The sequence below is a fragment of the Schistocerca gregaria genome, chromosome 8 (genome assembly GCF_023897955.1).
Source record: "Schistocerca gregaria isolate iqSchGreg1 chromosome 8, iqSchGreg1.2, whole genome shotgun sequence".
NCBI classification, from domain to species: Eukaryota; Metazoa; Arthropoda; class Insecta; order Orthoptera; family Acrididae; genus Schistocerca; species Schistocerca gregaria.
This window is the reverse complement of record NC_064927.1, coordinates 335,495,882-335,640,060: the sequence shown is the minus strand read 5'-3', so window position 1 is coordinate 335,640,060 and position 144,179 is coordinate 335,495,882.

Here is a 144,179-nt window from a genome sequence, read left to right as displayed (position 1 = left end):
CCCGGACAGCATAGAGTGTGATATCAACACGACTACTGTCCGCCATACGGCCCGACAGCCAGGTCTGAAGGTTTTATGTGGCATTTCGTTTCACAGGAGGACGCTTTTGGTTTACATCGGCGGCGTCCTTACTGCTCAGCGGTTTTCTGACGGTATTATATGTCAAATTTAGTTGTCCCCCTAACAAGACCTCTTCGGTTAACGTCTGTGGTGTCCTTACAGCACAGCATTTAGGACTTACATTTCAGCAAGACAATGCCTGCATGCACACTACTATTCCACTGCTTGTTTTCGTGCTTGCGAAACAGTTTCGAGCACTGTTGGTCAGGGCTCTCCAGCTACAGCTTTTGATGATCTAGCTCAACAGCTAGACCAAATATGGCACTACATCTAACAAATCGATTAGTCAATGCCAAGCCGGAAACAGGTTGCATAATGGCCAGTGGTGGACGAAGGCGTCATTGACGTGCTCACTTTTGTGAAGCTCTTTCTCCCGAATAATCTATAAAATTTTTCTAAAACGGTAATCGTTTGCTAGTCTGTACGTGTACATCACATCTACCAATATTTGACCTATTCGGATAATTCCTTCGGCGTGCCTTTTTTATTTTTATTTACTTTTTCGTCTGAGAATGTTTTCATAGGCAGAATAGTGGTTCACCTAACCTGTTAATTCACCTGAACTAATGACATATTTGTAAATCTACAAGGTGCGCTGTTACGACATTAACTCCATGTCATCGTTGAAAGTGTGTACTGTGGTCTTGATTCCTGCTCAGTTCTTTCGGATGGTGGTTGGCTAGCATCAATGCTGATGTAATGCAGTGATTCGTACTGCTGTGCAACACCTAAGGACAAGCTAGGTAAAGCGACTTATTACCTACAAGGTGCAAATTAATAACAAAGCAGGAGGATGTTACCAGAGGTCTCATTCTCTCCTACTCGTGAATAGATATTCTGCAAGGGAGGTGGGAAATGGTAAAGGGAGAAAAGAATTTACATATAAATGTGCAAAAAACATCTTTTTTACTCAGTTAAAAGTTTCAGTTGATACGAATTCACCTGTCGGTCTCAACATTGCCTTATATTAATCAGTATTGAACTTGGCGCTTTCTTAATGAAATTGCGCAACGAAAACTGACTAAATACTGAAAAAAGGATATCGTCAAGTTGCAGCAAGAAAAGTAATCAACTACCAAATTAATCTGAGAGCTTCTGAATACAGCACAGTGGCATGGAACTCAACGCATTTATTGAATTAAGGCCCTACAATAGGCCAAGCTGCGGTGTTACTAGATCCAAAACGACAGTGCATGTGACTACTGCTCAATGACTGCGGCTCCTGCACCGTCGGTTGACGCTCGCTGCAACTCTGAAATCTGCCTACTGACTTGGAATAATGTTATCCGTAATATTTCTCTTTGCGAACTGCTCTGGTATCGTATCTTCCGCGAGTGGGGTCAGCTGCTTGCTCACAGGCCAGGTAAAGACACAGTACAAGCTCGCGGGCATAAACAGTACTTCAAATTTCCCCACTCTGCTTACTGACTGACGAATATACAGCTCACAGAGACTCGCTGGTACCTCTATTCGGGGTCTAGGTCCCTGTCTATTGTGCACAAGGTGGCGCGCACCGAGCCAAGTCGTCTCCGCTCACGGAGAAGGCGTAGACCTGACTGCCCTTCACACAAAACTCTCAACTCCACTACTGTAAGAGCCCCCCCCCCCCCCCTCCAACCTCCCCACGAACACAACACAGACGAGGCAAATACAGAAACGCCGTATCGTCCCTGCTAAACACAGCGAAGCAGCATGCTGGGTCACAAGATCTGTCTTCATTTCCTGTGGTTTCTCAGTAAAAACAGTGTGCCTTATTCTGATTGGAATTATCTCTTGAAAATGCAATACAGGCGGTTAGTAGCGTCATCCTCATTGCCCAGGTGTGTCTACGTTCTAAAAGACTTGTACTGGATCTCTTACAGCAACTAAAATCAAGTACTGTTATAATTTCTTGTCGTAAGACGTCAATAAAATCAGATGCCTTACAAGTTGGACGTCACATAGTCCGTTGTTAGCATGACTGGAGCGCCGTATGGGGTTGGCCCTGTAATGCGAGCCAATAGAAGGAACAGGATAAAGCGGTGTGTGTCAATAAGCAAGTAGTAACAATGCCATGTGGTGGTATTGCTCATTACCACACTGCCCACGTACAACATCTGGATGATTTCACACATGGAAGAATCGTAGGGTATCTGGGAGAGGTATAAATTGTGAGAAGCTGCCAGGGTATTGGAATTGCTCATAGCATTGTCTCACGTCCATGGGCAACATTCTGAACCTCAGGCACTGCTACCCGAGGAACAAGAAAGATTCAAGCTAAAACGGTCAACTACAACAGCACATGACCGCTACCCAGGGCGACACGCAAGAAGAGAACATCAAACAGCGAGTGCAATTGGAACCACATTCATCAAAACTGCAAGACACGACATCTCACTGCCAACAGTGACATGGGGGTTGCTTGGTAGTGGTATCTTTGCCAGACGAACGGTAGATTGCCTTTCGTTGACACTCGTAAATCGGTGGCAATGTTTGCAATGTTTCTGAGAGCGTAGGAACTGGACAAACGAGGAGTGATGGGTGCTCTTCTCGAGGGAGAGCTGGTTTATAATGGGTAGTGATTCTAGAGGTAGGCTCTGGTGGGGAGAGGTGGGAACACATAATGCACGCAGGAACATTCTCGAACATGATGTGCAGAGATCAAATTCTGGATAGGTATAGAGACCTACAAATCTTTGAACACGGTTCGCTCACCGGTCAGTGTAACTTTCAAGATTATACTCCTTCCCATATGTGTCTTTACAAGGGTACAGTCGACCATGACTTGACTTTTATGGGTGCAGTGCCCTATCACATACAAATATCAGGTTAAGGAGCTCTTGGAGCCGAATGAGCCGTCATGCCCTTTCTCCCGACTTCACCATGTAGCAGCTTTCAAACCTTTTGGAATAATGGAGCGCCCTACTACAAGAAAGTGTTACCTACCTTGTGGCGAGTCTGGGAGCACGTTTCTGAAGTTCATTGTCATTAAACAACTTATTATGAACTTTGCCTCGCCTTTTGAAATATCTATAGCATAAAGCAACGTGACACCTGTGTAATTACAGCCATAAACGTAGTAACTGTCTTTATATAAAATTGTCATTTGTATTCATCTTGCTGCATATTTCCTTCAGTTACCTCTTCTATGATCCTGTAGCAGTTCTTTATGTGAATGGTCCAGGTTTCATACAGTTATATGTTATTTGGCAGTAACTCATTATGTGAAACTATTTTCGTTCTGCGCATCACTGTAAAATGATACCAATGGTTCTGCAGCCATCATATCGAAGACACGTGCTTTGCAACAGTAAGCTACTGCCGATGTTTGGTCACAATTCTAAGGTGAACTGTGATGGTTTTGGTCGAAATAGCGGTCTACTATTGCCGACATATTCGTAATGAGTGGTTCAGCATCTCTGTTAACTGCCTGAGTAAACAGCAACGACCACATAATATTTTCTTATTTACTTATCTAGCTCGGTAGGACCACATTGAGGAGCCAATCTCTAAGGTTATGGAAAGCGTCAGTACATCAAATTTTAACATATACAAATAACAGTGAAACTTCTTTATATAATTTTACTTAAACTGAAATAAGTCAGATGGTGAAACTTCTAAATTTAATTCTCAAACTTCTGAGTGAAATTGAATGCAAGTGAACCTGCTTCAGCTGCTGAGTGAAACTGAACATACTGTCTCCTTGCTCCTTTAACACTGTCCTACAGAATTTTCTGTGACAAGAAAGATTCAAGCTAAGCCTATTCATTTATTCTCCATAATATACAAGAGCAACACAATCTGACTACAAATAGTTAGCACAAAAGAATGTCCCTGAATTAGAACAAATCCTAACAATAACCTCTACATTTCATAAGTCACTCACCCAACAGAAAATCTTCATTACACGAACTACAGCGATACAGGAAGCACCAATACAGCCACCTAAATAATAGGGTCTAATTACTAATAGGCATGTGGTTAGCAAAGAAAAGATTTTGTTGCAGAGCAAACAATGTATTTAACAGATTTTACCTTAATCAAATGATATCCAGTTGAAAAAGAAAAAGAACATATAATAGTCCCTGACTCTCACTTCCAAAAATTATATAATTATCAAGAAAAATTTAATATCTATGACGGACACACGTCCAGACAGTCCGCTTGCGCTAACACTTCAGACCTCTAACCTCCATCACTCTTAACAATAAACTTCCAACCTCCATCACTGCTGATTATTCAGCTCCAAGTGAGTCCCACCAGTCATACAGAGTCTCTTTTAGAGGGCGCACAGCGCTGTCAGAGTTATTAATGAAGTGAATCGCGTTGCCAACATACAAACATATAAACAGGCTACTTACAACAGTTAAAGTAAAATGTTTATGAATCCAAAAAAAGTCAAACCATAATTTGAAGTAAACACAATCAATAATATGACATAGGAATCAGCTTAATTTTGCGAAGGACTCCTCGACAGGAGTGACTCAAGAGCACGCTATTCAGTTTCAATTTGAAAACGCGTGGGTTACTGCCAAGATTTTTGAATTTTTGTGGCAGCTTATTAAAAATGGACGCAGCAGTATATTGCACAAGTTTTTGCATATATATACATATATATATTGAGAGGCCAATGTCAGAATACCAAGTGAACAAAGGTCGACAAGATGTTCGCTAACATACACCACTTTTTACCTGAACTACCCATTTCTCAAAAATATCCGTTGAGAATCGTTAGAGTTACCCCAAAATATAATATTATATGATACAAACGAATGAAAATATGTCGAACGATCACCGTTCGAACAGCAAACAAAGCAGCGTTAAGTCTTTGAACAAGATCCTGAACGTGGGCTTTCTATGACAGATTACTATCTACTTGAACACCTAGAAGTTTTAACTCTTCGGTTTCACTAATCGTATACCCATTCTGTGAAATTAAAACGTCAGGTTTTGCAGAATTGTCTGTTAGAAACTGTAAAAACCGAGTCAAAGTCTGATTTAGCGTAAGTTTATGTCCTCAAGTCATGAATTTGTGTTATGAATTGCACTGTTTCAAACAGAGCCAATGTTGCACACTAGATCCTTTACATCTATGTCATTGGTCAGAAAAGTGCCTAGCTGACATGATGGGCCAATTTTGAAAGCTGACACGTCAGTATTTACTGCAGTGTGGACGTTCCCACAGAGAACTGAAATGGGAGTGGTGGCGTTACCTCAAGAGAACATCATCTAGAGACAAAATGATAGTTTTCTCGAGTTAGATCCGAAACAGGGAAGATATATCATCCTAAATATCTCAATATTTGAGTAATAGAACCTAGCCACGATACTGTTATGTATAGCAAGGTATCATAGTCAGACGATGGTAAGAAGGTGTGGAAGGACTTGAAAAAGTTTCAGGTGTAACCTCCCCACAAAATAAAATAATATGATTAATATTCTCATTTAGCGTAACTGCCCAACAGTGAAAAATATAATACAATGTGACAAACCTATAACCTTTCAATAATTGACAGTCAATTTAACCAGGTAAATTTGGACGTCAGCAATGCTGCGTCATGGCCCTGATACATCATTCTGAATGAACTGAAAAATCTTACCTTAATTAGATCCTCGGATAACGCCTATATATCTGCTCCTATAAGAAATTTTTACTGGCGCAGCTAAGTGCAATGCTGGCCGATAGATTTGTCTTATATAAAAGGGAAGAACTGATTTTTCTTTTCAATAATCGGGATTGCCAAGGATTGGAGAAATTAGTGAATTCTTTAAATTGAGATAAATGTCAAAAGTTACTTTTTATGAGAAAGATTATTATTAACAGATTTTTTTTAAACATTTACATGGGACTTGATGTAACTATACTACATATGCGCGAGGCTGCTTTTACCTTATCCTATAACGCTCAGGCTCTGCCATCGCTGCACACGACCGGCTCAGTCAATACGATACACCAGACCAGACTGCTCGCAAGCAACAACTTACTCCTACTGCTACACAGTTCTTACTGCAGTCAATACTACTCTTTGGTCTCAGATTCTTTTCTAGCTTACATATCGCAGGCAGCGCGTGAGCAATACATCGAAATTACATCAGCTCGAGTGCGCTAGCAACAAACTCTTTAATCATGGACCTCTTACACAGGTTAGCTGAAGGAAGGGCAGCTTCCTCTAAATGTGGACAAGTGTACTATCTGTAACAAAGAGAAATTATACTACAGCGTCCGATTACAATACTAGTCGCTCCATAAAAGAGTTTTGGGGTAATTCTAAGAACTGACATGAAGATGGTAGATGAAGTAATATCAGTACTTGCAAAGGCAAGATGCTAGTGCATTCAAATTTTGTGACGCTCTGGTACAATCAAAACAATTTGTAATAGTCGATATGGAAGCGTAGCAGAAATGTAAGCGGACATAAAAGGAAACCTTTCAAGAATGACAACGTAGTTCTCACGAAACCGTGTTGGGCAAATATACATAATATATATTTGAAGGAGACCTCTCGACCTTTCTGCTGCGACATTATTATATATTGTGTAGGTGTCACAAGAATGTGATAGGAGAGTGCCGACATCGCATATACATAGGCGACTGTCCCTCAGACAGAATATGAACGGTCTAGGTTACTTGAAAATATTGGCACAAAGTGCTCTCTGCTGCTTGCTATTCAACGGAATACGGAGTACAAATTTGTATGTGCATATCAAATGGGAGCAAATAATTTCGTAGTAAAAATTTATATGTGCCAGGCGGCACACGCGAACCGTCCTCCATACGTTACTTAATCCACGATACCACAGACGCTGAAAGGTTAGCCTAAGCAGAGCGGTAGAGGGGAATCCACTCCAACAGAAAGGACACCATACTAAACGTAATACCAACGCTTGAAAACAAACACTTTACAGTTGTAACTGGTACTTACAAAACTTTCTTACTGTTGGAAGGGTGCTGGGTTCCATTCCTGGGCTCCCGGAAGGTGTCTATGTAGAATAACTATTGTCCATGGCCAAAACAATATGCGCAAGGGCCAGTGCATATCGTTTGTTTCAAGCCAGGTCATCATATGACAGCTAATTTATTAACAACACATAATGCAGAAAATTATGCTTCACAACTAGCTGTATGACACGAACGCTATGATACTTTTGATTGCAATAAAGAACAATGAATATAATGGCTAGCATAAATCATGCTCCTTTAAACCTATATTATAGAGTGACTGATCACTATAATTGCATTATTCATAATACAAAAGTTCAGATGCATGCCCGCCTTGTTCTATGCATTGATGTAAGCGCCTCTCGGTATTAGCATGGACATCTCTTAACATTTCAGCGTATGCTGAAGCACAAGTATGTCGTATTTGTTCTGTTAACACATTTTGATTTTCCGGTTCCGTTTCGTAAACACTATCTTTCATATAACCCCACAAAAAAAAGTTCAAGAGCGTTAAATGAGGCGGTCAGGCTGGCCATCAAATGCAATCACCATGACCCATCGTCCGTTCTATGTACACATTGTTGAGATACGCCCTAACCCGCCTAAACAATGGGGCGGTGCATCATCGTGCAGAAACCAGTGCCTCACAGCTAATTGCAACGAGATGTTTTCTAGAAGATGCTCAAGATCCAGTTCATTCTATAGGAATTGCAAATACAGCCGACCAGATAGTCTGGAAGCCAAATAAATTGGTGCAACAATGCGGTCTACAATTCGGCACTATACTTTAACATCCAAGTGCGCTTGCATTTGATATAGTCGTAACCAGTTACCATTTGCGTGAGCCCAGTAATTTAGAGCGTGTCTATTGACATTGGCGTCATTGGCGAGTTACTATTCATCTCCCCATAAAACCTGCCTCATCAAGTTCTGATTTACGGCTACTTTATTTACCAGACATCAGATATCCGATTTTGGAAATCGTTTCCATGTAGCTGTTGGTGTCGGTGCAGCTTAAAGGGATGCCATTTTCGTTCCTCCATAATGCTTTGTACCAAAAACCTCGATTCCTCCCGGTACGCTACAGCTCTTCTTTGTCCTAATTATGATGATAAATAGGGCGAGATCTAATGACTTTCATAATAATTATTATAATTACTATATCATTGGTAGAGGTGCAAATAGTACTTCAATCTAAATGAATTTGAATGATAACAGTTTCGTTATTTTCACATAAGTTATGCTTACCGTGGGTGGTATGTGCTCCAAAATCCTCAACAACGTTCTGGGCAACATTGGGTACGTCGCAGATTGGTCTTTTCACGACACATTGAACATGGGAAGATCGCTCGGTTCTAAAACGCATGATGTCTAAATACATGCGGAGAAGGTAGACATCGTATTGGAAATCATTGTCAATACAGCCTTCGGGCCTCAGCTGCATTTAGATGTGTCTCTACATAGATAGCATCATATCGGTGTAGTTTCATCTAATACATGGTGCCTAGGAAGCTGTTTTCTAGGATCGCTAGACAACAAGTCAAGCAAATCGTATAAATGGACTTCATTACAGAAAGTTAAACTAACAATACTTAACTCTGCGTATTCACAAAGGTGCGTTGCTAACAATGGTGACATGAAAATAATCAATGTCCTTCGGTGTATACAATTTCAACGCGAAACAATACAGTTCATAAGTCACTGCTGTAGCGTTTGTATGACGGCTTGTCTTTCACCCCGGCCGCGGCTAGGCCTCGCGGCACTCATATTCTCTTCGTGTAGAGGCCGCTCCTGTCTTGGTGTCGTCCTAGAGAGGGGTTCGTCACCATACAATTGGCTGACGTCGTTTCACAGCCCCCTCTTTTCTTCTTCATCGTCGTGCTGGCGCTTGCCTTTACGCCCGAACATTCCTCTCACGAAAGCGACGGACTGTCGTCATTTAGTGAGCGGGGGAGACAGGAATGTGGACACTTCGCTGGACCAGAAGCTGTGGTTGTAGAGGACGTCAAGCTTCCGGCCGTACCCCGCCATCCGGCCTGCGCTACGGCGAAAATGTCACCCGGAAAACCACCAGATGAGTTAGAGTCCACCTCCTGTGGCCGATAACGAGATGAAGAAGGCATCGGCTGCTGCTGTGTGGGCGGGTCCAGCTCCGTCGGTAGGACGAGACGCCGCGTGGGATCAGCCAAGCGGTCTAAGGCCGCGCAGTCATGGACTGGTCGGCTGGTTCCGGCGGAAGTTCGAGTCCTCCGTCGGGCATGGGTGTGTGTGTTTGTCCTTAGAGTAATATAGGTTAAGTCGTGTGTAGGATAAGGGACTGATGACCTTAGCAGTTAAGTTCCATAAGATTTCACACACATTTGGACATTTGAACACAGGACGAGACGAGGCGGAGGAGGTGAAGGCTCCGTCTCCGTGGAGTCGTCCAGCGTTGTCGTGATAACGTCCTCTGACGACTGCAGGGGCCGCGAACCGTCAATCTGGAGCAAAGAAACAAAGAAAGATCATCATGCACGTGACAGTGGCGAAGTTGGTCGTGAAGTCGGCGCTGCAATCCGGCTGGATCTGAAATCAGGTACACGCAAGCACCAAGCCGACGCACGATCTCGCCTCGCGTCAACCGTCAGCTTCCGCTAAAATCCCTGTAAAACAGAATGTCTTGCAGCGCGAAGCGATAATTGCGGCCTTTCTTCGACGCCGGAAGCTGAGGTGGGCGGCTCAGGTGGAGCAGTGTCCGATCGCGGCGGCCGTGAAGCACTTCCGCCGACGATGGTTCTTCTCGCGAGTCCGAACGATAGGAGGAGAGAAACAGTTGCAAAGTTTCATCCCTGGTGTGTGTGGAGCGAAGTTTCGCCGTCGACTGCTTAAAGGTTGTGACAAAACGTTCCGCATCGCCGTTTGACTGTGGAAGGATAGGTGTACTAGGCAGATGCTGTATGCCATGCGTTCACACAATGTTTCAAATTCATTTGACGTGAACTGAGTTCCTTTGTCTGACACTATGACTTGAGGTAAATCTTTTAGATAAAAAATCGATGACCCCACCTTAATTGTGCTACGTGACGTTGTCGATATAAAAAGGAAACAAGCAACTAACAACTGTTCCAAAATGTCTCTGCGAAGTCTGTGTTCACACGATGCCGTGGTGATTGCGGCTTAGTCGAAGCAGAGAATTTTTGTAGCGGAGCGGACTGATTTTTCGCACAGGCGTGACACTGTGACGTCATCTGTTCTACACTCCTGGAAATTGAAATAACAACACCGTGAATTCATTGTCCCAGGAAGGGGAAACTTTATTGACCCATTCCTGGGGTCAGATACATCACATGATCACACTGACAGAACCACAGGCACATAGACACAGGCAACAGGGCATGCACAATGTCGGCACTAGTACAGTGTATATCCACCTTTCGCAGCAATGCAGGCTGCTATTCTCCCATGGAGACGATTGTAGAGATGCTGGATGTAGTCCTTTGGAACGGCTTGCCATGCCATTTCCACCTGGCGCCTCAGTTGGACCAGCGTTCTTGCTGGACGTGCACACCGCGTGAGACGACGCTTCATCCAGTCCCAAACATGCTCAATGGGGGACAGATCCGGAGATCTTGCTGGCCAGGGTAGTTGACTTACACCTTCTAGAGCACGTTGGGTGGCACGGGATACATGCGGACGTGCATTGTCCAGTTGGAACAGCAAGTTCCCTTGCCGGTCTAGGAATGGTAGAACGATGGGTTCGATGACGGTTTGGATGTACCGTGCACTATTCAGTGTCCCCTCGACGATCACCAGAGGTGTACGGCCAGTGTAGGAGATCGCTCCCCACACCATGATGCCGGGTGTTGGCCCTATGTGCCTCGGTCGTATGCAGTCCTGATTGTGGCGCTCACCTGCACGGCCCCAAACACGCATACGACCGTCATTGGCACCAAGGCAGAAGCGACTCTCATCGCTGAAGACGACACGTCTCCATTCGTCCCTCCATTCACGCCTGTCGCGACACCACTGGAGGCGGGCTGCACGATGTTGGGGCGTGAGCGGAAGACTGCCTAACGGTGTGCGGGACCGTAGCCCAGCTTCATGGAGACGGTTGCGAATGGTCCTCGCCGATACCCCAGGAGCAACAGTGTCCCTAATTTGCTGGGAAGTGTAGGTGCGGTCCCCTACGGCACTGCGTAGGATCCTACGGTCTTGACGTGCATCCGTGCGTCGCTGCGGTCCGGTCCCAGGTCGACGGGCACGTGCACCTTCCGCCGACCACTGGCGACAACATCGATGTACTGTGGAGACCTCACGCCCCACGTGTTGAGCAATTCGGCGGTACGTCCACCCGGCCTCCCGCATGGCCACTATACGCCCTCGCTCAAAGTCCGGCAACTGCACATACGGTTCACGTCCACGCTGTCGCGGCATGCTACCAGTGTTAAAGACTGCGATGGAGCTCCGTATGCCACGGCTAACTGGTTGACAATGACGGCGGCGGTCCACAAATGCTGCGCAGCTAGCGCCATTCGACGGCCAACACCGCGGTTCCTGGTGTGTCCGCTGTGCCGAGCATGTGATCATTGCTTGTTCAGCCCTATCGCAGCGTCCGGAGCAAGTATGGTGGGTCTGACACACCGGTGTCAATGTGTTCTGTTTTCCATTTCCAGGAGTGTATATGAAGCCATGATGCTTTAGCCACTACATTTTTAAATTGGAATGAGTGGAAAGGAAGCCACTACGGGCTGCTCGCATATGTTCAGCTATAGGTAGCATCAGACTGAAGTGCCAGCGTTAACGACTGCAGGGCAGTGAACATTGCACCTAGAGTGCCATCTAATATCCGCAATACAAACTGGCTACCTAACATTCAAATAAAGATACACGAATATTATGATTAACATCATTTCGTATATGAAGTAAAAGGTAATATTGTGTTTAACTGCGGCAGACATTGTAACATTTTGTCTACAGAAGAGCTTAGATATGCATTTTAAAGGATGAAAATGTCGTTATAGAATTACAAATAGGGCTGAGTGACAAAGCCTATAGAAAAACAATGTAACATGAAATGCAGCCAATATAAACCATTTAAGAAAGAAAAAATCGTAAGTCGACTTAGATAGGAAAAAATTTCGATAACTTCACGAGGGAACCCAAAATCATTTATCAAGTAACTGCTTTATACCGCTGAGGAAGTTTTTATTACGTAATTGTAGCTGCTTATTCAGAATGAGGCTATCATTTCGATAAAAGGGTTTGAAGATTTCTAATTCTTCAGGAATATCTAATTTACGCTCTTTCTTCTCGGCGTGCAAAACGTTAATCTCGTGAACAGCTTTAGGTGCGTGACCTGTATTCGAAAGGTGGCTCGCAAAAAACGAATTTTGGGTGCTAGTGCCATTTTTTCTTAAAAGATGTTCTTTGTATCTGGTGGTAAAGGCACGACCTGTTTGTCCTATGTAATAAGAAGAGCAGCTATCGATAAAATCTTATAGTCAGGAGAATTGTCCAAAATGGATCGTATCGATTTTATATTATGAATAAAGTTTTTTCTAATTTTTATTGGTAGAAAAGTCAACAATAAAATTGTATTTATTAAGCAGAAGGAGTTGAATGAGTCAGGAGATGGGGTTACGTGAAATAAAAAATTTAAACTTCTACAGCAATACACTCAAAATATAGGATTCATCTCACTTATTTTTATGGCTTGTCAGTATCGATATCGATAACTTGCGAAAATCATTGAAGTTCTCTTATGTATGAGCAATTTATATACACAGTGAAGTTTTACGTAATCCTTAGTGCGCGAACACTACTCGCACTTATCCAGATTTTTTTGCCTGTTCTCCTGTTTTGGATGAATGTGTCGATCTTTGATGTCAGTCTACCTTCCTTCGTTATGAATAGAGTCCATATGGTGTAACAGGTCTTCTTCTGGTCTCATCTGATATTTTAGGGCAGAGTCACATTTTTCCTCATTTGGACTCAAAACCTAATTTCCACCTCTGTTTCGACTGGACCAAATATTTTTCGCTGACTTTTTCTTTCGATCTTTTCCAAATCTTCTAATGCAACTTTGCTTCCAAGCTTTACTGTTTCCGACCCAACAAGGATGTCTGGTAGTGGAATTGTATTAAAATACTTCCATTCAACACCTTTATAAGAACATGTTTACTGTAAAGGTGTCTCACTTTCTGGTATGCTCTTTTATTTTTTACAGTTGTGATTTTAATTGCTTCGTTATCACTTTGTCAAATTATATTTTCACCAAAATATTTAAAGTAGCAAATTTTCTTAATGTAGACACACTAGAATTTTATAACTCCTGGTGAGTTACTTTGACTGCACATGTACTCTGTCTTTTCAAATGGTGCTTGTAGACCTGATTCTTCAGTTGTTGCTTTCACAGTTTCTACTCTCTTCTTTGCATTCTGTGAGGTTTCATCTCTTTTCCATCTGTTCTAATGAGGTCTTCTGCAAAATCAAAAAAATGTATTACTGCTTCCGATCTATCCAATTTCGTGTAGCTATTAATTGTTTTATTTCCAAGTCTTCCAGTCTCTTACAACTTTTCCCGCCATACACGATGTTTCAAGCTGAGTTTGATAACAAAGTAATTTTATTGCAGGGAGGTGAATGTGTCCAATTACACCCCAACTTAGATGAGGATGTACACCAGTAACTGTCACAAAACTAGGAGTCACTCATCACCTTCAGTCAATACATAGATCTCAGCAGTGTCACAAATCCGTGTTCGTGAGTATTGAAATTTCAGGTCCTCTTATGCCCAAAAAATTGTTATTTCTCTCCTCAAAGGTACGCCACACATATATGCCATCAAAAATAACTAATTTTCTTCAGGTCCTTAATGCGTATTTGGTTTAAAGCATTTATGTTTATTGCATTATTCTTAAGCATCTTAAGTGTTGTAGGACTGACTTTTCATTATTACACAGCTTTATGTTTGCAACACAATGACTCTTTGGCTAGTTAACATAGAACACAGTTTCGTTCCTCGAAAATGGTGCACTATATTAAAAGCAACGGTGGTAACATTAAGAGTGCAACGGGAATTCCACTGTTAAATGCAGAGGAGAGAGCAGATAGGTGGAAAGAATATATTGAAAGACTCTATGAGGGAGAAGATTTGTCTGATGTGATAGAAGAAGAAACAGGAGTCGATTTAGAAGAGATAGGGGATCCAGTATTAGAATCGGAATTTAAAAGAGCTTTGGAGGACTTACGGTCAAATAAGGCAGAAGGGATAGATAACATTCCATCAGAATTTCTAAAATCATTAGGGGAAGTGGCAACAAAACGACTATTCACGTTGGTGTGTAGAATCTATGAGTCTGGCGACATACCATCTGACTTTCGGAACAGCACCATCCACACAATTCCGAAGACGGCAAGGGCTGACAAGTGCGAGAGTTATCGCACAATCAGCTTAACAGCTCATGCATCGAAGCTGCTTACAAGATTAATATACAGAAGAATGGAAAAGAAAAATGAGAATGCGTTAGGTGACGATCAGTTTGGCTTTAGGAAAAGTAAAGGCACGAGAGAGGCAATTCTGACGTTACGGCTAATAATGGAAACAAGGCTAAAGGAAAATCAAGACACGTTCATAGGATTTGTCGACCTGGAAAAAGCGTTCGACAATATAAAATGGTGCAAGCTGTTCGAGATTCTGAAAAAGGTAGGGGTAAATTATAGGGAGAGACGGGTCATATACAATATGTACAACAACCAAGAGGGAATAATAAGAGTGGACGATCAAGAACGAAGTGCTCGTATTAAGAAAGCTGTAAGACAAGGCTGTAGCCTTTCGCCCCTACTCTTCAATCTGTACATCGAGGAAGCAATGATGGAAATAAAAGGAAGGTTCAGGAGTGGAATTAAACTACAAGGTGAAAGGATATCAATGATACGATTCACTGATGAAATTGCTATCTTGAGTGAAAGTGAAGAAGAATTAAATGATCTTCTGAACGGAATGAACGGTCTAATGAGTACAGAGTATGGATTGAGAGTAAATCGGAGAAAGACGAAGGTAATGAGAAGTATTAGAAATGAGAGCAGCGAGAAACTTAACATCAGGATTGAGGGTCACGAAGTCAATGAAGTTAAGGAATTCTGCTACCTAGGCAGTAAAATAACCAATGACGGACGGAGAAAGGAGGACATCAAAAGCAGACTCGCTATGGCAAAAAAGGCATTTCTGGCCAAAAGAAGTCTACTAATATCAAATACCGGCCTTAATTTGAGGAAGAAATTTCTGAGGATGTAGGTCTGGAGTACAGCATTCTTTGGTAGTGAAACATGGACTGTGGGAAAACCAGAACAGAGGAGAATCGAAGCATTTGAGATGTGGTGCTATAGACGAATGTTGAAAATTAGGTGGACTGATAAGGTAAGGAATGAGGAGGTTCTACGCAGAATCGGAGAGGAAAGGAATATGTGGAAAACACTGATAAGGAGAAGGGACAGGATGATAGGACATCTGCTAAGACACGAGGGAACGTCTTCCATGGTACTAGAAGGAGCTGTAGAGTGCAAAAGCTATAGAGGAACACAGAGATAGGAATACGTGAAGCAAATAATTGAGGACGTAGGTTGCAGGTCCTACTCTGAGATGAAGAGGTTAGCACAGGAAAGGAATTCGTGGCGGGCCGCATCAAACCAGTCAGTAGACTGATGCAAAAAAAAAAAAAAAAAAAAAAAAAAAATCACGATATCTTATAGCTGTTTTTCTGATACTTATCCTATTCAGCATCCTCATCGTTTTGTGGGACTACACTCAGAGACTAATGTTTTCGAGTAAATAAATTGCAGTGTCTGCGTGTCTGCATGTACGAGTGGTGAAACTACATGCAGGTATTACAGCATCAAGTGGACTGGAAGTATTATTTCTTTGTTCAGAAACAATTACAACTACAGATAATACTATAGGTTCAGATGCAGTTCTAGTGTGAGTTACATGAGTTCTAAGGCACCGACTGCTCACAGACCAGCTTAGCACCGCGAATCCGCATCAAGAAGATGCTGACCCACGCGCCATTGGAAAGAACGGGCACCGCCACACCTTCAGGGTGTTCAGCGCTCCCTGTCAACACTGACTTAACAAGGCGCCCGTCACCGTTCTTCACAAGTTCAGCCGCAGTCTTCGAGAGCATCCGTACTAAGTAATAGGAATATGATGGTTTGCACTCTGCATGTAGTAATAGCGAGTACAGTAACTGCGTGTAGGAGGTACAGGAAGAAATTAAGTTATGTTTCTTTTCTTTTTAAAAATAAAGTGTCTCATTAATTAGAAAGTTTAATGTGGACTAGAGCCACCGTCCATATTAACTTCTGTCCTTCCTCGTTTATGTCATTGCTAACACCCACAGGAGCTGACACAACAATAGCACTATCAGGTAATTTGGCTGGAAGGTTGGTAATGAAGTCCTGTGAGGCAGAGGACGAAAAATGGGTCCGCAAATCGAGATGTGCTGAGATGTGATTCGTCAGCGTCATCGGAGATTGGCTATGGAGGGGTGTGTACACCAACTGTTGAACCACAGAGCCATCAGCGTAATTTCCAAATGTGTAGTTATGACAATGACTGACTTTCCAAAGACAGTGCGGCGCTCATGCAAGGAAGAAGTATATAGCCTGGACAATTTCCAGGTATGTGACTAGTGGAGAGAGCTAGTTCTGTGCTGGTTGCGCCTCCTGTCGCCGATTGGAGCGCCACCTGACGGCAAATGGAGCGTTTGCTGTGGTGAAGTTCTCAGTGATAGTAAACTGTGCTGTATCTGTAGCGGTTGTGCTGGCTGGTTGCTTGGAACAGCTGTAGCCGAGCTCGCTTGCAGTCATCTGTACAGGAAGCGGAAGACGCCTGAGGTGAGGCAACCCGCGAAACGCTCCTGTGCTGCGTTTACTGTCCACTCTTAGATATTTTAGTTTTATTTATTTATTTATTTATTTTGGACTTTGTGCAAAAAATACCATACCGCTAACAGTAGCTACAAAAGTGCCATATTGCAGTGTTCATACCAGAAGAGTAAAAAATGTTGGAATAACCTTGTCGGTTTTTCCGTCATTTCATAATGTGTAGCTCCCACAACATTTCGTCGATACAATTGTTCGACGTCTTCAGGTGCTAGGTACCTGCTGTTGCCACTGCTACAAGGCAGGGCTGTTGATAGTCTAGCAGAGGGATCAGCATTATCAGACCAGGAACTGACAATATGCGTGCGCAGGAAGACGCCTCCAGTTTACGGAAACCGGGGCTCCAGTCCCCCAACCGCGAGACTTAGAAAGGCCTTCTGCGCATGCGCTGTGGGCAATGACTGTGGTGCCTGACGCTCCTGCGGTTAAAAGCTGAATAACATCTCAGCAATGCGCAGCGTGGTGTCACAAATCGGAAGTTCTTGTTTCTCTTTTTTGATTTAATGGCAGCCAGTGTTGGACTCTAGGCGACACTTAATTGAATACTGCATTACGGTTGATAATATTGTCTGCCGTGCAAATATGTGTGTGGCCTTTGTGGTGTCACCGCCAGACACCACACTGGCTCGGTGGTAGCCTTTAAATCGGCCGCAGTCGGGTAGTATACGTCGAACCCGCGTGTCGCCACTATCAGTGATTGCAGACCGAGCGCCGCCACACGGCAGGTCTAGAGAGACTTCCTAGCACTCGCCCAAGTTGTACCTTCGACTTTGCTAGCGATGGTTCACTGACTTCTACGCTCTCATTTGCCGAGACGATAGTTACCATAGCCTTCAGCTACGTTATTTGCTACGACCTAGCAAGGCGCCCTTATCAGTTCTATTGATACTGCGAATCGTGTAATATCAAGAGCAACGTTCACCTTAATGGATTAAAGTTAAGTATTCCACCAGCTATGTCCGTTTTTCTAAAGTCTAATTTCCTTGTCGTGTTCCGGACCTCACGCCAGCCTGCGTGAGCTAAATCGCGTGCCTGTAGGCCTCCTCTAGTAACACGGTGTTGGCGAACCACAACCGTCTCCTGCTCTGGTGGCATGTCTTCAAGAACAGAAGAAATCATCAAGACACAAAATGTATGTTTGGGCGACCAGAAAAATTCAGGAATGCGCTGTATTTCGTCAAAGACGATCTTGACCTAAAGAAGCGTGGTATTTATGACCTGAAGCCAGTGTGAGAAATTTTATATTTAACAGGAATGCCGAACTGTGTATGAACGTTGTGTTGAACACCATCGTCATACACGCCTTGGCCAAACTGATACAACAGCAGTGGAGAATTGCCTGGGTCTGGTACGTCACGTGTTTCACCAAAAGACCGAAGTCTTATCCCCAGCATCAAGTTTCTGGTAGTACGTTTTTAATGCGGTCGTACATGTCTGTGAGGCGGACAATCTTGTCAAAAGGGACGCACGGTTTCAGAGAAGCGCCTCCAGGGATTCAGCAATCGTTGCCATTAAGTCAAAGAAAAAAAAAATGATCTTTCGATTCACGCCCCGACGCAGAGAACTGATGAGATTTTACTCACCTTTGAACCCCAGGAGCATTTGGCAGCACAGTCATTGCCCACATCACAAGCGGGGAAGCTCTTTCTGCGGCTCGTGGCATGAGCCACTATGAGTACCCTTTTTCTCCAACTACGAGCGTCTTCCCGCGCTCCAGTATTGTTTTCTCCTGGCCAGATAAAATTCGATACCTCCGCGTGATTATCACAAGTCTAGCCCTGTAGCAGTGACAATAGCAGCTACCCAGCACTTGCACACCGTTCTATCGACACAATATAATCCGATAGAAAACCTAAAGAGAGTATTTGCCACAGATCCGTCGGGAAAGCCTGAAAAGCAGCAAAAAATTTCAATGTACATGCACAAGTTCATCAGGTAACAGAAATATACTTAAAGACGAATACCAGGCAGCCAGGAGTAGTAGCAACAATGTCAGATTAAATTTAGTGCAGTTTTTGAAATAGAACAATGTTAACGTTGTGAAGCACAAAGACAGGGGGACTGATGACCTTAGCTGTTTAGTCCCCCTTAAACATCCCAACAACCACCACCACAAAGACAAGTTTGTTATTAATAAAATGAAATCATAACAAAGACACAAAATTACGACCAATGTTGCGAATCAGGCCTGTTTTGTAGGAGAGATATATCCACAGCAAACGCATAAATGGCTGTTGACCAACGGCGTGGTTTAAAACAAAAATTGTGGTAAGTTCTTATGGGACCAAACTGCTGAGGTCATCGGTCTCTAAGACGATTTAATCTAACTAACTGACACTGAGGACGACCCACACACCCATGCCCGAGGGAGGACTCGAACCTCCGACGGGGGTTGTCGCCGGACCGTGACAAGACGCAACCCCATGCGGCTACGTGGTTGCGAAGGTAAGTTCAGAGTGCAAAGTAATATATATATATATATATATATATATATATATATATATATATATATATATATATATATATATATATATATATATATATTTCGTCCAATTTTTTGCACACGATCGTCTATGCAGTCAAGTACTTCGTACACGTCAATATGACGTAGTTCAGATCCGCCACCGCCATTATGTCTAGAGGCAATGCGGTGATTAGCAAACCGGTTTAGCAGGGAGGTGTAACACCCATGTTCCAATCTCATGTGCTTGAGAGAGGTCACATAACGCCTAGTAAGTTTCACTGAGGTGAACAATGGCCGAGAACAGACGATCAGTTTTACGGCCTCCAGGTGACTGTGGAATAGAAATCTATGTAGGGGATTGGTGTTCGACGGAACTGTCTTCCCGTAATGCACCTCTTAGGAAGCCGACCAGCAAATTCATTAAGGAGATTCCTTCGTATGCTATTATCAGACGTTAATGGCCATTGTCAGCGCGTCTGTTATGGTCTCCAAGACATATCTGCTAGTCTGTTTATCAAACGGCTTAACTTATACTTTCTGCAACCCACTTTGAAAATCGGTGAGCATCATTCGAGACGGAAAGTCTGCGTAACGTAATAAACAGCCTCTCTGAAGGATAGTAACTCTGGTAGTGCGAACATTTGGTGCGCGTTGCTTGTGGGGCTGAAGAAGCATATTGTGGCCAGTGTCGATTAAGGAAGTGGTTCAATTCGTGATGGATTTTCGTCCTTGTTCCGAGATCGGATGGCAAGTATGACGCGTTGGATGGTGTGAAGAAAGTACCAAGAACAGAGCGAAAGCAAGAGGGTTTCGACTCATGTAGGACAAGCGGTAAAAAAAGTCGCCTTTCCTTATAGTTGCGGATTAATAAAGGGGTTAAATTCGTCCTCTGTCTGTGAACTGCTTGCTTGAGCCCCGTAACTGAACTACTGTCTTGAGGGAGCTACAATTAAATAAGAGAGACAAACTAAAGAGAAAATTATTGAATAATATCTACCGACATACGGTGAGTGGCACTGCGGACGCTTCCACTAACAGTGCATTAGTGAGCGTTGATTTCATGATTTCTGTAACACGACGAAGCACGCTATAGCACTCTTGGACTTCCAACTTCAAAATACGCAACGATACAATTCTTAGGTTGCCGCTGTGTGGTTGATGTTCACCTGTTTTAATGCTCATTCTGGTGCCTCGTTTGTAAACGTTTCTTCTTGTTTCCCTCTTTCCTCTTCAGATGAGATTAGACTCCACAGAAATTACTGCATGTAATCGCGAAGTGTAGTCGCGCAGCCCCGCAATAAACCGTTTTGTTGCAGATGGCAAACTATATAATAATACATAAATGGTCCCACAGAAACTAACATTCTAACGAATAAGGTAACCATCAAGATACAAGATAATATTCTGAGACATCATTTCCAGCAGTTGCTATTACAAATTTGTTTACACTGCATAGACCTGATTAAAACATACACTGATGACAGCAAAAATGTGCTTAAAGATATAAGGGCATAAAATCAGTATTTGTTTGTTTCGTAATCGGATGTGAATTCTCTCGATCCTAGAGAAAACCTTACCGTCTTCGTTGATATACTTACTGAAGCATAACTCACGGAAGAAAGCTTCATATCAGTATGCGTCCGAATATTCTTCCGTGATAATTGTTTACATTTTCCCTGAAACGCTTAGTTATTGAGAAGTAAGAGAAAAAAATCTACTAAAGAAAAAAAACATACCTTGATTATCCACTAAGAGGAAGACAAAGAAAAATAATTTTTTAAGAATTCAGTTCCAAACGAGGTGAGTAGAATTTACGAAAAGATGGTAGGTGTTCCAAAATAAAAATTATACTGTTCTTTCATTGAGAACTAGCGTTTGTCTGAAAGCGTTTGAAACAAAAGCCAGGATAGTGGGACAATATGCGTTATTCACAGCTAGGGCATTTACGGACACGGAGTGTACACCTCCTCGCTTGATTTATGGCGGCATTATTCAAACGAATGTTAATTTTAAACACTGTATTCTACTGTATACTGCTTTAATGCGCTTGCGTGTAGAGTAGTACCTAGTTCAGCAGCGGCTCCACTCACCCGAGAAGGGGATAAGAAAAGGAAACATTGCATCATGTTATATGTTAATCACTTATAAAATGAAAAAGATAAGTGGGAACACCGAAACATTTCGCTGACCACTGCATTCTAATTCCAGTTTTCTCGTTCAAGGTAAAACTAAATTGCTTTTGGGTTGCATCCACTTACACTGAAGTAATTGTATGTTCCATGCACAGCATTGGATGATATATCTATATGAAGTAGGACGAATCAGTGTACATACCACTAATTTTATTGGTATTTAGGTATGGCTACATACTGGCCTTTTACAGATTCCTTCATGTAACGTAAAACAGCATTTAGTTTATGCTTCAGAGTAAAGTAACATTTTTGCACTAAATAAGCTGTTACTTACCACACAATAATTCCTTGGAGCCGAAAGCGCAACCGAGAAGAAACTTTAAACTTTCAAATTTAGTTTCAGTATCTAATTCTCACGGAAAATCATTATTTGATAATGTACTTTGGTAGGAGTGTTATTCACGCTTTTAATAGCTATATTTAATTTTAATCAAGAGTAATATTGTAATAATGAGTGCCACATCTTCTAAACTCTTACTGATTATTTACAGTTAATTTCAGGAGAGATATTATGTACTTTGATGCTGCAGTTAAAATGCATAACTAGAATGAATGTGATAATGTGAAGACCATTTAACATAGTCAGCGTAAGGAGGCATAAAACTTTGGAATACAGCAGAAAAAAAATTTCCGTTGTTATCCATAGCACAAAGAGAGGGAATTCAACAGTTAAGGATTCTTAATTTGACATGCCTGTTTCTATAGTAAGCCGTTTTGTGATGTCGAATTTCCTATTAAAGCGTTTACTACAATGATAAAATATGTCCTTGAGACGACAGCTTGACAGAAACGGGTATTAAAATTAATCTTGCTCACGAGGCCATCTTTTAGACAAAAGTTTCAGTTAATGTGAGGACTAATGTGGACATTTGCCACTAAAGCCAGTAGCATACGAAATGTGTATTTCCATTATATACGAAACAACAAAAGGGTGAGAGCGTCGCAAATTTCTGATCAGACGGGAGTGTGTTAAGACCTAGGCTTTAAATCCAGGTATCCCCACACTATCTCTCGATAACGTGATAGCGATTATTCTGTGCAGGCAGCGGTGTTGCATTGGGTAGTGTCGCTGGTGCTATCGGAGAACAGATTTAGGTGCCACCATTGCGCCACTTTTCGTTTGTATCATCATTAATAGGAACTCAAACAGGCGGTCATTATTGTTATTGCAGCGATGCATTCAGATATATGTCACATCATTTACTGACAACGGGAAAGCAGCAACATACTATTTCCTGTAAGAGTATGTCAAGAGAAACACGTTTGGTGCTCCAAACTACGTGTTATTAAGCGGTGCGTACACGGATTTAGTAACCAACTGATCGGCAGAAGTCAGCGTTGAGTCACAGCGATATGCACTGAAGTCTGGATGTTAGAAATTCCTTTCAGGTGACTATAACAGAAGTGTCCAAAACTACATTTACTATAACCTCCAGTCTCGCTAATACGAGTTGTGGAGGATAGTAAGGAGTACTATGGTGACAATTGAATGTCATGCGAAAAAGTCTGTCTTTAGTAATTTAGTGTTAGGCTTTTTCACTACAGCTGTTGTACAAAAGATTACATCTCCCTTTTCCAAAGTCTCCGCCATCGACGGCTGTTATATGACTACTGTTCAGTGAACAATTGGTGTCATTTTAGGACATAATGTATTGAGCGAAGTGTTGACGTATCCCGACCTAGTCCGTTTGAAGATTGTTCGTTTAAACAACTAAAACAATGCTGTAGTGGAGACTCCAGAACAAAAAGACATTTCAGTGTAGCTAACGACAGCCAGTGCGGCAGGGAGTTCTCATCCAGGAAAAGATAAATGGGTTTGGGTATTCACTACACGTACTCTAAAATTCTAAATCCTTAACGTGTATTTATAAATAAGTAAAAATTCCTGCATCTTTTTCGATATTGTTCCGGTACTCAGAGCTATTATCTTCATCTCCGTATCAAACCTTTGTAAACATACATTCATCAACCATAAGTGGTAGATGACTACATGGATCTAGTAATATGAACTTTTTGCAGTAATTTGCAATAGCGATCCTGAATAAATAAATAAAATCTGTTAAGTTCTGGTTCCATATGTGGACTGAACTCGAAAATGTGGCCGTATTCAGTAGTCTCAGATTCCTAGTACCTCTCCTTGTATTCCTTAAGGACATTCAAAGGCTCAGTGAAAGCGGTTTACAATAAACCTTCGCTATAAGTTCGCTCCCCGTGATTCCGATTTAGTTCTTCTCCCAGTTGCTTAATACTTGTTACCTGTCGACACTGAAAAAAGTTCTGTGGTAATCAGATATTTAATACATTTTACATGCCCTGCGATATATTTATCCACCTGTAAGGAAATCTCTCAGGTATTACTCTAAGTGCATATTTTACCTAAACTGTGGTGAAAATTATTGGTGGCATCTGTTGTCTGGGACACGTGGGTCACTAGATATGGCATAGTAGTTGAGATACCCAACTAGTAATCTGGAAGAGTGTGTCCCGTATCTCACACTGGTCGTCCTGAATCAGGGTTTCCGAAGTTTTGTCAAGTAAATAAAAATGAATGCCGGGATGGTTCCTTAAAAGTGCTGCTTGAGGCTATTTTCATTTACAATTATAATCAGCTCCTAGCTGTCATGCGCTATGAGACCTCATTGTCAGTGGTACGTTAAACTCAGAACCTCTATTTATCCTTCAGTGAACAATGTCGTCAGTAAAAAAGTGTGTGAGTTACTCATAATGTCTTATAAATATTTGTAGTTCAAGAAATTGAGGACTAAAACTCTGCACCCATTTTGAAACCTTCACAAAAGCCGTTTGCATTCTTTACGTTGAACGTTAGCCGTGCAGTACTTACTCGGCTATTAACGATAAAATGAGCAAGACAGTCACATAACTGTCTCATTTACTTTCACTAGCAGCCGAAAATGTGCTGAAAGCCTGTCGGAAATTTTAGTGTATGGCAGCTTCCTATGAACCGTAGTCCGAATTTCCTAAAGAGTTATGTATCAAAGGAGTTAGGTGTATATCACATGAGTGGTGATGACTGAACTTTTGCTGTTTTTTTATTTTTTTACATTTTTCTCCGTGTAGTGGCACCAGTGTATTTCAATTCATAAAATTTCCAAGAAACTAACTTTAATAGTGACAATTTTTTATTTTACGCCAGTAACGAAAATTTGTTTAGGTGCACATTTCTCCATTCAGTTTGAGTATTCATGCAAAAGCGATGCCTCTGTTTATATATTACAAGCCGTCATGGAAGTTATTTTATCACCAAGTGGCTAGCTGTTCCTTTACACACAAGTCCCGTTTTCACCATTTCGCGTGCTTATGTATTCTTCCCATTTGAGAGTGCTTTTCTGTGCTGCACTGGACCCGTCCTTCAATTTTCTACCTCTTCCAGAGTGTCATTAAAGACTAGTAGAGAGAAGCCTTCTATGAACTAGGCTATTTTACACTAACCAGAAGTTACTAGGAGACTGAAAAAGTTCTGCTCTAAATGTTCAGTATCCTGTTCTACTTACACAGCCACAAGGTGCTACCAACCTCTACCTGTAGCAGCAGTATATTTTTTTCAACGTTTCCGAATGTGGATAGTAATTTAGCATGAATCATTTACACCTTCATCACTTAACATGAGACTTTTTGTCCAAAGAGAAATTGACGGTAGGTATATAAACTTTTATTGGCAACCTCCTGCCATTCTCGAATTCGAACAAAGAAAGGAAGACGTGGAACACATCGACGAGAGCATTGTTTAAAAGTGAGCATCTTGTTAGACAAGGCTGAGGAACTAAATCTGCAGTCTAGTGTAGAAGGAGAAACTCGGGAATACGCTTGAATAGGGGGGGGGGGGGGGACAGAAAACGTAGATCACTGAATTAAATGCGGATTGCAACCCGCTTTTCTTGCAAAATGTCTATAAGTCGAATCCGAATTGATTTTAGACCAAAAAATAAAATAAATTACCCTACTTATGTTAATGTACTACGTTTACTTATTAGCCTCTGTCGCTAAAATAACGGTCCGGAAGACTGTTTTTCTGTACCATTAACTGTGAATAGTGACATGTTCAGTAAAGTCACCTCATAGTATTATCGATTTTTAGTGGTTGACGTCACTGCAGACACTATAATGCCTTTGAGATGTTATGCAGTTGAAGTATTCTGATCTGATTGCTAGTAAAACATCTGGCTTTTAATATACCTGTAGCGTTAAATTTTGTCGGAAAAAGTGCACAGTGATATTCTTTTCCACTAGACTTCCTTTTGTTAACTGGCTTAAAAACTATTCCTCGTCTGTGTACTGTTCGTTTGTGAGCGACTGATTTCCTACGGAGAGAACGATTCTGAAACTTTATGTAGATGGTTTGGCAAGTTTAAGATGGAATTTTTATGTACTTCATAATCTGTGATTACAGTTCGATTTCGTACTTGGGCGTTTGAGAATCAAGAACTTCTCTTTTATACGCCGCCCGTCTGCTGCAACGGATACAACAAAGAGACAATTCTCAGACTCTCAAATAACGTTGCCTCTTTGCTTGCGCTACACGTTTCTTAACATTCATCAGGTAGCTTCCACCATGCATGCCGATCAGTGAATACCCATAAGAGAATGTCACTCGGTCACACTGTAATTGAAGCTTCCGCCGCTTTCTAAATTTGACGCTTTAGTTTTTTTCCCTCAGTATTGCTTCACATTATTTGTCTAGATGTTGTGCTGTGTCCGTCTCTTTTAGCGTTCCGAACCCTTAATCGGTAAAAGGCAGGACCAGTATAAAACCATGTCGTTGTCCGACCGTATGTCTGTGTGTCTGTCTGACTGTTAAGATCCCTTTTCCCAGGAGCGGGTCTGAGTACCAAGTTAAAATTTACGTCACTAGCTAGGTGAAATGAAAAATTAAAGGTTCTAAGTCAATGAAATCAAACCATATGGTCATTTACGTCACTTATTTCGATACTCACAAACTCACGCACCAAAACCTACAGGTTACTTCCAATTAACCCAGGACCATGAAATTTGACAAGAAGCATGATATCGCAGTACAAGTAAATGAAGAAAATCCGGAAATAATTAATTCGTTATCATACCACATAAAATAAATATTTATATGCCATTTGTTGTCCATCTGTCTGTTTGTCTGTCTTTCTGTGAAGACCATTTTCTCTCAGGAACGGATGCTGGCATAAAGCTGAAATTTACGTATGTAATAAGGTCTACCGTATCTTCCCGATTTAAAACATTGGAGCTTTTAAGCCTGTACAGTCTTAAGATTAGGTCAATTACCTCAAAGGTTGTGAGCGTCACAGGCGCTCTCACAAGTCCTTATAGGGTAGTTCCCCCTGACCGAGGATCGTATTTGGCAAGATGCTAGGTTCACTGTAGACGTAAGGGAAAACATCCGATAATTGTTAATTTTTAATTATATTGCATAAATATATTCCTTTTACCACTTTTTGTGCATCTGTCTGTCTGTGCGTCTTTAAGAATCCTTTATCTCAGTAACGTGTAGAGGTATCAAGATTAGGTCAAACACTTGGTGATGAAGAAAATTTCAGCTTCCAAGCCGATCTAATCAACAAAAAATAGTTCAAATGGCTCTGAGCACTATGCGACTTAACTTCTGAGGTCATCAGTCGCCTAGAACTTAGAACTAATTAAACCTAAGTAACCTAAGGACATCACACACATCCATGCCCGAGGCAGGATTGAACCGGCTACCGTAGCGGTCGCTCGGCTCCAGACTGTAGGGCCCAGAACCGCACGGCCACTCCGGCCGGCTGTAATCAACAGATACGGCCTTATCACCCTTGGTGGTGTAAATAATTTCAACTTCCTAGCCGACAATCACTAGATATAGATGTCGTATGTCACTTACTTTTATGCTTGCAAACTCCCTACTCAAAGCCTATAGACAAACTATCTTTATACATCTCTGTGCTGGTAGTCTGGGTGTAGGCCGCATGCTTGGAAACATCTTCGCTTGCCACTAAAATATTTCCCTCTGTTGCTCCTTAAAGCACCAAGCTAACTGTTCTTTCACTCACCAGCAGATTTCTCACAAACCTGTCTCATCTCCTGATAAGTGTTTCCCATATATTTCCTTCCTCGGCCAATTCTGCCTCGGTCCTCGTTACTGCGAAATTTTTAAAGGCAGTTTGTATTTACCCGTAACTTTCTTCGACATTACTTTTTACGGATATGCCGTTATTGTTCTCTGATTCTCCCGGTGCTCACATTTCAATTGCATACAGTCCTGAGTTCTAGATGATAACACTTAAGCACTAGCACCATCTTTGACACTGAACGTCTAATGCCAGTATGTCGTGGCTTGAGCCCGCATCTCGTGGTCGTGCGGTAGCGTTCTCGCTTCCCACGCCCGGGTTCCCGGGTTCGACTCCCGTCGGGGTCAGGGATTTTCTCTGCCTCGTGATGGCTGGGTGTTGTGTGAAATCCTTAGGTTAGTTAGGTTTAAGTAGTTCTAAATTCTAGGGGACTGATAATCGTAGATGTTAAGTCCCATAGTGCTCAGAGCCATTTGAACCATCTTTTTTTGTTGTGGCTTGACGTTGTCTGTTTAGTAAGAGCATGGTGGGCGTACCTCGCAGATCGTAAAAGATTTCGCCTTAGTTTTATCTCATCCCATTAGAGGAAACTTTTATTATTTGTACAATGTCCATAAACCATTAGTGTACTTAGAATTCTTGACTGAGATTCACAAGAAGTGACATGAGTGCTACGTACGTGTCACGGTTTGAGGCTTTATTTCTCTATAGCCACCCCGAAAGTCCAAAAATAAAAGAGCAAAAGGAAGTTTCAAGGGAAACAGATCTTCTCTTTGAAACAGCTGTCAACGCACATGTGACGCACTTAGAGGGTCCTTCCACTTGAATATGGAAAAACTGGCTTTCAAGCTTGCCTCGGAATGCGAAGCAGTTATCGACGCTACGTGTGACTGGACGTATTACTAACTGCGATTGCATTTTTCCTTTGGTAATGTTTATTGTATGTAAACTTCTTCGTTTATGAAGCTTCCTGGCGTATTAAAACTGTGTGCCGGACCGACACTGCGATGGTTCGCAGGAAAGCTTCTGAAAAGTTTGGCAGGTAGCAGACCAGGTACTGGCAGAAGTAAAGCTGTGAGGACAGGCGTGAGTTGTGCTTGGGTAGCTCATAGCGTCTGGCTTTAGCTGCCGCAGCGGTCCCACGCTCCTCAAGGTTGCTCCGTGAACGTTCAGTGTTTACGCCAGTGTTTTCGTGTTTCGTGATCGTTTATTGGCGTTTTACACCTGACTTAAGCGTTATCAATTGAGCATTTGGTCTTCGTCCGTGTCATCTTTCTACGTAGTGTCGTTGGGGTTTCGGCGTTGTCCGAAATTTCTTCGCTGCAGAACACCAAGGCAGACTCCGTGAGAAAAAACACCGTGATTTTCACCTTCGACAAATACACCCGTCGAGTACAGCCCTCTGCACTTGAAATACACGACTAGATTACCGCGGTAATTGGCCTTCATTATGACTCTGTTCATACCATGCAGCTAGACTCTGATGAATACAGCATTTTTGTAAAGTTTAACGATTCCTTGAGTGTAGAACGCTTTCTAGCAAAGTTTGGTTATGAAACGGAATTTATACATCGCGATGGTACTAAAAGTACTGTAAAACTCCGGAATTCCGAGTCTGTAATTAGGAATGTTAGGGTTTTGAATATTCCCATAGAAGTAGACAACTCGAAAATTAAAGATGTCCTTTCAAAGAATGGGGTTGCCAGGCAAATAGTCAACGAAAGGTGGACTTCGCATTTCCAGCTACAGTGCTTTAACGGCATTCGCTCCGTGGAGAAGGAAGTGAAGGCAAACATTCCCTCCCACATCTTTGTTGACGGGCACAAGGCGCATGTTATGTACTCAGGGCAAACCCCTACATGTCATGTATGCAACGAGTCAGTTCACCTCCGTCTGGACTGCCCTCGCCGTGTTTTTGTGCTAACAAATGACCTTACGCAACGCCAGAAATGAACACTCAACGATTTGTTGCCAATCAGTAATACAACAGAGCCGCCGGCTGTCGTGGATCCTGTTATTACCTCTGAAAATGTTAGACATAATGTTAATGGCTTTCCGTCTTTAAAACCTGCATTAACTGCAGCGAGATTCCCATTAAAAAGCGTCCTCTAGAGGACACTGAAAAAAATGTTGATGAGGACTCTTCCTGTGAATCACCCGTTGCCAGGAAACCGAAGCCCAGTCCGGAAGATCTGTTGGAAGTGGAAAAAGGAGATGAAATGCAGGTCGATGTGGGTCCCACATCCGCACAAGGACTTATACCGCCACGAACAGATAGTGACGCAGCTGGTAGTGACCTTTCACGGAAGTGTGACCCTGAGCCTGAGGTAACAGCTGCAATAACCGCATCAAGTGCACAGCCCATACAGTGCGAACAGTACGAGGAAGTACCATGTAAATAACCTGCTGACTCAGAAGCGCAACGCCGCGCCGAAGGAGGAAATAAACAAGCATCACCGACTCGCCATGAAGACAGCACAACAGACACCACGCCGGAACCAAATATTGACGACGCAGCTACGGCCGGTGCGCCAGATGGACCTTGAGGTTGGTGGTGAGGCTTGCGTGCATCAGTGATACAGATGGCCGTCCGTAGGTACAACCACAACGGAGGTGTATCTGTTGAGAGGCCAGACAAACGTGTGGTTCCTGAAGAGGGGCAGCAGCCTTTTCAGTAGTTGCAAGAGCAACAGTCTTGATGATTGACTGATCTGGCCTTGTAATATTAACCAAAGTGGCCTTGCTGTGCTGCCACTGCGAAGGGCCGAAAGCAAGGGGAAACTACGGCGGTAATTTTTCTCGAGGGCATGCAGCTTTACTGTATGATTAAATGATGATGGCGTCCTCTTGGGTAAAATATTCCGGAGGTAAAAAATGTCCCCCATTCGGATCTCCTTGCGGGGACTACTCAAGAGAACGTCGTTATCAGGAGAAAGAAAACTGGCGTTCTACGGATCGGAGCGTGGAATATCAGATCCCTTAATCGGGCAGGTAGGTTAGAAAATTTAAAAGGGAAATAGGTAGGTTAAAGTTCGACATAGTGGGAATTAGTGAAGTTCGGTGGCAGGAGGAACAAGACTTGTGGTCAGGTGACTACAGGGTTACAAACAAAAAATCAAATAGGGGTAATGCAGGAGTAGGTTCAATAATGAATAGGAAAATTGGAATGCGGGTAAGCTACTACGAACAGCATAGTGAACGCATTATTGTGGCCAAGATAGATACAAAGCCAACACCTACTACATTAGCAAAAGTTTACATGCCAACTATCTCTGCAGATGATGAAGAAATTGATGAAATGTATGATGACATAAAAGAAATTATTCAGTTAGTGAAGGGAGAGGAAAATTTAACAGTCATGGGTGATTGGAATTCGTCAGTAGGAAATGGGAGAGAAGGAAACGTAGTAGGTGGATATGGACTGGGGTGGAAGAAATGAAAGAGGAAGCCGTCTTGTAGAATTTTGCACAGAGCATAACTTAATCATAGCTAATAATTGGTTCAAGAATCATAAAAGAAGGTTGTATACATGGAAGAATCCTGGAGATACTAAAAGGTATCAGATATATTGTATAATGGTAAGACACAGATTTAGGAGCCAGGTCTTAAATTGTAAGACAGTTCCAGGGGCAGATGTTGACTCTGACCACAATCCATTGGTTATGAACATTGCTTATGAACTGTAGATTAAAACTGAAGAAACTACAAAAGTTGCTAAATTAAGGAAATGGGACCTGGATAGACTGAAAGAACCCGAGGTTGTAGACTGTTTCAGGAAGAGCATAAGGGAACAATTGACAGGAATGGGGGAAAGAAATACAGAAGAAGAAGAATGGGTAGCTTTGAGGGATGACGTAGTGAAGGCAGCAGTCGATCAAGTAGGTAAAAAGACGAGGGCTAATAGAAATCCTTGGGTAACAGAAATATTGAATTTAATTGATGAAAGGAGAAAATATAAAAATGCAGTAAATGAAGCAGGCAAAAAGGAATACAAACGTCTCAAAACTGAGATAGACAGGAAGTGCTAAATGGCTAAGCAGGGATGACTAGAGGACAAATGTAAGGATGTAGTGGCTTATCTCACTAGGGGTAAGATAGATACTGCTTATAGGAAAATTAAAGAGACCTTTGGAGAGAAGAGAACCACTTGTATGAATATCAAGAGCCCAGATGGAAACCCAGTTCTAAGCAAAGAAGGTAAGGCAGAAAGGTGGAAGGAGTATATAGAGGGTTTATACAAGATCGATGTACTTGAGGACAATATTATGGAAATGGAAGAGGATGTAGATGAAGACGAAATGGGAGATAAGATACTGCGTGAAGAGTTTGACCGAGCACTGAAGGACCTGAGTCGAAACAAGGCCCCCGGAGTAGACAACATTCCATTAGAACTACTGACGGCCTTGGGAGAGCCAGTCATGACGAAACTCTACCATCTGGTGAGTAAGATGTATGAGACAGGCGAAATACCCTCAGACTTCAGGAAGAATGTAATAATTCCAGCCCCAAAGAAAGCAGGTGTTGACAGATGTGAAAATTACCGAACTATCAGTTTAATAAGTCACAGCTGCAAAATACTAAAGCGAATTCTTTACAGACGAATGGAAAAACTGGTAGAAGCGGACCTCGAGAAAGATCAGTTTGGATTCCGTAGAAATGTTGGAACACGTGAGACAGTGCTAACCTTACGACTTATCTCAGAAGAAAGATTAAGAAAAGGCAAACCTACGTTTCTAGCATTTGTAGACTTAGAAAAAGCTTTTGACAATGTTAACTGGAATACTCTCTTTCAAATTCTGAAGGTGGCAGGTGTAAAATACAGGGAGCGTAAGGCTATTTACAATTAGTACAGAAACCAGATGGCAGTTATTAGAGTCGAGAGACATGAAAGGGAAGCAGTTGTTGGGAAGGGAGTGAGACAGGGTTGTAGCCTCTCCCCGATGTTATTCAATCTGTATATTGAACAAGCAGTAAAGGAAACAAAAGAAAAATTCGGAGTAGATATTAAAATTCATGGAGAAGAAATAAAAACTTTGAGGCTCGCCGATGACATTGTAATTCTGTCAGAGACAGCAAAAGACTTGGAAGAGCACTTGAACGGAATGGACAGTGTCTTGAAAGGAGGATATAAGATGAATATCAACAAAAGCAAAACGAGTATAATGAATGCACTCAAATTAAATCGCGTGATGCTGAGGGAATTAGATTAGGAAATGAGACACTTAAAGTAGTAAAGGAGTTTTGCTATTTGGGCAGTAAAATAACTGATGATGGTCGAAGTAGAGAGAATATAAAATGTAGTTTCTGAAGAAGAGAAATTTGTTAACATGGAGTATAGATTTAAGTGTCAGGAAGTCGTTTCTGAAAGTATTTGTATGGAGTTTAGCCTTGTATGGAAGTGAAACATGGACGATGGCTAGTTTGGACAAGAAGAGAATAGAAGCTTTCGAAATGTGGTGCTACATAAGAATGCTGCAGATTAGATGGGTAGATCACATAACTAATGAGGAGGTATTGAATAGAATTGGGGAGAAGAGGTGTTGTGGCACAAATTGACAAAAAGGAGGGACCGGTTGGTAGGACATGTTTTGAGGCATCAAGGGATCACACATTTAGCATTGGAGGGCATCGTGGAGGCTGAAAATTGTAGAGGGAGACGAGGAGATGAATACACTAAGCAGATTCCGAAGGATGTAGGTTGCAGTAGGTATTAGGAGATGAAGATGCTTGCACAGGATAGAGTAGCATGGAGAGCTGCATCAAACCAGTCTCAGGACTGAAGACCACAACAACAACAACAATCAATCTTGTTCTCCGACCAGAACTATATTTGAAAGTCTATCCGCATACAGAGACTTCATTGAAATCACCTCAGTGACAAGTATAAAATGTGCTTTAATTTTTATAGATTTCCACAACGCTTTTGACCGCGTTAGTCATAAATACCTCTTTGTGACGCTGTCAAGAATGGCTTTCCACCTGCAGATTGTCAACATGCTAAGACATATTGCAGCAGTTATAAATGCGAAAATAGCAATCAATGGCCAAACATCTAAACCCATACAGATAAGGCGAGGGGTTCCACAGAGCAGTCCCTTATCTATGTTTTTATTTTCCGTATCTTTAGAGCCCTTCCTCCACACTGTCCACGCAAGATTATAACAGGCATAACATTGAGCGGTGAGAAAGCTGTCATACGAGGTTATGCTGATGACGTAGGCGTTGTAATAAGGAGTAAGGAGGAGACCGTTACACTGGAAAGAGAAATCCAAAGGTATTGTCTAAAGTCTGGAGCGACAACAAATGAAAACAAAAGTAAAATATTGAATCTACGGGGCCTAGATCACCTCCGACTGGCATGGGCAAAACAAGACAACAAACAGAAAACTTTGGGAATAACCTTAATGGCATGTCGGATGAAGATGGCTGCTTTTAACTGTACGGTCACTAGGGGGAAAGTTCATGGTGCTGTAATGGAGAACATCCATCGAACTATGGACCTGGTGCAAAAGTCAGATTCATCAACTCCTGCGTTTTGTCTAAAGCGTATTTTACTGGGCAGGTATTTTCGATCCGTAAACTAGTAGCGAAAGGGATCATGTCCACTGTTACCAATTATTTATGGCGAGGAAACATATTCAGAGTTGGTGCGACTACCGTTATAGTGTATGTCAGAAACGGGGGCCTCGGTTTGGTGGATATTCGCAATAAAGCGTCTGCTCTGTTCCTCAATCGGACTTTCCATATACTCAGAGAATTTACACAATGTATAACCGCAAAGCTCTTTGAGGCTGTGACACCCCATAGCCTGCAAGCACCGATTGATGTGCAAAGGATTAATGCCCGCCTGCAGTGTGTGAGGAACTTTTTTCCTCGAAGCAAGTTATCTTAGTGACAAAAACAGAAGCAACACACGTATCACAGCTCGCGACATCATACTTGAAAGGAAGTTAAATGAGGGCAGAAACAAAGTTGAAACAAAATTCCTAAATTGTGACTGGAAAGCTGTATGGCGGAACATCAACTATACTGGGCTATCTACAGACGCTATTTCCGCATGGTACAAAACTGTTAACAATGTCATCAGCACCAACGAGAGACTACATGGGAATTGTGGAAAATGCAATATGGTGGATACACTCATCCACTGATTCACCTGTGGTGGCAATGTGCACAACTGGAATTGGATCAGGCAACAAATCGCCTTTGTCACCAGATCCTCTACGTAATATATAACGTTATCGCTCCTCAAAGACCAGACAGGACATATTTTCCGAATTTGAAAAACCAATGCCATTATCTGGTTACTGGGAAAATATGTTAGTAATGTCATTCACAAACTTGAGTCGGACAACGAGATAGAATTCCGCGTTTACATGAAGTGTGAATATGCAAAAATCAGCACGTACCGCAACCACAAGAAGCACTACTGCAACATGCTGAAGATCATTTTTCAAAGAATAAGTGCTGGTTAAATATGTGGAACCACTACAACACCTTGAACGAGAACGAACAGAAGAAAATTAGAAGTAACTTTGTTTCTTATTATTATTTACTATTACCTTGATTCCGGATCTTCTGTGTTACACGAAAAGATTTTCCTTCTTTTCTTTTTTTTCTCTAAACATTTTGTCCAGAATTACTCGTGTTCGACTTCCAAAGTATTTGTGTGATTCAAGAAGAATTGTTACGTTTTTATCAGTGTTCAGTTTCTACTCAGAGAAGAGGTTTCTTTGTCATTCTTTCATCGGAGAATGGGAATATTTGTGTTAACATTTCTGCACACTTAGTGCTATGACCCAACAGGGAACATGAAAAAGGGGTGGGAGGGGTTTGGGCCTCGGCGCACCGGCGGTGCCGTGAAGAGACCCCACTGCTAATGCGGCGTGTACCAAGCCCTGATCATCCTAAAAATACAAATATCTATATATATATATATATAAATAAAAAATTAAAAATGGTTAAAAATTGGATTGCTGGAAAAAAAGCAAAAAAAGAGGGTCATGAGTTCAAATCTCACCTGAATTGTAAAATTTTAATTTCTATACATGGATCGAGAAAAAAAAGGGAAAAGTTTAATTTTTTATTTAAGACAATTATCAAAGTTCAGGCAATCACACATAAAAAAAGGGTGGATAGAGCGTCTGCCATGTAAGCAGGAGATCCCGGGCTTGAGTCCCGGTATTTAAAAAAAAAAAAAAATTCGTAGAGCACTTGCCCGCGAAAGGCAAAGGTCCCGAGTTGGAGTCTGGGTCCGGCACACAGTTTTAATCTGCCTGGAAGTTTCATATCAGCGCACACTCCACTGCAGAGTGGAAATCTCATCCTTCGTTTATTGTTCAAAAATTTTTTCCAACGATTAACAGGATCACAATCTTAGTTGACAGACTATATAATACCGGGTGGTTATAATTAAACTTTCACTATTTAACGCGTTATAGCACGGAAATTAATTACCGTACGAGGACCAAACTCGGCAGCATTGCCGGCCAGAGTGGCCGAGCGATTCTAGGTGCTACAGTCTGGAACCGCGAGACCGCTACGGTCGCAGGTTCGGACATGGATGTGTGTGATGTTCTAAGTTCTAGGGGACTGATGACCACAGCAGTTAAGTCCCATAGTGCTCAGAGCCATTTTTTGGTAGCATTATTGTCAAGGACATGGGGAAGAGAAATCATGCACAATCAATTCAACTGTAATACTTTTAGTGTCCTGCTACGGTACATCATACCTTCTACATACCGTCAGTATCAGTGTCCAGAAGAGTCTGAAAGCGCAGGATTGCACTCTGCACAGCAGCAGAACGAAGCATGTCCATAGGTAATCTGGCTACCTCTCTTGATATGCTGCGCATCAGATCAGCACATGTGTGAATGTTCCCCTGGTAAGACCTGTCCTTCAGGTAGCCCCACATCATTCACACAGGTTTCTATTCTGAGCTGTGGACAACCGCTCGAATCCTCCTCTTCCTGAAACTTAATAAGCCTGGCACTGAACCGTCCTCCTATTGTCCTATCACGTTGACCTCAGTGTTTAGTAAGGTTTTTGAGTCCACGCCATCCCACCACTTATTTATTTTATTTATTTATGCATTTATTTTACCTGGCAAGATTAGGGCCTTCAGGCCCTCTCTTACACCTAACCAGGCATACTCAGATTGAACGAGTTACAGTTACTAAATAACATTAAGAACATTTAACGTATTATGCAGTATTGATGTCAAACGAAAAAAAATTGAGATTATAACAGTAGTACAATGATAGTTATAACAATAAAAATAATAATAACAATCAACGATAATAATGATAATAATAATGATAATAGTAATAATAATAATAATAATAATAATAATACTGACTAAGTATATGAAAGTAAACATACATTTCTTTTGTGAATGTCAGTTAGTTGGGAATTTTCTCGTTATATTCTTGCAGCTTGTGAGTTATTCTCATCGAGCAGAGACATAAGACGATAGAATGGGGTGAAAGAGATATATAAGAGGTAGATAGGTTTGAAGAAGAGAAAAAGAATGATAAAATTCGAAGCTGTGATGGAGAGAAGAAAGAAAGAGATGTTAGGGGCACAACAATGGTGGCTATACCGTCCCTAATATGTAAGTTTTGAGTTCCCTCTTGAATGTTGAGTAGTTCTGGATAAGACGCAGATCACAGGGGAGTGCGTTCCATAGTCGTATGGCTGAGATGGAGAATGACACGGAGAAAGATTTTGTGTTATGTAAAGGTACAGCCAAGATGATAGACGTATCCGATCTGGTATTGCGATTGTGGAATGATGATAGATGTTTAATGTGAGAAGATAAGTATTGAGGGCACCAGTGGCTAAGAAATCGATGAAGTAAGCACATCGTGTGGAGATCGCGTGCCTTATGTGGGCGTATCCAACATAGCTGGGAGTATGAAGGACTGATATGATCATACAACCGAATATTGCACACGTATCTGACGCAAGCATTCATCACTAGCTCGAGGCATCTAGAATTTTCACTATTCGTGCCGTGTTGAACTACATCGCAGTAGTAAAGATTAGGCAAGACTAGTGTTTGGACTAATTTTTGTTTAACATGGGTTGGAAATATTTTTCTAAATTTTTGAATTGCATGTAGGGAGGAGAGCGATTTCCGGCAAGCTGTGACCACTTCCACAGACACCTGCAACAAAGGGAGTGAGATCAGGTGATCGTGGCGGCCTAGCATTTGGAAAGGATCTGATGATAATTCCAAACGTGTTTCGGAGAAGGAGGAGAACAAGAGTGATGAGCGGTGGCGCCCCACCTTGCATGAAAGCTGTTGCGATGAATGCATCTCTCTCCTGTGGGGCGAGTATGATACGCTGGTGAAGCATATCGCAATAACGCTGGCCAGTCACAATTCACGCCTGAGGCCAACCTGTTCAAAGAAGAATGAGCCAATGATGAACGTAGAATTTAACCCACACCATACGATGACACCTTCACCATGCACATTGAATGGAGTTGAAGAGCCCCACACTCGGCAATTCAGTGTCACAGAAGAATGGGCTTCGTTTGTCCATAGGACGGTCCAGGAGCAGTCTTTGTCAACGTCACTCCTTGCGAGAAAGTGGACAGTGAAGTCAACATATTGTTGTGGGCCCTATGGTGCAAGCTGCTGTACGATCCGGGTCTTGTACGGATACCAGTTGAGAATCGTTCGAAGCAGCTTCCGTACAGTGGACCACGTGATGTTCAACTGTAGTCACGCACATTGCATGAAGATCGGGAATTGCGAGAAAAATTGTCTGCCATAGTTACAGCGATTTCATCAACCACCTATGGTGCAACGGATCGCCGGCCTCTTCCCGGGGAGACGCCCAGTTCTCCAGTTGATTCGAACTTCTTCATCACGTTCCGTACAGAAACAGCAGATGGAGAAAGATGACCCTTCCGTAATCCTTTCAGCTGGCCATAATCTCGTCTCGCAGTGCAGCTGCTGCGTTACTGTTGTTTCGATATTAGAGCTTCACCAGTAACGCCCTGGTCCTTTTGGACAAGCTCATGTTGACACATCAACAAGTGCACTACGACTTGTCAGGTGTGTGACTCTATGAGTCAAGATGATTGATCACGGTATCTGGAGGCCATAGTTGGAACTGGACTGTTGCGCAGTGACGCATGGAAATCGTGCACCCGTTACTCTAGACATTAATGCTACCAAGTTTGGTACTCGTACGGTGATCAATTCCCGTGTTAAATAGGGAATGTTTAATTACAACCACTCGATACATCTGCAACACATTTCAAGTAGATTCCCGATACTCTAGCCCTTGCTAACCAATTTGTAAATACAGGGCGATACCGTTAGCATGTTAAAACTTTCAGGAATAATGAATAATGTTATGCGTATCAGTTTGAGGTAATAGATCCTGGTCCGAAAACGACCAAATCGAGGTTGTAAGTGAAACTCTTTCTGACACCTCTGTCAGTGACTCTTCCCTTCAGCAAGTTCTTTGCTTTCCATATTTTGGACCAAAATATTGTGGATCAAAAGCAAGAAAAAGGCGTCAAGTAACATACGCTCTAAAATGAATATTTTATGAGCCACGTACACTTATTGAGTAGAAGAGAAGTGTTTCACACGTGCAATGATGTGCAAGAGCTCATAGGTCTCAACGTATACACTTGGAGCCCATGTGTGCCATACATTTTTTCTTGTATTGGTCCGTATTATCTTCTTCCAAACTATAGAAGCCAAAGACACTGCAATAGGAGTCCCACGGTCAGAGATATCATAACGATTTTCGCTTGTAACTTTCGACACATTTCCGTCCGGGCCAGGTCCTGTTACCTTAAATTGATACAGTTACAATTCTCCATTATCCCTGAATGTTCGTAATATCACTACGGAATCAGGGGCGACCGAAAACCCCACAGGCAAATTTTCAGGATTGAGTATGTAGATATGATGGTTTCCATATGCTTCGCTTGCTTTGTACCTGTGTTCTATTGAAAATAGTGCACAACAGTGCGAATGGCGAAGATATGCGCTGTCTCTTTCGTAAGGAAGTTAACTTCTCGCATTTATTTACGGTACCTGGTGGTGCCCAAAGCAGTACCTACCTTACTCTCAAGCCTGCGTTCAGTACTTCTCGGTTCTGTCTCGAGTTCGTTTTTCTGGTAGAGTTATTTGTACGTTAACAGTGATACAGGGTAGTGTGGATAGTTTTACTAATGACGAGATGGACGATATGCACTTCTTGTGTGGTTTAATGGATACAGTGGAACAGCTGCATAACGACCTTACGTTGGGCTGTTAGCACATTTTGATAATTACATATTATAGTCCGTTCCACTGCTGTTATTCCAGATACAAAGGTGACGGCGGGCACAAACTGAATCAATCACAATTAAATTACTATTATGTAACGAGCACCTGGAGACTTTTTTCCTTTTATATCAAAATACTCAGATGGTATCCGTGAACATCCTTTGCAAGTTTGTCCGTGGAATTCTAGTTGACCATGCATTTTTCTTATCACTGCGCCGGCAAAAATTACCCTTGTTGCCCTATAGTTTGAAGAACGGTAGTGACTGAGCACAGTAACATTATTTTCATGTGTGTAATGTGCGAACGTGGTAACTTACAGAAGCCACCTCATGCAGTTATTTTCCTGTGAGTTGTCTAATACTCAACACAGACGATTCCCTCAAACTTTCCCAATCAAACATATTTACTTATATAGTAAGGAATGAATAAAACTACTGGACATAACCAGTAAATGGAGATCAGAGAAAGGAGAACGTCAAGGTATCAGGAACAGTAATCTGGCATCTATTTGCTGACCAGTTTCTTACGGCATTCATGTAAATTGTACTATGTATGAATTCTTATCTCAATCATGTCCGTAATTTTATTAATTTGCAAGAAGTGAAAAATTGTGGTATGAAGATGTAAATAAATTACCCCATGAATAATAATTATTTATGCCTATTATATGAAATGAAATCTAAAGCGAGAGAAAGCCGAGGCACAGGCCTGTCACATAGGAAGTCTTAAAAAGAAACAGCAACCACATTGGTCCATCTTGTATTTTAGTGGAGAGCAGATCTGGAACTGAGAGAATCAGTTCGTGGGCGAGAGGAATACCCGATAATGTGTTATGAGCAGGCACCATTCTAAAAATATGAAATGTGAGCAACAATACGCAACATGAGCCTTACATACACGAATGGTAACTACTATGGGTCGCAAGGAAGACGCAGTGTGCTATCTGTTGATACAAATGATTGTACTGGCTTACTATTGCAACTGAGAAACGTATACCGCGGAATTAATTTATTAAATTTCACTCTGTACTCATTATACGTATGATTCTCTCTAAGATGTATTCTTTGTTTAGTGCGGCGAAATTCAATGTCTCTGAAATGTTTGTGACCATCTGATAAATGTATTAACTGCAGATATATCTTACTTACTGGAATTGCAGTGCCAAATAACATCGTTGATCCACGTGTCGACTACAAGAGAGAATGATCAGATACGGAGGCTAATCTCTTCCTTCAGGAATGAAACAGTGATACTCAGTAAATAACAAATTAACAGACGCATGGAAACACCAATATGAGTGGCTGTTTATGATCCAAATATTTGTAAAACTGTAGGATTGAACATAAACTAATCTCCAGGTGTATTTGCAGTAGCCAAATAAATAAGTAAATAAAGAAGTTTGGGTTTTATAACGCGCTTACGAACATCGACTGCTTGTCCTCGATATTAGTAAGTGTGTTATATAACCCAAACCTAAATCTTGGCAAACATCTCCGTGAAGACCGATCAGTCGGTTGATGATACGTGGAAAGATTCTGTGGAACGAATGCAGCAAACAGCGACAAAAGCGCTGGGAAAAAAGATACCTCGAAGAAAATACATTGATAAACAAACCTGGTGGTGGATAGATGAAGTCAAGCAAGCAATAAAGGAGAAAAAGATAGCGTACAAGAGTTTGTGGAACTCACGACTTGACACTGATCTCCAGAAATATCGCAACCTGATATCAGCAGAAAAAAGAAAAAAAAAATAGTAGCTGCAGCAAAAGACCAGTATTAGCAGACACTGTATGAGCAGCTTGACACATCATCGGGAGAAAACAACAATTACCGTCTTGCTAAGTCACGTCACCGTTCACTTCAAGACACTGGACGCGTCATGCAGATCAAGGGAGCCGACGCTACTCAGCTAAGACATAAACAATCTATTCTCCAGCGTTGTACACACTACTTTCATAACATCAGCAACAAAGAGGTTACGCATCCACCAAATACTACTCCTGATCCTACCTGAGGACACGTCCCCTCAGTTACACCTGTGGTAAAATACTTGCCATGAGCAAGATTACAAATGGAAAAGCAACTGGCTCAGATGACCTACCAGAGAAAACCTATAAAATGCTCGGAAAGCGTGGTTCAAAATTATTTGCCGCACTCTTCAACCGAATCATCGCCGAAAAACAATTTCCGCAAGCATCGACAACTAGCATAGCAGTTCCAATCTGGAAGTAAAAAGGAGACGTGAAAGATTGCTGGACTTATCGCCCTTTGCGACTCCTCCATTATACTTTAAAGATATTTGAACGAGTACTTGATTGGAGACTCGGAAACATTGTTTCTGTAACACCAAACCAGTGTGGATATGTTAAGGGATGCAGCACCATCGATGCTATACATGCCATGCGCCTTTTGATGAAAATACACAGAGAGAGACAGAAGACTGTACAAGGCATTTCTAGACCTAGAAAAAGCTTTCGATCATATCCCACACGATCTTGTTTGGCGAGCTCTTCGCTGCCATGGCGTCCCTGAAGAGTATGTAAGCTCGATGCAACTTTTGTAATGCAGTTCCACTAGTGTTGTTTGGAATCCTGCTGGAATTTCTCCGCCCGTCGATATCACTGTGGGTGTTTATCAGGGTTCTACCCTTTCGCCACTGCTATTCATCCTATGCATGGATACGGCAGCAGCTGACATACAGACATCGCATCCCTGGATCCTTCTGTATGCAGATGATGTGGTAATTGCCGACCAAGCCCGCTCTGAACTCCAGCACCAGGTTCCGAAGTAGAAGGACAGACTGGCTGTAAACGGACTCCACCTCAGTGTCCAGAAGACACAGTACCTACCTACCAAACCAGTGGCACTGTAAGCATAGACGACGAAGATCTGCAGAAGACTTTAAGCACCTAGGGTCTGTCGTCACCTCAGACTGCTACACAACTCTTGAAATGTGGATGACGGTAAATGCACCTTAGTTGAAGTGGAGACAGGTCACTGGAGTACTCTGCGGTGAGAAGATGCCTCAGTATCTCAAGGCAAAAGTATATAAAATTATGGTACGCCCAGCACCAATGTATGCGACTGTCATTTTATGATGAAACAAGAGGAGCAAACATTACACACCATGGAGATGAAGATGCTTCGATGGTCCATGGGGCCCACACGATGTGACATCGTAAAAAATGCAGACGTCCGGCAAAGGTTTGGTGTCGCGCCGATCACCGACAACGTGAGGGAAGCCCGTCTCCGCTGGTACGGCCACATGAAAAGAGAGCAAGACAGCTCCGTCGCAAAAACAGAACTTCACACCAGCCGGCTGGGGTGGCCGAGCGGTTCTAGGCGATACAGTCCGGAACCGCGCGACCGCTACGGTCGCAGGTTGGAATCGTGCCTCGGGCATGGATGTGTGTGATGTTCTTAAGTTAGTTAGGTTTAAGTAGTTCTAAGTTCTATGGGACTGATGACCTCAGAAGTTAAGTCCCATAGTGCTCAGGGGCATTTGAACTAACATCAACACAGGAGGAACAAGACCACGAGGAAGACCGGACAAGAGATGGACTGACAACGTCAGGGGAGACAAGCACGTTGTTGGCTTAAGACCAGAAGATGTCAATGACAAGGAGAAATGGTGGAGATGTAGCAAAACAGCAGACCCCGCAAGTCTGGATAAATTTTTGGGAAGAGAGAGAAAGAAGTCTGAATGGAGAAACAGATATGTCACAATTTAAGTGAGTATAGAAGTAATCTCGCAGCTGTTAGTGTTTCCGTGCTTCTTTTAGTACTAATGCCATTGGCATTTCCAGAGCACCACCGTTATCTAACCCGGTAACTGGCTGAGAAAATCAAGTGCTAAGATTTTCTCGGTCGTTTGGTGAGTTTGAAGAGAAGTATAAATAAATACTTTACTTGCTACCGCACACAAAGGACACATGAAGCATCCAAAAGTCCATCGATTTTTCACGTCAACACAGAAACAAACACTCAAACATACTTAGCTCTTCATAAACAATAGAAATCACCTCCCGCCCACCATCCTAAACCAGAATTTCCCAAAGTTTACCTTGGTCTTCAAGAAAATGCTAGAATTGGAAAAATCCACTCCCTAACTGGGACTCATTAATGCCCATTCTCAGGTCGCCTGTCATTTGGTCGAAAGATAATGCACACTTTAAGGGGGCTCATAACGAAAAACCTACCCAACCCCTCTGTGGAAGGGAGTACAAAGAATATAAAGAAATGCCTCACTTATTAAAAAAGATAGACACAGCACATGAGGCGCTGGTCATCATTTTACACAAAAACACACGAGGTCTCCAAGATTCCATGTCTGAAATATTATTCCAGAAGAAAATTAAAAGCGGTTTCATTCCCTTAATTTGGTTCAAGGTTATCGAAGCTCTCCCCTGTTTTATAAAGCAAATGCCCCTCCAATCTAACATGCATTGGAAACTCTATATCACAATCAGTCTATAATGGAATCTACTGAAAAGAAAGGAGCTGTAAAATTGACTGGGCTATACACAAACCACCAACAGTGTGATTGAAAAGTAAATGATAAAAGAGTGTCCTGCCATGGTTTGTGATTATTCGAACAGTATTTAGTAACACGAAATTTCTGAAACCTGCTAGCCTGCAAGTGTAGTGATAGTGTACTACAGACAACATTTTTACTAAATGTTTTTTGTTGGTTATCTAGGTGGAAACTGTAAGTCTATATGAATATGACTTTAATTCTATTCAGCTTGACACAAAGAAATGAATTCATACGACCTTCACAAATAGATGTAACACTAATTATTGTGTACCGATAATCCTAAAGAGTCGCAGTACTGCATTGATGGGCATATTCTGAGGTTCTTATTCTAAATAAAAGTAAGCTACTTTTCCTGGTTGTTGTAAATTGGTACTTATCGTACAGAGATCAAAATCGAAGAGAACAATATACTGACAACATCTGGCGTCAAAGAGCTGATGTCAGCCTATCTGATGTGACGAGTGGATCACTCTGCTACAAGTGCGCTCAAACAAGGAAGACCTCATGGCTTCACACACACGAAGGCTTCCCATCGGCTAATCTAAAAATTTACCTGCCTATGTTGCGAAAATTCCTCAATAGGAGCAACGACGTTTCTCGAAAAAAAAAAAAAATTCTTTCAGTCGATGGTGTGTACAGCAGAGTCACGCAAAGTGTAGGAAAGGTAAGTGTCACGATTTACTAAAAGCAAAAGTGTACTAGGGAAAAATAAAAGAGGCGAATTAACGGGAAACTTTCACAATGTAATTGCCTTTATGTAACCTGAATCTTAAGAGAGACTGGTGAATGCACAATGTCAAGTTCTTGCCTCAGACTGCTACTCCACAGAGATTACATGCGGCTAGTACATTCCACTGGCTCCACAGAAAGCGTGGCGGTTGCGATGTCTCTCGATTCCAGGCAACCGAGATGACTCTCAGCGGCTCGCTGCCCCGAGCTCGTGCTCACGGTATAAATAATGTTCCTTATTTCGGAACCCATTACGGTGCCCGCCGTTGCGGGCTGTTATAGGAAGTTTGGTAATTAAGGCTGCTCCTCTGTATCTCGGATATTAGCGGTAATTATTTCGCGTGCCCTCGACCGTCTGCTCACTCCCTGCTTCCTTCTTCATCTCCGCCCCACATATAACACACACACACACACACACACAAACACACACACACACACACACACACACTCACACTTACACTCACACGCAGGTATACACGAACGCACACGCACACACACAGCACACACACACACGGGCACACGTGTTAATTATCTGTGCTAACACAAGAAATTGTCGTAACCATCTCTTGGCCTTCAGCGCCAGCTTTGTCCACTGTGTGTTGAAATTCCACGTATCGTTTCTTCTACGCACGTACTTTCGTTTATCAGGTTAATAGTGTGTTGAGACCTATCGGCCTTCTTGATATTGGTCTGCCTCATAATAGTTTCCTTTTTTTCCTTTCTTTTGCCAACATTTTTTCTCTTTGTTGTGGCCCATTGATTGTCAATTTTGTACCTCACTTAGTAGAAATCAGGAGACATCTCGTAATCATAGTTCTCGCACCACAAGGCCTTATTATGTTGAAAAGCTATTGCGCATATCCCCAACTGCACCGGCGTTCATAATTCTGTTTCTTTCGAGACAGAGACATATGTCGTAGTAATGTGTGGCAGTACACTATTACTTCGGTTAACTTTGAAATATGCTGACGTCTTGTTACAGTACTTGTCATTCCTCTATACGCTTCTACGTTAGAAAAGAATCTCTACGTTAGAAAAGAGGTCCTGCACTTCATCCCCATGGAACTCTTTGTGTGAGGAATGATTTTCTTCCTCTGTTCCCGCAAACACCCCGACGCAAAAATTATAGGAAATCGTGTTTTTCTGATGTGATCAAGTTTTGTTTACTAACATTTGTCCTGCTTCCTCTTAAAGGCGCTTTGATATAAAACCCCGCCTTTAAATTCGACGAGAAAATATGACAAGAAAAATGATTTTTAGTGAGGTTCGGCAGCAACATAGTAAAATAGTTTACAGAGACGTGTTCAGAATGACTGTCATGAACAACAAAGCTTATACGTGCGCCAATTCATTCATCCTCTGTGTGTGTTAGATGGTGGTGGTGGTGTTTAGTTTTTAACGTCCCGTTGACAACGAGGTCATTAAAGACGGAGCGCAAGCTCGGGTTAGGGAAGGATTGGGAAGGAAATCGGCCGTGCCCTGTCAAAGGAACCATCCCGGCATTTGCCTGAAACGATTTAGGGAAATCACGGAAAACCTAAATCAGGATGGCTGGAGACGGGAGTGAACCGTCGTCCTCCCGAATGCGAGTCCAGTGTGCTAACCACTGCGCCACCTCGCTCTGTGTGTGTGTTAGAGTGGCTGCATACGTCTGCCTAGTATATTGTGTCTCTATTTTTGCTGTTGCAAATAGCCAGGAAGAAGAATTTAACACTAGTCCTGAGCTTTACAGGAATTAATCTGGAATAGCAGTAGTTGAATATTTATCTGTGCAACATGTAAAACTTGTAGGAGACTTCCGAAAGTTAAATTTCTTAAACTTTTCCCATACCTGTATATTGCACACGCCATACAAATGTAGTTACTGACAGACCATACCCTAATATCAAAATACGGAAGATCAATTGTTTAGGATACAAGAATAAATGGCAACCAAGCTGATGAATTACGTAAATCCTTCACTCGGAAGAAAGTTACAGAAGAGTAATAAGTATGTTGAAAGAACTGTTCATCATACATGGAGTGAAAGAAACAATTTGATTCCGTATTATGAGCTACAAATAAAAAGAAACTAGGGTGATGCACAGAACTGTAAATCTATCTGAATAATTTGTTACTATAATAAGAACACACACAATGCGTTGTGCCCAAAAGATGAGGTCTCCAATTGAAAATGTATGAGTGATGCTACCGGTAAGGGAAGTAGTCATAGATATTCGCTATTACGGAACCAAAAAAGTGTGTATGCAGATTTCTTGCAAATTCATAGGTGCTAGCTAAATGACAACATGCATGCTAGTATAACGATAACGCAAATTTCGGCATTCTCCTTTCGCCATAAGTCCCGCAAGTTATTATTTGAATGTTCTGAAAATAACTATTTTGAATGGAATAATATGTTTCAATGCTGGTGCGATTAGCGGAAGTAAAATAATTAATAATTTAGTTCTCTAGTCAGAGAGTAAAATCAAAACATGCTTGACCGACACGGACCATTCGTTGGACGAATTATGTACAGCTGCTGAACCCTGTCAATGAGAATGAAGTAAGAAAAATATTCTTAAAAAGTATGCAGAGGACAATGAACCAGTTAATCAACGAGAATATGTTCTGGAAATTAAATAGTTAGTCCTCGAGGTATACTACTCTTTGCTATCATTCCTGTTGTATATAACTAATTTTTCCTAAAGGAAGATTTTGGCGGTATCTAAGTGTTACTTCTCGCAGGAAATTGCTGATGGTGGTTCACTATATGTGACTGTGGGTGGTAATCAATATAAATATCAATATAAATTATAAAAGTAAGTGTACAATGTATATTCCGCTAAAACTCAGAAACGAGGTCCATTGCGATCAAGGGAGTTATATGATTTGGTAGCCATGAAGAACATTCCCGTTGTTACCTGAAGGGCGTGCTTTTGAAGATATGAGGGCTGGGAAGTTTCACCCTCCAGAAATTTCTACAACATTCCAAAACATTCGAGAGTAATCGAGAGCATTTCACAACGTAATAGAATGTTCCTCAATGATCTGAGATGAATCTTCGAAAATAAACCGGAATATTCGGGAAGATTCCAGAATGTACGGGAACATCATGGAACACCCCAGATCATTGTGGAACGTTCCAGAAGACTCTACAATGTTGTGGAATGTTTTGGAATGTTGTGGATCATTCTAAGCCTTTTTGGTGTGTTCTGGAATTCCCCACTGATGGGTCTTCACATTGGTATGTAAAACAACACCCGTCGTGCATTCACTTTTTTATCAGTGACCAAGGGAGTAACAGAAAAAGTAGTGCAATGAGTGAATAAAAACAATGCTTGAACGTCAAAGAGGAGCAATAGTAATCCATACATTTATGGGCGTGTGTTTGCTTTCCACATCTCCATCAAAACCACTGGACCAGTTTCAACCGAACTTCGTATACATATCCATTAAAGTAAGGTGAGATTCATTTTGGGTGTAAGAGCCACCTACGCGCCTTGAAAGATGGGGGAGGGCTGAGGGAGTTGAAAAAGAAGCGTAGCATGTGACACGCGAATTCCCGGACTTGATTCATCCAGTATCTGAGAATCAGAGCACGTAGCGATTTGCATAATTTCAAACCTCGCACAAAATTTTTTATTGCTGACAACTCTACAATGTAATGAAAGGAAAAATGTTCATCACTTACTACTTTTCTGCTGTTCTGCAGTAAACGTGCCGCATGAGGCATGACGTTATAATTTATTAGTTCCTTACTACTAACAGTATGCAAGACACATTTTGCAGGCAATGTGCATATATGCATGCATGCATGCATACATGCATGCATGCATACCACTGAATGTCCGTGAAAAAATGCCGCATCATACATGACCTTTAAATTAATTACTTATTTGTTACTAACTTTTTCGCAATAAATTTGCCGACGGTATCCACATATGCTGCTGTATGGACCTACAATATTATACCGTTGTCCGACACATAGTTCAGGAAATATAACGTCATAACGTAGGATAGGCCAATGGAATAAATTCAAATATAGCTTACACCTTCAGCTTATTTATCAGGAAATAAACCTTCTTATGTTTTCCATTTATTGAGTTTCCTATGCGGACCTTCGACAGCATTCGCTTTCCTATGCTGCTGGTTCAAAACATCCCTACATTTTATTTGGTATGTTACGGTTTTCCATCACCTGACTGGGCTATGCGGACCTTCGACAGCATTCGCTTTCCTATGCTGCTGGTTCAAAACATCCCTACATTTTATTTGGTATGTTACGGTTTTCCATCACCTGACTGGCCATATACTCAGGGAATTTCATGAACCTTTCTCTACCCTGCGCTTTCTCCATTCTCATCCGCGATTCATGAACAGTTTTTGATGGAATATGTGCCACAGCAGCACAATTGCAGCAAAACAGTCGTACTTGTGTTTGACCATGTATTCTTTCCATAATTCTTGTATCTTCTTACTCAGAGACTGGTGGAACTGAAAATTTCAGCTCAGAAGGGATGTTTCTGGCGAGACTATTTCCATACCTTTCACCGCAGCCATTTCGAAGTCTAAAACTGCAGTTTTTGCTAACCATCCAGCCAACTTACTTTCCAATTCAGGAAAAAGCCTTTCAAGGATTTTTTTCACTTTTCTGTGAGAACGAAGCAAATAAAATCTCTTGCTGTCCTCTTCTGTGCTCCCGATGTCGAAGGGTATTGGAACAGTAATTATAATTGCTTCAAACAACTGTCAGATGTTCCGATCTCATTTTAGCACAGGATTTTCTTCGTCCTTCACAAATGAACTCCAGGATACTTTTGTCTACAATATACCCACCAATAGTTTTCAAACGACTATTAGCTTCATTTAATTTCAAATGGTTTTCAGTCAGTTGGATCTCCGGACTGGTGCAAGGGTCTGTATTACCTCCCTTAATGCTGTATACAATACATTCCTCGAGTTCTCATAATATGGCATAATTGCAACATAAAAGTAACCATATTTTCGCAATGATGAAATTTATCTTCAAAATTTTATAAAACGAGCAATGTCGCGTGCTCTTTTCCTTCATTTATGCGTTCCTTTCCTAACCTGCACATCTCCATTGTCAAATAATCAAGAATTTAGTGGTCAGCCATGACTCTGCCACAGGCAGCTCTTAAACGACCTCAGCTCTGAGCCCGTTCTGTGCACTAGCTAGGATAATCATCCTTGAGAAGACATGGGTCCCCTTTCATTGTTGTGATTATTTCCGTTACTCACAATATGCGCAACTCCTGCACCATACACTTACAACCCCATAAGGCAACGAGCGCAGTCGGAGAGTGCATTGTCTAACAGAGAGTGAGAATACATCCGGTGCTGGTGAACGACTGGTGTGCAGCAGCCGTGGGGAAGGCTCTGGGTGGAACATCCACGGTGCCCAATCGAACGCCGAACAATAAATCTGTCTGGATTGACCATGATTCTATACGTTCTCATCCTCACCAGGCCTGGTTAATAGTGGAGATCACAAAGGTCGAATGAGGGGCGACTTGTTTCGTCGAGAGATGATATACAGCCTCTCTCATGCAACTGTCAGCCACATCTGCCAGTAATGTACCGTTGCAAGAAGACGAGGCTCTGACAACCGACTGTTGGAGGTATAACCGTAAGGCCGAGTACAGAGACGTGGTCGTTAAGGCTCGGAGATTACTATCCACCACCATTCTTGCCTGCAATGGGTCAGTATCCCATCCAGGGACTCAATAAGCGTACTCGCACTATTCGGTCTAGCCTAGTACCCAGTACAGCCTGGGAAACAAGACGATTTACCGGGATACGACATAGGCAAGTCGTAGGAACAAGAGCTTGCAAAGTTGTCACCTGGAACATTAGGGGAATTGCTCTTGAGGGAGTCTAATCAGCTAAATATTCGAAAGAAAAGGGAACAGCTTTTGCAACAACTATAAACACAAAGGTGGATATGGATTGGGGCTAAGAAATGAAAGAGGAAGCCGCCTGGTAGAATTTTGCACAGAGCACAACTTAATCATAGCTAACACTTGGTTTAAGAATCATGGAAGAAGGTTGTATACATGGAAGAACCATGGAAATACTAAAAGGTATCAGATAGATTATATAATGGTAAGACAGAGATTTAGGAACCAGGTTTTAAATTGTAAGACATTTCCAGGGGCAGATGCGAACTCTGACCTAATCTATTGGTTATGACCTGTAGATTAAAACTGAAGAAACTGCAAAAAGGTGGGAATTTAAAGGTAATGGGACCTGGATAAACTGAAAGAACCAGAGGTTCTACAGAGTTTCAGGGAGAGCATAAGGGAACAATTGACAGGAATGGGGGAAAGAAATACAGTAGAAGAAGAATGGGTAGCTTTGAGGGATGAAGTAGTGAAGGCAGCAGAGGATCAATTAGGTAAAAAGACGAGGGCTAGTAGAAATCCTTGGGTGATAGAAGAAATATTGAATTTAATTGATGAAAGGAGAAAATATAAAAATGCAATAAATGAAGCAGGCAAAAGAATAGAAACGCCTCAAAAATGATATCGACAGGAAGTGCAAAATGGCTAAGCAGGGATGGCTAGAGGACAAATGTAAGGCTGTAGAGGCTTATCTCACTAGGGGTAAGATAGATACTGCCTACAGGAAAAATAAGGAGACCTTTGCAGATAAGAGTACCACTTGCATGAACATCAAGAGCTCATCTAATAATTTCCGGGTATGCAGCCGGATCCCGTCGACATTCTGCCACGATATTTCGGCCCAGAGACGTCAGGCCATCATCAGGTGAGTACACAACTACTGAATAAAACCAAGTAATATCGAACGATGAAAACCTCCACGCAGAATTAGACCACTTGGAGAAGGTTTTTAAAGAGAATGGCTACACTTCACGCCAAATAAGAAAGGCCATGCGCAACTGTCATAACAAGAAGCAGCGCACTGAGGACGCTGATGACGACTTTAAATCAACTGCGTTTCTTCCATACGCCGGGAATGTGTCGTCGAAAATAGGCCGATTACTGAAGAAGAATAAAATCAAGGTTATCTTCCGTCCACCAGCAAAGAACCGGGCCCTGGTTGGATCCGTTAAAGACGATTTACAACTGAAGAAAGCAGGCGTCTACAAAATTCCCTGTGAATGTGGCTCTGCATACATTGGCCAGACGACAAGAACTGTCCATGAACGATGTACAGAACATGAAAGATACACCCGTCTGCGGCAACCGTCAAAATCGGCAGTTTCAGAGCACTGTATTTCATTGGGACATTCAGTGGAATACAATGGAACAAAAATTTTAGGTCCGGTTTCTGGATTTTGGGATTCCGTAATCAAGGAGTCAGTGGAAATACGTCTTGCCGATAATCTTATAAATCGTGACAACGGCTTTCAACTGGATAAAAATTGGAATCCTGTTATTAAAATTATACATTCACAGCGAAATAGACAGCGTCATTCGATACTCAATGACTAGATGGTCTTTTACTTTCACCACCGAGGGCAGCACGTACAACTCGGCTATGCCGCGCATGTCAACACGTGCGCGAGAATCGGCATAAATACCGCGACTGCACCTGGGCTCTTCAGTAGTTGTGTGCTCACCTGATGATGGCCGGACGTCTTTGGGCCGAAATATCGTGGCAGAATGTCGACTGGATCCGGCTGCATACCCGGAAATTATTAGAAGAACAAATACGCCGGGAAAATTTCAGAAGTCACATCAAGAGCTCAGATGGAAACCTAGTTCTAAGCAAAGAAGGGAAAGCAGAAAGGTGGAAGGAGTATATAGAGGGTCTATACAAGGGTGATGTACTGGAGGACAATATTATGGAAATGGAAGAGGATGTAGATAAAGATGAGATGGGAGATACGATACTGCGTGAAGAGTTTGACAGAGCTCTGAAGGATCTGAGTCGAAACAAGGCCCCCGGAGTAGACAACATTCCATTGGAACTACTACGGCCTTGGGAGAGCCAGTCCTGACAAAACTCTACCGTCTGGTGAGCAAGATGTATAAAACAGGCGAAATACCCTCAGACTTCTAGAAGAATATAATAATTCCAATCGCAAAGAAAGCAGGTGTTGACAGATGTGAAAATTACCGAACTATCAGTTTAATAAGTCACAGCTGCAAAATGCTAACACAAATTCTTTACAGACGAATGGAAAATCTAGTAGAAGCCGACCTCGGGGAAGACCAGTTTGTATTTCGTAGAAATACTCGAACACGTGAGGCAATACTGACCTTACGACTTATCTTAGAAGAAAGATTAAAAAAAGGCAAACCTACGTTTCTAGCATTTGTAGACTTAGAGAAAGCTTTTGACAATGTTGACTGGAATACTCTCTTTCAAATTCTAAAGGTGGCACGGGTAGAATACAGGGAGCGAAAGGCTATTTACAATTTGTATAGAAACCAAATGGTAGTTATAAGAGTCGAGCGGCATGAAAGGGTAGCAGTGGTTGGGAAGGGAGTAAGACAGGGTTGTAGTCTCTCCCCGATGTTATTCAATCTGTATATTGAGCAAGCAGTGAAGGAAACCAAAAAAAATTTGGAGTAGGTACTATAATCCATGGAGAAGAAATAAAAATTTGAGGTTCGCCGATGACATTGTAATTCTGTCAGAGACAGCAAAGGACTTGCAAGAGCAGTTGAATGGAATGGACAGTGTCTTGAGAGGAGTATATAAGATGAACATCAACAAAAGCAAAACGAGGATAATGGAATGTTGTCGAATTAAGTCGGGTGGTGCTGAGGGAATTAGATTAGGAAATGAGACACTTGAAGTGGTGGTGGTGGTTAGTGTTTATCGTCCCGTCGACAACGAGTCATTAGAGACGGAGCGCAAGCTCGGGTTAGGGAAGGATTGGGAAGGAAATCGGCCGTGCCCTTTCAAAGGAACCATCCCGGCATTTGCCTGAAACGATTTAGGGAAATCACGGAAAATCTAAATCAGGATGGACAGAGACGGGATTGAACCGTCGTCCTCCCGAATGCGAGTGTGCTAATCACTGCGCCACCTCGCTCGGTTTGAAGTAGTAAAGGAGTTTTGCTATTTCGGGAGCAAAATAACTGATGATGGTCTAAGTAGGGAGGATATAAAATGTAGACTGGCAATGGCAAGGAAAGCGTTTCTGAAGAAGAGAAATTTGTTAAAATCGAGTATAGATTTAAGTGTTAGGAAGTCTCTTCTGAAAGTATTTGTATGGAGTGTAGCCATGTATGGAAGTGAAACATGGTCGATACATTTTTTGGACAAGAAGAGAATAGAAGGTTTCGAAATGTGGTGCTACAGAAGAATGCTGAAGATTAGATGGGTAGATCACATAACTAATGAGGAGGTAATAAATAGAATTGGGGAGAAGAGAAGTTTGTGGCACAACTTGACCAGAAGAAGGGATCGGTTGGTAGGACACGTTCTAAGGCATCAAGGGATCACCGATTTATTATTGGAGGGCAGCGTGGAGAGTAAAAATCGTAGAAGGAGACCAAGAGATGAATACACCAAGCAGATTCAGAAGGATGTAGGTTGCAGTAGGTACCGGGAGCTGAAGAACCTTGCACAGGATAGAGTAGCATGGAGAACTGCATCAAACCAGTATCAGGACTGAAGAACACAACAACAACAACATAAACACAAAGAAGAAACATCTGAAACTGAATATGTAGACCACACTGTAGATCTGCAGTGGAATAAAGCAGGAACAGAGGGCAAGTAAAGGTTTTGCCATCTTCATTCATAGAAAATAGAGATAGAAATGAGTGGACTATGAATATGTAAATGAAACCATTATACTTATAAGAAATAAACTTTGAAGTGAAATCATAAGAATAATAGTAAATTTCGCCCAATAAGAAGGAAAAATTGACGAGTTCAAGGGCTTTTACGGGCAGTTACAACGAATCTAGTCAGATTTTACTTATGGGAGGTGTCAGTGCTACAATAGGAATTATACCGATTCCAAAAACAGTAACCATACCGCATGTAATGGAAACTGATAAGTACTCAGTGATTTTGCTACTAATAATCATTTACGAATGACCAGGAATTTTTTTAGGGGGAAGGACGTATACAAATTTACCCTGTCAACTGGAGGGTGTAGATCTATTACATATTATTCAACAATAAATCAGAACTACACTTAACAGGTTAGAGATACAAGAGTTAGTCGAAGAGTGGATATTGGATCACATCACTTCCTACTGGTGTCAATAACTGACATATATGCGGAATGGAGAAAACCGAAGAACAAATTCATAAAGTTTTCCTGTTACAAGAAAGCAGCATCGGATGAAAAAAAAACATTAGCAAATTTTAGTAACGGTACAAGAATTAGAAGAGCAAAAACGTAAGAAACAACCGTATCGAACATATCTTATGAGGTTCCATAAAAAGAAAGAGGATAAAGGAAAAGTAGCGGAGTAAGGATTTGGACGCCATAGGTGAAAACAGCAATTAAAGAAGAACAAGAAGCTTTCTACACGTATACAATTATAAATCCCACGACGAAAGTAAATAGAAGAGAAATAATGCGACATTTATAACCCAGAAACGGCACGCAGAATAACTGGATCGCTTTATGAGCGATATAGAGCAAAATTTATTTAAGAGACAAGCTGTCACTTATACAATGATGCAATTACTCAACACAGAAGAAATTGATCGTGTACAAGAGAAATAAAGGATAAGTGATCATAACAAAATGTGATATGATGGAACTTAATTCAGACGTTATCTGAACTGAATAACACAAAAGACGTGGGCAATACTGAGACGCCCTTATAAAGCAGCGGGACAGGACAGATAGTTTAGGTTGTGGAAGAGGGCCAAAATAGGCGGCTGTCAGTTACACTCGAACATACAACCCTTTATTTGATCAAACATCACAAGAGTCAAGAAAAAGTGAAACATCTTTAGTTTATGAACTTAATTGGCGGCTGAATGCGCCGTACAATCTCATGCCTTAAAGGCATTTAAAAACGGCTGTAAGCCATTAACTTAAAGCTCAGAAATTTAAAAGGCAAAGGCTTATCTTAAAGCAGTTCCTTAATTAGGCTGAAGGCCCAAAGAATCCTACACTTTAAGGGCATAAAAAGTAAAATTCGAAATCGGCTGAAGTCCCAACACTTAAGACTCAATAATATTAAGTTTAAAAATGCCAAAGGTTTCACGTAAAACCGTTCTTAAATTAGGCTCATGGCCCAAACCATCTGACGCCTTAAGGGCAAAACGTTTCATTTCACTTTGGTGTGGTAGGACGTATGAGTGTGCCGACATACCACCTGACTTTCGGAAAAGCATCATCTTCACAATTCCGAAGACGCCAAGAGTTAACAAATTCGAGAATTTTCGCACTATCAGCTTAACAGCTCATGCATCCTAGTTACTTACACGGATAATATGGAAACAAGGATAAAATGGAAAAGAAAATATAGGATGCGCCAGATGACGATCAGTTTGGCTTTAGGAAAGGTAAAGACGTGATAGAGGAAATTCCGACGTTGCGGTTAATAATGGAAGCAAGACTAAAGAAAAATCAAGACACGTTCATCGGATTTGTCCACCTGGAGAAAGCTTTCGACAATGTAAAATGGTGCAAGATGCTCGAAGTTCTGAGAAAGATACTGGTAAGCTATAAGGAGAGATGGGTAATATACAATATGTACAGGAGCCAAGAAGGAATAATAAGAGTGGACGAACAAGAACGAACTGCTCGTATTAAAAAGACTGTAAGACAAGGATGTAGCCTTTCACCCCTATTGTTCAGTCTGTACATCCAAGAAGCAGTGTTGGAAATAAATGGAACGGTCAGAGGTGGAATTAAAATTCATTGTTAAAAGATATCAATGATACGATTGGCTGATGACATTTGCTATCCTGAGTGACAATGAAGAAGAATTACGTAATTTGCTAAATGGAATGAAAATTCTAATGAGCATTGAGTATGGATTGAGAGTAAATCGAAGAAAGGCGAAGGTAATGATGAGTAGTAGAAATGAGAACACTTAATATCAGGATCGGTGGTCACGGCGTAAATGAAGTTACGCAATTCTGCTACCTACGCAGCAAAATAACTAGTGACGGACGGAGCAAGGAGGATTTTAAAAGCACTCTAGCAGTGGCAAAAAGGGCATTCATGGCCAATAGAAGTCTCTTAATATCGAATATCGGCCTTACTTTGATGAAGAAATTTCTGATAATGTACGTCTACAATTCAGCATTGTATGGTAGTGAAACATGGACTGTGGGAAAACTGGAAAAGAAGAGAATTGAAGCATAGGGGATGTGGTGCTACAGACTAAAGTTGAAAATTAGGTGGACTGAGAAGGTAAGGAATGAGGAGTCTCAGCACAGAATCGGAGAGAAAGGAACATGTGGGAAACACTGATAAGGAGAAGGGACTGGTTAATATGACATTTGTTCAGACATGAGGGAATGACTTACATGGTACTAGAGGGAGCAGTAGGAGGAAAAACTGTAGAGGAAGACAGAGAAAGGTATACACCCAGCAAATAATTGAGAACATAGTTTGCTAGTGCCACTCTGAGATGAAGAGGTTAGCAGAGGAGGTGAATTCGTGGCGGGCTGCATCCAAGCAGTCAGAAGATACTAGTGTGCATCTGGTTTTCTGCCCAGCATCATGATTTGGAAATAGGTCCAGGCCCGAATATTGTCGTCGAATGAATGAAAAGACCTGAAATTTTCGACTTTGGCATGACAAAGTTTTCAGCGTGTAGCTACCCTTTATTTACAGTATGTCATTAATCGCTACTTCTACTGTGGGTCACACCATTTCAATGTTGCCGTGCCGTGCTTTTGTCCACAGCTTCGGAGTGACGATGTCGCCCAAGAGAGCTCGGAGCGACAGGCTTCGCTGGTGTGGGGCTCCCTGGGAGAAGCGTCGCCTGCTCGTGACGTCACCGCGGCTGTCAGCAGCACGTTGCGGTCGGGCGCCTCGTCCCGCTGTTGCTCAGGTTGTCGGGCGGTGGTGGTGCAGCGAGCACAGGCGGCGGCGCCGATATTACAGCGGCCTTAGTCTCCCGCCGAGCCGCGCGTCGCCTACCCAGGCCTGCAGCAGCGTCTATCGACAGCGGAATAATGTGGATGGTTCTTATTCAAACACACTGCCAGTAAAACGATCACGAAGTACACACTGATTCATGCAAAACATGTCAGCCTAGTTTTTTAAAAATGTGTTTGCCATTGAACATTGGCTATTGAATGTGGGTGAGATCATCGCATTGAAATTCGTGCTAGAAAGAGAACGTGTCTCGATACAGCGGTGGCAGAATCATGGCCTGTTACCCTTGCGGTTTATTGTTCCTCGCATTGATGGAATTCAACAACTGCTAAACAAGTACCAAAAAAATGTTCAGATGTGTGTGAAATCTTATGGGACTTAGCTGCTAATGTCATCAGTCCCTAAGCTTAAACACTACTTAACCTAAATTATCCTAAGCCAAACACATACACCCATGCCCGAGGGAGGACTCGAACCTCCGCCGGGACCAGCCGCACAGTCAATGACTGCAGCCCCCCAGAGCGCTCGGCTAATCCCACGCAGCTATACGAGTACCAATTCAAAACGTTCAGGAGCGCCATACACAATGCCAACCTGCGTATGACTAGCCCGAAACAACAAGCACCCAATAAGGCGGACACATTGTTTTTTCTCTGCTATAGCCACGTTGTTCTCCTTGGGTATGGAAATGGATTTGTCTGCCACAAGTGTCCACATGGAGACTGAGGACATCTCCAGCCTCAGTCGGATAGCGTGGCTAATACTGTTGCGAAAAAAAAAAAAAAAAACGGTTCAAATGGCTCTGACCACTATGGGACTCAACTCCTGTGGTCATCAGTCCCCTACAACTTAGAACTACTTAAACCTAACTAACCTAAGGACATCACACACATCCATGCCGGAAGCAGGATTCGAACCAGCGACCGTAGCAGTCGCACGGTTCCGGACTGCGCGCCTAGAACCGCGAGACCACCGCTAATACGGTTGCTGTTTCCCACAATTTGGTAGCAGGTATATGTGGTGACAGTGGTGTGAGCTTTGGCAACACTGTACCAAGAAGTAACACTAATTCATTTATTGTTTGCACATTTAATGACTGTTCAGAACTATCAAGGATGAAATTCTCATAATATGCAAAGATCAGAACATTCCTGAATCTGGGGAACTATCAAGAATGGGGTTCCGCAAGGGTCGGTCTTGGGTCCTTTGTTGTTCTGAATATACATCAATGACTTGCCATTCAATATGCATGAACAGGGAAAGTTAGTTCCCTTTGCTGATGATACAAGTATAGTAATCACACCTGACAAACAAGCATTAACTGACGAAATTGTCAATAATGTCTTTCAGAAATTTACTAAGTGGTTCCTTGTAAACGGACTCTCACTGTATTCTGATAAGACACAGCACATATAGTTCCGTACAGTAAATGGTATGACGCCATTAATAAATATAGATCTTAGTTGTGTCCATTGATGAGAGATTACATTGGAAGAATACATTGATGATCTGCTGAAACGTTTGAGTTCAGCTACTTATGCAGTAAGGGTCATTGCAAATTTTGGTGATAAACATCTTAGTAAATTAGCTTACTACTCCTATTTTCACTCATTGCTTGCATATGGCATCATATTTTGGGGTAATTCATCACTGAGGAATAAAGTATTTATTGCACAAAAGCGTGTAATCAGAATAATAGCTGGAGTCCACCCAAGATCATCCTGCAGGCATTTATTTAAGGATCTAGGGATATTTACAGTAGCTCCTCAGTATATATGTACTCTTTTATGAAATTTGTTATTAACAACCAAACCAAATTCAAAAGTAATAACAGTGTGCATAAGTACAATACTAGGAGAAAGGATGATCTTCACTATTCAAGATTAAATCTAACTTTGGCACAGAAAGGGGTGAATTATACTGTCACTAAAGTCTTTGGTCACTTACCAAGTAGTATCAAAAGTCTGACAGATAACCAACAAGTATTTAAGAAAAAAGAATTTCTAAATGACATCTCCTTCTACACCATAGAGCAATTTTTAGACATAAATTAAGAAAAAACCCAAACAAAATATTATATAAAAAATTCTTTAAAAAATTAAAAAGTTATACTAACTCAATAATTTTATTAAATAAGTTAATTATGACATGTATTGGAAAATTTGACTCGTTCCACATCATTACGAAATATCGTATTCATGATCCATGGAACTAGTATTAATCTAATCTAATCTAGACACTTCAAGTGGTTGAGATAGCTCTAAGCACTATGGGACTTAACATCTGAGGTCATCACTCCTCTAGACTTAGAGCCACTTAAACCTAACTAATCTAAGGAGATCACACGCCCATGCCCGAGTCAGGATTCGAACCTGCGACCGTGAAAGCACCGCTGTTCCGGACTGAAGCGCCTAGAACCGCTCGGTCACAGCGGCCGGCAAAGACACTTCACAGGAGAATGTGTGATCATTCTGGAGCTTTGAAACAAAAGGCTCGAAAATCCTCCACATAGCATGTCTACTGGCTACGAAATTAATTTGGTAGTGCTGACTGCATTGGAAGTTTAGTGAGTAAAGAGAAATTGAACTTCAATAAGTAACATCATGGCCGAGTGGTGAGTATGCAGTGACTGATTAATTTACCTGAAACAACATACCTATTATGCTGTATTGGTTTTGTACACCATGTGGCTCTGAAACTTACATCAAATGATGGAGACGAGGACTGTTGAGGTCACCTACTCAAATACAAAACCAGACTTCGACATTCCACTCCTTGCTGCGAAGAAGTGTAGGTTCTCGCCCCCCCCCCCCCCCTCCGGGGAATAGAGACTCCCATATGCGCCATACACCGTGAAGGAGTGTCTCATACTTCGTTCTCCCCCTCCTTCGTGATGTGAGCTAGCAGAAGTGCTATTTTGGCAAATATGAGATCGCGTACTTCCCTTCTCCATTTTAAGAGCTCTAGTTTTGTTCTTGAAAGTTCAGCGCCGCTTTTTGGAAAATTATGAACGCCAACGTAATAGAACTACTTGTTCCAAAACCTCGTGAGTGCCTTGATATGGGAAATCGCCGCTGTACAGCGAGCTCCAGCCTGTCGAAAGATATCCCGCTAAAACTTAAGGCAAATTTGTCCTCTCACTGCTAACATACTAAGCGCCGGCCGCCCATCAGCATGACACGTAAGAGGTGCCTGGTGGTTACTTCACAACAATGTTGTTTGCTTGGGTGGTCGGTTCCTTCAGAGAAAACTCCCCGTTCGTATTCGCGACTGGAGAGGGCTGGGCAATTTCCCTGAACACAGCACACAATCGCTACCTTCCCTGACATTTAATGGTCCTCTCAAAGTCTCAAAGATGCATGCCATCGTCGGTGTCAGTGAATGTGACAGTGGGAGGTTACTCACAAGGACTCAGAGGCCTGTAGCACCTAAATCACTCTTCCGGCCCTCTCTTGCTGAGGATAAGAAAGCGAGTGGAAACTACATGGCCCATGCTTCCCCCCCCCCCCCCCCACCACCACCACCGTGCTAATAAACTACTTCAAAAAAATTCGACACTCATTTTGAATTAAAAGAACTTAATGTAAATTCTCCACAATTATAACGCAATCGCTTGTTGTTGTCATTGGAAATGACACAAACTCCACACACTGTTTGACAAAGAGTTGCACGAAGACTTGATCGACACTCAGCAGTTGCTGTGCAATCAAGAAGACAAATTGGGAGTCGATACACAACACACACACACACCCAACCCATAAATGATCGCCGAGCCAATTCACGTCGTCCTGCAGGACGACCGACCGACGATCCGCGAAGACGTGCTCGGCTCAAGTAACGCGTGGCGGCAACGGTCGGGTGAGTTATGGACTCCCAGGCCTCGCTGTTGCTCCAATCCGACTGAACTAGTGCCGCGTTTTAACTTCCACGACTGGCAGGTCCGAACTGCCCTCCTCGCACGTTACAATTCTTCACGACAGACGACAACCGGGAAGTAAAAACAGTGCACCAAAGATAATACGTGAGGGCTATATCGATGGACGCTGCTGCTACCGCTGATGGGCAGACAAAGCAGCAACTAAGTGACAACAGAAACTGAAACTAACATAACGAGGTGGCAACACAGAAAAAAGATGTAAAATAAGAGACGGCACGAGCGCGACTCACGCACGGCCCAGAGACGTGTGACGCAAATGACACCCAATCACCTGACCACGTTCGAAGTCCGTGAGTTCTGCGGAGCGCCCCATTCTGCTCTCTCACGTTGTCTAATTACTAATGAGGTCGCTGATATGGAGTACCTGACAGTAGGTGGCAGCAAAATGCACCTAAAAAGAAAAACGTATGTTTTTGTGGTGTCCGTGTAGTTCTGATCACATAGCGTATTTTGAGTTGTGTTTCCTATTTAATAATATACAATTGTTAGTGCTATTTGTGCAATTTAGTTGCTCTGCATCGCACTCTTTGGCAGCTGACTTTGAAGCATGACAGCCAATTGAACGGACGCACCGCCATCTTAGCTCGACTCGAGAGAGAGGTTCCACTCTTTCAAGTTCGAGACCAGTGGATCTTATTTGGCAGAGGGTTTTTACGATAGTGCAGGCCCCTCCTAGGGAAAAACGCCACTTTCGTATGTGTTTACTTCCCACATTGTGACCAGTCGGATGTTGAAGTTTCATCACGAATCGTCAGCTCTGGTACAAAGGAGAGTGAGCCGTTCCTTTTATTGTTTGTCATCTTTTATTACGATACCGCCGCCTCGTTTTCTTATTCCTTTTACTGGCGTCACTAGCTACCTGCCTTACTTGCCCGTGAGCGGCAGCAGCAGTGCGTATCGATAAGTGCACTGTTGTATCATCTCTGGAGCGACCGATAGTATTCCCGTGTCGTCGTGCGTCTGGCAGTCAGTTGAGACGGACCAGCAGTGCAGTCGGGACGCAGTAGCAGTGAAGTCGGGGACGGAGCGCCGGTGAGGCGCCGACAGCCAGTGCTCACCCACCGCTGGCGACACACATGAACTGTCCGACGGAGGGAGATTGGAGCGAACGACCCTTGGTTGGTCGTTCGGTTAGTCGTCTCATCTCTCGACGTATATTTGGTCCTTTCGCCTTTTCCGGGCTTGGCCAGTTGGTCGGTTGGCGTGGAGTAGCGAGGAAATCTCGGTGGCGCGTAGTTTGGCAGCGGCCCCTGTGTGCATCTACGCGCGGTCGGAGTGTGTGGTGCTGTTCCCATTGCTACGAGGTCCGTGGCTCACCAATCCTGGACACGAAAGTTGAGCTGTGACTTAATCTACGAGCAAGTCACTACTGTTCACACTGTGTCGCTTGGATCTCGTTGTCGTCTACTGGAACATTCCCGCGAGCAACAACGTGTGTTTTCAAGTTGCCAAATTTTAGTCACCATAGGATGGAGTATAACTGTGCACCAGCGGAATCTTCTGCCTTGTGGCCGTTAACATTCTGGTTACCTGGACTGGCCGTTGACGTAAATTCAGGCAGTGTATTTTCCTCATCGTGTTGTCGCTGACCAATACGGTGTGTAGTTTGACAGCTCAATGCCAAATTGGTTGTGGGCGCCAATACTTTCTATGATGATCCATTGGATACCCTCTTGTGTGCTGATCGAGTGGAGCGGAAGTTATCTTGACTGTCTGACGGTTGGGTTGTCGTCGGATCGAGAATGGTTGGGCCGACTAACTGTCTCGCCTAAGCGAGCTTTAGTGTCTGAGTTCCAGGCTTTTCCTCGGAAACTTCTGAGTGCCGTTGGGTGTACTGCCTTTTCTAATTTGTTATTGTTGTTTCTATTTGTATGGCTTTCAGCCGATTTTTAAATTAAGGTTGTTTTGTCCTTAAGGCGTAAGAATGTTTGGGCCTTTAGCCCAATTTAAAGGACTGTTTTAGGTAAAGGACTTCTTAAAAATTTTAATTTGTTAAGTCTTAAGTGATGGGCCTTCAGCCGCTTTTGAATTAAAGTTGTTTTTCTCTTAAGGTGTCAGAGTATTTGGGCCTTCAGCCTAATTAAAGAACTGTTTTAAGGTAAGGCCTTTGGCCATTAAAGAATTTATTTTGCTTTGAGTCTTCAGAGATGGGTCTTCAGCCGATGTTTTACAAATTAAAGTAGTTTCGCTTTTAAGGTGTGTGATTGTTTTGGATTTCAGCCTAATCTAAGGAAGTGATTAGAGATAAGGTCTTCTGCCTTTTAGATTTATGATCTTGGTTTCTGTTTAAGTTATTGGCTTTCAGCCGATTTTAAATTAAAGTGGTCTTGCCCTTAAGGCATTAGATTGTATGGCGTATTCAGCCGGTTATTAAGTTCTAAAAATTATTGCAGTTTTTTTATTAAATTCTCTTCGCTCTTGTAATTTTTGGTCAAATAAATAAAGTTGTATGTTCGAGTGTAACTCTCAGTCGCTTATTTTGGCCCCTTTTCACAATTGAAACTACCTGTACTGTCCTGCAGGTTTTAGCGGGGCGTCTCACAGAGCTCTTCAGGGAAACGTGACAGCATTCGCAGAATACGAGTGCTCTAGGATAACAGCGGGCTGCAGACGCATTTATGACATTTTGCGACTGTTGGGCAGAAAGTTGGCAGCCAAGAGTGAGAAACGAAGGTGAGAAGACCCGCCCAAGGTGTAGGCTGGTCCTGATACATCGCCTGCCGATGATAGGTTGACAAACTGGAGGATTCAGGAATCGCAAGAGAGGAATGATGTGGAGCAAATCCGCCAATCTGCGAAGTTTCGTATCGGTCTTCATGTGGGTAATTGGTATAATGACTCGGTGACCACTTATTCTTTGTGAATATCGGATTGTATGCTGATTGAAGACTGTTCTATGCTGTACTGAATCGCATTCAGGTGTCTGCTGGATTTCGTTCCGTCCCATGCTCATCTTCAAAAGCATTCGATTTTGTTTACGTGTCTTATGTATTTCTTTCGACTGCGACCTTGATGCTACTTTTTCAGTCTGGTTCCAGTTCTGACCCTGACATTAACGAGTCATCCTTATGAACGCCTTTACTCTGTTTGATTTGGTTCCTTTGGTTTTTGCTTTTGCAGTTACTCTCCAGGGATAATTATATTCTTTTCCAGTTTTTGTTGATCCACTTCTGATTCAGAGACGACATTTCGAATACAATTTGAAGTTCCACCTACGTGATATCGGCGACGGTTTCGATAAACAATGGTTGGCGGAGAAGGATGTTAATATGATCCACTCGCACATCAAGACTGAAGCGATCAACTGATCGCCGCTGCCAGTCAACTGCCACTCGCCGACCTCTAGTCCAGCTTCAACCAGGACAGTAGCGAATCAAACGCATGGCTGCGTATCGTCACTCACTTCGCTGTCGACATCTGATATATGATGTAGGAGGGAGCAAACTGCCAACCCAACTTATCAGAGAGCCCATAGAGTAACACAGACTCATTGTGCTGTGTCAGCTCAGTCAAAGCGACCTGAACCCCAAGACACCTTGTTCATTTACTTGGTTCTGATAAACTGATATTTTAAAATACTATCCCCATTCGCTCATAATTTATTCAGATCTATTTCCCGCATATATGGTTGGAAGTTTTATTTCAGCAATGAGATAACGTTCAGTTTGGTTAATGACGATGAATCTCGCCGTCATTGTAATTTTACTGTCTGATTCTATGTGTCCCTCAGCGCAATTTGAATTTATCAGATTTTAGTGGCCATGAAGAGGCGTGGTACACCAATAACATTATTTTACATCAGAACAACTTTTCTAAAAGTCGGCATTAGCCTTTGAGGACGGGTTTTCTTTGATTTATGTATCACTTCCTAGCCCTTTTCAGTGGATCTGTAAGAAAACGTAACACCTACAATTTTCCTTATGATGTCATTTATTGTGTAGCTACCAGATACGATGCTTCAGTACACCCTCTTCAGTCCTTAGTTGATACTGAAACGATTATCACGATTCATATATATAAGGCATCAGTCGCCTACAATGGGCTACGCAGAGCATCTGTAACTGTGATGTCGTCTCTCTAACCATCGATTGTCAACAGTTGACAGTTGACAGTTGACAGTTGACAGTTGGAGTGACATCATCACAGTTACAGGTAGTCTGCGTTACCATTTGTTGGCCAGTGATGCATCATACGTATGGATAGTGATAAACCCTTCAGCATCAACCAACGCCTGAAGATGATGCATTGCAGCGCCGGAACTGTTAATTACATAACAAATTACATCGTAAAGACGGCTGTAGGTGTTCGGCCGTAGTCCCTCAGACCTCCAGGCACCCGGCTGGACGTACAAACTTTCCAGTCCAAGTGGCTGATATTTAGCCCTATGTTGCAAGATAAGTGAGTAGTCTGCTACGTGTAATAAAAGTATATTTTGTATTTGACAACATGCTTTCCAATCGTAATTAGAATAAAACTTCTTGCATGAGGTTAGCTTTTCATGTTTCATCCTGTAGATGAGCACATGCACAGAGAGTTTGTTCCTTGAATGACTACGAGTTGGGATAGCATTTCCACAGAACGTGGCTGTTTGCTTTATTAATTCCATTTACTTGGAGGCTGTATTGTTACAACTGCTTGAGGACTTCTCCTATGAGATACCACACCTATACTGTTAATACTTGAGTCCCCATGCGGCTCTGTTTGCTACTAAAGCTCTGTTCGAATAATGTACAGACAAGCGTGAGCTAACATAAAGCAACCTGCACATACCGGACTAGCATTCGTGGGCCATAATCCATGCTTCCGTCTAGCAAACGTGCACTCACTATTCCACTACTTTTACTGCAGTGACACCAACAATAGTAATATGGATTCGCAGGTGCGCATTCGCTACAGAAATATGCGTTTTAGTTGGCTTATGTATCACAAGATAACCTGCTAGAGAATTGAGTGCTGAAAATGTTTTGAATAAAGTTATTTTTCCTTCCCTTAATCGTATTTCATTTGAAAAGTGGCAGTCAATCCAACTTTCATGTGACTTTGTAGCTTTATTAAGTTCTGCAGTGTATCTTTTTCTCCCTGTTTTTTTTTCAATATTTTAACGTTATAGATGGGGGAAAATCATGCCGGGAACCGAATGCACTGATTTTTATCTTCATTTTACTACGTTTGATATTCAGCACTTCTTATACCTTTAAACACCTCTCCTCAGGATGGATGATTGTTAGATTCATGGAGAATGTATCACAAATGTATCACAGTTGCGGTACACATACTTTGGCGAGTGTTTTCGAACCGACTGGTTCATTCTCAATCATGGCCTACTAAGGATGCACTGGTTTCCACTAAGATCAGGACGTGGTCATTCCACTGGTGAACACAACCCCGAACATAGAACACATCTTCGGACGTAACGTGTGAATGGTCCACTTGCCAGCCCTATGCCAGATGTGACGTGTGGGGGATCCACCTCTGAACATCGGTCTGAATATATATTGTGCGACAGATCCATACTCGAATGCTAATTCGGATGTGGTATATTGTGGACCCGTATCCCAACATCGCTCAGTACATTGAGCGTGGCAGATCCACCTTCAAACCCTATCCCGGACATGGTATATTGTGGATCCGCATCCCAACATCACTCAAGGTTTAACTTGCAGCGGATTCACACTTGAATGCTAACTCGGGTCTACTGCAAGCCCTGGGAGTCATCTATCCGGGAAATATATTTCTTACATTGGAATATTATCAGTGCTGCATTCCACACGACTAATAGGTTGGAAACTGAGGGGATCTACATTATAGGCCGTTTGAAGTGCAGAACTGTGTAGCAATAGTAGTTCTCTCTTACCAATGTACAGATCGCAGACACATAACAATAGTTCACAATTGATAGCTTAGTTGATTTTCTTAAAATGCTTCGAACTCCATTCATCGGGAGTTCAATCATGTATCAAAACCACCCATTTCTTGTTCTTCTTAACTGTTTGCTATTACATCACTACACTTTAAAATATACTTCTATAAACCGATAAGGGGTGCTAGCCTCCTCAACTAGGCCGCATCTGGAGAAATCTTGCGCACTTGGATGGGTGCGGACTCGACAAGCTCCATTAAATCACGAGATGGTGAATGTAGAGCTCTGTTCCTGGTCAGCTGTAGATTAAAACTGCAGTGGTGCTGCAGGGCAGGTTGGTCAAAGACTGTGCGAGGGGGTCTTTCAGCCACAAATTTTTATCGTAAGACTATGAGAATGCCCTGTGACTCCCATCTGCATAGAGACAGATCGTAAATCACACACTAGTCTGTAGGACACGGTCGTGCTCATACAGTACAGGCGATGCAACCTTACACTGGTCTGTGCCATGGATCAATACCTGTATATTTAATAGGCTTACCACATGTGCCCGATGTTAGCATACACACAACATTCGTTTTCGATATGAGTAGAGTGAGATGCGATAAAAAAAAATTATTGAGTTCTCTATCGGACGAAGTTAGTGGAGCTTTTATAGTTCGAAATTTTTCTCTGTTGGATGGTACAGAATATCGATAATAGAACGCTGTGGTGACAGACGTGAATGGACCCTTAGGGACGTAGGTCTGCTTCGGACTGCAATACCTGTATGTTGTTGAGTCTTCCTAATTTTCCCAATAAGACACACCACCAATAACTATCCGTACTGCCATTATACTACCTCGTGTTGCAGAAGCGGGTTTTAATTGGCGCCGACCTTACACAGTGGCAGACTTATGACATGTTCCCGTTTCTATTGAATAGTAAAAACATGGGCCTCTCGCCATAACTTCACCTAGCCTGTCTCTACAAGGACTGCAGGAGGTGGTGGATATAACTTTCTCCGACTTCCAGTTAGTTCTGACTGAGACTGGAAAACTCACATGCATAAAGCTGCAGCAATGGTAGCGCAGCAGTCTGAGGGGCCGTTGCAAGATGCATAGGGACTATATAAAATTTTACTGTAACAGATAGTTTCCAAAAAGGTGACTCGTTTTGAGATACGAAAGTGCCAGAAATATGAGTCACTAGCAGCCTTAATCATTAAAGGACTTCTCCATCGGATACAATGCAGACATGTGGTCGAATGGAAATACTTGATTCCAAATCGAAGACGGCATTTCTACCAGAAACCGTAGTGGTAGCGATCTGAAAAGCTTGTGCACCTTTCTTACGATCTCAATCAGTACATCATATGCTATTTGTGACCTTTTTCAATCAACCATCACCTATAACTCAATGGATACATCGCAGAGCCTCTGGCATGGCATTAAGACAGAATGCATTATAAATCTATTGGCAGCGCGAGGGAGTTTCAAATACCGGCTTCATACAACGTTCCTTACCCAAACCCTATTTAATTTTGGTGGTTTTACTATGAGCTTAAACCTGTCAGCATCGTGAAACTGCAGTGTCGGTCTGGTAATATACACACCGGCGATCACGGTCTATATTCACTGTCTCTGTATTTGTTTGGGAAAATTGTTTCATTCAGGGGTAATCACACACCTCATTTTATAAGGCTTTTATCATCAGTGATAATTGAGGGCAGCTGTAGAACCAATACCGCTTCTGGATAGTAATATGGTCATTGCGATCGTGTTTTTAACATATGGCGACTTGTAATACGATTATGCCTCCCGTTCTAAGACACGGTGGTACCACTCACAATTATGAGACATATCCACCTAACTGATTTTCTCTCAGTGTTGTTCCGTATCGCCAGCAAGTAATTAGTGAAGAAATATTGTTCATGTAAGTAGGGTATGTGAAATAGGTTCGCCGTGGGCATGTGAATCAACGATGTGTGCATGTGTACGCGCGCGTTTGTGTGTGTGTGTGTGTGTGTGTGTGTGTGTGTGTGTGTCTGGGTTGCGACATGTGAAAAGAAAATCACTATGTCCAATAGTAAGGAAGATGCGGATTTTGATGTGGAAAGCTGTGATAGCGAAGGGAAAAGTTTGTCAAATCATATAATGTTACGGATATTTCTATATCCAGAGCCACAACTGTCAGCAGGGATATTTCGGATACTTCGCTCACTGTCGAATGTTGTTCAGTTGAGACCACAATCGTACCATTTAATTGTAAGTACAGTGATAAGATATACATGGTGGTCCATTGATCGTGACATTGACATCAACATCGATTGCAACCGTACCATATTTCTTTACACCAGGAATTTCAATGCGACAACTTTGAACGTCGTCTACAGTTCTGCCACTGGGCACAAGAGAAATTACGGGACGATGACAGATTTTTTTTCACGCGTTCTATTTAGCGACGAAGCGTCGTTCACCAACAGCGGTAACGTAAACCAGCATGATATGCACTATTGGGCAACGGAAAATCCACGCTGGCTGCGACAAGTGGAACATAAGCGACCTTAGAGGGTTAATGTATGGTGCGGGGTTGTGGGAGGAAGGATAATGGGCCCCATTTTATCGATGGCAGTCTAAATGGTGCAATGTATGCTGATTTCCTACGTAATGTTCTACCGCTGTTACTACAAGATGTTTCACTGCATGACAGAATGGCGATGTACTTCCAACATGATGGATGTCCGGCACGTAGCTCGCTTGCGGTTGAGGCGGTATTGAATAGCATGTTACATGACAGGTGGATTGGTCGTCAAGCACCATACCATGGCCCGCACGTTCACCGGATCTGACGTCCCAGGGTTTCTTTCTGTGGGGAAAGTTGAAGGATATTTGCTATCCTGATCCGCCGACAACAACAAGCGTCATCGCATTGCCAATGCATGTGCGAACATGCTGACTACTCGAGGTCGAGAGGAATGTCGTTACACGTATTACCAAATGCATTTAGGTTCACGGACATCATTTTGAGCATTTATTGCATTAATGTGGTATTTACAGGTAATCACGCTGTAACAGCATGCGTTCTCAGAAATGAGAAGTTCACAAAGCTGCATGTATCACATTGGAACAACCGAAATAAAATGTTCAAACTTACCGACGTTCTGTATTTCAATTTAAAAAACTTACCAGTGGTGAGCCATATGTTTGTAATTAATACCGCGCCATCTATCAGAAAGCGAAAAAAGTGGTCCAACTGAAACATTCATATTTATTTACGTACTACACGAATATGTAATAAAAAGGGGGTACCTATTAAAAAAACGCAGTTGATATCACTTTGACCTATGGCAGCGCCATCTAGAGGGCCAACTATAGCGCCATCTGGTTTCCCCCATCAACTTAGACAAGTTCCGTTCTTTGTAGTTTCTTCGTTTGACGCTTATTTTTTGAGATATTTGGCCCGGTCAAGATCAATGTTCCACTGTGTGTATAACTACCGACTTTTCGCTCCCTGTCGAACTCGACCTTCTTCAGGGTGTTTGCAAACAAAAGCACCCTGTAGAGGGTCGCTTTGCAACAGTGATCGAAACGTCGATAGTTGTATACATATTGACAATGCGGCTACAAACGCAGAAAATTTTTATTCAGTGTGGCAATGGCCGCGTAAGTCTACGTTTACCTGATAACAGAGTTCCATCCAGTGGAATGAAAGCTTTTATCTCGGCTGCCCGGCAGACCATGCTTTAACCTACGCTGTAATCTCCGTACCTGCTCACCATTCCTTAAAACAACTTTAATTTCCAACATGGAGAGCCAGCTGCACCAGCTCCTCTTCTCCCTACAGTTCTACAAAAGTCAGCAGGCCCACAGCTTGTGGTGCCTCATTCTTCCAGATGCTTGTCTCATATTTACTACACCCATCACTTCCACACCCTCACTCATACAGAAAGTTTATACAACCAGTACCATGGCAGATTACAGAAGGGTAAGAAGAGAAAATGAAATCAGATCATACAATCAGAGTGCTCTCATGACTCCCATTAAACTGATTCACTCCCCTTCAGTTGCGTTACTAATGATAAGTAAATAAAAATAAATGAAGAAAATTAAGATTTCGTATTCTTAACGCATCTCAGACTTTCCCGTTTTGTGTATGTTGTCATTCTACACTCTATACATTTTGTAGATAGAGACTTCCTTCTGTTAGTTATTTCGACGTGGACTGACGAGAATCGATCGTCCGTTATTATGTTGTCCGTGTTGTTGCCGTTGTGTCAGGATCCGTTTCCTTGGGAATCCGCTAGGTATCAGCAAGCCACCGTGATTTGTGGGTAGTGTTTGTAATTCTGAAAATTTTCTTGATTAGTAGTTAGATCCCCATTCACATTTTAGACTGTGTTAAATGTATATATTTTAATAGGAAACGTGCATGGAATATTTGACATTCTCCTGATCGTGAAGAATAAACTGACTCATTTTATGTGGAAGGAACGTGACCTGTTTCCTTGAAAATATTTTGTTCTGTGACTTATTCCATGCGCTCTCTTTACTATGGATCTACAGAACAAGCAGCGCCAGGTGCAATACCCACTATAATGTTCAAAACTTGGTTAATACATGCAAGTATAACTGTATGTATGAAAAAGATCCATAACAAATTTTAAGCCATGTCTATTAAACTAGTGATTTATTTTTATACATATGTTTCAGTAAAGGAATTCTATATTTTATCATTTTATTGGGCAACTACTAAAGCTGCTGCTTGTCATTTCAGTGAAGTTGGCTGGCCTGAGCACTTTCATCTTGTTTCCATTTCAGGAAGACGATGGAACTCTGTTATCAGATGCAAGGTTGGGTGCGGCCTTGCGCAGGTCGCCTGGGGAGTGACGTCAGCGTAGGCTGTCATAAACAGGGCCGCCGCGTTCTTCACAGTCGGCCGCGTCGCCGACACGTGGGGTGGGTCTATCCCACCTTGCCCTCCACACCCCTCCACATACTGTCTGCCAGGGACTCTTCGGCCGGTGCCAGCCACGACTGGCGGAGAACGATCCGCGGAAGGATGGGGTAGGGGTGGGAGGGGAGGGTGATGTGTCATAACCCCGCAAGAGGTAGTAGAGGCGCGCTATTCTCCCCCTTGTGCGAGCTCCTCTCTATAGAGACTGCACTGGCTGTGGCGAAGCTTGTCTCCCTCGGATCGTGACGTCCGCAGGATCTACCACCGCAGCAGATGAGGTCTCTGGAAACCACGAGCACGAGTCAACACTGAGAGTTAATCCTGAAGCGCTTGGTGTTCGAGCACAGTGTGAGATGTGGTGCCTCCAGAGACAAGAACGCTGGTTACTCGGTAGAACTAGGATGATGTCAATTGATTTAAAAGTAACGTGTTCGGTACTGTACACTGCAGTCCATTGAAATTCTAACAAGACTTACTTTTTAGCTTCTTCCTCTTTTCTCCCTCTTCTTTCTTTTTCTTCTTCATCATTTATATTATAGCTGTTGCTTTTAACTTTTTATCTAAGATTTTCGTTACTTGTGCCTTGTGTAATTTTTATTAGTGTTTTGCAAAATAATAAATAATCTTATCTGTGGAGCACTACCATCACTACCCCCTAGTTTGCGTAACTATGAGTACCGCTCAGTTAGCATTATTTTGCTGCATGTAAATGATGTGCTCCGCCACAAACATGTGTTGTAATGGGTACTGTTATATGACTTACACCTTACGTAACTTCATATCAAATGCCTGTGTATTTTGGTATGGGCTTCCCTACTGTAAAAGTCAGTTAATTAAGAGAAACTATTGTGCAACTTTGAAGGTCTTATGCATTTTTTTTATTGACATTTATGACGGACATCATTAAGGAATGCTACTTGTCAATTTCTGTGGGACCACATGACTCTCATGCGTATATGGAATCAATGTGCTGAGGAAGGCCATAATCCACGCTGTATGCGATCTCAATGGCCCCAAAAGAATGCCAATGTCTTCATGGAGGTAGAACAGTAGAGTTTGCTGGAGACCTGCGGACACCACCTTTGCGACGTAGTTGAGAGAACAACTTCCTCGAGCTGGTGGGTCCATAGATTTCCACTTTGAAGTGGTATCCACACGTACAACATTTACTAACAATATGTCTTCTATGCTGCAGTACTATAATACAGTAAAACCACAATCACACCATCAAAAGTTACGTGATTATTCTCAGTAGGCAACGCAGTTTCAAGAAGCCAAGATGTTGGAGGACTTTTAAGCGTTTCCTGCTATTTTGGTAACTATTAGTGTCCCCATTTCATCCGTTTACATCACGGATGACTAATTTCTTCTCAAACACTCTTCTTCACTTCCTTCAGCTTCTTCTTCACTTCTAGAGCTGCGTCGCTAGGCATTCCAAAGACACGTCCCGACACGTAAAACACTTCTCCACTCTTCGAATGCTTCTTTTCCTAGTAATGATCGGGCCTTTCCCTTAAATACAACCATGCATTAACACCTTCTTGACAGTCCCAAAACTTAAAACAAGCGTAGAAACTTTTATGAGCAAAATGCCTCTCCTTAGTCGCTGTGACAACTTCCGTACAGTCTAGCAGCTTCGTAAGCGAAATAAGCATACGGTCTGGTGACCAGATAAATCGTCCCATGACCCGACTGTGTCTGCAAATCCCCGGTGTCCGCATGTCTTGGATTCCGCATTGCTACGGACATCACCAAAACGATTAGCAGGTGGTCGGATGTTATACGCTCGTCCGACAGCTTTGTATAATGGGCAATGCAAACGTTACCGTTCAAGAGCCATACTGTACAGAAATGGTGTGTCAAACAAGCAATTCACCATTGAGGCAGTCATCTCACCGACGCACCAGGTTGCAGATGCCCGTTTGCTAAAACACTACCTTTCTGTGGTAAGACCAGTAGCTGCGTGATGTTGTCTTTGAACAAGATAAAGGAAGGCCGCATGTCACCCGTGCTGACCTGAGCTTCTCCGACGCAGACGGTGGTCGAGACGATGCTGGACTGTTGTCCTTGCAGACATGTTATCAGAACTTTTCATCGAAGAAAGCATCAGGCCATCATATTTTCAATAAGTTACCAGCAACCATTAAGAGTTTAGTTCGGACAAAGCACAATTTAAAAATAATTTAAAAGAATTTTTGATGATCAACTCCTATTCCATCCATGAGTGTCTAAAAAGTGCAGTAGAACATTTAATGAAAATTTGTCATACTTAAATTTTTGACAATACTTGGTTGTAACAACCAAGTAACTACGTACTGTGTGAATGATGGATGTATGGAAAGCAGATGTAAGCCTTAAATCTGTAAATTGTGTAAGTTTCATTTTAAATCTTGTACATAATCTGACTGTTCTTAACTGAGGATCACTGAAATGAATAATTTGCTTTAATATTTGACAATACTTGGTTCTAATAGCCAAGAAACTAGCAAATGTCTGAATGATGGATTTAATGAAAGCAGATATAAGTATTAAACCTGTAAATATTAGAAGTTTAAATGTAATTCATGTACATAATTTTACTGTTTATTGATTGAGGATCATTGAAATTAATGAAACTCAAGTTTTTCAAATTATATTTTTGTAATGTGTTTATCTGACATGTTCCACACCCAGGAGGGTTCCCTATTTTATGAGTCTATGGAATGAATAATTAATCTAATCTAACGAGAACATCAGCTTATGGGTTTCCTACGTGACTGACACGGCGCAACTTAGTACCCACTAGCGTAGTGTTGGAGCAGCGTGGAACATAAGCTAAGGACATTCAGTTACAGGCAGGAAACGTAAGATAATTTTGTACCAGCTTCACGATGCCTCCGAGTGCTGCGAAAGTACTAGCTCGTGCAGAATTGAGCACGTACTCACCATACTCTAGACGTCTTGCGTTGCCTTCGGGCAACATTCAGAAACTGGATCGTTGCCCTGCACACTTCAACATTCACTGGATATTGTGTAGATGGCACAATTATAAGCCTGACCTAAAGGACAGAGTATTTAAAGATCGCCCTGGGTCTCTCCTGGACCTACATACTACAATTTCCAGAGATTCGTGCAGTCGGAAATGATTACCTTCAGAAAGTCACGTGGAATTCAGATCAAGATTCAACGTATTCACTGAATTCAAGCTTTTTGAAAACCTTCTCTACTGTATTTTTAGGTTGTCTGCTATAGCAAAAAAAGGAAAAAAAAGAAAAATGGCGACAAGAATCAATCACCCCATATTGAGTCGTAGTATACAAAAACTTTCTAATACCTGTTTTGCGCCACTGTGTTTTTGAAGTAAATTTGTCACCTTGTATATGCCCCAGTCGCGGTAAAAGCCGTCATGATGTACACGCAATAAGTAAATTCACTTAATTTATATCCGTCTCTGTGCTGTAAGTTTAATGGTGAGCAGCGCAGACGAGCAGTATTTAACCGCACCTTATATCGATTTTCTTCATATTACACTCCTGGAAATGGAAAAAAGAACACATTGACACCGGTGTGTCAGACCCACCATACTTGCTCCAGACACTGCGAGAGGGCTGTACAAGCAATGATCACACGCACGGCACAGCGGACACACCAGGAACCGTGGTGTTGGCCGTCGAATGGCGCTAGCTGCGCAGCATTTGTGCACCGCCGCCGTCAGTGTCAGCCAGTTTGCCGTGGCATACGGAGCTCCATTGCAGTCTTTAACACTGGTAGCATGCCGCGACAGCATGGACGTGAACCGTATGTGCAGTTGACGGACTTTGAGCGAGGGCATATAGTGGGCATGCGGTAGGCCGGGTGGACGTACCGCCGAATTGCTCAACACGTGGGGCGTGAGGTCTCCACAGTACATCGATGTTGTCGCCAGTGGTCGGCGGAAGGTGGACGTGCCCGTCGACCTGGGACCGGACCGCAGCGACGCACGGATGCACGCCAAGACCGTAAGATCCTACGCAGTGCCGTAGGGGACCGCACCGCCACTTCCCAACAAATTAGGGACACTGTTGCTCCTGGGGTATCGGCGAGGACCATTCGCAACCGTCTCCATGAAGCTGGGCTACGGTCCCGCACACCGTTAGGCCGTCTTCCGCTCACGCCCCAACATCGTGCAGCCCGCCTCCAGTGGTGTCGCGACAGGCGTGAATGGAGGGACGAATGGAGACGTGTCGTCTTCAGCGATGAGAGTCGCTTCTGCCTTGGTGCCAATGATGGTCGTATGCGTGTTTGGCGCCGTGCAGGTGAGCGCCACAATCAGGACTGCATACGACCGAGGCACACAGGGCCAACACCCGGCATCATGATGTGGGGAGCGATCTCCTACACTGGCCGTACACCTCTGGTGATCCTCGAGGGGACACTGAATAGTGCACGGTACATCCAAACCGTCATCGAACCCATCGTTCTACCATTCCTAGACCGGCAAGGGAACTTGCTGTTCCAACAGGACAATGCACGTCCGCATGTATCCCGTGCCACCCAACGTGCTCTAGAAGGTGTAAGTCAACTACCCTGGCCAGCAAGATCTCCGGATCTGTCCCCCATTGAGCATGTTTGGGACTGGATGAAGCGTCGTCTCACGCGGTCTGCACGTCCAGCACGAACGCTGGTCCAACTGAGGCGCCAGGTGGAAATGGCATGACAAGCCGTTCCACAGGACTACATCCAGCATCTCTACGATCGTCTCCATGGGAGAACAGCAGCCTGCATTGCTGCGAAAGGTGGATATACACTGTACTAGTGCCGACATTGTGCATGCTCTGTTGCCTGTGTCTATGTGCCTGTGGTTCTGTCAGTGTGATCATGTGATGTATCTGACCCCAGTAATGTGTCAATAAAGTTTCCCCTTCCTGGGACAATGAATTCACGGTGTTCTTATTTCAATTTCCTGGAGTGTACAAGGGGAAAAAATCGAACAATTTGTACATTTAATAACCTGACGGTTGGCTTTAGGATAAAAAATAACGAATACAGTGAGCGTTTTACTATTCGTTTGTAAAGTACTTGCACTGTCGTTTAATTTACTTTTAAATTTACCTGCCTCGCTGATGATATGGGCCGCATCATAGTGAAGTATCAGCTGTCATCATATTGGGATTTATAAGGAATAGTGGTCGCGAAGCCCACCTGGAATTTCCCCATGTTGCAAACCTTTTTACTTGACGGTAAGTCGACGATTTGCTCGGCGATGATGGTGAAATGCAGACGAGGTAATCTATTGGGATTTATTTCTCTAAATGACATAGAACACGAAGTGGTTCCGCAGAACACGAAGTGGTTCCGCCTGCCGACTGCACTCTCAAATCTCCTAACCGTACCTAGGACTACGGTATATGCCAAGAGTGATCATGGAGAAATCTTTCTCTCAGAGGCAGACCAATAGAGGAAGGACTGAAAGTTTTGGATAACGAAAGCAGGAAATTAATATTGTTCTGTGATAGAAGTAGCACGCCACTTCACTCACGGTATTCTTTTCATTCTACCAAGGAAAATTATGTCTAATTCCTTGGGAAAACGGTTGATTACTAATCTATCATCAATGATTCTAGTGTCCTGACAAATGTTTCGTCTTCCACCGTACATCTAGCCCTAAGGCAATTTTGGAACGCATGTCCTTGTATTCTTTTCTAATTAATCATTTAATTACTTCAATTTGTCGATTAATTTTTTAGAAGTGATTTAGAGAAGTAACGGAAACTCACTTTTTCTATATGATGAGAATTATAACCACCAGAGACTTCCGATTACGTACTGTTGAAAATTTATTTTCAATTTATTCGACAGAGTTGCTTCAACTGGACCCTGCCTGTTACACACCCTCTAAAGAATGGGAGGAGCAGTTTAGGGGTAAGCGGCAAGCAAGTTTCGGTGCATTGGCCACACCAGACCGGTAAGCGGGAGCTAAGCGGAGGACCGAGCCGCTATAGTGAGCCGATCGAGGAGGTGATAATTTTATGTAGCTGCAGTAACAAAATCTATAGCCACATTACAGATGCATACTTCACACAGATGGAAAGGTTGTGGTGCCAATCATAAAATTACTTTAGTTATACAATATAACTGGTCAACAGATATCATATGTTTTGTGGAAAAATTATTTAATAATAATAAACACAGTGGCAATACAAAGATTTATACACAGATTAGTATCAACATTGAAAATTTGTTCTGTTATTCTAATTCATTTATATGCGTCAATAAGAAACTTCGGCAGTGTAATATTGTAGGATGGTCATTTGTGCAGAATGGTTCTGTAGGACACTGATGAATAAAGGCACGAACTTGACTAGGGTCCAGCAGTTACGATTTGTAGTGTACAGTATTTAATTAACGAACACGAATTTAGATGTGATTAAAACTAACAATTCGGCACCAGGATATGATTTAATACCGAATGTATACCATATATGTTTAAAATAGATGCATCCAAACAATCTACGATTGTAGTAATGTGGTGGTCTAGAACTTAGAAGCATACGATTTAGAGTGAAGAATTTTTTTTTAAACATATGAACAGAAAGGGGCTCGAGATCTTTTGATGTTCATTTTTGGTAGGGAGAAGTTTTTGGTACGCTTGAGCTGACACAGCGCCACATGTCTTCAGGTGTGTTCGTGTAAAGATCTATTCGTGAGGACCGTACAGGACTCATTTCTTCAGTGTGTGCTAGCTTAGCTGTCGGTGACAGTACTTTGCTATGCTGCTTTCGTTATTGCGTATAGACTTGGATGAACTTGTTGAGCACTTGAGACTAATTCAGTTTACTTGCATTTTATGCACAGCACAGTTTCTTTGTTTTAGTTCAAAAATATTCAAATGTTTGTGAATTCTTAAGGCACCAAACTGCTGAGGTCATCGGTCCCAGACTTACACACAACTTAAATTAACTTAAAGTAACTAAGAACAACACATACACCCAAGGCCAAGGGAGGATTCGAATCTTTGGCGGGAGGGGCCACGCAATCCGTGACATGGCGCCTTTTATTTAACCATTGTATGCAAATGCTATGCTTCCTCCTCTGTAACTACTATTTGTTTCATCTATAAAAACAACCTGTGTAACGCCACCAATCAACATAATTTGTCTGAGTTAAATGAAGCTTGAGAGTAAGTCTTAAAATAGGGCTCAAGGTAGCTACATGTTTGTCTGTAAGGGACTGTTGCTACGTCTCCTTTGGTTAATAATTAACTTTTTCTTTGTTCTTTAAGCTGGACTGAGGTATTTAAAGATTTTCGTAACAGCACAACGCAGCACGTCAGCAGACCAACCACTACATGGATTTGAGGTTGTGTACTCGTCTTCTGGTAGTTGGGTACCATGAATAATAATTAATGTTGCATTAAATGCCAGGAACGTAGCAGAGAGTTCTCCAATGAAGCAGCTGTCGAAGCTACTTTCTTGTCACATTGTCACTGTCCTAAAAAACCATCACTAGAGCAGTACGATTTTACTGGCTACAAAGGGTACGAAGTCGTTATGACAAATATGACCAACTAAAAAACATTTTACGGAAATTATTGTCATTTGATCTTTCAGTACTTCAGTAGCAATTACCATTTAATAACTATATCTTGAAACACAGTTGATTACAGTGATAAGTAATGGAACAAAGGAGGGGTGAGAAGGGGTCAAATTACTTACCTTTTATCAGTTTCTCCTCTCCTTCTTTCACTGCTATTTAACTAGTACTGCAAAATTTCAGTTGCGTGCTGTCTGTTAGTTACATGTAGTTACCTCCAGTTGTGGACCGAAAATGCCACTGACGGCCATTCGCAAATAATGACATTAGATTAATAGCATTAATATTTCACTGCCCATGCGATTCATATTTTCACCGCCCATTTCGATATTCTCATTACATTTGGCTTATCTGTACTGATTTCCATTCTGTTCTGTTTAATTAATGTGCAAATATATTGGACTCTGCCGCTAACAAACAAGGGAGTGATATGAACGTTAGCAAGAGATCCTGCCTGCGTGTCGGTCGCTAACGTAAAAATAAAAACCTATATGGCCATCCACTGTCCATTCTAATCAACCAGTCTTCTTATACATCCTAAGAACGGTTTATTAATGTGCTTAGCTATGTGGTTGTAGAGGTGGTTCAAATGGCTCTGAGTACTATGGGGCTTAACTTCTAAGGTCATCAGTCCCCTAGAACTTAGAACTACTTAAACCTAACTAACCTAAGGACATCACACACATCCATGCCCGAGGCAGGATTCGAACCTGCGACCGTAGCGGTCACGCGGTTCCAGACTGCAGCGCCTAGAACCGCTTGGTCAACCCGGACGGCGGTTGTAGAGGACAAAACTGCTATTTCATCTTGTAATCCCGAACTATATACATGTAACGCGCAATCTCTTTTTCCTGGATCACCGGTGACATTTACAACAAGTGGAAACCCACAGCGATAATCAACTGAATTATAAACTTTTTGATAAGCGAAGCTCTACAGCCGCAATGAACTGTAGAATGACTCTGTGACTAGCAGGTGAATCAAAAGCCCTTCTGGTTTCTGCCTACGTAACAATCTTTAAGTATTTGAATGTAAGTTCGAAGAAAACAGTGGTATAAACTGTCTGCTACTGTTATCGAATTTTTCTATTCCACATACATTCACGTGAAATAAACACTCGTATATACTGTTTACTGATAAGGAGAGCATAGGTAGACGTGGAGAGATAACCTAAAGGGATAAACTCACTTGCCGGGTATATTGCATAATGTTTTATTGACAATTGTTTTAACACACAGTTCCAAAAATTTTGAATCGAAAAATCAACAGATAATCTATTTAAAGTTATAGAAGAAAATTTAGTACATTGTTACATCCTGCTTTAAACAATCAATAAATAAACCAGAACACACTAACATAATATGCTGAAGGGGATAAAAATAACCAGACAGCAGTGCAGTTTACCTAACAAACAATATTTTACTAAGTCAGGATGGCCAGACGCGGGTTTGAACCGTCGCATTCGGGAGGATCACGGTTCAAAATCCCGCACGACATTTATGATTTAGGTTTACCGTGATTTCTCTAAACCGCTTTAGGCAAATGTTGGGAAAGTTCCTTGCAAAGGGGACGGCCGATTTTGTTCCCCACCCTTCCCTAATACGACGGGACTGATGACCGCGCTGTTTGGTCCACTCCCTCAAATCAACCAATTAAACACTATTTCCAAGACTAAGAGGGAGATGACTGACTGCACTCTGAGGATCAAACCTGTATAAAATTTTTAGTCAAAGAGCATCCACAATATGAAATCAATTTACATCCACATGAGCAAATTGGAAGGAAACTGACTGATCAGCTAAAGGCTATTAATTAGAAGTAAACCACTTTTATTCGATTAAAATTTAGCAAGGTTTGATATTTTAAAAATATATGCAAATGTGTAAATACAAGTCAGTTTCACTGAAATGCGAGAGTACCGAAACTGCACAAAAGCTAACTTACAGGGTTAAGAAATTATGCTATGAAGGTAAGGAATAAAACAAGTAGCAAAGAAGGCGAAATGATAAGTTCCTGCAAATTAAATGCTATATACTTCAAATAAACAAGGGCAAACATTGACATTAATTTCACATTCAACAGCAACGACGTGCAAAATCCAGTCATCAAGTTTCTTCTGCTTATCGACGACAATCAAAAATATATAACGAATTACGTGACTCCCTGCCAAGAGCCTTTCAAGAGCTCATTCGCTCTACAAACATCAAATTTAGTTTTAAGGGCAGCCCATCAAGGTCCTCAAAACAACCGTGAGTATAAATAGGACAACAATAACCAGTGCTCCATCTAGAGTGGGCACGACAATATCCTGAAGGAGACCCATGTACCGGCGTTGAAATATCGATTGTTTGAAGAAATATGACGCGACCTGAGAAGCCAAAACATTTTAACTTCAGTGGCAATAGTCACGAAACCCTACAGACTTGCGTAAGTCTCAGAATTCCCTGAGCAAATATAGCTTAGGGCCTTAACTATCGACGCGCACGGCCGTATGGACCAATTCCATCCGCACCTCTTTCTCAACTGTGCAGCCTACTGAGCTATTCCTTACTGCCTTATCTACTGTCTTAGAGAACATCAAACGTGTTTCGTCATCCATTAGTATTTCAGCATCCAACTTTCTTGCTTATTGACTTTTCCTGACTAATCTCTTGAAATTTAGCTTACTCTTTATCACTAATACATTGTGATCTAAATGAATATCTGCTCCTCAGTACACTTTACAATCCAGTATCTGATTTCGGAATCTCTGTCTAACCAAGATGTAATGTAACTGAAATCTTAACCTATCACCCGCTCACCTTGTGATTCTTGAACAGAAATTTATTACGGGTCCCAATTACACTTTCTCGTCTCTCATTTTCCCAAGCCGATATTCTCGTCTAACATTTTCTTCTAATCCTTCCCCTACAAAGTGCATCCCAGTACCCCATTACTATTAGATTTTCATCTCCCTGTACATCCTGTATTAACCTTTCAGTTTCCCCGTATACTGTTTCTATCTCTTCAACTTGTGACGTCTGCATGTATGCCTCGAACTATCGTTGTCGATGTTACTTTGCTGTCGATTCTGACAAGAACGACCCTATCATAGAATGTTGACTGTAACACACTTTTTTCCCGACCTATCTATTCATAACGGATCCTACTGCCAGTACACCATGTTCTTTTTCTGTTGATGTTAACCTATACTCAAGTGACCAGAAATCCATGTCTTCTTTCCACTTCATTTCACTGACCCTTACCATATGTAGATTGAGCCTTATATTTCCCTTTTCAGATTTTCTAGCTTCCCTACCACATTCAAGCTTCTGACATTCGACGCCCCGACTCGTAGGACGTTATCCTCCAGTTGTTTATTTAATCTTTTTCTCATGGTCATGTTCCCCCTGGCAGTCCACTCCCACAGATCCGCATGGTGGATTATTCCCAAATCTCTAGGCAGTGAAACGATCATAGCGACACTTTTTCAGTCACAGGCCACATATCCTGTGGTTACACGTTATGTTACTTTAATGCAGTGGTTTCCGTTGCCTTCTACGCCCTCATGCCGTTGATAATTGTTGATGCTTCCGCCTTTATGGGCGGTTTCCCATACCAAGGTGAAGAGAGTGCCCTGAACGTTCTGTCCGCTCCTCCGCCCTGTGTGACAAAGCCATTAGCGGAATGAGGGTGACTTCTTATGCCGAAAGTCTTCGGCAACCAATGCTGATTATTAATCAAAATTTAAGCAGTGGCGGGATTCGAACCAGGGACGAAGGACGTTTTAGGTACTAATCAAACACTCTACCCCTCTTTATTTGTGAATTTATTTATTTATTTTTTTAAGATCTCATTTTGTTCGTAATGTTCGTTGAATATATTCAGGGCGGACGTCCCATGACACATGCTGAAGTTCATCGTCGATCCGTTAAGTCAGTTATTTTCAATTACAGAGGGCAGCTAACACTCTGACCGAGGACGCTGAGTTACCATGCCTTCAATTCTCGACTATGGGCAACACGTGAAACCGAGTATCAAAAATCCTTAATGGTTATACTAGCCTGTACTCTCCCTAATAAAGGTAAACTTTGTCCACTAAAACTATGACGGTCCTTAGGAACGGCATCTAACAGTCTCGTTAATCACCTTAGACAACGCAAGGATAGTAAGATACACAAATTGCTGGCCATGTAATCTTTTTGAGACAATATCACACAGGATGTCTCAAACGTTTTGGGTCAAACTAAAATACACTCCTGGAAATGGAAAAAAGAACACATTGACACCGGTGTGTCAGACCCACCATACTTGCTCCGGACACTGCGAGAGGGCTGTACAAGCAATGATCACACGCACGGCACAGCGGACACACCAGGAACCGCGCTGTTGGCCGTCGAATGGCGCTAGCTGCGCAGCATTTGTGCACGTGCCCGTCGACCTGGGACCGGACCGCAGCGACGCACGGATGCACGCCAAGACCATAGGATCCTACGCAGTGCCGTAGAGGACCGCACCGCCACTTCTCAGCAAATTAGGGACACTGTTGCTCCTGGGGTATCGGCGAGGACCATTCGCAACCGTCTCCATGAAGCTGGGCTACGGTCCCACACACCGTTAGGCCGTCTTCCGCTCACGCCCCAACATCGTGCAGCCCGCCTCCAGTGGTGTCGCGACAGGCGTGAATGGAGGGACGAATGGAGACGTGTCGTCATCAGCGATGAGAGTCGCTTCTGCCTTGGTGCCAATGATGGTCGTATGCTTGTTTGGCGCCGTGCAGGTGAGCGCCACAATCAGGACTGCATACGACCGAGGCACACAGGGCCAACACCCGACATCATGGTGTGGGGAGCGATCTCCTACACTGGCCGTACACCTCTGGTGATCGTCGAGCGGATACTGAACAGTGCACGGTACATCCAAACCGTCATCGAACCCATCGTTCTACCATTCCTAGATCGGCAAGGGAACTTGCTGTTCCAACAGGACAGTGCACGTCCGCATGTATCCCGTGCCACCCAACGCGCTTTAGAAGGTGTAAGTCAACTACCCTGGCCAGCAAGATCTCCCGATCTGTCCCCCATTGAGCATGTTTGGGAGTGGATGAAGCGTCGTCTCACGCGGTCTGCACGTCCAGCACGAACGCTGGTCCAACTGAGGCGCCAGGTGGAAATGGCATGGCAAGCCGTTCCACAGGACTACATCCAGCCTCTCTACGATCGTCTCCATGGGAGAATAGCAGCCTGCATTGGTGCGAAAGGTGGATAGACACTGTACTAGTGCCGACATTGTGCATGCTCTGTTGCCTGTGTCTATATGCCTGTGGTTCTGTCAGTGTGATTATGTGTTGTATCTGACCCCAGGAATGTGTCAATAAAGTTTCCCCTTCCTGGGACAATGAATTCACGGTGTTCTTATTTCAATTTCCAGGAGTGTAGATGGTAGCGGAGTCACAACCGCTTATATTGAGATAGGGAGCCAATAGTCGAAAATGCATATTCATTGTGTTATGGACATACATAGCGTAAACTGCATAACAACTTTTACATCTACATCTACATCTCCATGGATACACTGCACTACACATTCAAGTGCCTGGCATAGGGTTCATCGAACAACCTTCACAATTCTCTGTTATTCCGTCTCGTATAGCGCACGGAAAGAATGAACATGTATATCTATCTTCCCGTACGAGCTCTCATTTCCCTTATTTTCTCTTGGTGATCGTTCTTTCCTATGTAGGTAAGTGTCAACAAAATATTTTCGCATTCGGAAGAGAAAGCTTGTTATTGCAATTTCGTGAGAAGATTCCGTCGCAACGAAAAACGCCTTTCTTTTAATGATGTCCAGTCAAAATCCTGTAACATTTATGTAACACTCTCTCCCATATTTCGCGATAATACAAAACGTGCTGCCTTTCTTTGAACTTTTTCTATGTACTCTGTCAGTCCTATCTGGTAAGGCTCCCACACCGCGCAACAGTATTCAAAAAGAAGACGGACAAGCATAGTGTGCGCAGTCTCCTTAGTAGATCTGTTGCATTTTCTGCCAATAAAACGCAGTCTTTGGTTAGCCTTCCCCACAACATTTTCTATGCGTTCCATCCAATTTCAGTTGTTCGTAATTGCAATATCTAGGTATTTAGTTGAATTTACGCCTTTTAGATTAGACGGATTTATCGTGTAACCGACGTTTAACAAGTTCCTTTTAGCACTCAAGTGGATGATCTCATACTTTTCGTTATATAGAGTCAACTGCAACTTTTAGCACCATTCAGATATCTTTTCTAAATCGTTTTGCAGTTTGTTTTGGACTTCTGATGACTTTATTAGTCGATAAACGACAGCGTCATCTGCAAACAACCGAAGATGGCTGCTCAGATTTTCTCCAAAATCGTTAATATAGATAAGAAACAGCAAAGGGCCTATAACACTACCTTGGGGAACGCCTGAAATCACTTATGTTTTACCCGATGACTTTTCATCAGTTACTACGAACTGTGACCTCTCTGACAGGAAATCGAAAATGCAGTCACATAACTGAGATGATATTCCATGATCACGTAATTTCACTACGAGCCGATTGTGCGGTACAGTGTCAAAAGCCTTCCGGAAATCCAGAAATACGCATTCGATCTGAAATATCTTGTCAGTAGAACTCAACAATTCATGTGAATAAAAATATAATTGTGTTTCACATGAACGATGTTTTCTAAACCCATGTTCACAGTGTGTCAATAGACAATAATAGGTAATTCATTATGTTCGAACACAATATATGGTCTACAATCCTGCTGCATATCGACGTGAACGATATGGGCCTGTAATTTAGTGGATTACTCCTACAACCTCTCTTGAATATTGGTGTGACCTGTGCGGTTTTCCAATCTTTGGCTACAGATCTTTCGCGGAGCGAACGGTTGTATATGATTGTTAACTATGGAGATAATGCATCAGCATACTGCAAAAGGAACCTAACTGGTATACAGTCTGGACCAGAAGACTTGCTTTTATTATGTGATTTAAGTTGCTTCACTGCTCCGAGGATATCTACATCTGCGTGACTCATGTTGGCAGCTGTTCTCCATTCGAATTCTGAAATATTTACTTCATCTTCTTTTGTGAAGGCGTTTCGGAAGAGTGTGTTTAGTAACTGCTTTTGAAGCACTGTCTATCGTGCAGAGAATGCATTGATTGTTTCTTGCCGCTAACATACTTCACATACGACCAGAATCTCTTTGGATTTTCTGCAAAGTTTCGAGACAATGTTTCGTTGTGGAAACTGTTATAGGCTTCTCGCATTGAAGTCTGCGCTAAGTTTCGAGCTTCTGCGAAATGTCGGAAATCTTGGGGATTTTGCGTCTGTTTTAATTTGGCATGTTTGTTTCGTTGTTTCTGCAGTAGTGTTCTAAATCGTTTTGTGTACCAAGGAGGATCAGCTCCGTCGTTTGCTAATTTATTTGGTAGAAATCTCTCAATTGCTGCTTATACTATTTCTTTGAATCCAAACTACATCTGGTCTACACTTATATTATTAATTTGGAATGAGTGGAGATTGTCTCTCAGGAAGGCGTCGAGTGAATTTTTATCTGCTTTTTCGAGTAGGTATATTTTTCGCGGATTTGGGGATTACTGTATTCAATCTCTCTACGACAACCCACTGTTCTCTAATCAATGAATCGGTTTTGATGCTAGTTATTAACTCAGGATTATTTGTTGCTAAGAGGTCAAGAGTGTTTTCGCAACCGTTTACTATTCTCGTGGGCTCATGAACTAAATGCTCGAAATAATAGTGGTTGTTCGAAGTCACGACCGGAGTCTCAACGCATGCGTGGCAACGTTACATGTAGTTTCTTACAAATCCCTAGTGCAGGCAGCTTGGGCCCTAGCAGACATGTCTCCATCCGTTTCTCACACCATCGTTTCGACATAACCCCAGAGGAAAAATTCACAGATGCAGATTTTGTGATCACTCTGCTCAAGGGACAGAATTTTCCTTCCCATCCAGCAGTGTTATTTAGATGGCTGTAGACATTAACGTCGACGTGGACACTTGCGCCTTCGTGTGGAAACCACATCCTAGGCTGACAACACAGGGTACGGACTCCAGGAGCTGTTGCAGCACGTCTCTCAGGAACACCATTGGACCAGTCAATCTGGGAGGCAGGAAGTAAGCTCCTATTAGGTAACCTTGGGCAATGTCCGTCCGTAAGCTGATACTGTATCGCTGCTGCAATGTAGGTAATGTGAGGATTGTTCTCACTTCCTAAATGGATGTTTCTGCTGTTGAAAACACCAACACGGGTGATGAGGCCTCATTTCTGAACAATACAAAGTGTGCGAAATTCGACACTACAGCACCGTGGTGGATAATTCATTAATAAAAGTAATCTTGAGGACCTCACTTCGTTGGTCCCAGTGCTTGCAGACCTCATTTATGATGGGGGTCTAATCCCAGTTTAGCCAGTACTCTCCACACTGTATTCTTCGAAATAAGCGTTCCACTGCCGAGTCGATGGACGCTGATTGGTGACTAGTCGGCCACACGATCCAACACCATCTCCTGAGAGTGTTATGTCCGGCTACGTGTTTAGCGGGAACCTTGGCCTCTTCTCTATGACATGAACGACCCCGTCTCTCGTAAGTTGATGTTCAAGCAGGTTCTTCCAGTTACCATGGGATAGCCTTGTCTGTACATTCGTGCTGTCGCACTGTACATTAAAAGAATGCCTGCCGACGCTCGTGACGAGAAACGTTTCATCTCTGACAACGTGTGATGCACTGTATACAGTTGTACACCTCACAGTGGTCACATTACAAGCTATCTGATCCTATGGACAGCCGACACCTGGGATACTGGTGTGCGCGGCAAATATTATTGCCTCGATGTGATGCTTGCAGTAGTCACACGATACACGTAATCCGAGCTGTGTTCAGTATGTCTGTTTGGTGGTCAGAGAGGTATGCTGTTTATCACCAGCTGCCTAGATTAGTGCACAACAGACAGCGACGATCTTCGCGTGAGTGCGACAGAGCGGCATTGAGACTTACTATGAGCTATGTTGTTTCTAAGGGGTGCACGCTGTGTACGTTTATAAACTAAAAAAAAAAAGCAGAAAACACATTTCCTACCACTGATTCCTCTCTCAATGTATTTAATGCTTCAGTTCTACTCGAAAGGTTTGAGCAGTCTATGTGAACAGTGCCGCTTGACTATCAACACCAACGCAGATTCAAGTCCACCGCGCTCCCAAGAGCCAGGAGGAGATTTCCATAGCCACTGCAGTCGGCAACTTTCCCCCTTTCACCGATCCAGCCGCTTAATTCGCTATCACTGCCAATGCCCTCTCTTTCGGCTGGTCAAATAGAGTTCTCCGAGCAAAGACAGGTGATCAGCCGCACAGATCCCTATTCTGTAAGCAGTACTCAATAGAGTTGCTTACATCAGCAACTAAAGGTTTCATTCCTGAAATAGATAACAGACTGTTTGGAGAGAATGGTAACACGGCACCAAGGCGAGAGAAATAATATGGCGTACGCTGTGACTGCAATGAGAACAAGCAACGTGCCTGTTGCTGGTGAGTCTGCCGAGAACATGATGGAATTTTCTAGCGACCTCATGTCAAAAGTGTACCGTGAGAGTACAATTCAGCGGGCACTGCCTTAGCCAAAGTCATATACCGTGCAGAACAACATGTTGACTACAGGGATCATCGTGGAACATCACATTTTAATAGAGAACGGACATACCGTGGTACAGCACATAACTCACTAAATTCTAGCTAGATAATACTGCACCAATGAGCGGCCATGCCACGTGCTAGCATCTTCTTGATTTGGGTTAGCCGCGCGGTTCGCATGGCTTTCCCCGTCGGATGTTCGAGTCCTCTCTCGGGCATTTGTGTGTTTGTCGTCCTTAGCGTCCATGGTTTAACTTAGACTAAATAGTGTGTAAGCTTACGGACCGATGACCTTCTCCTGAACACCGTATCACAGTATGAAAAATTATCGTATAGTAGGAACACCGACATTTTACGCTCTATGCATGGAAGATGGTCAGCTCACTAATAAGTCGCGATACATACTATTACATAGCAACGGAAGTGTATGAGTAAGCCATAAACTCTGCCTGGCGGCCAATTCCGATTGACTACAGGAGACTGTTGCGGTAAGCGTTGGGCAGTATTCCCGTTCTCGAGGTATATTGATGAGAAATGATGATACCTTCGAAATATCAACCACCGTATCTAACCGGTGACGATGCAAGATGTCAGTGACCAATATAGCGCATTTAAGAACATAAATTTCGAAACCATTGTCTGTAATGTTAACTGTTTTTCAGTTTTGGTACCACGTTATTCTTTCTAAATCATACGATGCTTTTCCCTGCATGTGGCTGCACAATCAAACATCTGCTAGCTTAAAAAACAGTATTTGTCACGTTTCTCGCCATTATCTGATGATGATTCACTATTAGTTCTCGTTAGCGGGACTGGGTAATGCTTTTAATGGTGTGCTAGTGGCTGGAGGGCAAGCTGTGAGTGACACCTTGTTTGTGTTTACGTACGGCGGTGGCGTCCTCCTATCATTGACGCCAGCCAGCAAGGAAGCTGGCAAACCAAAGGCCGCCATCACGATCAAAATATAATTAATTTCAACATGCTGGACGTCAACAGGCAGCAACTCACAATGATTCAATGATATTCAAAACCGTCAAAGTTGCACAGAAGCTGGCTTTTACACAACTGGCCATTAAAATGGCTCCACCACGAAGATGACGTGCTACAGACGCGAAATTTAACCGACAGGACGAAGATGCTGTGATATACGAATGATTAGATTTTCAGAGCATTCACTCAAGGATGTCGTCGGTGGCGACACCTACAACGTGCTGACATGAGGAAAGTTTCCAACCGATTTCTGATGCACAAACAACAGTTGACCAGAGTTGCCTGGTAAAACGTTGTTGTGTTGCCTCGTGTAAAGAGGAGAAATGCGCACCATCATGTTTCCGAGTTTTATAAAGGTCGGATTGTAGCCAATCGCGATTGCGGTTTATCGTATCGCAACATTGTTGCTCGCGTTGGTCGAGATCCAACGACTGTTAGCAGAATATGGAATAGGTGGGTTGAAGAGGGTTATACGGAACGCTGTCTTGGATCCCAGCAACCACGTATCACTAGCAGTCGAGATGACAGGCATCTTATCCGCATGGCTACAACGGATCGTGCAGCCACGTCTTAATCCCTGAGTCAAACAGATCGAGACGTTTGCAAGACAACAACCATCTGAACGAACAGTTCGATGACGTTTGCAGCAGCATGGACTATCAAGTCGGAGACCACGGCTGCGGTTACCCTTGTCGCTGCATCACAGACAGCTGCGCCTGCGATGGTGTACTCAACGACGAACCTGGGTGCCCGAATGGCAAAACGTCATTTTTTCGGATGAATCCATGTTCTCTTTACAGCATCATAATGGTCGCATCCTTGTTTGGTGACATCGCGGTGAACGCACATTGGAAGCGTGTATTCGTCATCGCCATACTGGCGTATGACACGGCGTGATGATTTGGGGCGCCTGGCTATCCGCGCGGTCCAAAATCCGAGTAGGAAGGCTTGCCCGGCCCCCGGCACGAATCCGCCCAGCCGATTAGTGTCGAGGTCCGGTGCGCCGGTCAGCCTGTGGATGGGCTTTAAGCCGCTTTTTCATCTGCCTCGGAGAATACGGGCTCGTTCTCCTTATTCAGCATCTGTTACATTATGTCGGCGTTTTGCTGCGCAAACACTGTCTCCACGTACGCATACACCATAGTTACTCCACTATGCAAATATTGGGGCTACACTCGTTTGGGGCGGGGTTACCAGTGGGGGCCGAACTGCACAATAAGACTGGGTTCGGTGTGCGACGGCTGTGGGGTGAGTGGACTTCTATAGCCTGTTGGGGGGTTGTTAACCACTCAAGGCTGCATCTACGTCTGTATGTTAGTGATTACTCTGCTATTCACTATAAAGTACCTTCAGAGGGTTCAATGAACTACCTTCATGCTGTCTCTCTACCGTTCCGCTCTCGAACGGCACGCAGGAAAAACGAGCACTTCAATTTTTCCGTGCGAGCCCTGATTTCTCCTATTTTATCGTGATGATCATTTTTCGCTATGTATGTGGGTGCCAACAGAATGTTTTCGCAATCGGAGGAGAAAACTGGTGATTGAAATTTCATGAGAAGATCCCGCCGCAACGAAAGACGCCTTTGTTTTAATGATTGCCACTCCAATTCACGTATCATGTCTATGACACTATCTCCCCTATTTCGCGATAATACAAAACGAGCTGCCCTTCCTTTTACTTTTTCGATGTCTTCCGTCAGTCCCACCTGATGCGGATCCCACACCGTACAGTAGTACTCCAGAATAGGGCGGACAAGCGTAGTGTAAGCAGTCTCTTTGGTAGACCTGTTGCACATTCTAAGTGTTCTGCCAATAAATCGCAGTCTTTTGTTTGCTCTACCCACAATATTATCTATGTGATCGTTCCTATTTAGGTTATTTGTAATTGTAATCCCTAAGTATTTAGTTAAATTTACAGCCCTCTGATTTGCGTGACTGATCGTGGGGACGAAGTCTCTCCGTCGTTTCTAGGTCCCTGTTCAATACACAATACACACGAGTTACAATTCGATCCTTTTGAAATCATAGTTGTACAGTCGAACGGAGACTGTTTGTGAGAGAATGTTTGATGTTCTTGGTACTGATGATGTTTTGTTAATGATGAGCGATGACGCTCAGTTTCACTTGGACGGTCTCGTAAATAAGCAAATCTGTCGTTATTTGGTTGCAGAAAACATAAAAGAATTGCATCTTAAACCAATGCCCAATGTTAAAGTGTCCATGTGATGCGGAATTTCCATCGAAGCCTAAGCGGAAATTAATCTCTTGAAGACGGCACTAGTGTAACATCAAAATCTGGAAGTTATGTTACAATGCCACGCTATTTTTGGTGACCACAACTTGAGATTTATTGACAGCTCTTGACCATGGGTCCAACAATTGGAATATTGTTGTCTTCACAACTACATACACTCAAATGGTCCTTCTATTTTCATCTTTGCTAAACAGCAGCTACGTTCAATATTTTAAATAATAGTATTTACGCTTGCGCTGTACTAAAGTTAGGAAGTGCTGCCGTCTGCCACTCAATATGGAAAGAGGCATTCGAAATTTTTTTAATGTCTAATACTGCGTATCGCAGCCAACGTGTTTTGGCGTTATTACTATTTACTTTCTGTATTTTCTAAAGCTCTACATTGAGGACAGCATAAAAATATTTACTAATATTACTTGAAATCAGTTGTGAATATTATTACATAATTTTTACTCCATCTGAAATTTTATTTTTCTAAAAACAATCTGAAGCATAATGATAATTATGTTAAATTTGAGTCACAAAAATACCGCATGAATACTACGTGAAGCTACCCAATATTACCCAAATTTCTAATTTCATTTGTGAATTTTGCTTTGAACAGTTTATAAGCTATGAGTTTCAGAATCACGTGATTTTATCAAATTACGTTAGCTTGACCCTTAAAAAAAGAGACAGAAGCACTAGTTCATTACAGCTGCGATTCTGCAAAAATATTTAGACGCAACGTCTTTTGTAGGTGATAGGAAATTGAACATCCACAAAAAATTAAAGGTTCTCTGCTGCCTGAATTGAAATAAAATTCTATGCTGCTCCTTCCTCGGTTCAGTACACGATACTCACTTCTCAAAGGTCTTTTTCTATGTCGAGACCTAACATTTTTTATTCGTTCCTTCGAAGAAGCTTAAGCTTGACATAGATGAAAGATGCCGTCATACTTTCAACTTTACGGAAATCTGACTTTCAGAATATCTTGTTGTGTTTCCTTTGCTATAGGAACATGGCCTAATAGCAAATGACTGAGGCTGTGGTTTTAAGATGCTCAAGTTTTCTGGTTCCTGAACGTTTAAAGTTCGTGATGCCAGAATTCGACCAAATGGATGAAAATTTCTGTGTCTCGACTCCAACTTACATTTGTTCAAAGGTGTGCAGCATATTCTACCACAACGAATTGTAATTTGTTTCTTTACTGGTTTGTACATTGCACTGGCTTGCCTTATACCTATGTGAACGGGAAGTCAGCAATGTAGTCAAAATTTGCCAAGCACCCGAACAGTCATTCCATATGTTAGCGGTATAATATTCGGTACTTCCTGTTGTTTATATCTCTTGAATGTGTGTATTTTTTCTAATAACTGCGAGTTACGTGACTGATTTATCTAATTAGATACAGCATGAGTTCACTTCCACCTATTACGCCCATTTGTTTTTCTGAATAAATATTTGTCTTACACTCGCTCGCACGTAATTAAATTTCCGCTTCATTGCTATACTCCGCCAGTTCTCCGTCTTTTGTTGTGTAAATCAGTCTCAGTTTATCCCCACAGCTTGGTAATTATATAATAATGCGACCTTCTGCCAATACGGTTAATCATCTAATGACCTGTGCGTCACTCAGGAACCCTCGTTCTTGAAATAGCATTGGGGACCAAGGCCGATATTTTAGACCCAAATATTTCTTTTTTTTATTTTTGTTATTCAAGTTGCTTATAAAGGTAGTGTGACACAAACGAAATAGGACTTAACCCGCTCTTTGTCATTGGTTTTTCCGCAGAGGTGAGGACATCTTCTGACTTCTTGACATTGATGTATATAAATTGTAAATAAAACCTTTTTCTAAACAAAAGTGTTTCGTGAACACATTTAAGTTTTGGTCTTTATACGTAAAGAAGAAGAATTTTCTTAACCATTTCACTCTGTGAGTTGTTCTCCAGGTTCCATACGCTTGTATGTCAGTGTTCTTGTCAACATTTTCGTTATGATTACTGTGGTAGCCAGGCAATCTTATAAAAAACATTCAGTTTGTCCTAACCGCCGTCTGCTTCACGTCCGCTGTGCAGCAAGCTACCTTCATTTAAGTATTAACTGTATTTTTCTTACTTGTCACTTCTTCTTCCGTGTGTTTTTGCTTTTAGGAATCTTTAATTGTCGAGTGCTATTAAGTGTTCCATAGATTTCGTGTTTGCTTTGAATATAGTCAGAGAGAGTCCTTTTGGTCAACCATAGTGCCAGTAGTGCTAGTGTTTGTTTTCAATACAGTCCACAGACAGGTAGTGCTATTTTCATTGTTTTCTACGCGAAGTGGCTAGCAATCACTGTTTAGTCAATAATCAGCCGCCTTTAGTGAATTAGCAGTCTAGTTAAAAGTTGATTAACTCTCTTCAGTAAATTGATTCCTTAGGATGGATAGGATGTGTGACTGCTGTGTACGGACGCAGGATGAGCTGGCCACTCTTCGCGAAAAGCTGAGCGTGTTGATGGACGCGATCAGCCGTCTTCAGGCTGCTGCCTCGGAGTGTAGCGGCAGTGGGGAGTCTGGTGCGTCGCAAGGTACACCCCAGGTGTTACATGCTTCACCCACTGTCCTGTTGAGACATCTTCGCGGGTACCGGGCGCGGTTGGGCCACCCTCTCCCCAAGGGGAGTGGCGGGTTCAGCGGCGTTCACGGCGCACGAGGCGGAGGATATATGTGGAGGCTGACCGTGCTCCTTCAGCAAGGTCCGAGCAGGCACATGGGGGGAGGGGTTTATTAGTTATTGGGAGCTCCAACGTTAGGCCGGTGATGGAGCCTTTTAAGGAAACAGCAGAAAGGTCGGGGAAGAAGGCCAGTGTTCACTCTGTCTGCTTGCTGGGGGGTCTCATCAGAGATGTGGAGGAGGCCCTACCGGCGGCGGTAGAGAGCACTGGGTGCACCCGACTGCAAATTGTTGCTCATGTCGGCACCAATGACTCCTGCCGTTTGGGTTCAGAGGTCATCCTCAGTTCGTACAGCGGTTGGCAGAATTGGTGAAGGCGGAAAGCCTCGCTCGCGGAGTGCAATCAGAGCTAACTATTTGTTGTATCGTTCCCAGAACCGATCGCGGTCCTCTGGTTTGGAGCAGAGTGGAAGGCTTAAACCAGAGGCTCAGACGATTCTGCGGAGAGCTGGGGTGCAAATTTCTCGACCTCCGCTATCGGGTGGAGAAATGTAGGGTCCCCCTGAATAGGTCAGGCGTGCACTACACGCCGGAAGCGGCTACGAGGGTAGCGGAGTACGTGTGGAGTGCACATGGCGGTTTTTTAGGTTAGAGAATTCCCTCCCTAGGCCCTACAAGACGCCTCCTGGGACGCGGCAAGGTAGAAGTAGGCAAAATGCAATAGGGAATAACAATATTAGTGTGCTAACAGTAAACTGCAGGAGCGTCTATAGAAAGGTGCCAGAACTGCTCTCATTAATAAACGGTCACAACGCCCGTGTAGTACTGGGGACAGAAAGTTGGCTGAAACCAGATGTAAACAGTAATGAAATCCTAAACTCAGATTGGAATGTATACCGCAGAGACAGTGAAGGGGAAGGCGTGTTTATAGCGATAAGAAGTGCAGTAGTATTGACGGAGATCCGAAATGTTATATGATTTGGGTGAAGGTCACGGTTAAAGCAGGCTCAGACATGGTAATTGGATGTCTCTATAGGCACCTCGGCTCAGCAGTTGTTGTGGCTGAGCACCTGAAGGATAATTTGGAAAATATTTCAAGTAGATTTCCCTACCATGGAAAATTTTTCTATCTAGCAAAAGTGACAAAAAGCAGATTACACAGTACCTAACAGCTCAACACAAAATTTTTACTCAAGTACAGATAGTGTTGAGGATCAGTGGACAAAGTTCAAAACCATCGTACAATATGCGTTAGATGAGTATGTGCCAAGCAAGATCGTAAGAGATGGAAAAGAGCCCCCGTGGTACAACATCCGAGTTAGAAAACTGCTGCGGAAGCAAAGAGAACTTCACAGCAAACATAAACATGGCCTAAGCCTTGCAGACAAACAAAAATTGCGCGAAGCGAAATGTAGTGTGAGGAGGGCTATGCGAGAGGCGTTCAGTGAACTCGAAAGTATAGTTCTACGGACTGACTTGGCAGAAAATCCTAAGAAATTTTGGTCTTATGTCAAAGCGGTAGGTGGATCAAAACACAATGTCCAGACACTCTGTGACCAAAACTGTACTGAAACAGGGGATGACAGACTAAAGGCCGAAATACTAAATGTCTTTTTCCAAAGCTGTTTCACAGAGGAAGACTGCTCTTTAGTTCCTTCTCTAGATTGTCGCACAGATGACAAAATGGTAGATATCGAAATAGAGGGATAGAGAAAAAATTAAAATTGCTCAATAGAGGAAAGGCCGCTGGACCTGATCGGATACCAGTTCGATTTTACACAGAGTACGCTAAGGAACTTGCCCCCCCCCCCCCCCTTCTTGCAGCTGTGTACCGTAGGTCTCTAGAAGAGCGAAGCGTTCCAAAGGATTGGAAAAGGGCACAGGTCATCCCCGTTTTCAAGAAGGGACGTCGAACATATGTGCAGAACTATAGACCTATATCTCTAACGTCGATCAGTTGTAGAATTTTGGAACACGTATTATGTTCGAGTATAATGACTTTTCTGGAGACTAGAAATATACTCCGTAGGAATCAGCATGGGTTTCGAAAAAGACGGTCGTGTGAAATCCAGCTCGCGCTATTCGTCCACGAGACTCAGAGGCCCATAGACATGGGTTCACAGGTAGATGCCGTGTTTCTTAACTTCCGCAAGGCGTTCGATACAGTTCCTCACATTCGTTTAATGAACAAAGTAAGAGCATATGGACTATCAGACCAATTGTGTTATTGGATTGAGGAGTTCCTAGATAACAGAACGCAGCATGTCATTCTCAATGGAGAAAAGTCTTCCGAAGTAAGAGTGATTTCTGGTGTGCCGCAGGGGAGTGTCATAGGACCGTTGCTATTCACAATATACATAAATGACCTGGTGGACGACATCGCAAGTTCACTGAGGCTTTTTGCAGATGATGATAGGGTTGATAGAAGAGATAGAGAAGATCCAACGGAGAGCAGCGCGCTTCGTTATAGGATCATTTAGTAATCTCGAAAGCGTTACGGAGATGATACATAAACTCCAGTGGAAAACTCTGCAGGTGAGACGCTCAGTAGCTCGGTACGGGCTTTTGTTAAAGTTTCGAGAACATACTTTCACCGAAGAGTTAAGCAGTATATTGCTCCCTCCTACGTATATCTCGCGAAGTAACCATGAGGACAAAATCAGAGAGATAAGAGCCCACACAGAGGCATACCGACAATCCTTATTTCCACGAACAATACGAGACTGGAATAGAAGGTAGTACCGATAGAAGTACTCAGGGTACCCTCCGCCACACACCGTCAGTTGGCTTGCGGAGTATGGATGTAGATGTAGATGTAGATCAGTCGCAAATTCGAATAATCATTGTTAGAGAGACATTCGTTCAATAATTATTGGTTGTTATGGAAAGGTATTTCAACGCGACACATTCTGAACACAGAAGGTGTATAAAATTTGTGCGTTATCTCGCTGTCTTATTTTCTGAGACGACTAAAAATGTTTGATCAAGAGAGAGAACGCCGCAGTACTTCTTTTTTTTAAAAAAAGGGGAAGGAAAGGTACTCTTCTCAAGGTTGCCTGAGCGTGTTAGGTGCATTTTTCATCGCCTTTACCTCACCTTGATTACAGCAACGAGTCCCGTCTTCCCGCGAAACTTGGTTATTCGTCTAAGCCAGACGGTCCTCGAAACTTGTCAAGTATGCACGGTAATGCGTCCACAAACTAGGTCACGCCGAGAGATGAGGGCTTGACCCAAACGTCTCTGCAGAAGAAGGTGAGGGGGCACCGAAGGGAAGTTGAGAGAGTCCCAACAACTCTACGGAGAACGAGGAGGGGCCGCCAGCGGGCCTGGTCGGGATGAGGGGACGTTCCTCCCCCAGCTGTCCCTCCCTCCCTTTCCCCCTTCCTGCTCATGTTCCGCGCTGTCAGCTGTCGCGGCCGTGTATACGACGCAGCTCTAGCAAGTGTCTTTAATTACTGCGCAGTCGCCTCTCCGCTTTGAGGACGAATTCACGGCTCGGTTCGAAAGGCGTCGCATCCAAAGTTTACCAACACACAGTTCCATGTATGCTAAAAATCAGTATTTTATAGTAGTGAACGTGGGAATTACAGCGCAGGACACTCTTGCAAGAATGCTAAGTTATCCACCAATGGCCCAGATAATAGTTCGGTGAATTTGCAATCAATGTCGCAAGTGTGGTAGTTGAAAAGGTAGGATAGTAAATATAGAGATAGAAATTGTATTAAGATGTGTATACGATATATGTACATATAAATTAAGAGAAGTTCTCAATTCCCCAAAGAATACAGAAGTTACTGGCATGGATAGTACAAACGCTGAACTGCTTAAATATGGAGGCACCCATCATAAAAGTGATTATTTAGACATTGTTCCTCACAAGCGTCTTGTAACCAAACTGCGTGCCTATGGAATATCGCTTCACTTGTGCGACTGGATTCGTGATTTCCTGTCGGAAAGGCCACAGGTCGTCGTAACAGACGGGACGTCATCGAGTAAAACAGAAATAACATCGGGCGTTTCCCAGGGAAGTGTTATAGGCGCTCTATTGTTCCTAATCTACATTAACGACATATGAAACAATCTCAGTAGCCGTCTTAGATTGTTTGCAGATGATTCTGTAATTTACCGTCTTGTAAAGTCATCACAACGAATTACAAAATGATTTAGATAAGATATATGTATGGTGCAAAAGTGGCAATTGACTCTGAATAAAGAAAAATGTGAAGTTATTCACTTGAGTACTAAAAGAAATCCGCTAAATTTCGATTACGCGATAAGTCACACAAATGTGAAGGTAGGAAATTCAACTAAATACTTAGGAATTAGAATTACAAATTCTTTAAATTGGAAAGATGACATAGATAATGTTGTGGGTAGAGCCAACCAAAGACTTCATTTGCTTTGTAGGTGCAACAGGTCTACTAAATAGACCGCCCTATTCTGGAGTATTGCTGTGCGGTGTGGATCCACATCAGATGGGACTGACGCGACTGACATCGAAAAAGTACAAAGAAGGGCAGCTCGTTTTGTATTATAGCGAAGTAGGGGAGATAGTGCCACAGACATGATACGTGAATTGGGGTGGCAATCATTAAAACAAGGGCGTTTTTCGTTGCGACGGGATCGACTCATCAAATTTCAATCACCAGTTTTCTGCCGGCCGATGTGGCCGAGCGGTTCTAGGCGCTTCAGTCTGGAACCGCGCTGCCGCTACGGTCGCAGGTTCGAATCCTGCCCCGGGCATGGTTATGTGTGATGTCCTTAGGTTAGTTAGGTTTAAGTAGTTCTAGGTCTAGGGGACTGATGACCTTAGAAGTTAAGCCCCATAGTACTCAGAGCCATTTGAACCATCTCTACAACCACATAGCTAAGCACATCAGTAAACTGTTCTTATGATGTATAAGAAGACTGGTTGATTGGAATGGACTGTGGATGGCCATATAGGTTTTTATTTTTACGTTAGCGACCGACACGCAGGCAGGATCTCTTGCTAACGTTCATATCACTCCCATAGCGCTTAGAGCCATTTGAACCATACATAGGGAGAAATAATCATCACTATAAAATATCGGGGCTCATACAGAAAAATTTAAGTGTTCGTTTTTCCAGCGCGTCGTTCGATAGTGGATCGGTCGAGAGACTGATTGAAGGTGGTTCATTGAACCCTCTGCCAGGCACTTTATTGTGAATAGCAGAGTAATCACGTAGATGTAGATGTATTTAATATGTTCTAGATAAAGGGAGCTATTCGAGAACAATTGTCACAATTCAACGCGATATTACTATTTACAAAAGGAGACTTTAATAGCTGCGAAAACTACAGAGAAATCAGCTTACTGGACACCACACACAAATGATATGCAAGAATAGTGAACAAGAGATTAAAAGTGTTGGCTGAGAGTTTAATAGGCGAAGAACCAATGAGATTTCGAGGAGCGGATCGACTACAGATGCAATATTTACTATTAAAGAAGTAAACGAGAAACAGAAAGAGTACAATGGAGAAACCCATTTATCGTTCACTGATTGTATTGAGAATTCGATATTGCTGATAGAAAGAAACTCTTGAGAATCATGAGAAAATGAGGATATCCACAACACCTAATAACACGACTGTAATTTTAAATATATTCGGCACTCTGTCACAGCATACAGCCACAAACATAAGAGACAAGAGTGTAGCAGTCCACCAAAATTTTCATCAGTTATTTAGATGACGCAATTCAGAGAAATTAAAATTAGCAATAAATCACGCTTGAATTGTCTTTTACACGTATAAGGTTCCACAATGCTGGCAGAGAATGAAGATGACATACAAATGGAATCCATTTTTATTACGTAAGATTCGTGAAGAGTGCCATTTGACAATATCTGCAAACAAGACAAAATCAGTGGCTTTTAAAGGGAAATTGTGATCAACAATAGAACGAATAAAACATTTTAACTATTTAAGTTAGGACATCACATAACAGTATAACGAAGACGTAGAGGAGAAATTAGTAAGGTTTGGGAGTACAAGTGGAACTACGAATAGGTGGCTAAAGATTGAAATGAAGAAAAAACCAGATTGAAATTTTATAAGAGAATGACAGTTCCTGTGGTTGTTAACTGAAGTGAATCATGGTTTATAGTAAACGTCAATAAAATCACATACAAGCAACAGAGATGAAGTTTGTAAGTGTTGTAAAGGGATGCACAACAGCCGAAAGATTTCGAAATTCATAAATAAGGGACGTACAGAATATATTTAACACTCTCAATAAAATACCAGAAAACACATCTCTAATGCTCGTCAGATAAGGTCGCAGAACGAAATAAATGAAACCTCTTGAAAGAGAACACTGACGGCCTCCGAGCGCTGTGGATGCTGTTATACTGTGAGTGGTACTGTTAGATTAGATTAGATTAATACTTGTTCCATAGATCATGAATACGACACTTCGTAATGATGTGGAACGTGTCAGGTTAATAAAAGATGTCTGTACAAGAAATTACATTACACAAAATATTGCATGACACTAATGATTAAGTTGTGTTTTTTTTTACTTACTTTATATCTAAAAATTCAGCCAATGAGTAGAAGGAGTTGTCATCTAGAAATTCTTTTAATTTATTTTTAAATGTTAGTTGGCTATCTGTCAGGCTTTTGATGCTGTTTGGTAGGTGCCCAAAGACTTTTGTGGCAGCATAATTTACCCCTTTCTGTGCCAAAGTCAGATTTAACCCTGCATAGTGAAGATCATCCTTTCTCCTGGTGTTATAGGTATGCACACTGCTATTACTTTTGAATTGGGTTGGATTATTATCAACAAATTTCATAAGGGAATATATATACTGTCAGGTTACTGTGAGGATCCCTACATCCTTAAATAGATGTCTGCAGGATGACCGTGGGTGGGCTCCAGCAATTATTCTGATTACACGTTTTTGTGCAATGAATACTTTTCTACTCAACGATGAAATACCCCAGAATACACACTGTTGTGGTGTGATCTCCACAGCTGGCGTGAACTATGACAGTGATGTGGCGTATGTTTGCAAGTCGGTTGTATGTAATCAGTTGAGTAAGATGGATCAGCTTGAGACGTGATAGAACGGCAGAAAAAAGTTGCATATGGTTGGATGGGCTTGTCATAACAATGTGAATGAAATGTCTCGAATATTGGTGCATCAAAGCGAACGCTCTGTCTCGTACACAGGGAATGGTATTGGTCTTGCACTTTAGCAAATATTATAGTCTAAATTATTCCATTCAGTTTTAACCAGGTAAATACTAATTAATTTTTTAAACAACAGATAGTTTCAAGTTTTTGGAGTAGAAGAGGTGCTGGGACAAGAAACTTCAAGCACTGTTTGTGAAAAGTTATTTATGTTACTAGATACCAAAAGCTTACTAATATCAAATCACAATTATAGACGTCTATCGGGCTCAAGGCAAAGCTTTCTTTTACTTAGAAAACCATGACAGTTTGGATTTATATTCGTACCAGACCTTGCGATAAAACCAAGTCTCAAAAAATTCAAAAAACTTTACAACAGATTAAAACATCAACTTTAAACCGTTCTAAGCTTTCGCAATTTCAAAACTTTCTTAGGTAAACTTTCAATAAATTTTAAGAAAACAAATATTTACAGTTATCAACAAATTAAATCATTTGAAAGGTAAGAAATGCGAAGGAAAGTAGGCCGATCTCCTTTACAATATGTGAGCATCAAGTGTCTCGTTTCCAAAAGAAGTTATACATGACGGATTAACTTTATATCGCATCTGCTGATACTACTCGTACATTCCACCGCTATGGCTGTTAGTTTGGCGGTACTTCAACACAACTTCCACGCATAATAATAATAGCTTCTGAAACTCAACAGTTAAGCAATAATGAATAGAATACACGGGTTCTTAATGACATCATTCTTTCACTCAGTTAGCTGATTTAACGAGAAGGCTTTTCATTTACTCAAAAATGTTACTTAAGGAGAGAACAAGCTAGACAAGTTAATTGCCAAACCAAACACAATTATAAATATTAAAACATAGCACCTCAATTACTTGGTGCAGTTTAAATCAACAAAAGTAAATTACAAAATATTAATTAACACGAAAAGAAGGTAGGTAAACTCAAGTCGCAAATTTAAATATGAATAATTAGCACACTAAATTTAAGGTGGCCTTTCGTCGTGTTACTACGCGAGCACTGTACCGATATCCATGTCTGGTAAACAGTCTGGCGAATTCCCGCAAATTTTCTTTATCACAGAATTTTAGAGCAGGATGAGTGCTTACCAAACGTAAAACATTGACTGCGTCCTCCATCGCTAGTGCTGGAATACCATTCTCATATATATTAGCCACACTACAAGACCAATCTAAATGCGAGTGCATTGTACACACCCAGGACCAATAACGTGTTCCACAGACAGTCCCTGGAACGGTTCCATCAGTGTGAAGCAAACAGCAACCGCTTTGCCGGAAGAGGGATCCACTCAAGGACACTGTTGCAGACATTGCGACACTACGTGCTCCATTCAGCTTTGAAGCATCCAAACGACACGTACAACCACCAATACCTGTGCATACTGTTAGGTGCACTACGGCTCTACCTCTCACCTAAACGTGTAAGCACTCACTCTGCGTTCGTTCTCTCTCTCCCCCCCCCTTCTCTCTCTCTCTTTCTCTTCGTCTCTGTCTTCTTCCTCTGTATATCTGACGCCACAGTTTCCGTAATATCCAGGCTGCGATTTAACGCGAGATATCGAAACCCAATTATACATTGAGCAACGCCGGCCACGCGAGGGCCAAGGTGTATCACTCGCTGCCATGTAACACAGCGTAATGTCGAAAAAGTATTTCACCCGACAGATCCGCGGGTGATCGCCACTCCTCGTTGAAAATAGTATCTCCCATAACCGACAGAAATTGCTGTTATAGGTGAAATCAGCTCCCTTCGTACCAGTTGCAGATCGAATTTAGCGAAGGAAAGTACGTCTGACACTTACTGTTAGGTATCACTCGTTAAGACCACTGCTAACAGCGGAACTTGTGGAAGAACAGCATCTTCAATAGATAAAAAAGAAATCAAAACTGGAACCGCACAGTAACTATCTGGAAGCTAGAATTTGTGGTCCGACGAGTCTGGAAATGGTCTGTTTGCAGATCGTAAAATGTGTTGAGTGCATCGTCGGCCCATTGAGGAGTTTAAGCTGCAACCTGTGGAGGGCAAAGTTTAGGCCAGATGAGATTCTTTGATGTTTGGGTGTGTTTATCGGACCTTGATTTGGGTCCACTAGTTCAGGTTATTGTGAACATTGACCATTATGCTAATTGGTCACCTAATACTGCCCTCTCTCTAAACGTGTTAGGTTTGCTTTGGACTCTCCCTTCTTCCAAGAAGACTTCATCCGTGTTCTCTAGAATACGCGAGCATCCTATCACATGTAATCTGGCCTAATAAAAAATCTCGTTGAAAATGTATGGGACTATTTGGAACAGCGAGTGACGTATAGCAAAACATCACCCGTAATTTGTTAGCTCTACGAATACAGCCATATTGAGAGGTATTAGCTGGATATAAGACGTCTGAAGAAACTTCTATATTCTCTAGCATGTCGAACTAAAGTAATTATAAAGTCGATTTCTTGTTACATGGCAATAGTGTGATGCTTGTCGGGGGCAAGTGAACCAGATTTTAACGTGAAACGATGCACATGTTTTGCAGTATATTGAAAATTAGACAATAATTTGGATTTTCCGGTTAAACACTGTCTTCTATACGGCAAAAAGATAATGTTTCCAAACGCATAATTGCAGCCCGTGATGATGATAAGTGTTTTACGCCGTTGCCCTCCACACAGCCATATGGTGCTATTAACAGGCTACTGATTATCAAATCACTACAAACTGGGATGTCAGGAACCAGTCTCTGTCAGCACTATACGGATACAAACACACAGCATAGACTTCAGTGGCTGGTGTTACAGTGCCTTGATATTCAATGCTCATTACACAGTGATCAGCCACAATACTATCATCACCGACGTAATATCGATACAAATCCCTTGCAGGTGATAGCAGCGTCAACTGTAGGGCAATGACTGCTAGTGAGACCCACGCATGTGTATGTAGTATGGGTGAGTGTGCTGTTCCTGTGTAGAATGGGGAAGGCGCTCGATCAGAGATTGACAGAGGAGAGATTGTGATGGCCCGGAGGCTCAACACGAGTGTTTTGGAAACTGAACAACTGGTCGGGTGTTCTAGGAGTGCTGTGGTGAGTGTCTGCAACATGTGGCGAAACCAAGGTAAAACCATGTCTAGACGTAGTGGGGTTGGGCGGCCATCGTTCATTACAGATGTCGCACGTCGTAGGCTGGGGAGGATGGTTAAACGGGACAGGTACGTACTGTGGCGGAACTAACAGCAGACTTTCATGCTTAGCAGGGCACAAGTTTGTTTGAACACACAGAGCACCGAACATTCCTAATGATGAGCCTCTTCAGCCTACGACCTATGCATGTTAACAAGACGGAATCGACAATTAGTACTGAAATGGGCACGTGACCATCGGCACAGGACATTGGTGCTGCGGGAGAACGTTGCATGATCTGATGAATGCCGATACCTTCTTCACCATGCTGATGGGAGGGCGTGAATCCGTCGTCTTCCAGGGGAACAGCTCCTTCAGAAGTGTACTGCAGGACGGAGACAAGCAGGCGTCGGGTGCATTATACTCCGGAGAACATTTACGTTGGCACCCATGAGTCCAGAGGAACTCTTGCAAGACACCATGATGGCCAAGGAGTATCGTACACTGGTTGCATATCACGTGCACCTCTTCATGTCGATCGTGTTCCCCGACGCAGTGGCATTTTTCAGCAAAATGATGCGCCATGTTACAAGGCCAGACGTGTGATGGGGTGCTTCGAGGAACCCCGCGGTGACTTGCAATTGATATGCGGGTCCCACAACTCTGAAGTTCTGAACCCGATCGAACACATGTGGGACGTGATTGAGTGTGGCGTCAGAGTCAGAGCTCATGCAGCCCATTCCAGGATTTACGGGATTTAGGTGAGTTGTGTGTCCAGGTGTGCTGCCATCTCCCTTCAGCGACCTACTGAGGCCTCACTGCTTCCATTCCATTACGCGACGCCACTATTATCCGTGCCAAAGGTAGACGTATCGGCTATTAGGCGGGCTGTCTTAATGTTCTGGCTGATCAGTGATGATCGAAAACTGTGTGAAAGCTTTCTAACGCAACAGCTTATTTTATAGATGGTAAGTGGAATTTCGGAAATGAGCAAAACTTAGTGAAACATTCCAGAAACAATTTGTCGTATACCATTCTTCTCTCCATACGCATAGCTGCTAACAACACAATACACAAATTCAGGGCGGATATGCTGATAGATGGAATATGAATAAATAAGTGATCTAGCAGTGCCGAGTAATAAGACAGTGTAACAATATGCAAGGGAAGCTAAGGAACGCTCGGTCGCAATATGGAAACCATATCGAGAATCACAACAGTTTTATTTCTAAAGTTAGCTACACCTTCCAGGTACTTATACACATAGTTGCTGAACCGACTTGGTCATCTGTCGTAACGTTGTACCAATTTGCCAATATCGTCGTCATAGAGGGCGGTTCATTTGAGAGGAGATGAAAATCAGGTGGAGAAAAATCAGGGCTGCACGGTCGATGGTCAAGCACTTCCCATTGAAAACGCTGCAGGAGTGGCCTTACTGCCCCAGCAGTGTGCGGATGAAAAATGTCATGGAGAAGGGACTGCGTGACTGTTATGTTATGTAGGGTTGCATGGAATTATTCGAAATTTCTCGGCCGTCATGCGTGTTTGGCGGGCGACACTATTTTCCTTTCATCTTAACGCGCTCACTGTGCACTCAGAACCGATAAGAGCAACGTGATGCTGTCTACGGGAATACACTGCCCAACATATTTTGCAAATCTTTGTTTTCATTTCGCGACCGATCGCTCCTTCCCCCGAATAGCAGTCGTGCTAGATGTCGGTTTGCAGTATCGTGGGCCTCCGCCTACTCTGCATTACATACAAGTTACGCGAGCAGCCGGCTTTTTACAGCCGACAGTTTAGAACTACTACGCTACCTAAGGCCTCCAGAGGGCTACCAAAGCGCCACCAGACTTTGCTGGCCTCAAGAACACCTTTCCCACGCCAGCCAGGTGACGCGCGGCAAGACCGACTGTATACTGGCGCCGAGGGCTGTATTTAGGCTGGCGCACTTTCTCTGGACAGGAAGTTAAAATTGCCAGGCGTTGAATGCTTATGCATTGCTTCAATCAGGAGCTCACTCGACAGCCGCCGCCACGCTGTCACCTTGGTATGAGCCAGCCTACCCGTTCTGAATACTCCAACGTGGCCAACTCTACCAGCGGACTTGTAATATTTGACTGTGTGTTTTAATGTGCCTTCGTCTTACAACATTTTCTCACTGTGAATCTTAAACAGACCCTTCCGGACTCTGCTTCAACATAAGTGCGCCAGGATCTTCATTCTGGACTTTTCTTTCCTCTAATAATAGGCCTTCTGCCTGAACTTCTGGTTTAGTGCTCACACAGCAGAATTTGTTAATGATTATTTCCAGCCTTGTTTCCCAGAAGAAATTTAGCGTTCTTTTAGTTAACTGTATACACGGGCTTTTTGACCACCTGCGCCATATATACTCCTGGAAATTGAAATAAGAACACCGTGAATTCATTGTCCCAGGAAGGGGAAACTTTATTGACACATTCCTGGGGTCAGATGCATCACATGATCACACTGACAGAACCACAGGCACATAGACACAGGCAACAGAGCATGCACAATGTCGGCACTAGTACAGTGTATATCCACCTTTCGCAGCCATGCAGGCTGCTATTCTCCCATGGAGACGATCGTAGAGTTGCTGGATGTAGTCCTGTGGAACGGCTTGCCATGCCATTTCCACCTGGCGCCTCAGTTGGACCAGCGTTCGTGCTGGACGTGCAGACCGCGTGAGACGACACTTCATCCAGTCCCAAACATGCTCAGTGGGGGACAGATCCGGAGATCTTGCTGGCCAGGGTAGTTGCCTTACACCTTCTAGAGCTCGTTGGGTGGCACGGGATACATGCGGACGTGCATTGCACTGTTGGAACAGCAAGTTCCCTTGCCGGTCTAGGAATGGTAGAACGATGGGTTCGATGACGGTTTGGATGTACCGTGCACTATTCAGTGTCCCCTCGACGATCACCAGAGGTGTACGGCCAGGGTAGGAGATCACTCCCCACACCATGATGCCGGGTGTTGGCCCTGTGTGCCTCGGTCGTATGCACTCCTGATTGTGGCGCTCACCTGCACGGCTCTAAACACGCATACGACCCTCATTGGCACCAAGGCAGAAGCGACTCTCATCGCTAAAGACGACACGTCTCCAATCGTCCCTCCATTCACGCCTGTCGCGACACCACTGGAGGCGGGCTGCACGGTGTTGGGGTGTGAGCGGAAGACGGCCTAACGGTGTGCGGGACCGTAGCCCAGCTTCATGGAGACGGTTGCGAATGGTCCTCGCCGATACCCCAGGAGCAACAGTGTCCCTAATTTGCTGGGAAGTGGCGGTGCGGTCCCCTACGGCACTGCGTAGGATCCTACGGTCTTGGCGTACATCCGTGCGTCGCTGTGGTCCTGTCCCAGGTCGACGGGCACGTGCACCTTCCGCCGACCACTGGCGACAACATCGATGTACTGTGGAGACCTCACGTCCCACGTGTTGAGCAATTCGGCGGTACGTCCACCCGGCCTCCCGCATGCCCACTATACGCCCTCGCTCAAAGTCCGTTAACTGCACATACGGTTCACGTCCACGCTGTCGCGGCATGCTACCAGTGTTAAAGACTGCGATGGAGCTCCGTATGCCACGGCAAACTGGCTGACACTGACGGCGGCGGTGCACAAATGCTGCGCAGCTAGCGCCATTCGACGGAAAACATCGCGGTTCCTGGTGTGTCGGCTGTGCCGTGCGTGTGATCATTGCTTGTACAGCCCTCTCGCAGTGTCTGGAGCAAGTATGGTGGGTCTGACACACCGGTGTCAATGTGTTCTTTTTTCCATTTCCAGGAGTGTATTTTAGGTTCTGGTATATTTGTCCACTTCTGTACATTACAGCTGGGGCATAGAGTTACATTTTGAACTGGCCATGAAAATTGCTGCACCACGAAGATGATGGGCTACAGACGTGAAATTTAACAAACAGGAAGAAGAAGCAGTGATATGCAAATGATTAGCTTTTCAGAGCATTCACACAAGTTTGGCGGCGGTGGCGACACCTACAACGTGCTGACATGAGGAAAGTTTTCAACCGATTTCTCATACACCTCGTGTAAGGTCGGATATCGCTATTGCGGTTTATATTATCGCGACATTACTGCTCGCGTTGATGGAGATCTAATTCATGTTATCAGAATATGAAATAGATGGGTTCAGGAGGTTAATAGGGAAAGCCTTGCTGGATCCCAACGGCCTCGTATCAGTAGCAGTCGAGATGACAGGCATCTTATCCGCATGGCTGTAACTGATCGTGCAGCCACGTCTCGATCCCCGAGTCAACAGATGGGGACGTTTGCAAGACAACAATCATCTGGACGAACAGTTCGATGGAGTTTGCAGCAGTATGGACTATCTGCTCGGAGACCATGGCTCCGGTTACCCTTGATGCTCCATCCCAGACAGGAGCACATGCGATGGTGTACTCAACGACAAACCTGGGTGCACGAATGGCAATACGTCATTTTTTCTGATTAATCCATGTTCCGTTCACAGCATCATGATGGTCGTATCCGTGTTTGACGACATCGTGAACGCACATTGGAAGTGCGTAATCGTCATCGCCATACTGGCGTATCACCCGGAGTCATGGTATGGGGTGTCATTGGTTACACGTCTCGATCACCTCTTGTTCGCATTGACGACACTTTGAACAGAGGACGTTTCATTTCAGATGTGTTACGACCCGTATCTCTACCCTTCATTCTATTCCTGCGAAACCCTACATTTCAGTAGGATAATGCACGACCGCATGTTGCAGGTCTTGTACGGGCCTTTCTGGATGCAGAAACTGTTCGGCTGCTGCCCTGGCCAGCACGTTCTCCAGATGTCTCTCCAACTGAAAACGTCTGGTCAATGGTGGCCGAGCAACTGGCTCGTCACAATACGCCAGTCACTACTCTTCATGAACTGTGGTATCATGTTGAAGCTGCATGGGCAGCTGTAGCTGTACATGCCATCTAAGCTCTGTTTGAGTCAATGCCCAAGCGTATTAAGGCCGTCATTACGGCCAGAGATGGTTGTTCTGGATACTGATTTCTAAGGAGCTATGCACCCAAACAGCTTGAAAATGTTATCACATGTCAGTTCTAGAATAATATATTTGTCCAATGAATACCCGTTTATCACCTGCATTTCTTCTTGGTGTAGCAATTTTAATGACCAGTAGCGTAATTACTGTTGCCTTACTGAAATGCATATTTCAGTGACTTCTTGTTGCTGTTGTGGTCTTTCGCTAAAATACAGCTCTGCATGCTACTGTACCTTGCACAGTTCTATTTATCTTCGAATAACTAAGGAAAAATGCACTACTTTACACAACTTACGGTAGGCATGCCTTACGCTCTAATGTTACCCGCCAGGCCACTAACCGTTCCCATCCCGTCCCCCACCAGTGTTTTTCTCCTTTCCCACACTGACTATTTCTTGATGCCTATGGATGTGTCATATCAACTGATCACTTCTTTTAGTCAAATGGCACTGTAATTTTTTTTCTGCCTCAGTTGATTCTGTACCTCGTTCATAGTTACCGATTCCTCCTATCTAATCTTCAGCATTCTTCCCTTGCACAATATTCTGTAGGCTTTTATTCTCTTCTTATATGTACAATTCATTGTTTCAGTTCTGTATGCGTATACCTTCAGAAAACACTTCCTAACGGAGGTACTCTTTTTTATGTGGCATGCCTGAATTGTTCATCCTCTTCTAGAGTCTTTCCTATTTTCCTCTCCAAACAGCTAAATACTTACAGCGTCAAATTTTTTATCCAGTTCCACTAGTATCACGTTAATTATTTCGAACTACATTCCACTGGCTTTATTTTACGTTTGCTGGAGTTAAATCTTTTCAGTAATTCTCGTTCCACTCAACTGACCTTCGAAATCCCCTATACTATCTGACAGAGTTGCAGTGTCATTAAGTAACCCGAATCCGTTCATTTCCTCTGACGAAACTTTAAATCTGTTCGAATGTTTCTCTTACGTTTTCCTCACTGCTTTTTGAGTGTATTGGCTGAATTTCATGGGATACAGACAACACGTCTTTTCCACTTTTAAGTATTACTTCCCTTTTAACGTCCTTCGATTCTTGTAATTGCTGTACAAGTTGTAAAAATGTTCCAGTCCCTTTATTTTAATCCTGTTATCGTTAGAATTTCGAATATTTTGCAGTTGAAAAAGTCGACAGTGACGTGCTTGGCACGACTTCCCTTCACACACCTGTAAAGTGATTTTGTCATTTATTATCGCCTGTCCACAGAATGAGTTAGTGCACCTCAGTAATATGGAATTTGCGATATGATCTTTGGGGCCAACGACTGCAGCATTTATAGTTGTCACGAGGGACGGAAGTTATTTGGGCGGCGTCGGTGAGAACCTGCAAAAGCGTGCAGGCTGAAGCACTCCTTGGCGTGAGCCACAGACTAGTTTTTGGCTTGAGACAGTGCCAGTCATCATTACCCACTGATTTTTTATTGCAGGGAACACGTTCATTCTTCATACTTTGTGTAATACTGTTTATTATACATATGCTATGATTGTAAAGGGTCTTAGTACTAATATCGGGTTTCATAACTTCATTGTTTTTTTTATTTTATAACGTACGCTGCCTCAAGGTATTACTGTGTGCTGTTCCACATTGTCGCCAATGCAACTTATTATGTCAGTTATGAAGTAACTACGGTGCATTGTGGGGTGGTTCAGCCTAATATCAAATATTTTAGAAAATGGTAGTATAGAAGAACATTCCAAATAATACGTGTTCAAGTAATACTGGTTGCAGAGATAAGTTCCCAATTCCCGTATTGATATTCCAGTAGCTATGGGTTTGTTTATCGATTTAAATTTTGTTTCGAGGCCCAAGACAACTACTGCTTGAGTTTACATGTAACAGTGATTTCATGGCCAACTCAACTGTGACCTTTACGCATTTCGCGTCATATTTCATACATTCTGGTAACTCGCCTCCAGGCTTTATGATGTGGCTCCTACCGGTATCCAATATAGCAGCCGGCCTCTGCATTGCTTCGATGTCTTCCTTCAATCCGACCTTGTACGGATCCTAACCACTCGAGAAGCACTAGTGTCTTATATGCGCTCTCCTTTACAGGTGATCAACTCTTTCTTAAAATTTGCCCAATAAACCGAATTCGACCATTCGCCTTCCCTACCATAGTTCTGACAGGCTCGTTCCACTTCATATCGCTTTGCCATCTTACGACCACATGTTTAAACGACTTGATTGTGTCAAACACTGTAACGAAACATTACATGTTTGTTCGTCCTACTCATCAGCATTAACTTACTACGCGAGGTGGCGCACTGGTTAGCACACTGAATTGGCATTCGGGAGGACGAGGGTTCAGACCCGTGTCCGTCCATGCTAAATTAGGTTTCCCGTGATTTCTCTAAATCGTTTTAGGCAAGTGCCGTGACGGTTCCTTTGAAAGAGCGCGGATCACTTCCATCACCATCATTCCCTAACCCGATGGGAACGATGATCTAGCTGTTTGACCCCCTCCCCCAAATCAACTAACCAACGCATTAACATACTGGTATTACACATTCAGAGCTAGCTGCCATTCGTCATACCAAGTAGAAATTTTGTATAAGTCGTCTCGTATCTTCCTACAGTCAAACTTAGACAACTTACCATACAACACAGCAGCATCAGCTATCAGTCACTGAAATAGCCCACTCTGCCCTCCGAATCACTTATGTATATAAAGAACAAGTGACGTCCAGTCAAATTTCCCTGGGGCATTCATGACGATATCCTTGTCTCTCATAAACATTCGAGTTGAGGCCGACGAGCTGGATTCTATTACTTAAGAATTCTTCGAGTCACTCATGTATCTGTGAACTGATTCTGCATGCTCGTGCCTTCGTTAACAGCCTTGCATAGGGGCACCGTGTGAAATGCATTCAAGAAATCTATAAATATGGAATGTACCTGTTGCCCTTCGTGCACAGACGCAGGCTATTCAAATGATATACTTTCGCACGAGCGATGCTTCCTAAAACCATGATGTTTCATGGACATACGTTTCTCAGTCTGAAGAAAGTTTATTTTATTCATAATAGGAATGTGTTCAAAGATTCTGCAGCAACCCGATGTTAAAGATACTGATCTCTACTTTTGCCGATCAGTAACTTTACCCTTCTTACAAACTGGTGTCACCTGCGCTTTTATCCAGTGGCTTGGGACTTTGTTCTAGGTAAGGGGCCAGTGCCGTACAGTACTCTCTGTAAAATCGAAATGGGATTCTATCCGGATATAGTGATTTATGTGTTTCATATCTTTCAGTTATATCTCTTCACAATTCATGCTTATTACTCTGTCAGCCGTACGGGACACTGTCCAGTAGTCAAATTACAATATGTTTGTAGAATTCTCCTGTGTGAACGATTTCTTGAATGTGAAATTTCAGACTTGGGCTTCCGTCTTGCTCTGTTCAAGTGCCTCACCAGACTGGTCAACAAGGGACTGAACGGAAGCCTTCCCCCCGTCCCCGCCACCCCCCCTTAGCGTTTTTACATATGACCAGAATTTTCTCGGGTTCTCTGCCACATCTTTTGCTAATTTGTAACGGTGGTAGCTGTTTTATGCTTCGCTCAATAGATCTATTCATAGGCACACCAATAATTACAAACATTCGCTTTTCATTATTTTGCGTTCTCTCTTGAACCGAGAGTGCAACAGCCACTGTTTCCTCGGCATCTTCAGAATTCTGTTAATACACCATAGCGTACTATTTGCATCCTTTAGCCACTTAATAGAAGCGTTACTCTCTAGACCACGACTTGCAATCTGGTTAAATTTTGCCCATGATTTCTTTATGTCCAACTTACAGGAACTAAATTATGTCAGTTCAGCGTCTAAGTCAGATGCTAGCAACTGCTTATCTTCTCTGTCTATCAGAAGACTTACCTAGCATTCTTCACTAATTTATTAAATTTCGTAGTCATTGCTGCTATAATGACATGGTGATCGCAAATTACCGTTTCTACACTGACTTTGTCGAGAAGGTCTGGCCTGCTTATACATAATGGTTTCCCAGGTGTAAGTGGGAAGTGTGGAGTCGTTAAGTATCGTAGATCGAACATTTCATTCTATATCACATTCATACTGACGGTAGAAAAATTAATACATGGTTAAAGTGGGCCTCTTCGATATTACGTTGCACGTGCATTCCTCTTTACACATAGTGGTCCGTAACGACTGCGTAGAATCTACATCTACACTCCTGGAAATTGAAATAAGAACACCGTGAATTCATTGTCCCAGGAAGGGGAAACTTTATTCACACATTCCTGGGGTCAGATACATCACATGATCACACTGACAGAACCACAGGCACATAGACACAGGCAACATAGCATGCACAATGTCGGCACTAGTACAGTGTATATCCACCTTTCGCAGCAATGCAGGCTGCTACTCTCCCATGGAGACGATCGTAGAGATGCTGGATGTAGTCCTGTGGAACGGCTTGCCATGCCATTTCCACCTGGCGGCTCAGTTGGACCAGCGTTCGTGCTGGACGTGCAGACCGCGTGAGACGACACTTCATCCAGTCCCAAACATGCTCAATGGGGGACAGATCCGGAGATCTTGCTGGCCAGGGTAGTTGCCTTACACCTTCTAGAGCTCGTTGGGTGGCACGGGATACGTGCGGACGTGCGTTGTACTGTTGGAACAGCAAGTTCCCTTGCCGGTCTAGGAATGGTAGAACGATGGGTTCGATGACGGTTTGGATGTACCGTGCACTATTCAGTGTCCCCTCGACGATCATCAGAGGTGTACGGCCAGTGTAGGAGATCACTCCCCACACCATGATGCCGGGTGTTGGCCCTGTGTGCCTCGGTCGTATGCAGTCCTGATTGTGGCGCTCACCTGCACGGCGCCAAACACGCATACCACCGTCATTGGCACCAAGGCAGAAGCGACTCTCACCGCTGAAGACGACACGTCTACATTCGTCCCTCCATTCACGCCTGTCGCGACGCCACTGGAGGCGGGCTGCACGGTGTTGGGGCGTGAGCGGAAGACTGCCTAACGGTGTGCGGGACCGTAGCCCAGCTTCATGGTGACGGTTGCGAATGGTCCTCGCCGATACCCCAGGAGCAACAGTGTCCCTAATTTTCTGGGAAGTGGCGGTGCGGTCCCCTACAGCACTGCGTAGGATCCTACGGTCTTGGCGTGCATCCGTGCGTCGCTGCGGTCCGGTCCCAGGTCGACGGGCACGTGCACCTTCCACCGACCACTGGCGACAACATCGATGCACTGTGGAGACCTCACGCCCCACGTGTTGAGCAATTCGGCGGTACGTCCACCCGGCCTCCCGCATGCCCACTATACGCCCTCGCCCAAAGTCTGTCAACTGCACATACGGTTCACGTCCACGCTGTCGCGGCTTGCTACCAGCGTTAAAGACTGCGATGGAGCTCCGTATGCCACGGCAAACTGGCTGACACTGACGGCGGCGGTGCACAAATGCTGCGCAGCTAGCGCCATTCGACAACCAACACCGCGGTTCCTGGTGTGTCCGCTGTGCCGTGCGTGTGATCATTGCTTGTACAGCCCTCTCGCAGTGTCCGGACAAGTATGGTCGTTCTGACACACCGGTGTCAATGTGTTCTTTTTTCCATTTCCAGGAGTGTACATCAAGCAGGAAATACAAGAAGCATGCTAATAAAGTATCACAAATATTCGTCGAAAGAACTCTACATGAACTATGTTTACACTCTCAGAAGGAGGGGAATGAGATAACAACATACTGCACATGTGTGTCGAGGAAATGCAGGCCGTTCGTTAATGCAGATGACAGCATGTGGCCAATACTAGAAAACACCATATCACATCATGTCTAGTTAGAATGAAAGATTTACTCCACGTAGTAATTCTCATGGTAAGCTCTCATATGCAACTGAACAACGAGTCCTATTCCAGATAGGCTTACCTATGTGGCTACCGTGAGGCAGCCACCATACCAATGATTTTCTACATTAGAATTGTGTCTTAATACTGTTATAAAATATTACAGTCCGTTGTGCAAGCGAAAGCATCTGAGCACTTTAATAAAGGAGCAATCATAAGTTTACACTCGAAATTCGTACAGCCGCGACTCGGTACGTGAGTCAGGGAAATTCGCCGTGAGCACTGAGGCAATCATCCTATCGATGCACCAAGTAGAAAATACCTGCTTGGTAAAACATCGTGTCTTGCTGCCTGACGATATCAGTAACTGGTTTCCTTAGTATCCTCGTCCAACAAGAAATCGTCGACCCTTCACGGGATTTTTTAAGAGGCCGAAGGCGTGATATGCTCTTGAGGAGAGATCAAGAATGTAGGGTGGCTGCTGTAGTGGTCCCCTCTTGAGTTGGCGTAACTTTTGCGTTACCAAATTTACGACTTGATGAAGCATCAGCACCGATTGCCACGCAGAACTCCACAAAGGTGGTTTTCGACAACATACTACCCCATACACATTCTTCATTGCCCGACGGATGTATAAGGGTGTTGGTTCTTCTGAAACTACTTTATAGCCCTCTATACATTCAGCACCCGTAGGGCAGCCAGCACAGCTACAGCAGTCACTGCTCTCAAATCAGCGACCGTCTCTCAACATGATAGGAAAATCTTTGACATCAGTTGTTAATAGCCTCATCAAGTCTACCACAGACATCTACCTGAGGCGTGTTTTCAGATACGAAGGTCTTTGGCAACATCATCAGGTAACAGCATATGCTATAGCGGCGAAATTGTATTCACAAAGATATCAACAGCCGCGTCTCAGAGATCTGCGAAGTTCGAAAGCCTACCACGTCTTATAACACTTCAAATAAAACTTCAAGGACGTTTTGGTTTCTTCGTGATATATACACATTATTTTTGGACGTGCGGAACCGCGAGGAACGTAATCTCATTCGGAAAATTAGTTACTGGTCTCGGTAAAACCTTCACAACTGCAACAGGGCTTTTCTATGTGGATAGTGACAATACTCGCGTTCTGTCGACCACTAAGCATACCATGCGCTGTCAAACACTCGACATCTTAGTGGAGAGTTGTTCCACGAAGACACAGAGAAGGTAATGTTTTCACTGTGTTCTTGTGATTGACTATTATTAGTGGCTGAAACGTCGGAGTGACATGGTAACAGAGATTAAATTTCCGCAGCCATTTCATCACATCCACAATATTAATTTATGTGCTGTGTTCGGAGAGTAGATGTTGTTAAGCGATGCTGTGGGAGTTGCCTTGAATGAGCCACTAGGAGATTCCCTGAAAGAGCAGGTGGCCCAAGAATGGGAACTGTAACTGCACGCACAGAGTTACGGAATAAAGCCGATAGGTGACTTTAGGTAGCAAGTAATATGTAACTTTCTAGCCTTTTATTTAATACTTAATTCATCTTCTCATTAATCATTGCTTATTTGGTTGTTTATGATTATTCAGTTACTTCTAAAAAATAGGCCATGATTAATGAGAAGATGAATTAAATAACAACAATCGGTCTAGTAGCAATTAAATAAACAGTTAATTTACTACAACCAGTTGACCAACAGGTACCTGAATAACAATAAAATGAACAGCAACCAGTAATATTTAATTTAATAAAACACATATTGTTCTTTACTTTGTATTCATTACTGCAGGCAGTACGCGATACTCTCCTGCTACTCTCCCTTCATACTCATTCTTATGGGGATATTTGACTTAATAGTAATGAGTCATAATTTAAGTAACAATACTTAATTGACTTAAATAATTTCTTATTACTATTAAACATACATTCATGTATGTTAGTTTGTATCGATGCCTCCAAAGGTGAAATACAGAGACTGGCAAAAAAAAAGTGTAGTGTGTCAGTTGCTCCAGGATATGGTGATACGAGCGTCAGTGCGGCTGACAGTACTTAACGTGTGCCGAGATTATAAGAAAAACACTTCGTTGCAGAAAACAAAAAAATTATCGGCCGAACTATCTTTGGTGGTGCCGCAAGAGCTAGTTGTACACGTGTTGAAGATAATGTTTACCGTTTCACCAGAATAGCTTTGCAATGGCTCTTGTGATAGTGAAGAGCGAGGGGACCTAATACAGGTACACTAGAGAATCGAGAATCGCAGGAAAAGAGTGGCATTACTCATTTGTTAGGTGTCATCCCGAGCTTAGTTAGCGTCAGTCAGAATGGATTTCGTCTGCTCAGTCAAAGAGCTTTAACACGGAGAACGTGAGCAACTTCTCGGATTTACAACAAAAGCCATATCGATGCTACATGCGTATTGAACAAATAGGTTTATCAATAGTTCAGAAGAAACCGAGAAAGGTGGTTGTCCACAAAGGTAAAAGATCAGTGAGATCAATAGCCACTTCGCTCCACAATCTCAGCTTGCCAGATTGTCAAAAATGATGTTCCCATAACAGAGATGATGATAAAAGAACGTATTCTTATACTACATAAGCGTGTATCCAGGACTGTCGTCTCAGCAACTAGAAACTTGAGAAAAACCACAGAAAACCAAAGCTATCTCGAGCAGTCCATACAAACTGAGACTGGAAAAAGCGGATAACAAAAGAGGGTAAAAAGAAAACAACGACTAGGCGTAAAGGACATCTACAGAACCATGCACCCAAGAAGTCAGCTAGAGCTCAACTCCTGTTTGTCCTAACTGTTTCAAGCAAATCCTTGAGTAGGTCTCGGAGTTAAGTCATGGTGTTGTCGCAACTGTGGCAGTGACATAATTTACCACATGACTGTGTTGGCTGTGTAAACAGTCGGTCAAGACAAACGTGTTGATTTTAGGATGGGGACCAACGTTTATGCTGTAAAAACCACAACTAAAGTTTGTCTTAAGGTAGCGAAACAAGTGTAAGTCTTTAAAAGTTGTTTTTTGTATGCTTATGCCTAAGTAGATCACTACTAACATTATTTAGAATATTTATAACAGTCTTGGTAAACAGTAAATGTGTAATTTCTTGGTCTTAAAGGCGACACTTCTACTTTTAGCCTTCTTTGGTTCGAATACATGTTATTTGGTTTCAGATGCGAATAGAAATATCTAAAATAAAGAGAAATTGCGTGTATTGACAGTTATATAGATGTATTTAGTACTTCACAACAGTTACAGTACAGGCCACTTGCCGGCCGCGGTGGTCTCGCGGTTCTAGGCGCGCAGTCCGGAACCGTGCGACTGCTACGGTCGCAGGTTCGAATCCTGCCTCGTGCATGGATATGTGTGATGTCCTTAGGTTAGTTAGGTTTAAGTAGTTCTAAGTTCTAGGGGACTAATGACCACAGCAGTTGAGTCCCATAGTGCTCAGAGCCATTTGAGCCACAGGCCACTTACGGAAATTGTCTGTCGCAACAAAGGAAACCAGTCCCCATGATCGGGCCGGTCACAAATGATTTTGTTTCTCAAATATTTCATTAACAGTGAACATGTGTAGCTCCTATGTGTGGTATAGTGAAATGCAAGAGATAAAGTTCCATTTACACTTAAAATAACATATTTATTTCAATACCCAAGTCCTTTTGACAGCTACCTTACCCTGAGCATACACTATGTCTTAAAAAAAACGAAAATTGTAAATCTATGAAGCTGGCAGGCACGTACAGTGCCGGTGCGTTTTGAGTATAGAAAGAAAAAGTTTAGTAAACAGAAGAGACGAGGTGATCGAATTATTTCAAGTAAAGGAAAAGTAAACACATGTGCTGATTTGAACTGACTTCAAACAGTGAAACCTTTGTCAAAGAATGCCTAGTGAGGCGCTATATCGTCAATGAAATTCGGGTATTTTAACGGAATTTATGAAAATAAACCTTGAAAATAATTATTTACGTTTGCTTAAAACCTTCTGTGTGTGTTTTCTTGGGCTATATTCCAATGTTTTCGTCGTATTAGTATAAGTGGGCTGATAATGTAAGAAATGAGTAAGTTCTACGCAGAATCAAAGAGGAATAGAATATGTGGAAAACACTGATAATGAGAAGGGACGGCATGATAGACGCCTGTTAAGACATCAGGGAATAACTTCCATGGTAATAGAGGGAGCTGTGTGGGGAAAAAGCTCTAGAGGAAGAAACTCTAGAGGAATACGGAGATAGGAATACTTCCAACTAATAATTGAGGACGTAGGTTGCAAGTGCTACTCTGAGATGAAGAGGTTAGCACACTAGAGGAATTTGTGGCGGGCCGCAGCAAACCAGTCTGGAGACTGATGACAAGAAAAGAAACAAAAAATTGGAATCGACAGGCTTCGGCAGCGCGACATGATTCAAGACACGAGGTACGTACAGACAAGTAGGATTCCTGAGCGGAAAATAGTCACCTTTCATTTCAGCCAGTGCTGTCAGTTGTGTACTAACCGGCCTTGGAAATCTTGCGCAACAGCTGTGAACGAGATGTATTGCAACATCTTATATTATGTGCGCTAACGTGTGTCTTACGTGTTTGTATAGACATACGTAGAGGGCTTAAAAAAGCGCAACATATTCCAACAGGAGGTAGCTATGGTCAAAACTAGAAAACAGGTTCCTATTATTATATGTTCAGGAACCAATAGCTGTTTACATACAAGCCGTTTAACTGTAACGAATGATATGTAGTATTTAAAGATGACACAGGTTTCATATGAAAGGTCCACGTGGCACTGCTGACAGGGAGTTTTTATCTGAAGAGTTCGATCACCTGGTATAAGGAGTTAGTTGACGCCACTTCGGTGACTTGCGTGGGATAGATAACGAACAAATGACGAAGAGACCACACCTACACAGTCCCGAGGGGAGAAAATCCCCTGGTCAGCCGACAGTCGGACCTGGGCTTCTTACTGCTACGGTCGCAGGTTCGAATCCTGCCTCGGGCATGGATGTGTGTGATGTCCTTAGGTTAGTTAGGTTTAAGTAGTTCTAAGTTCTAGGGGACTGATAACCACAGCAGTTGAGTCCCATAGTGCTCAGAGCCATTTGAACCATTTTGAACCTGGGCTTCTTCATCAAGAGTCAACAACGCTAGCAACTGGATTTGCTAGAGATGGGATAGTATAAGCAGGAATTTTCGTTGACGAACTCAGAGGGCCATAACCTTCACGAAACACATAAACATGCACTATGTGTCGCAGTTATCTGAATTACCGGCGCTGGTGGACAACTTTAAGAGACAACGGAAGTGTTGCATCCACGACAGGGTACCATTCCATTCTCCACGAATCGTGGGACGGTATCTCACAGCACCTTTTCATAGCGAATGTATTGGTCGAAGAGATCCTGGAGCATAGCCACCCTTTTCACCGGACCTTTTTAAGTTGATTGGTTTTGGCGATAGACAGATATGAAGGCACTGGTGTACGCTCCGCCCATCCACCACAGCGTGCGGACGACACTGGACAGTGTGGCAAATCCCTGCGACACAATTCGAATGAATCGGGTGTTTTCGAGTGAGAGAGTCGTTCACTGAGGAGAAGGGCTGAAGGATTTGTCAGGATACGTGGTAACAACAAGCTGCACTGCCTGTGCAGTGTGCCTCAGGAGAAATGGTCGATATTCAGGGATGTGACAGCTTCATTCGAAGCAAACAATTCTAGTAATTACGGTCTTAAAATACGTAACATATGAGCTATGAGTATTTCTTCATTTTCGATACTGTGAAACAAATGTCTTCTACTGCAAGCTTTTAGCTTTACGTGTTTTTGGAGGAAATAGTATAGACCAAAACAAGGAAAAAATATCCAGTAAACATTGGCTCTAAAATGCATGTAATCTTGCTCAGTAGAGCTACGTGTTCCACAGAAGTGAAGGTAAACAAGTGGTCATAGGTCCTAAGGATGCATTTGATAAACCACATTTACAGGACTGAACTTTGCTTCGAACGAATATTGATGATTCCTCTAGGGGTACCATTCATTGTCTACTACAATGTAATTGGCAGATGAGAATTTTTCAAAAGAAATTGGTTTCAGGACACACTGTGTAGTCATATAAATGTGACCCCCTGTGAAAATCTTAAATAACTACCTCTAGCAGTCAGTGAGGTTCTGGAACTTACCGGTAGGCATGTGGAACCATGCCGATTCCATTGCCATGGTCAACGGCACTAGCTTCCTTGGCTGAGGATTCATGATGCCAACTGCCTGATCGAGGCGGCCCCGAAGATTCTCGATTTGTTTTACATTTACATCTACATCTACATTCATACTCCGCAAACCACCCAACGGTGTGTGGCGGAGGGCACTTTGCGTGCCACTGTCATTACTTCCCTTTTCTGTTCCAGTCGCGTATGGTTCGCGGAAAGAACGACTGTCTGAAAGCCTCCGTGAGCGCTCGAATCTCTCTAATTTTACGTTCGTAATCTCCACGGGAGGGATATGTAGGGGGAAGCAGTATATTCGATACCTCATCCAGAAACGCACCCTATTGAAACCTGGCGAGCAAGCTACACCGCGATGCAGAGCGCCTCTCTTGCAGAGTCTGCCACTTGAGTTTGTTAAACATCTCCGTAACGCCATCACGGTTACCAAATAACCTTGTGACGTAACGCGCCGCACTTCTTTGGATCTTCTCTATCTCCTCCGTCAACCCGATCTGGTACGGATCCCACACTGATGAGCAATACTCAAGTATAGGTCGAACGAGTGTTTTGTAAGCCACCTCCTTTGTTGATGGACTACATTTTCTAAGGACTCTCCCAATGAATCTCAACCTGGTACCCGCCTTACCAACAATTAATTTTATATGATCATTCCATTTCAAATCGTTCCGCACGCATACTCCCAGATATTTAACAGAAGTAACAGAAGTAACTGCTACCAGTGTTTGTTCCGCTATCATATAATCATACAATAAAGGATCCTTCTATGTATTCGCAATACATTACATTTGTCTATGTTAAGGGTCACTTGCCACTCCCTACACCAAGTGCCTATCCGCTGCAGATCTTCCTGCATTTCGCTACAATTTTCTAATGCTGCAACTTCTCTTCTACGAGGGATGTTCAGAAAGTAAATTACGATCGGTCGCGAAATGGAAACGACTATGAAAATCCGATACAGCTTTGCACAGGACTGTTGGGATGTGTCTCTAGTATGACCCTAGTTAGCATCAAGCGTCTGTTTTCATTTCTGAGCTCACAATGAGCGCGTAAAGATGTCTATAAAATAGGGTCTCCCACGAAGTGTGATGGCCTGGTGAGACATGCCTATGCAGCCTACATTACATAACTGTCGTGCGGTCTCTTCTTCAAGACAATTCTCAGCCGCATTCTGCAGGGGCAATGAAGATGCTCCTGCATCGTTTACAATTGGGAATGCTTGATTACCCACAATTAAGCCAGTAATTGTCTCCCTCTGAGTTTCATCTCTGCTCACATGAGCCTCTGCCTATGAAGACAACATTTTGGCACAGACTACGAGATGTAGGCCAGTGTAGAGAACTGGCGGAAAGCACTGGCGGCTGCCTTCTATAATAAGGGTATTGGAAAGGTGGTACAACGCTACGTCAAATGTCTAAGTCAGAACGGCGACTACGTAGAGAAGTAGCTGGAAGGCGTAGCTAACTGTTATAAATAAAATATTTCTGATTTTCACTACGGTTTTCATTTCGCGATAAATCGTAACATACACTCCTGGAAATGGAAAAAAGAACACATTGACACCGGTGTGTCAGATCCAACATACTTGCTCCAGACACTGCGAGAGGGCTGTACAAGCAATGATCACACGCACGGCACAGCGGACACACCAGGAACCGCGGTGTTGGCCGTCGAGTGGCGCTAGCTGCGCAGCATTTGTGCACCGCTGCCATCAGTGTCAGCTAGTATGCCGTGGCATACGGAGCTCCATCGCAGTCTTTAACACTGGTAGCATGCCGCGACAGCGTGGACGTGAACCGTATGTGCAGTTGACAGACTTTGAGCGAGGGCGTATAGTGGGCATGCGGGAGACCGGGTGGACGTACCGCCGAATTGCTCAACACGTGGGGCGTGAGGTCTCCACAGTACATCGATGTTGTCGCCAATGGTCGGCGGAAGGTGCACGTGCCCGTCGACCTGGGACCGGACCGCAGCGACGCACGGATGGACGCCAATACCGTAGGATCCTACGCAGTGCCGTAGGGGACCACACCGCCATTTCCCAGAAAATTAAGGACACTGTTGCTCCTGGGGTATCGGCGAGAACCATTCGCAACCGTCTCGATGAAGCTGGGCTACGGTCCCGCACACCGTTAGGCCGTCTTCCGCTCACGCCCCAACATCGTGCAGCCCGCCTCCAGTGGTGTCGCGACAGGCGTGAATGCAGGGACGAATGGAGACGTGTCGTCTTCAGCGATGAGAGTCGCTTCTGCCTTGGTGCCAATGATGGTCGTATGCGTGTTTGGCGCCGTGCAGGTGAGCCCCACAATCAGGACTGCATACCACCGAGGCACATAGGGCCAACACCAGGCATCATGGTGTGGAGAGCGATCTCCTACACTGGCCTTACACCTCTGTGATCGTCGAGGGGACACTGAATAGTGCACGGTACATCCAAACCGTCATCGAACCCATCGTTCTACCATTCCTAGACTGGCAAGGGAACTTGCTGTTCCAACAGGACAACGCACGTCCGCATGTATCCCGTGCCACCCAACGTGCTCTAGAAGGTGTAAGTCAACTACCCTGGCCAGCAAGATCTCCGGATCTGTCCCCCATTGAGTATGTTTGGGACTGGATGAAGCGTCGACTCACGCGGTCTGCACGTCCAGCACGAATGCTGGTCCAACTGAGGCGCCAGGTGGAAATGGCATGGCAAGCCGTTCCACAGGACTACATCCAGCATCTCTACGATCGTCTCCATGGGAGAATAGCAGCCTGCATTGCTGCGAAAGGTGGATATACACTGTACTAGTGCCGACATTGTGCATGCTCTGTTGCCTGTGTCTATGTGCCTGTGGTTCTGTCAGTGTGATCATGTGATGTATCTGACCCCAGGAATGTGTCAATAAAGTTTCCCCTTCCTGGGACAATGAATTCACGGTGTTCTTATTTCAATTTCCTGGAGTGTACTTTATGGACAGCCCTCATAAATTCACTGAATTCTGATGGTCAGCCGAGTACAGTAACCTGATTCTGATGCTCTGCCTCCCACGCACGTACACTACGAGCTGTGCGACAGGTTACATTCTCCTGCTGCTAAGCGCCACTGTATGGAGGGCCAAACATACTGCATGTTGGGGTGGCATAGTCCCGATGTAAGATACATACATGTGTTTATCCATTGGATCTTCCAGAATGACGAGCTCACCCAGGCAATGCCACCTATAGCCCGGATTCTTCCGATTAACTTTGCAGGTTTTCTCGCTTTCAGACATTTGACGCCCTACGCGCCGACCATCCCGATGGAGCATAATCCGTGATTCATCTCAAAAGACCATCTGACGCCAGACAGTGGATATCCAATTACAGCATTGGCATGCAGATTATTCCCTTCGTTGCAGATAAACAGCAGTCAGCCTGCTGTGGAGACCTTTACGCAGCAACGACCGTAGTACAGCCGTTGCTGACACTGTTGGTTTACTTTGATTCGTCTGGGAGGTTCCAAGTCTATTCATCCGTACATGTCCCCGTAGCCGTGAATCATACCCGTGGAGCACCACTGTTGCCTCAACGCCGGTTTGGATTAGCACACTTTTGCCATGCACCGTGTACTTTAAACAAGACGCGAAGAAAACAGTCTACAAACTCAGTCGTTCCTAAAATGTTTCCACCCTTCGCCCGAATGCCAATGATCATACGCTTTTGTGCCTGAGATAAAGTGCTCTGTTTGCAAACGTCAATGGCTACACTGTTTTCCGTTTGCCTCCGCCCCCCTCCGACAGGCTATATATATCCTCTACCGCTAGTTTTTCCACCTACCCTTGGTGAGTGGTTATTACGTAGGCGTCAAAGGTAGGTAGTTACATTAATCCTTTCGTGAGCCGTGGGAAACATGCTTCCCACTACATTGAACTCGCTCCTAGTCCCGTGGGATTCACAGTTTCCACCTCTCTACGGTTCTACCCCCTAGTGAATAGTATAGGGTACTACTTCCAATCGGAAGTTCCCGCTGTTTTTGCTGTACCTTCGCTGTACCTTGTATAGCTGATTGTTGCTCTGTAGAGGAGCCTTTCAGTGATCTTTGCGTGACATTATGTGATTTTTTCCTCAAAGCTAAAGTATGAGGTAAATACTTTTTATCTAACACAATTTATGAAGAAATCGTAAAATTGGAACGAGGAGAATTCCAGTTTGAAACAAAAGGAGCCATTTATGAAGTAAAATAGATGGATAACCGTCTAGTCACTTTCCTGTCCTCAATTCATGACCCATGAGAAACAGCCACAGTGAAAAGGAAAAACAAGGATGGTACTAGAACAGAGATATCTGGTCCTGACGTTATGGCAGAATGCAACAAAATAATGCGTGGTGTCCATAAGTTTGATCAATTACGAGAAAGGTATGCTATTGGCAGACGTTCTGTAATATGGTGGCACAGAATATTTTATTTCCTGGTGGACGTTGCTGCAGTGAACAGCTTTATCCTGTGGAAATTACGTAAAAGAGAAAGTGGACAGCATAATCAGCTCATATACAAGATCCATCTAGCCAGACAATTGATCACTGGCTTCTCATCCTAAAGAAAGGCGTGGACAAAAACCTGTCTTTCTGGCAAAAAGGGGTAAAGTACCTCAAGATTTTTGTCATGTGGCTGTAGGGGAGCATCAACGCATTTTAGGACAAACCTTCTGGACGTGCCGTCATTGTAGTACCAAAGCTGCGAAAAAGAACACTCGCTGTGTTTGTACATATTATCAAATGCCACTTTGCATAGATCAATGTTTCAGAAAATTTCATGGCAAGTAATTGTGAACAATCATTGTAACAAGAGAAGTAAATTTATCAAATAAATATGACATATATTGAAAAAGTTGTTTTTGTCATTTAACTCCAAGGAAGGGCAGTGCGAAGAATACCTCCCATCCTGTTGTGTGACCTCACTTTCACAGTCGGAGCAAATTTGATATTCTGTATGACAAATATACCTAATCTGTTAACTACTATCTGCTCTCTATTCATTAAAGAAATTGCTCAATAATTTAGCCCACGAAAGGCTTAAGGTAACCCACTGTGTGAGATAGCAGAAACATTCCTTTTGTTCCCCACAAACTTTGACCAATACCATATCCTGTAGGTGCATGTAACCCTTTTCTTGAAACATACTTTACTTCACTCCGTGTATCCCAGATATCGCCCTGGGGCCACAGTGTGGCGAATGCGGGCTGACAAATACAATTTCTGCAGCGGCACACGTCCCTGCACGCGCGTACCGCGGCTCGTAAAGCATGCAGAGGCCGCAACTCATTTCTTCACGTGGGCCGGCCTGCCCAGCCTCGCCCCGGCCGCGGCATGTATTATTCAGCGCCGTGCCGTGCAGTGCTGTGCTGTGCTGGGACACAGCGGCGCACCCACTTCCTGCAGCGCAGCCCCGAGGCGTCCGCCCGCCCTGGCTGCCCCGGCCGGACGTCCTGTCGCGCCTGCCCGCCGGCGACACGCAACACGCAGCGCCAATCTGTTAGGCAGAGTAGCAGCGGCGGCGCGCGCAGGCTGAGGCGGCTTGGGACGCGGAACAGCCGTGACAAGTAGTGGCGACCGCTGCACCGGAACTCCCTCAGGGCATTGCATTTATCGGGGTAAGTTTCTAAATTAGATGCTGATGAAATCAGAAAATATCTTACTAGTGGAACGTTGTAACTTTGGACATCCTATATAAGAATAAGATAGAAAAGATATAAACGTGAAGAATACAATTATAACCATTAGAACTTTGTAGTTTCGACTTCCCTTGAAAATAATCAGAGCAGAGCGAGCGTTTGGGCTCATAGATCGCCACTGGTGAAGCCACCCAGACAGAATTTCAACGAGGAATGCTACTAACATTCGCAAATGGATGCCTAGTACACTACTCCAAATGATGCTTTGTTAATAATTCTATGAACATGACCACAGGTCCTGGAAATTAGGATAACTGAAGCGCTTTAGTAGTTAAAGAAAGTCATTCAGCTACATCTACATCCATACTCCGCAATCCACCTGACGGTGTATGGCGGAGGGTATCTTGAGTACCTCTATCGATCCTCCCTTCTATTCCAGTCTACTATTGATCGTAGAAAGAAAGATTGTCGGTATGCCTCTGCGTGGGCTCTAATCTCTCTGATTTTATCATCATCGTCTCTTAGTGATATACACGTAAGAGGGAGCAATATACTGCTTCACTCCTTGAAACATCAATAATAGCTTGTACCGAGCTACTGAGCGTCTCTCTTGCAAAGTCTTCCACTGGAGTTTATTTATCATCTCCGTAAGTAGGGAAGTATGGAGGATACTTGAAACTGAGGTAAAGAAGTTGATAAAACTATGGCAAAAAGAATGGTATACCAAGCAAAGGCAGAAGAACCTGCGTATTTCTCATTACATCAAGAAGAGAGAAAAAATTAGATTCATTAACCTACCGGGTCGACTGATACACTACCTGAGTGACCATGACCCATATGGTAGGTATTTATTCGCAAGCAAAAGACAGATGAATGACAGCTACGCCAACGGCAGTGTGGACGCTTCAGAACACACGTTGAGGGACTTCGCACTCTACGAAGATGTGGCGAGTAATGGCCTTCAGGTATTAAGGTTATTGGGTCTTAAAGCAGCACTCATGAGCGAATCATCGTGGCTCTTCTTGTACGATACTGCAACGGCATTATCCAGGCATGCCAAGGAAGACTGTTCGAGGCATTCAACAACTTGTCAACACGCTGCCATCCCGGCCAGACAACACACTCTGCAGAGAGGACAGGTGAGGTCGGCGACCACCAAATGAAATAGTTCCTCAAGCGTTTACACCGCACTGGTGCAAGCAATAATGGGAGTGTGGGCATTAAGAAGTAAAGGTGATTGGTGAACTTGCTGGGATGCTACCCGACACCCAAGGTATGCACTAGATAACGCCTGTTGACTGGAGTAGTGTACAGGTGGGTCCAACCGTGGAAACAATCATTTACACGTGAAGTGCAGCAACTAAATGAACGAACGCAAAGCAGAGTCTGTAGTGCTTATAGTAGATTCAGTAGTTTGGTAACTAGTGAGGGGTTTTATTGTAATTTTGCATTACCAAAAGTAGTTGTACCATTAAAAAATTAACAAAAGTTAATATATAAAATTATAAGTATACAAGAAAAGTGATTTTCCTTGCTATTTTAGCTTTCCGTATAATGGACTGTAATTGTGAAGAATAAATATAGCGCAAAACTAAAACGGCTGGGAACGCATGTCGATAAACGTACATTGAAATACCGAAGTCATTTCCTCAAAAGAAATATTGGTCGTGAAACCATCCGTCACTAAGGCATTGCAAGATGTAGAAAAACTGACACTCTTGTTGATTTTGATAATGCATACGATTCTGCCTACACACCAGTTCTTTTCACCTCTTTACATGTTTGCAGCAGATCATTAAAAAAAATTTCTGCTCTTCATGTCTCATTGTTCCGCATCGGTGAAATTTCAGTATGGTTATAAATCACTTGTTATGATTAGTTTGGTTCGCTGGTTGGTTGATTTGGGGAGGGGACCAAACAGAGAGATCATCAATCCCGTCGGATTAGGAAAGGGCAGGGAAGGAAATCGGCTGTGTCCTTTGAAAGAAACCATACTTGCATTTGGCTCAAGTGATATAGAGAAATCACGGAAAACGTATGTCAAGATGCAAGTTTGAACCGTCGTCCTCCCAATAGCGAGTCCAATGTGCTAACCACTGCTTCACCTCACTCGATGTACAAGACAAAGATTCAATCTTTCATCCCAAAAGTTCAAGCCATACATCGGAAAAACCAATGACGGAAATAATACGACGGTTCAAGAGTGAGATTAAAATCCAGAGTAGGACATCTGTGATAGGACTCGAAGATGCCAATACTATCCTGAGCGAACCTGAAGAAGAACAACAAGATCTTTAGCAATGTCATGAATTCATTCTACAGATTGAGAATAAACCGGAAGAAGACATGAGATGTAGGGGAGATGAGAATCGCGAGAAGCTAAACATCACCATAAGCTTTCGTGACCATGACCAGTCTAGTGGTATAAAACATTGCCATTAAACTTAGAAGCAAATTTCCCGGAATCTATGTTTACAGAATGTCATTTTATGGTAGTGAATCAAGGAACGTGGGTCAGATGGATCAGAAGACAATCGAAACGTTTCAAGTTGTGCTAGAGAAGAATTTTGAAAATTACGTGGACTGATTAGGATAGTCTCGATAGACTCAGAGTAAAAAGGAACTATGGAAAGAAGGGACAGGGTAATAGGGTATGTATCGAGATCAGGGAGTATCCATCCCGCTCACAGACGGAGCTGCAGAAAGTGAAAACTGTAGGAGAAGACAATTACAAGGTATTTCTGTTCTATGCACTCCATCCTCTTACGTGAAAATCTTCTGTATACTGTAGGCGTATGTTGTACTGGCTTGTTCATGGTGTTAACCGCACTGCCTTTTAATGCCGAACTCATTTTCAGAAATACTGTTCCTAGTATACATGGGGTAACCACAGGGTTTCAGTATGAAGGCGTTGATGCAATTTATATGCAACGAATCCTCACTCTGATATGGGTATATAAGTACAGGCATGTCGGCAAGGGATTAGCGTGACATTCGTGTCTTTCCAACGTGGGGGGATAATGAAGAATGTGTGTGGGGCAGAACTCCTGCCGAATATGGAATGGTGCGCCAAGTTCCGTGCTGCCCGCGATTCCACGGATTACACCATTCCATCCTCAAGGCCAGCCTCATCAATTACGTACTACGTAAATGAGAGCAGCCGTCCTATAGTTCTGATCTCTCTTCGTCAGAATATCATTCCTTCGGTGCCTTAGAATAGGCCTTGAGTGGTCGATGGTTTCCGACGTACGAGGAGGTTCAACAGGCCGTTACGAACTACTTTACGCAGCAGGACATGATATTTTACCAAACGGGTTTCTTTAACGTGGTACTTCGATGAGATGATTGCCCAGTACTCATGGTGGCCTTACCAAATTGGTATACCGTTTCTGGACTGGAGGGTCTTCGAATGGAAACATTTGGATTGGGAGTTATGGATTAGATCTGTAAAAAAGATAAATAGTTTATCAACAGAGTAATCACTTCAGTCCTGACGCGTATAACTATTACATAAAACCGTAACGGGCAGTGAGATTTTGTAGCACAGTATTTTATGAATAGCAATACAGCATACGTCGACCTACCTTTCTCAGCATGAGAAATTTATAGCATGCAGGCAAAAAATGTTTATTACTAATATCGATTCGTGCCAGTTCATTAGTTTACTGTAAATCCACCACATTGCATGCGTAATTAGTTTACTTAAATAACAAGATAGCAACATGGTTCAGTCAAATGACTTAATGGAAAGAATAATAAAGCTCGTGCCAAAAATAAATCGACAAGCACTACGCTAGGGTTACCTGACACTGACAGTAGGAGATGATTTTTGAATTTGGATTATGCAATCTTACCACAGACGTTCATTTATGAACACACTTATAGAGGTTGTAGGAAGAACTCAATAGATCCAGTTTGTAAATAGTCTGTTTAGGTTTTTATATTGGTAACGCCACGTAGCGCTCTGTATGAAAATCACTGGCTGTGCTGTGAGCAGTCTATGGCTGGTTAGCATTGTTGTAATATTCGGTATTGTAGTGTTGGGCAGTTGGATGTGAACAGCACGTAGCATTGCGCAGTTGGAGGTGAGCCGCCAGCAGTGGTGGATGTGCGGAGAGAGATGGCGCAGTTTTGAGTGCGGATAATCTGGACGTGTGTCCATCAGAGACACTAAATTTGTAAGACTGGATGTGATGAACCGGTATATAATTTTTTTTTTACTTTTGGACGCTATTAAGGTAGATACATTGTTTGTTCTTTATCAAAATCTTTCAATTGCTAATTATGCCTATCAGTAGTTAGTGACTTCAATAGTTAGAATCTTTTATTTAGCTGGCAGTATTCGCGATCGCTGTATTGCAGCAGTTTGAGTAACGAAAATTGTTGTACCGTAAGTGATTCATGGAAGGTATAGGTTATTGTTAGTCAGCGCCATTCTTTTGTAGGGATTTTTGGAAGTCAGATTCCGTTGCGCTAAAAATATTGTGTGGCCGGCCACTGTGGCAGTGCGGTTCTAGGCGCTTCAGTCCGAAACCGAGGGCCTGCTATGGCCGCAGGTTCGAATCCTGCCGAGGGCATGGATGTGTGTGATGTCCTTAGGTTAGTTAGGTTTAACTAGTTCTGAGTTCTAGGGGACTGATGACCTAAGATGTTAAGTTCCATAGTGCTCAGAGCCATTTGAACCAAAAATATTGTGCGTCAGCTTAGTGTTGACCAGAATAAATAAAGAGAGTAATGTCTGAGTACGTTCAGTTTTGCTCAGCTGTTTGAAAAGAAAATAATGTAAGAGGTTTATCAACACAGTAATTCATAATTTTTTCTAAGGGGTGTTTCAAGTTTTATGCAGGAACCCATTACGGGAAACGTCATCCAACTTTACTACGGGGTGACAAGTTATAGGTGCCGGCGCCTGTAAATTTGTGTACGTACAGGTTGATTACGTGACACTCTGGGATGATGGAGAATGATGAATGTATCAATTAGAGGTAAGGGCCCCTGTAAAGGAAACAAACGCCCCTTAAGTCTAAATCGAAAAGCGTTCTGATACCTCTGACAGTAGAATAAATGCACTGGTGCTTTTGTCGCTAAGATTATAGGGTAAGCAACATTTAGAGGTCGTAGTATGGACCAAAGAAAGAAAAAATGTGTAGTACGCAGGGGCTCCGATATGCAATCCTTAAGAGATATTAGCATATCTTCAATAGAGGAGATGTGTTTCACAGCAGAGCAGATGAAATATCTTAATCGAATCAGTGGCAGGCAACCTAGTGAAACTATCTAGTACACAGTACTCGAACTGTAGCCAATCAATGCGTAAGAAAATTTAACTGTACTCGTTGCTCTATGGTCATCAAGCAAACATTACTCAAACGTCAATGACCAACAGCAGCAGCTTCATTAAACGTTATACCAAGACAGGCACTGAGTTGAATTATAAGAGAATGAATTCTAATAGGATTAAATTCTAATAGGATTCTAATACGATGCTTCATCGTGATGCGTACCGTAATCTTCGACTAACAGGCATAATACAGGTATTCAGATTGAATGGCGCGGCCTTCGCGCCGCTACATAGTATAATAAACAAAACATAGCTAGAACACTGTCTGCATACTACATAAGTAGACAGAACAATAAATTTAGGTAGTAGCATATAAAAAGACGAATGCGCGCGATATAATGAATAATGTTGTAACTGTCATTGACATAAATCAGCCTCAGGCCTCTTAACTAGACTTGTTGCTTAATGGCAATATTAACATTACAATTTAGAAACTTATTAAAGTAATCAGAAATCTGATTCAGGGTCAAACCCATTTTCTTGTAAAGAACACCTTAAAATTGTACCGTTAAAAACAGGGCATGTAAAACGGAAGTACACAGTCCCGAAAACAAAGGTTACATCAAATGAGCATGATTGCAAGCAGGTTCAATAAACAATGTTATCAACCGTATGACTTACATTAACAAATGGCCAAATTTGAGGAGAAACTGAAGTACGTGTAACTAAAATGTACTTGAACTTGGTAGAGACCAGGAGAACTTTCAACGTAATCCTTAATAACTGAACAGTTGCTCAAAATTCAGAGTAAGCTGAGAGCTACAGCAGATGGCTATGACAGCTAACAAGGCGCAGGCAGGCAAATTTCGCTTCAAACCTAGTAGCTAATTGCTGAGGCTGAAGCTAAGGTTGCCATTTTATTTTTACAAGTAGCCGGTCCTAAAATGCATATATTGAGAAGCAGTAATATGGGTGCAAACTTTAAAGACCAGTTAAAGAGGTATAATGAGGAAAACCATCAGCCTTGACAAGCACGACCTTAAGCTCCAGAGCTCATTCAAGTCACCAAACAGAACTAAGTGCTGGCACCCGCACGAAGGGCCGCACTCTGCCGTGGCATCGTGAAAGAATCAAATTTACTTAATCTGAGCCACAGCGACGTGGCCGGTAGAGGCGGCCGACTGAATACCAACCCAGACGCCGTGCGACGATCGGAGTACCGCAGCACCACAAGTAAACACGCCACTGCTCTGGCCTAGGGAACAGAAACGCGCCGTTTGTCGCTAAAGCTGCCCTGCCAACACAGGTGAAAACAGAGCACTAATCTGTGGAAACAAAGCTTCACACAAGTAACAAGAAACTATATAGATTAATGGAAAGCTGGTATCAATGCGTTAAATTTAACATTCCTTAAAACTAGTAATATTCACTACCATTATTGGCTCTGAGCACTATGGGACATAACATCTATGGCAGTCGGTCCCCTAGAACTTAGAAGTACTTAAACATAACTAACCTAAGGACAACACACAACACCCAGCCATCACGAGGCAGAGAAAATCCCTGACCCCTCCAGGAATCGAACCCGGGAACCCGGGCGCGGGAAGCGAGAACGCTACCGCACGACCACGAGATGCGGGCTATTCACTACTGATCATGCCAACGTCCTCTGGTTCAATAACACAAACATACGCATATACAAGCTCGCCCCCCCCCCTCACACACACACACACACACACACACACACACACACACACACACACACACACACACACAGAACGACTCACAAATTAATCCCTTCACGAAAACTATCACAGAGAATACTCTTACACTTACACGAAATATGGCGTAGAAAAGAAACTGGATTTAGTAAGACTGACCGATTGTCATGCGCTGAAATACTATTAGAGGCGTTAATGTAACAGGCCCCATTCCATAATATGTAGGCATGGCCTTACAATATCAAGTGATAAAAGTAAGACAACAACACTTAACTCCACTAGTCGAGAAGAAGCTGCGACTTGCAGGATTCCAACCCACACAGAAGATCTTCGAGGTGGTGTAACACCATAATTAATTCAGTAAATAATGGATACTGCCTAATTCTGTTCAATATCAAGTATGTATTTTTCATTGTCTTCGACTTATACTAATAAAGTGCAAAGTTGTCTAATCTGTTTTCTCATTACTATTTAAATTATTTGTATTAATTGCAGGAAAAGTTATGTAATTATGTGGCTTTTTTCTTGACATATCAATGTATTTAAATATTAAGATTTTTTAAAAATGTATGTTTACTACTATGTACAAGCTGGTTCGTACCTAGGGACTTTCATTATCTGAAATGAAAAGCAACAGTACTTCCCATTTGTAACGGATGTGAGTTGGCTCGCACCAAAATGTGGCATGAGCGGGCTTAAAGGTGGATGTGGTGCTCAGTCTCGGCGCCAAGTGAGAGATCACAGTCAGTCGGCAGCTAGCTACTGGAAGGTTTTGGTCTGAGCAGCAATAGAGTGAGCTACGCAAGTGCCGCGTGAAGCTTACGATACCAGGATGTAACATGGAAAGGCGTCAGATGCCTGTACGGCTATAATTAATGGAAAAGAATCTAATGTTGTCTTCTCCAAGAAGATGACAGTAGATCCAATTACATCCCGAGGACGGACCAGTAGCCGTTACGTACTCCCCACCGATATTGTGCAATCAATACGGCAGTTATAAGAGGTCATAGTTGTGTCTAAGTATGAACCAGTACATTTAGGTGTTGTTTAATTTGCAATAATCAGGCAAATTGTGTGAAACGTGCGTCCGATCCTTGATTTGGTTCATCTCATGATAGCTCTTAGGATCCACTCCACATGAATACTGACATCCGAGTATCCTCTGTGTTAAAATGTAATGAAAATAAATAGTTGAGTATTTGCACAATCCTGAATGCAACAAGATGTATGGAAATAGTGTTGGTTTCATTGAAATCAATGGAGGTAGTTAGGACTGCATTTACGAAAACCTTCATAACGTTTGATTTGATTCTTAATTCAAAGTATTTGTGCTACAAACATTAACTGCATTTAATTCTGTCAGTGAAATTACTAGTTGTGATAATAACAAATAAAAACACTTTTTTTTAGGTTAGTTAGAGTAAAATGCATTTAAAGTCATACTTCAGAACCTGTATGAAAAATTACTGGTTTAAACTGATTTAAAAGTCCTGCAAGGTGAGTGAAATTTGAATAAAAGAACAATACCAAAATTTGCACCTTACAAATTGTCTCTGAAAGTGTGTTTACTTTGCTTTATGGCTATGATCAGTTAAAGAGTCCCCAATTTAGAGTTGCTTAAAATTAATAAACCTATGTGAATAATGAATATATCAATTGCAGCAGAAGTAAAGTATGAGTTTTGTGTGCTTTGTATAATAAAAATTGGAAAGACAGTTTGAGGGCCCCACCTAAGCCTTTGCCTATAAAAGATAAAGCTACAGTAATTGCTTTTATTTATAAAAATAGAAATAAGATTGCTTCATAGTGAGTGTAAAAATCCTGTTCTAGTGAGTCATAATTATATTTGTGCTATATGAAAATTAACTATTGAAACAGGTCCATGTCCATGTCTATTTTTGGTTTAGTAGTGCCCTTCACAACATTTGATGATGAGATTATTTATATATGACAAAATATTACTGTTAGGGAGAGATAAAGTGCCAGTTGTTCCTGTGAGAGCTTGCACATACTATTTATGACTGCTAGCATTCATTGTATCTTTTTTGATTATCTTATTACAGCAGAGTTTCATTGCACTTCTCTGGGAAAGAAGTAATGATAGCTTCCCTTTACCAAAATTCGGTGCAGACTCTTGAAGACTAATGTTTCATATTACTATGCCCAATTAGGCTGGCGACCGTATATTAAGTAAAGTTGCTTTCTTAAAACATTTTCCTAATTTCAGTCTTTAGCTTTCTGATTTCTACTGTTATATAAAATTCAGGTTCGATAATCCCAATCCATTAGGTAAGTCATGGTCAATTTTGAAATGAAATCCTGGCGGATTAAAACTGTGTGCCGGATTGAGACTGGAACTCGGGACCTTGGTCTTTCGCGGACTGTGCTCTACCATCTGAGCTACCCAAGCACGTCTCACTCCCCGTCCTGACAGCTTTACTTCTGCCAGTATGTCGTCTCCTACCTTCTAAAAGTTACAGAAGCTCTGCCGCGAACCTTGCAGAACTAGCATTCCCAAGTTGGAGTCTGGGTCCAGCACACAGTTTTAATCTGCGAGGAAGTTTCATATCAGCGCACACTCCGCTGCAGAGTGAAAATCTCATTCTGTCCACGGTCAATTTTACTTAACTCCTCCCAGAGTATAGCATTTACTACATCGTAATACCATATTTGGTAATACACATTGTATGTTGATATAATACGTGATGCAATGTAGTGTTATAGTGGTGTAAACCCTAAGTTCGCAAGGGAGGCCGCGAACTTCTCGATCAGGTGGTTTGCGACGTCCGTCTCTCCTCACGCCGCCCGCCGTTGCCAATTCTTAAGGGAGGCGGCCAGCCTAGCCCCCGACGAAATTAAACTTACGCCGTTTCTCGAGACTCGCGCCTGACAGCCGTAGTCCCCGAAAAGCCACAACGAGCCAGCCACGTGTCCCTCAGCCAACTTACCTCTCCCGGCCTCGATAAACCAACAACACACACATACCTCGACCAAAGACCACCTGAGCTCGGTATTGGCAACTCAAGCAGATAGTGTCGCCAGTGGGATGCTGCACCACCAACATTAGAGGCGCCACGGCTCACAGAACTAACGGTTCCGCACTAACAAGGCAAGAAAACAATTTTAACCCTTTGGCTGCTGTTGACGAGTTTACTCGTCTGGACGCGTGTTGACGAGTATAGACGCGCAGTTACCTGAATGATGATGGACAACGTACTAAAACCCCATGCCTTAGTAGCCTTTCGCAGTTCTGGCCGTTATCTTGTTGTCCGATACCTCTGTCAGCTGTGAGCCTCGGATTCGCAGTAAAATCCACTGTTCATCGGAATTTACTTCAGTGTTCTTCGCGTTGTGCATTTTACGCACAAAATGGCAAGACGTCGAAGGTGTACTCAGGAAGAACATAGGAGATTCTTACGAGGAGCGACAGTGAGGATGAACTGCTAGGTCTTGACGAAAGTGATAGCTATTCCATAGAATCGGAAAGCTGTAGTTACATACCTTCCACTTCAGCAGAGGTGTCACAGCAGTCTCGTATTCAAACAACATATGTTGGTTTTTCTGAGATCAGAATGTGACATTGAGACGGCTACGAAGAAATCGCTTCTTAGTGTTATGATACGTTACCGGGACCTGCGTGCGAAATAGGGAATGATCCAAGTATTCTATCAGTTTTCATGTTATTCCTCACAGAAGAACTGATGAAATGCATAGCTCACGAAACAAATCGGTTTTATTTATTCACCAAGGATAATACTCTGTGATCAGTGCATTCTCGAATATTAAAGAGGAAAGATACAGGATCTTAAGAAATGTATTCTTTCATAGCTGTTTGTCTTCTGATTCCTTGCATGAAAAAACTGAAAATTAGCGAAAACTGCACCAGAGGTATTATTCTAAATACTCCAATTTCTTGTGAACTGCTGCCAAGAGACCGGTTTGTGTTATTAACGAGAATATTATATTTCAGCGATAGCTATGCCGCATTGGGGGAAACAGATTATTCAAAATTAGGAACATTGTCTATAAATGGCTTGCCGGCTGCTTTGGACGACCGGTTCTAGGCGCTTTAGTCTGGAACCGCGCTGCTGCTACGGTCGCAGGTTCGAATCCTGCCTCGGGCATGGATGTGTGTGATGTCCTTAGGTTAGTTAGGTTTAAGTAGTTCTAAATCTACCGGATTGATGACCTCAGATGTTAAGTCTTATAGTGCTTAGAGTCATTTGAACCATTTGATAAAGGGCTTACAGATTTTCATTGTGCATTTACTTCACACCAGAAACACCGCATTGATAAAAGTTTGTTATTATTCAAAGAACGCTTATGTTTCAGACAATTCATTAGACCAAAGCGGAGTAGATTCGGAATAATAACATCTTTGTTATGTCATTTTATGACTGGCTATGTCTTAGACTTTATTGTTTACACAGGAACATCAACAGAAGCTGAGTTCCACAACTTGGGGAAAATGTTGACGCAGTTCCAGCACTAATAAAGCCCTATTTACAACATGAACATGCCCTGTGCCTTGATAATTCGTACTCAAGCACAGACTTATTGTCTTAGCTTCACAGTCATAGCAGGAACGCTTTTGACACTGTCTGTAAGAACAGACGCAACAGGGCGAAACTTCAGAAGAAATGTTCAGCACAGGGCGAGCGAGGCAGCACGGGTCGCTCCCGCCAAGACGGCGGCTCGAGGAACAAGTACTGAGTCAGGTAGCCGGATTACGCCGCGGGCCACAGCACCTCAGCGCGCCAAGCCGATGGTGCGTCTCCAGCATTCAGAGCGTTAAGGAGTAACTAAACTGTGAGATTAGCAGAAACGTATGTTTCACAATAATTACAAAATGCAAATCCTAACGCTTATCGGACAGGCTACAATATGCGCGACCTGTCGACAGCTTAGTTCGGATCTCACAGTATAACAATTCAGCAGGCTTACACCGTGTACATTTAGGCCGTTGATCGTACCTGTTAAAATGTAACTCACAGTCGAAAGAACAGAGCTCGACACAAGTACCTTCGTGACAGAAATATCAAAATCTGAAACGGATGTGCAACGTGACAACCACGACACGATAACCGCCTCTTAAAGTATCTGCCGCCTCTTTACGACTTTGTTCCGCCGATGTAAGCATCGGTGCGTCCTGCACAAGACACTACAGTGGGTCTCCACACTGTCTCCAGACGTAAACACAACTCAACTCTGAACCCGCTGCGCGTGCCTCTATGTCTGCGTTTTCTCCGGTTCACGGCCAACTCGACTCGGCAAATTCCCAGGCCAAAATGAGGAAACAACACTCGATCGACCGATCGTTGGAGCCATGCTACAAAACTAGCGTGCATAGCACAGTAATTGCATGGAGGAGGTTCTTAGTATTTTGACACCAATTTTGGGTTTTATTGATATTAAATCTGGTGATAAAATTGTATTATGAAACAGGATTTGTCTACGGGTTTCCCGTTAGCAAGCATTTCAGCAAACATTTGTATGTCACATTCTGAGAAGACGTTGCTTAAGAAACATACAGAAGAGACTAGTAATATTGTTTGCTGTGTAGCTGGTATTCTGGTACTCAGCGAGGGTAATGAAGAACACAGCGACGATTTGCACAAAATACTGAAAGCATTCCACGGGAAGATTAGGTTTCCTTTTCACACATTACATTAATGGGAACTTACTGTACTTAGGTTTGAAGATAGGGCACAATATGATATACATGGAAAGCACTTCACTACTGAGTTAGTCATGCGTAGCCTTCTAACCACATGTATCGGCATAAAATTGCTGCTTTTATGTCCCTTCTTGGCAGTCAGTATAGCGTACCATTGAAGACTGAAACGTGTGATAGGGAATAAGATGCAAGTAGGGATATTTTCGACTGGGATGGTTACTTTGCAGTTACGATTGATAAACTGTATAAGTGAATACGAATAAAAGTAGCCAAAACACAGAACCGCGCCATTCTCACTCATAGTGAACGAAAAAGCAATATAAGGTGCTCTAGAATCCCGTATCATTGATCTGAGAAGATTGTAAGAAATCTTTGGACAGGTAATACTTTTACGACATATTTCTTAGCGAAAACTTTAGATACTACGTTAACAAATCATGAATCATATACGAAGAACCCATTTTATAATCAGGTTTATATCACACTGATTGTAATGCAGCACATTTGTTTGATAGTAGATGCATTTGTCAAACGTGAACGAACTTTCGTATTAGATTAAAAACGACATAAGGGTGTTAATTATTTCACGTAAGTCTGTACCATGCTATGGACTGACAATCAGCGTGAACGAGAGCACGTTCCCAATAATATGACAGTTTTGCACACTGCAAGTGAAAGTCGCATATTTAACGTACTTGAAGAGATACCAAGTCAAAGACGTCTCCACTTTTTCCCTCGTGAAAGTATTAACGAACGTAGACATTTGTACTATAGAAATATCACAACTAACTTCAACATTCTATATACATATATTTGGTTTTCTCACTCAACGTTTTAAAACTTACTCCTATCGCAGCTGCGTGCAACATCTTTGTTTCCATCACGTGTCGAGTGCGCCCTCACTGGTCTCTTCCTTCAGCTGTTTATTGTTTTCTAGTTATTAAACCAGACTAGCAAGACGATGTTTCCCGTCGCTTCCTGTGACAGTATGTCTCAAGGCTTTTGTGGTTCTCTTCCTTTTTTTATTGTTTGTTTGCTGTTTCGTGATTCTGCTGCCACCAATTTTTCCATTTGATAACTTCTTAGGTTTTCTGATTTACACCCTGGGAAACGGAACTTTTGTTCCAAAGATAAGACAGGCTGAAATAAAATCTTAGTTCTTTCAATCTTGATGTGAGTAACGCCTAGTCATCAGTTTCCTGTCAGATTTTCGTACCTGAATATGTTTGTGAATATTTCACATCCCGTCTGTTTCTCTTCTTCTTTTTAATATTGGTTTGGTGTTTCGTGATTCTGCTGACAGCGTGTTTCTAATGGATTTCTCTATTTTGATAACTTCTTAGGTTTTCTGATTTATAAAGTGGTACTCGGAACTTTTGGTCCAAAGATAAGGTAAGATGAATATATATACTCACAAATATATAAAATGAATAAGCTTTTAATCATTGCAAAATAAATTTGAAGTGCTGTACTCCAAGACAGCAAACAATATTACAATAATTACAAGACGACCGGACCTGCAAACTGGACGTTATCGGGTGAAACAGCGGTGTGTACTGCCACTCTGGACACATTTTCTCTTATTAAATGCCCTTCTGCGGCACATGAAAACTATATAGGCTCCATTGATGACCAGAGTGATTCAGTTACTCAAAACATATGACGTAACTTTTAATTTGCTAGCTGTGCGCCGAGAGGTTCAGGGTTAAAACGTGCATCTGTATTTAAGATTAAACGGAATAGGAAACAACATGACAAGGTAAGGCATACTTCAAAGCAACCAACATCTTAATTTCAATCGGCAACCAAGGTGCGACTGGATCCCAACCCGTCCCTTTTGACAATCTGATTTTGACTAAAGTCGTGATGACAACTGACTGCTAAACTTGTCAGTTATTAAGGCACCTCTGAAGGAACGTCTTAAAACTTTACTTGTGAACACTTATTACAAGAGAAGTCACTCTGCGGAACTGTAAGATCCAGCTAAAAACACACCAAAGTGACCCGTTTTTTTAAATACAGTAACACGCAGCTCAGTACAACAGGTTATTCCGATTAACTAATTCAATTATAATCAAAGAATTGAAGCGGTTATCATCTAGATCTAACCACAAGACCTCTCCTTCATTTAACGACAACTTGTGCCTTAATACAATTGTTCCGGCTGTATTTATAGGACCAGGAGCTGTTTCATTAGAATATTAATGATCGGGTATAAACCAGAAGGGAAAAATCAATATAATAGCGGAACAAATTCTCCAATGACAAGTAATGCCTTTGTACAATACTACGGGCAATATTTACGACCAAAGAACCGACCGAGTAAAATTCTGAGCGTCGGGTACAAATCAGAAAATAATCAGGAGGGCACGTAGACAATGACACAAATCACCACGAGGCTT